General features: G+C 45.2%; 1 protein-coding gene across 6 annotated transcripts; it reads right to left on the minus strand.

Moving 5' to 3' along the window:
* Positions 1-7,729: 7,729 nt before the first annotated feature.
* NDRG4 (NDRG family member 4) lies at positions 7,730-86,064 on the minus strand. Of its 6 annotated transcripts, none has more exons than XM_056811690.1 (17): positions 86,022-86,064; positions 51,715-51,806; positions 43,370-43,414; positions 25,580-25,685; positions 23,640-23,760; positions 23,326-23,388; positions 23,132-23,192; positions 22,597-22,683; positions 22,438-22,494; positions 20,115-20,218; positions 17,414-17,470; positions 17,256-17,307; positions 15,307-15,354; positions 14,418-14,453; positions 14,145-14,196; positions 12,132-12,170; positions 7,730-10,820 (listed from the first exon to the last, which is right to left on the minus strand). In XM_056811690.1, the coding sequence occupies exons 2-17, from the start codon at positions 51,781-51,783 to the stop codon at positions 10,666-10,668; spliced, it is 1,152 nt and encodes a 383-aa protein (XP_056667668.1). In that variant the 5' UTR covers positions 51,784-51,806; positions 86,022-86,064; the 3' UTR covers positions 7,730-10,665. The 6 variants fall into 6 exon arrangements, with proteins under 6 accessions (XP_056667668.1, XP_007477604.1, XP_007477605.1 ...); XM_007477542.3 differs by lacking the exon at positions 86,022-86,064 and adding an exon at positions 83,847-84,442; XM_007477543.3 differs by lacking the exon at positions 86,022-86,064 and adding an exon at positions 67,959-68,105.
* Between the last annotated feature and the right edge of the window lie 58,115 nt (positions 86,065-144,179).

Consider the following 144,179-nt stretch of genomic DNA (forward strand, 5'->3'; position numbering starts at 1 on the left):
GCTCAGACTGTACTTTAGAAGATTTGATTAAGCTATTCCCCATCTTTAACAATGGAAGTACTTAATCAGGAATGTATTTAAAACTTTTAAAATTACTCTACCCTACTCAGACAGTGCCTTAGGGGAAGATAAAGTTGCAAACTCCTAATTGAACAATGAAAAGTCCCTAACTCACCCAAGCCAAAACCTTAAGCTAGGTGGTCTATTTTTAGATCTAATACAAAAGGGTGCTAAGTACCTATAAAGGTTAAATTAGTACCTAAAAGGTCAAGCAACTTACAAAAGGCAAGCTTAACAAAAGAGATGTGAAGTACTCAGAGGATTTTATCTAACCAGAGAAGGTGAGAACAAAAGAAGATGAGAACTAAGAATGGGCAGTCCTGGGACAAAGCGTCTACTGTGATTGGTAGATGTGAAGATTTAGGGGAGGTGACATAAAAGAAAATTTCTTTAAAAGGAGAAGCCAGTTCAGGCAATTGAAGTTAGTTTGGAGGGGGATTATTGGAGTTGTAGTTCGGAATTGAAGTGAGGACTGGAGCTTGCTTGGAGACAATCTTGTGGTGAATGATAAAGACTGACTCACTCTCCCTTAGGCTCAGACCTAGACCATTTTGGCCTAGGCCCTTTTCTACTGTTTGACTATTCTCTCTCTCTCTCTCTCTCTCTCTCTCTCTCTCTCTCTCTCTCTCTCTCTCTCTCTCTCTCTCTCTCTCTCTCTCTCTCTCTCTCTCTCTCTTTCTCTCTCTCTCCTTCCCTTAATTCCTTCATTTATATTAATTAAAATCTCCATATATTCCCAGCTGACTTGGGTATTTTCATATTTGGGAATTTCCCATGGCAACCACTTATTTTAGATTTTAAGTCAAAACACTAAATTTATCCTTTACAGTTTTGGCCAAAACTCTTTATAGTTTGGCACTTACAGTTTTTAACATTCACAGTTTTGGCAACCACATTTTGATGGTTACATGTAAAATATTTTTACATGTCTCTCTAATAAAGGTCTCATTTCTCAAATATATAGAGAAATGAGTTGAATATATAATAATGCAAGTCAGTTCCCACTTAATAAATGGCCAAAAGATATGAACAGGCAGTTCTCAGGTAAGTAATTAAAGTTCTCTACAGTCATGCAAAAAAAATCGCTCTAAATCACTATTAATTGGAGAAATGCACATTAAAACAACTCTGAGGTGCCATTCTATACCTATCAGATTGGCTATTATGACAGAAAAGGAAAATGACAAAACTTGAAAGGCATGTAGGAAAGCTGGGACACAAATGCATTATTGGGGAAGTTTTGAACTGGGAGAGAATTTGGACCTATGCCCAAAGGGTGATAACAGTACATACCTTTTGATTCAGCAATACTTTACTATATTTGTATCCCAAAGAGAAAAAAAACAAAGAACAAAAAGGGGAAGGACCTTATATACAAAAATATTTAAAACAGCTCTTTTTGGTGGGGCAAAGCAAATAATTAGAAAGTGTGAGGATACCCATTAATTGGGGAATGGCTGAGTAAGTTCTATGATTGTAATGGAATACTACTGTGCTGTAAGAAATGACAAGCAGAAGCTCAGAAAAACCTGGGAATACTTACATGAACTGAAGTGGAGTGAAATAAGCAGAACTAGGAAAACATCATACAGTGACAGGAATACTGTACAATAAACAACTGTGAATAATAGCTATTCTCAGCAATACAATGATCCCAAACTCCCAAAGTTCTCATGATAAAAAAAATGCCATCTATTTCCAAAGAAAAAGAATTGAGTCTGAATCCATACCAAAGCAAACTTTTTTCACTTCCTTACTTTTTCTCTATTTGTCTTTTTCCACAAAGGGATTAATAAGGGAAAACACTTTACATGATTATACATGTAAAATCTATATGAGATGGCTTACCATCTCAATGGGGTTGGGGAAGAGAGGAAGAGAATTCTTTTGAAAAATGTTGGAAACTGGGGGAAATAAAATTAGGGGAAAATAATATAAAATTTAATTTGAAAAAAAAGGCCTTTCACAATTGATACCACCACTTCTTTTCCTATCGTTTTTTAAAATTACACAATTTGGTTTCAGAAACTGTTCTATCTAAAGATACTAATTATCTCCTAATTGATAAATAAATCCAGTGGATTTTTTTCAATCCTTATCTTTCTTGCCTCAGCCTTTGACATTGCTAATCATCCTTTTTCCCATGATACTTTCTTCCCTTTAAATCTCCCTATTATTGCTATTTTCTGGTTCTCCTTCTACTTATCAGACCACTCCTCAGTCTTCATGCTGGATGTTCATCCCAGTTAGTCAGTGATTGTGAGTATCCTTTAGGGCTCTCTCCTGGGACTACTTCCTTTATAGTATTTTAACTCCCCTATATTCAATTATCTCTATGCTGATGATTCTCACATTTACTTATGCACCTCTTTTTTCTCATCTAGATTTTCATTTCAAATTCCTATTGGACATCTTAAAATGGATGTTCAGTAGGCATCTTAAATTCAGCACCCCAAATTAAACTTATCTATCTCTTCAAACCCTCCGTCTTCTTGACTTCCCTATTGCTATTAAGGACATCATGTGTTCCCAGTTATTTTGGCTTCAAATCTAAAGTTAACCTTGACTCCTCACCATCTCTGACCCCTCAAAGCCAATCTGTTGCCCCTTAAGGCCTTTTGATTTCATTTTTATAACATCTCTTGAATATGCCTCCATCTCTCCTTTGACATTGCCCCAACCTTGGCACAGACCCTCATCATCTCACATCTGGATTCTTGTGGTAACTGCTGGGGCTGGATGGGAGTGGGCTTACTGCTTACTTCCAGTCTCTTCTCCACACTAGTCCATTCTCCATTCAGCCATCAAAGTGATGTTCTTAAAACAAGGTCTGACCATCTCATTCCTGTTTAATAAATTCCAGGACTCCCTGTTGCTTCCAAGATAAAAAAAAAAATCTGGCATTCAAAGCCCTTTATTACCTGGTTCCCTCCTACCTTTCCCATCTTTTTATTCCTGGCGTCTGTGATTCAGTGAGAATAGTCTCCTTGCTTTTCCTCAAATACAATAATACTCCATCTCCCAGCTGTACCTTTTCCCTTACTGTTTCCCATGCTTGGAATTTGTTCCTTCCTCATATCTGTCTCCTGGCTTCCCTGACTTCCTTCAAGTCCCAGCTACAGTCCTGCCTTCTACAAGAAGCCTTTCTCTATTATCCTTTTTTTTTTAAATAACCCTTACCTTCCATCTTGGAGTCAATACTGTGTATTGGCAGAAGAGTGGTAAGGGCTAGGCAATGGGGATCAAGTGACTTGCCCAGGGTCACACAGCCAGGAAGTGTCTGAGGCCAGATTTGAACCTAGGACCTCCCGTCTCTAGGTCTGGCTCTCAATTCACTGGGCTACCCAGCTGCCCCCAAAAGACTATTTTTTTATCCCTTGCATTTAGCACAAGGCCTGGATCATAGCAAGGGCTTGATGTTTATTTGATGTATTATTAGGCACGACCCCAAGGAAGTCAAAGACAGAGGGAAAGGACTTATATGTTTAATAATGTTGATAGTAACATGGTACCTAAAATAGGTGGCCATCAATTGAAGAATGGCTGAACAAACTGTGGTATAGAAATATATTGGAATTTTATTGTGTTATAAGTAGAGCCGACTATGACAAATTCTGTGAAGTATGGATTTAGATGACCTGATATAGTATGAAGTTAAAAGAATCAGTAGAAAAATTTATGTAAGGACCACAGAAATATTTTGAGGAGAAATAAGTGGAAATATTGAAGAACTCTGATCAAACATGGCAGCTCAAAGAACTGAGGGACTAGATCCTAGAGATTTAGAAGTATGGTAGAGGGAGATCTCAAAAGGCAAGAAATTAGGATTAGAGAGAGAATTTCAGAGGTGAAGATCATGGAGGTAGCACAATTTTGAGTGATGTTAAGGACCATCCCAGTGGGTGACAACTCATGTCATTGGAGGTCATAGAGATTAAGTCCTAGAAATTCAATGAAACATTGAGGAGAATGATGAATTTATCAATAAGGGTAGGAGCTGGGGTGGGGGACAACTATGATCCAGACACTCAATTCCTTTAGACAAGAGACAGAGCAACCTAAGGTCAGTAGTAACAGTATTGGTTGTGGTCATGAGTAGTCCATTAAGGTTGACCAAATGCCTTATGTCCATTTTCATCTGATCTTCACAATGTGTGGTGATGGTCTGCTGACTTTTCCTGATGGTCCTCATGGACCATTTCATCACCTCATCACCACATCATCACCTCAAAATGAAGATCTATTTGAGAATAGTAGGTTCTGTGATGAGAAAAATGTCTTGCAATGATCCAGTGGGCACAGAGGACCTCTGAATCAGCCAGGAACTTCCCAGTTGTATAGGGGATACCATGACTTCGTAAAGAGGAGTGATTGGGCAGACTTTGTTTATTCATTGCAGGCGAAGGAATGAACCAGACCCAAGATTCTTTGACTTATGAACACCAAACAGTTGTCTTCCAATACATCCCTTTGCCTGACAATCAAGAGTTAAGAATGTGGAGTGGAGCCACTTACAGGTCTTCCAACACCTCTGACTTGCTGAACAGGGTACAACTGATTTCAGTTTTGTCTTGTCTCTGCCCCTTGTATGCTGCTGCTCAGAGAGCAGCCTTTTTCAAGCCCTAGGACTCTCCATCCCCAAATCCCTGCACTATCCCAAGCTTTGCTGCCTCTGCTCCATCCTGGGTCCATGGTCTCCTGGACTCTACCTGGTGCCCCATCTCCATGATTTATTTAACAGCAGCGGTCCATGCCTCGGGCTTTCTGAGGGGGGAGGGAGGGAAGACTATGAACTGTGTAGGGGGCCAGAAAGAGAGAAGGCATTGAAAACCCTAAGTTGGTCACTTTCTTCCATTAACTTCCTGTTTCATTATTGTTTGGAAGTAGGGCTCCAGGTCTGTCATATCAACTGGCCAGGCTGATGTTGAACTCTTCTTTCTCGGTCTTTGGGTGCTGCAATGGGTCTAGAGGGGATTCCTTCATTTGTCCTTGACTTAACAGTATGACTATGTTAACACAAAAGGATTCTGTTTCTGTATCTTGTCTCCATTCCTCCATTGCTGTTGTGATATAGATAAGGAGTGATACAAAACTTTAATCTTCAAACTTACATGTAGATCAGAGGATAGGGACCTCTGGCCCCACTAACAACGTGAGAAGACCAGGATTGACCTAGTCTTCCTCAAGACAGGAGAGGAACTGGCTAGGCTGGCATCATCCTGGCCAGACCACTGCCAACTCCCTGCAAGTTAGACAAAGGTGGATCCGCTGGGATGCATTGAGCTAAAAGCCTATTGGGTGGACGGCATCCAGGTCACCAGAACTCCTCACCACCCTGGAAGCGATAACTCATCAGCATCTCAGAGAGCTCATCCAGACTTCCCTATAGACCTGTCCACACCACACGCCCTGTTATTCTCATGTCAAATGTCTCCTCTACAACAGATGTTGGTAGAAATATCAGCTATCTGCCTCTCTCATTTCTGGACTGGAATGTTAAAATAAAAATGTTTATAAGGGAAAAAAATAGATGACAGCAGCAAGGGTAACCTAAAGGGATGGTGGGAACCTCAAAGAAAGAGGGAGAAGCCAGGAGTACACCAACCCCCCTTTCCTGGTCTAGTATACCACTGGGAATTCTTCTTTTAGCTGGTTCAGTTCCATTTTATAGATGAGGAAACTGAGGCAAACAGAGATGAACTAACTTTCTTAGGATCACACAGCTAGGAATTGTCTGAAGCAAGATTCAAACACATCTTCCTGACTCCAGGTCCAATGTTCTACTAGGCACCATCTAATTGCCTCTCTCTCCCTCTCTTTCTGTCTCTATTTTCCCAAATACACATAATTTTCAATGTTTTCTGAAATGTTAAGATCCAAATTGTCTCCCTCTGTGCCATCCCCTCACCCCATGAGCAATTTGAGCTTAACTGCCTGTATTTTTAAGGATGGAGGAGACATGTATATTAGTAGGCAGCAGGAAAGCTGTAGATGGGGAGTTATGAAGGTTAGTGAATGGGGATGACAGAGGAGGCCGCCTGCTGGAGAGGATGGGATGGAGTGGACATGTGTTGTACATGTAAAGGGCCTGCCTTGTTGAGAAGGGCCATCTCTTCAGATGTGAGATGAAGAAGAGGGGTAGAGGGAGCTCTCAGCCAATGGTCTCAATTTTTTCCCCAGTGAAATAATGAGGCGACGCTCTCAGCTAATAGTATAGGCAGAAGGGGAGCCATGGGAAGCTTGTAAAATTTTTGAAAAAAAAAATCAATGTAATGGGGAGAATTAGGTGGGCATCTTGCAGTAGTGAGGACCGAAGCTAAACAGGAAGACCCAAGTGCAAATTCTGCCTCCGACACTGAATAGTTATATAGTTAGCATTTATATGGTGCCTATGTGCCAGGCTGTTTGCTAAGCACTTTATAATTATCTTTGTTGATCCTCACCACAACTCTGTTAGGTAGGTTTTATTATCCCCCTTTGGCAGATAAGGAAACTTGCCCAGGGCTACATAGCTAGTATATGAAGTTTAATTTGAATTCAGATCTTCCTGACAGCATGAGTGGTCCTTGGCAAATCCCAACATCTCAGCCTCCGTTTCTTTATCTGCAAAATGGGCTGTGAAAGATAAAATGAGAATATTTGTAGAACGCTTTGCCAACCTTAAGTGAGCTCTTTATGAGCTCAAGCAGCCAGAGTTGATCAGCTTGTGAACAAGACCTTCGATCAGCAGAGGGCGGTCAGGACTCAGCAGGGCAAGATTGTTGATAGAGGGGGCTGGGGAGGAGAGTGTGGTCTGTGTCGGGGCTGGAATCATAGTGAGAACCACAGCGGAGGGAGAGGTGGAATGACAACAGAGAAGGGAATTTCAGGGCTCATGAACATGAGTGATGGCAAGATGGCTGAGGTGGAGTCAAGAGTCTGTCTGTCCATCCCAGTCCCCCTGCCCAAGAGGAGCCGAGTCGGGCACTAGCATCTTGTTGGGGAAGGAAGGAGACCTCATCACAATCACGACTCCTTGTGTTAGTGATGGTATGTCTTGTCTGCCCTCTCACCAGAAGGGGGTCAGAGTGGAAGATTTCTATGGTCCCATCATTCTAACCTCCAATGTTCTCCGAGTCTTCTCATACCCACCACCTCCCTCTTCTTGAGTTTGAATCTGGCCTCTAGCTGTGTGACCCTGAGCAAGTCACTTCACCCTGTTTGCCTCAGTTTCCTCCTCTGTAAAATGAGCTGGAGAAGGAAATGGCCAACCACTCGAGTATATCTGTTGAGAAAACCCTCAATAGGGTGACAAAAATTCAGACGCTGATCTCAATACCCTGAGTGTGATGGGAGTTTGGATGTGGATTAATAAATGCACAAGTGGAGCAGGATTGGGTTAATGCTGTGAGTGTGTGTGTGAGCACTTCTTGGGTAGATTCTTGGGCATCTTGGAGAAACATTTTGGACCTGCAGAGTTTGGGAATGTGTCAAGGATGAATGCTGGGGCTTGGGTGGAGGTGGAGACACTGGTGTGGCCACCCTGGCACAGAATGCTCTCCAGATCCCGGGGGGAAGATGGGCTATCACTTCAGCACGGTTTTGAGCCTCTGGACTTGACTCGGAACCAGAGACAACTCCCTGATCCCGTGGCAAAAGGCAAGCCGGCCCCCCACAAACACCCGACACGTGTATTCTTCTTAGTTTATTAGTTTTTCAACACAGTTAATTCTTTCTACGAGAGTTGCTATTCATTTTACATTTGTTGTCCTCTCCGAGTCTCATGGTATCAATGCGAATCAGAGCATCAACCACCACAATGCACAAAAATAGGTTCTTCACCTTTTACAGAGTAGGAAGTCTATGAAATTTTACCTCGACTGAAGAAGGGGGGGGAAAGCGAACCAACAGATATAATCGGACCACCTCCAACAGAAAGTCACAGATAGAGACCCAATATATATATGTATATATAATATGTATAGATATTTATAGATATTTCATCTTGAAGGACACACCAAAACCCCAAGAAATATTGCACTATCTACAGTAAAAAGGATTATTTCTACCAGCTTGTCAAACATTCACATTGAGTGTTCCAAGAAAGCACACAGGAGAAGAGTGCTGGGGATGAAGCAGGGGACTCGCTACCTCTAGGATGACTATGAAGATGGCTTGACATTCTTGAAACCAGACAGCATGGGGAGCGGAACTGGGTGTGTGTGTGTGTGTGTTCTAGTGAACACCCAGCACCTCCATGCAAACCCTGGTTCTCCTATGACTACACAAGAGCTGGGGTCTGAGGCCCTTTTCTTTTCACTGCTTCGTTTGGCCTCTTCAATGACTTGGAAGAGCTTCTTTAGGCTTCTAGGACATGAGCTGAAGAGTTTTAGCTCCAGTTTCTGCCCAAATTGTCCCGATGGCCCATTCTCTAGTCAAGCTCAGAAACCACTCCTCTGCTGTTCCCACTTTCCATGACATAAGCCATCCGCCTAGACCAGCTCTAGGAGTTTGGGATGAGATGGAGGCCATGATCAGACAGACAACTTTAGTTCTATCTACTTCTAGCCAGACAAAGGGGAAAGGGGAAGTAAGAAAAATTATCCAGCTTGTGCAGAGTACTTCTGGTCAACATACTCTTTCTGATGCCCAGGACAAGCGTTAGGATGTACCAAGGATGATCATTGATGAGATCAGCTTTGGCCAAAGGATCCATTCGGTTTATGCCGAGAAGGGCCTCTCCACTCTCAGCTGATTCTCACTTCCTTGCTTCCCAGATGCCACCCTCTAACCCCAATGGAATACTGGACAACACCATCCCGATGTCTAGATTTCAAAGGAGGAGGAGCTGTCCGGATCACAAATAGAATTCAGGAAAGACCGAATGTCCCTTCATGGCCAATTGGCCCTCAGTTGATCATGACTGAGATGTCACAGATTCTGTCTCCTTGCTCACACTACATCCTAGGCAAAAGAATCTCTTCCACGTTGGATGTACTCTGACATGACAACCCTTATATACAAGATTTGATGCCCATTTCAAGAAAGCGGTCCAGATGGGACTGAGCTATGCTCTCCCATCTGAATGGTGAAGGGAATAAGATGGCTAAATGCAGCAGCACCATACCTAGCCCAAAAGAAAACTAGGGGACAGGGAGGATAGGAGGACAGAGACGACCCAAGGAAGAGTTAGCCCCTTAGTGGGAGGATCACATCTGCCTGGCCTCTAATGGTCGGGCTGGCTCCAGCTCAGTTCTTCCTCCTCAGAGCAGTCCCACCAGACCTAAAGCTCTTGGTATCCTTGCCATACGTAGCCAAGCCAGGCCTCTGAAGACTGTCCATCTGATGAGGGCCCCCAGGTCTACTGTTCCCAGTCCTCTTTTGGGGTTTCCATCAGTCACCTCATGTTCTAGAACCCAAGTCCTATCTTGGGACCCATCTGTCTAGGGAAGAGGACTCAACTGTCCAAGGCAAAAATTACCGCCATGCTAGGACAATCACCAAGTGCCACCATCCAAGCAGAGCAGCCTCTAGGAACGAGGTCCTGGGGCCATCCTTCCAATGGTGCCTTTGGCCTCCAACAGCCTAGGGTGGAAAGAGGGTGCTGAGGTGCAGTTCAAACTTTTGGTTGCTACTGTTGATTGTCATATATGCAACAAGACTTAAAAATATATCTATTTCTCTATCTATCTATCTATAAGTGCATGGGAGGGAAGGAAAGGCTTCTGGGATCCATGCTGATGACTCTCCTCCCAGAACACTCTGCTACTGATTCATCCCAGGCTCACCTTGCCCTTCCCAACTAGGGGAAAGCGTTCCCATTTTTTGCTCAGCATCTTGGAGATGTCCCCTAACCCCGACTGGGGTGGGCTGCTAGCTCAATAATTTCACTTCCTGTTTGAGAAAAGGTCCAAGATAGAGGGGAGTGGGGGACCAGTAGGGGAGAAGACAGAACGAAGGGCAAAAGGAAGTAACTTTGCTAAGTGCTTTCCCACATTCACAGACCCTTGGTGGCAAGTTTTACTGATAGGTGACCAGAACCAGGTCAGGGAAACTGATCTTAACAGAGCCTAGCAAACCTGTGCCATGAGATGTTTCCCCAGGGTCCTGGGTCCAATGGCCTAAACGGATATGAGAGGGAACCATCAGGCAGGAGCCTGAGTGCATTAAAGGTCTCCAGATCTTCCTCAGCCTGGGGAAGGGGCACCTCAGCTGACAGTGGAGGGCAAATGCCCCAAGGGGGACTGGTCTCATCTGTGTCCACCAAAAGAATGGGTGCTGCTTCCCCGAGAAAAGCCCAAATTTCTGTAGCCGAAGTACAAGGAGGGGGGAGGAAAGGTCCCTGACCTTGTGGAGATGCTAAATAGGGACGCCAAACTTCCTGAACGCTCTGGAGACTCTGGTGGGCTGTGATTTTTTAAGGTGGTTCTCTTCCTTGGAAAACATTTAAAAACAAAACAAAACAAAACAAAAAACAAAAGTTGTAAACCCTTCCCTCCCCCCACCCCCACCCACCCACACAAAAAGAAAACCAAGGGAGTGGGGGCAGGTGCACAGGAATGGCAGTTGGTGATTCGATGACTTGATGTGGGGAGTGGGGGTATCTCCAGGGAGGCACGAAGGAGCTCAACAGGACACCTCCATGGTGTGGTTGATCTGCCCCAGGGCCTCGCTGCTCTCTGAGTGGGGGCAGGCCCGGGGGCGGGAGCCATCCACGGAGCTGGCGCTGGTGAGAGAGGCGGTACGAGACCGGGCCAGACGGGTCATGCTGGCTGATGGCACTGCGGAAAGATGGGTGAATAGAGGCAGAAGACAGAGATAGAGAGGGGCAGAGAGGAGGAAAGGAGGAAAGGGAGATGGAGGAACAGAGAAAAACAGAGGGGAGACAGAGTGAGAGAAAAGGAGGGAGGGAGAGAGAAAGAGGGAAGGAGGGAGAGAGGAAAGAGAAGATGGAGGAAGAGGGGAAAGAAGACAGGAGAGACAAGGAGAGAGAGAGAGAGACAGAGAGAGAGAGAGAGAGAGAGAGAGAGAGAGAGAGAGAGAGAGAGAGAGAGAGAGAGAGAGAGAGAGAGAGAGAGGTGTTAGATCTAGAAGACAGGTGCCAGGAGACCAGTGGGTGGGAGGACACAGTGGGCGCACACACAAGCAAATGCAGCCAGCAGCAGCCGTTCCTGCTTCATCCAGCTGTCTGAGGAACCAGGCCCTTCTCCTGGCCACTGGGCCCCAAAACATAGGGCAATATTTTCAGCTCACTTGCTCCAGGCTGGAAGCATGCGGTAGGGGTGAGGGGGTCACTGCCAAGCTAATGGTAGCTGAGGGAGGCACAGTGCTTGGGCACAGTGTGGCCAGCTCCTACAAGGGCTCATGACCCTCAAGAGTGACTTCTGGGATAGAGGAGAGTATAGGGGCAAACTGGGGGAGGAAATCCAGTGTAGGGGATCAGGAATGGTCTAGTCACGCACTGATGCCTCCCAGAACTGCACTAGGATTTGGTGGACACATTAAAGTATCTGTCCTAGGAAGGAGGAGCTCATCAAACACTCTTCAATCTGAAGACTCTAGGAGGCTGGTGGCTCACAGTGGAGGGAGAGGAGTGGGGAGTATCCGTCTTCAAAAGTCAAAAAGGGGGAACCCGAGGTCTTAAGAATTTGGCCCCCACCGAGAGCTAACCCATCAAAAGTTCAGAGGCCTAAGGGACATGAACCAACTTGCACCCTCTCGCTCCTCATCTTTCCTTGGATAATTTCTGCTTCCATGTCTTCTGGACTGGACAGTGTGTCCAGGGGTCAAGACCCTCTGTACCCGGCCGGGGCAGGTGCTCCTCAATCTATGGGCTCTAGAACACCAATTACTCAAGAAGCCAGAAGTTGGGTGCCAGGGCTGAGGTAGCCCCCTGACTCCTGACTTCAGTGGTCATTCCTTTGGGTGTGGGTGGGCAGCCGGGTAGAAGCAGCTAGTGATCCAGACCAGGGCGAATGTGGCTTTCCTGCGGTGATGCAGAGAGAAAGGGCTAGAGGAGGGGGAGGTTCCATGCAGCAGGGAGGTGGGGGAGAGAAGATGGGGAGCAGGTGACAAATGAGTAGGGGGGATACCTGCGCCTCCACTCAGCCTTCGGTCCTTCAAGTATGCAACTAAGAGAGAAGATAAGAGAGCAAGGGAAGGGGCGGGGGAAGGAGGGATAGAAAACATGGGTTGAAGAATTTTGTCTCCCCAGGGCAGAGATTAGGGGTCAGGGTCACAGCAAAGACACAGAGACAGAGAGAGGAAGACAGATGGGGAGCAGGCCGGAATGTGTGAGAGGCTCTGCCCTTCCCCCAAGTCGTGGTAGCCCCTGGAGGCCAGGAGGCCACTTGGCCAGAGCCAAAGCAGCAGGAAGGGCATGCCCCCCCCCAACCTTGGACAGGCCAGTGAGATCCAGGGTCCAAACGTCCTATCCAGAAAAGGTCATTAGAGCTGCCTACCAGACCAGGCTAGGACAGGGAGCGCAGCTTACACATCCTCCCAACCTTTCTTGCCCATATTCTTTTACTCAGGGCAACTCCTTCATCCTCTTATTTCCTCAACAAATATGTCCTGAGTCCTTGCGGGGTTTGGCACCTCCTTTCCTAGGCTTGGCCACCCCTCATCTCTTTGATTTTTTGGTCAGCATTGCAATTCACCTTGAATGACGTAGCCAGGTGGAGTGGGTAAGTGGCTGGGTGGCTTGGTGGGTCCCTGTGCCCCCCGGCAAGTTACTGCCATGGCAGGGCTCAGCTCCCCCCTCAATAATATTTCCTACACCCACTCTGTCTCCCTAGGTGCCAAGGACTAGGGAGAGAGCTGGCACATTACTGGGTCTGACCATGAGGAGGGCAAGCGTTCTCCTGAACCAAGATGTCTGGGCAGATGCCAGGGAGAGTATGACTGGATTAGTCCAGCATGCCCTGGAGCTGTCTGAATGCAGGGAGGGCCCAAGGCTCAGGGCGCATTCCCTGAGCCCGAGTCTGTCCTAATAAACCCCAGAGTGTGCTGGCTGTCATGTGTGTGATGGGTGAGCCAGGGGACACATAGGATATGATGTGGTGGGGACCAAGACCACTATTCTTCCTCCCATCTCAGTAAGTTGGAGACGAGGATAGCTCGAGGCTTCCCACCCTGACTGCCTTCCAGTCTGGCCTCCTGGATACGCTATACCATTGCCATGATTATTCCTCCAAAGGGCACAATTCTGAAACCACTTCACTCTCCTTCCCCTCACTTCCAGTCCTGCCTCCTTGGTGTGCTTGGTCACAGGCAACAAACCAGGACCCTCTGATTCTATCATTCCTCTACAGTCTTTTTCCTATTTCTCAAAGAACATTGAAAGAAGCTTGAAGAACAGTAGGGCCTGGCTTTGAAGGGTTGATTCGGCCCATCTGGGCACAGGTGACCCAGGAAACCAATCATTTCATGCCATGGGCCAGGTCCCATTGGGAGCCCACCTGCTCAGGAAAGGACCCACCTTGGGCTTATACACCCAACAGAAAGCCCAGACTGCCAAGGTCATCATGAGGTTTCCATGAGTTTAGGACCCAATTGGCCCTAATCTTCCACCCCAGAACCCCATGTACCAAAGGGACATGTGCCCCGCTTCTCCCTTTTCTCCTCTGTCAAGATGGCAGGCACACCTTAGGGGTGTTTCACACAGCGGTACCATGGAAACATGGCTTGGTCTCATGATGTACCAAAACATTCCAAGTAATCATTATGGGTTCTTTTTTTTTATGGGAAAATAAGGACTTGCATCCTATCAATGGGCCATTGGACTGCTCCCAAGGCTCACCTTGGCTTGTCCACACGCACCTGCCTCTAGGGAAGTTGCCACTTAAGCAGAGAACTTTTCTCTTCTGCCTGGATGCTGCTGACATGCGCCACTCCCCGCACATGTATAACATGATGACACATGAAGATAACACATCTGCAGGTAGGCAGCCAGGTACTCCAAAGTCAGACACCCCAGACAGACTCCCATCCTCTATTACGTAACCTCACAGGTCTGTTGTTCTCCCCAGCCCAACCTGGGTCTCAGGTGTCATTCCCCATCTTGGCTTTCCTAGCAGAGCTGTCTCTACAGGATTGGCACTTACTGTAGCCCATGCCTTGAAGGAAGTACTTAAAAGCTTCAGTCAGTTTCCCGGGCTGTAAGAGAGGAAAGAGAAGAGTTTCAGGCAAAGGCTGGTAGTTAACGCCTTCCCCCGGGGTCCCCAGGGGTCTCCTGCCCTGACCCTGCCACCAAAGGAAACTGGACCAATAGTCACAGTGATGGCGGATAGCTTGGGGAGGGGAATGGTGCCTTGGGAAGGGACGAGGTCTCTATGCATGACAGCGTTCATGCCCATCCTCTGGAGAAGGGAACTCACCTGGGTGACCTGGGGAAGTCCACCAGAGTCGGCCATCTGCAGAGGGAAGGGGCAGAGCCAGATAAGGGTCTCCTGTTCTAGCGAATGGTCAGAGCCTTATGATCCCTGACCCCTCAGTCATAATAATAGCTGCCACTTACACAGTATTTTATAGTTTTTAAATGATCTCATTTGAGCCTAACAGCTTTGTAAGATAAGTGGTATACGCATTCTAGGACCCTCCTAATTAGGAGGAAACAGAGGCTCAAACTTTTTCCCCTCATCTTTATAGAAATAATATATGTTATATAACATATAATATAAATTAGAAATAAAATATATAATACTATAAATAAAATGTACAATAAATACTACAAACAAAAATATGTAATAAATACTATAAATAAAAATATTTAATAAATTATATAAATAAAAGGTATTTATTGGTTTTGTCTCTGTGATTGCCTTTCAGACAGCAGGGGCTTACTAAATGCTTGCTGGAGCCGACTGAATTAGTTTGGCTTGGATATTGGACTGAAGACTTGGAAGAGTCGTAGGAGCCTACATTTCAGGCTGGGGGGACCTCCCAGAATGCCCTTTTCTCTTCCTACCATTGAGGCTAGGAGAGAAGTCAGTCACTCGCAGATTTGAACTGAAGTCTTCCTGACTCCAAGGCCAGCTCTCTTGTCTCTAGTTGAGTTAGGGAAGGCTGGGAATTGAATCAAGGTGTGCTCTTTGCACCTATGCAGGAACTGGACTATGGTCCCCTGGTCTTAGCTCAGTGTATTTTTTAATTGGTGCCGGGATACCGGCTGAACTGTCCAGGTAAGACCCTCCTCATGCAAAGGAACGGGGAGAGCACGTGTCCCTGGGGACTGCAGTGGCGGACAGGGGGTTCAGGAAGCACTACCTTCAGGAAGGTGGTATTGGTAGGGTCCAGCTTGGAGTTACACTCCACCTGGGAAAAAAAGCAAGAGTTTCAGGCTGTCAGTAAGTCAAAGGAGACCCCCAGGTCCCGGGGATGTCTACTCCTACTCTCTGGGAATCTCTAGGGACAATCAGAGCTGGCATTTGTATAAGCTATGCAAAATGCTTTTTCATCTTTGCCATCCCATTCGAGCCTCCCAAAATTTCTGTGAGGCAGGGGCACTGGTTATCCCCATTTTGCTGATGAGGAAACTGAGATAAACAAACGTCATGTGGAATTTGACCTCGGGTGTTCCTGACTCCTCTGCCTGACCATCTGAAGCAGGTGAACTCTTGAGGATAAAAAGTGACTTTCTCTCAGAGAGGAGGGGGGGAGAGCAGCAATGGCTCCAGAGCTGGGTACCTTTCCTTTCCGAATGCCACTGAAAGAGGCTGAGAAAGGTGGCTAAGCCTTGTTTTTTAGAAGAGGCAAGAAAGTGTCAGAGCCAGACACTGAATCCAGTTTCTCTCGCTCCAAGGCCAGCACTCTACCTGCTATTCCACACTGCTCTTCTGGGTGCGGGGAATCCTTCCTCTGAGATGAGAACAAGGTCACCCTCCCAACAGGCCCCCTACAAGAAGCAGGTGGGACAGGATGGCTATTCAAGCTTTGAGAGGACCCCTGACAAATTCTCCTACCCTGAAATGATCTCGGCTAACACACCTCCACTTCTGGTTAACCTATTACCAGGGGTAGCTGCCAGCCAAGCAAGAGTGAGAGAAGCAAGAGTGAGACCCTGGGCCTGGGAAAAGGAAGGAAGAAAGAAAGGATGGAAAGAAAGAAGGAAGGGAGGGAGGGAGGGAAGGAGGGAATAAAGAAGGAAGGAGGGAAAGAAAGGAGGAAGGAAGGAAGGAAGGGAAGGAGAGAGGAAGAGAGGGAGGGAGGAAGTAAGAGAGGGAGGGAAGGAGAGAATAAAGAAGGAAGGAAGGAAAGAAGGAAGAGAGGGAGGGAAGAAATGAAGGAAGGGAGGGAGGAAGGATGGACAGAACCAACATTCCATCCGTGGTCTGCAAGGGCTAAAAATACTATGGGCCAATTGTTGCCCTGGATCTGAACATCACACTTCTCCTGACACAGCCTAAGATAAAATTAGCTTTTTGGGGCTGCTACATCACACTACTGGGTGATATTGAGTTTATAGGCCACTAAAACCCCCATGTCACTTTCTAACTCTTGTACTGATGAACATGTGAATTTTCTCTCCCTCTCTCTGTCTCTCCTGCTTTCTGTCTCTGTTTCTCTCTATCTCTGTCTCTCTTCTTTCCCTCACCTTCTGTCTTAGAATCAATATTGTGTATTGGTTCCAAGGCAGAAGAATAGTAAGGGCTAGGCAATGGGGATTAAGTGACTTGCCCAGGGTCACAAAGTCAGGAAGTGTCTGACATCACATTGGAACCCAGGACCTCCTATCTCCAGCCCTCCCTTTCCATCTACTGAGACACATTAGCTGTCCCTGTGTGGCTGATTTCTTAAATTCAAGTGTTAAGAAAGGAAGGAAGGAAGGAAGGAAAGATGGAGGAAGGAAGAAAGGAGACAGAGTGGGGAACAGAGACACAGAATCAGAGAGTGGGGTAGGGCACTTGGAGCTTGGCTTCCAAGGGATGACAGGCAGAAATCATGGCCAGGGGTGTTTGATATGATGGAGCAGGGGAAGTCTCTGAAAATGCCTGTGTATAAGTTGGGCCAGACCCCATGCTTGTCTCAGCCTCTCCCAAATGGATCTGGGTCTCAGTGTGCCCCCAGAGAAGTGAGCCATCATTGTTCACGCCTGCATTCCTGTGTTCAGAGGAGGGCAATAGGCTTCCTAGGATACAGGATCTATACTCCTTGCTGGCCTTGTGCCAGGGATGACCGCTCTCATTGGAAAGGCTGGACATTAGCACTGCACTCACCACTCCATCCTCCGCAGGTGCATTGTCTCCAACCACGAGCATCACTGGGCAGCTGAAAACATAGATGGGAAGAAAAAACAGTATAAGGAGGCTTTAGAGGATTCGGTAAGGGCTAAGGCTGGGCTCAGGTGTGAGGGGCAGCAGGCAGGGTCACTCACCGAAGGGTCTTGGCATTGGGGACTGTCCCGGGTCGGTTGATGTCCAGATCTCTGCGGCTAGGAAAGAAGGGAAGAATGAGTGGAAGAAATGCTTCCAAGGTCATATCCAGATCATTCCTGAGTCGGCCACAGAACTGCACTTTCGAATCAGAATCAGAACCAGAAAAGAATCAGAGTGGGGTAGGGCACTTGGAGCTTGGCTTCCAAGGGGTGACAGGCAGAAAGAAGGGCCAGGGGTGTTTGGGATGATGGGGCAGGGGAAGTTTGGGTTGGGATCCTACAGTTTGGAGCTAGAAACGGGCTTAGAGATCAAAGAATTCAAGAGTTAAGATTTAAGAACCAGAGAATTTAAGAGTTCTAAGACTATTCCTGGTTCACCCTGAATCCTCCTATAACAACTCATCTAAGAAGTAGGTTCTTCTACTTCCATTATCCTTTTAGAAAGCTCTAGTTGTTATTAACAAGTTTTGTCCTAACATCAAGCCTAAAATCAAAGACTGGGGATTTTGAACTTCTACCCATTGCTCCTACATCTACACTCTGAACAGTTAACAAGTCTAGTCTCCTTTCACATTGGCCCTTCAAATACTTGACAATGGGCTCATGGCCTCCCCAAAGCCTCTTCAGGCTTCCAAAAATTAAGTTGGTTCCCTCAACAAAAGTTCATGAAACAGAATCTGATGGCGATGGAATACTGTTGTGCTCAAAGGAATAATAAAGTGGAGGAATTCCATGTGAACTGGAACGACCTTTAGGAAGTGATGCAGAGCGAGAGGAGCAGAACCAGGAAAACATTGTACACAGAGACTGATACACGGTGGTACAATCGAATGTAATGGACTTCTCCATTAGTGTCAGTGCAATGATCCAGAACTATTTGGAGGGACTTATGAGAAAGAAGCTATCCACATCCAGAGAAAGAACTGTGGGAGCAGAAACACAGAAGAAAAACAACTGCTTGATCACATGGGTTGATGGAGCTATACTGGGAAAGTAGACTCTAAAAAATAACTCTAGTGCAAATATTAATGGTATAGAAATGGGTCTTGATCAATGACACATGTTAAACCCAGTGGAATTGCATGTCAGATATGGGAGGGGTGGGAGGAGAGGAGGGAAAGAACATGAGTCTTATAACCATGGAAAATATTCTAAATCATCTAATTAAATAAAATTTTAAAAAAAGTTCACAGAACAAATTCTGTGATGGTCTTGGGCCATCTGGCTTGAACTCTTCCCTATCCATCCTAATCAACATCCATCCACCCTGAAATGCAGTGGCCAAAATTGGACACGACACCCCTGCAAGGGCAGAATACTGTGGGTCCATCCCTAGACCTGAACGTTATTTCTCCCTTGACACAGCCATAGAGAGAATTAGCTTTTTAGGGCTGTTACATCATTATATTAAGCTTTATAGGCCACTAAATCCCCCATGTCACTTTCCATCTCTTATACTTCTGGAGTTGATTTCCTGAATTCAGTGGTTAAGACTGTGTTTGTTCCTGTGATAATATTTCATCTTATTAGACCTGACCTGCCACTCTAGCTTTTCTAGCTCCTTTTGGACCCAGTCTTCTATCAACATGATTACTATCTCTTGGGCCTAGCATTCTGCCTATAACCTGCAAATAGGAGACGCATGCCATCTATAATGAAGAACCAATGGACGGATTCCTAGAGACTCCACTGGAAACCCCTCTTCCAAGCTGATGTCGAGTCCTTAATGGCTGCTCCTTAGGTTCTGATGTTCAATCAGTTTTCAATGCACCAAATGGTGGTATTGGCTAGTCTTCCTATTACCATCTTGCTTACCAGACCATCTAATCCAACACCATCATTTTATAGAGAAGGAAAGTGATTTATCTTTAGTCATGTGAACAGTAAGTAGAAGAGGGACAGCCAGGTGGCTCAGTGGATAGAGTCAAGCCTGGACACAGGAGGCCCCGAGTTCAAATCTGACCCCAGACACTTTCTTCCTAGCTGTGTGACCCTAAGCAAGTCACTTAACCCCAACTTCTTGGCCTTACCGCTCTTCTGCTTTGGAACTTATACCTAGTATTGATTCTAAGACGGAAGGTAAGGGTTTTAAAAAAAGAAAAAATAGCAGAACTCTTTCAATCCATTACCCTCCTTCTTAGGGAAAAGAGCCAAGCCAACGACTGGGGCTAGCCACATTTTAGACACCTTCCAGCTGAGCCATGGAAATCTCAGAAGAAGCCCTTCAGATCGTATCAAAGCTTCTCAGCATTCCTACAGCCAGGTGGGGGACACAGTCAAACCGATCAATACTTGCCCCATAGCTTGGCGTGTCTAAGTGGGGCAGGGCTGGGTAGGAGAAGCCAAATACAAAGCTACAAAGCAGGGCTCCTTCACCCCTCTACCCGCAGGGGCCGCTCTGTTCTGTTCTTGGAGGAGACCTGACTCTAGGGGGACTCCCAAGTACTTAGGGGGAAGAAGAACAGAAGCCCTGTTGGGGTGGGATCTGCCTCGTGGCCAAGGTGTACCTGCTCCAGCTCCTCCTGGCACAGCTGGCCCAGTGGAGGACGAGGATAGGGATGGGGCTAGAGAAGGGCATGAGGGGGTAGGAGGCGAGGAAAAGGCTGGGGAGGGGGAGGGTAGTGGGGAGGGTTGATGCCCAGGGCAGATGAGGAGAGGGGAAGAATGCCCACATGCATCCTCAGTCCCGCTCCATCCAAACCTGTTGTACATGTTCCAGAAGAGCTGAAGGTTGAACTGATTCACTGTGTTGCTGATCTGCTGCCGATAGCTTTGCACCAACTCTGTGTTGTTCACCAGCTCCTCCTGGGCCCCCCGAGAGATGCCCAAGAGTGAATTGGGGGGGATGAGGCTGAGTCCTTGGCTCTAGCCCCCCAGGGACCCCAAAGAGAGAGCTGCAGCCCTGGCTTTCAGAGCTGTTCGTACTCATGGACCCATTATGGGTGTTTATAAAGCACTCGCCTATAGACATTCTTTTTAAAGAAAAATAAAGCTTTTGGCCCTCCACCAACTGTCTCCTAGCTGTTCCCAGCTTCCCAGAGAGGGAGCTTAGTTCAGAGAAGAGAGGGAGGAGTGGGAAAGGGATCTTGGAGGAGCCTGGAGAACTCTTCCCCCCACCCCAGCTCTGTCCATTCTCCCCTGCCTTCCCTACCCTCTCCAAGCAGTCTAGTCAAGGAAGGGATGCCACGGTCCCCAGAGCAGAACTTGGGCAAAGGGCTCAGAACACAGCAGGCACTTCATCAAGGTCCCGTGCTTTAAAGGCTCCTTGCCTGATAGAATTCCCCTTGTACGGACTTTGGGGCTCTTCCATTGGAAGATCTCAAAGACCTCCTCACCTCTGCCTCTACTTCCCAAGCTTCCTTCAAAGTCTTGCTGAAGTCCCACCTTCTACCAGAAGCGCCCCCTTCTTGCCCCTCTTAATCTTTTTTTAAACCTTTACCTTCCATCTTGGAATTAATACTGTGTTTTGGTTCCATGGCAGAAGAGTGCTAAGGGCTGGGCAATGGGGGTCAAGTGACATCTAGGAAGTATCTGAGGTCACATTTGAACCCAGGATCCCCCATCTCTAGGCTAGCTCTCAATCCACAGAGCCACCTAGCTGTTCCCCACTTAATCTTAGCTCGTTCCTCTGAGGTTATCTCCAATTTGGCGTGCACACATCTTCTTTGTACAAGCTTGTTCCCCATTAGACGGCGAGCTCCTCAACAGGGAGGATTCGATTGGGGGGTTTTGTCTCTTTTTTTTTCGGTGTTCTCAGCCCTGGCATATAGGAGGTACTTGGCTTCTTTGGAAGGACTTGACTCCGACCACTGGTTAGAGTTCATCATGGTAGAATGTGCCATCCCTCCTCTTGGGTGACATGGAAACTTGAGGTAAGTGTGAGGTTGGGGAGGGGAGGTGAAATTTAGCCCCAGAAAGACCCAGGGGTAGGTCCTGGGGGTCCTGACTCCCACTCTAGCAAACACGCCTGCCAGTGAATAGAGCTGGGTGACACAGCAGATACGGTGCCAGGCCTGGAATCCGGAAGACCTGAGTTTAAATCCAGCCTCATGCATTTCCTAGCAGGGAGCCTTTGGGTAAGTCCCTTAATTCCATATCTCTGTTCCCTCACAAATGGGGATGATAAGAGCACCTACCTCCCAGGGCTGTTCAGAGGATAAAACGAGCTCTTATTTGTAAAGTGCCTGGCACATAGTAGAACACGAATGAATACATGCTTATTTCAGGGCTCCTAGGTGGCTCAGTGGACCAAGAACCAGATCTGGGGATGGGAAATTCTGGGTTCAAATCTAATCTCAGATACTTAATTCCTAGCTGTGTGACCCTGGGCAACCCCCACTGCCTAGCCCTGACAACTCTTCTGCCTTAGAACCAATACGTAGTAGTAATTCTAAAATGGAAGATAAGGTTTATTAAAAAAATTAAAAGTAAATCCTTCCTCCCTTCCTTCCTTCCTTCCTTCCTTCCTTCCTCCCTCCCTTCCTTTCTTCCTTCCTTCCTTCCTCCCTTCCTCCCTTCCTTCTTTCCTTCCTTCCTTCCTTCCTTCTTTCCTTCCTTCCTTCCTTCCTTCCTTCCTTCCTTCCTTCCTTCCTTCCTTCCTTCCTTCCTTCCTCCCTTCCTCCCTTCCTTCTTTCCTTCCTTCCTTCCTTCCTTCCTTCCTTCCTTCCTTCCTTCCTTCCTTCCTTCCTTCCTTCCTTCCTTCCTTCCTTCCTTCCTTCCTCCCTCCCTCCCTTTCTTCCTTCCTCCCTCCCTCCCTTTCTTCCTTCCTTCTTTCCTTCTTTCCTTCCTTCCTTCCTTCCTTCCTTCCTTCCTTCCTTCCTTCCTCCTTCCCTTTCTTCCTTCCTTCTTTCCTTCCTCCCTCCCTTTCCTTTTAGGATGGTTGGGTGCAGAGTAGGCTTTGTTCTCAAAGGAATCCCTTTCAGATCCCCAGCTGCAGAAAGACCCTGGAGTCCCTCCTCCAAAGCCCTCTGGCCCCCTGCTCACATGTCCAAGAGGGGCCAATGGACTGAAGACCTCTCCCTTACCTGGCTGAAGAGGTGAGAAAGAACTGTGTCAGGTAAAGTGCTTGTCAAGCCTGAGAGCTAAAAGGAAGAGAGGAAGGCAGGTGTGAGTGGCCAAGGCAGGGGCAATGCCAGCCTTGTCTTCCTCCTCCTCGTCTTCCTCCGGCTCAGCATTGCTCTCACCTTGGTGGCTGCCCAGTCAATCCATCCTTTGCCGTTGGGGTCGATGTTCATGAGCACCAGGCCTTCGACAAGGTCAGGGAAGATGAGCTGCAGACCAAAAAGGGACGGTCAGGGAGGCCCCCCCATTCTCCCCAGGAAGGGGCAGCTCTGGGCTGGAGGGCTTTAGTGAATGAATCCATGTGTGTGAATCCAAGCGTATGCCCAGGCCCAGGCAGTATCTCCTGGGTGGTCTAGGCTTAGCGCTTGCCACTGCCTGCTGGTGCCTCAGTTGGCTAGGTCTCAGTTTCCCTATTTGTAAAATGGGGTTAAAGAGCTTTTTTTCTCCCCAAATACTCAGTTGTTGTGAAGCCGAGGTGAAAGATGAGCCGTGAAAAGGAGGTGTGAAGGGGGAGGTGATAATGATGACGATGGCAGGGGGAGGAGGGAGAGCCAGGACCAAAGAGGGGGGCAAAGAGCGGTTTCCTTCCCAGGCTAGGAAATCCAGGGTGTTCTGCCCCCGCCCAGCGCCCTCCTTCCCGAGGGCACAGACACTCACAGCAAACTTGGCCAGGACGTAGGCACCAGCTCCAACTCCGATTCCAATCACGTACTTGAACCTGGGGGGGATCACGAGGTGCTCAGTGCCCAGAAGAGGCGGGGGAGCTCTCCCACAGACCCCTCGGAGCCAGGGAACCCTGGGGTCTGGCTCCTTCCTCCCCCAGGGGTACTGCGTGGGACGGAGACACTCACCCAAAGTGTTGGATCACGCTGGGGAGCATGGCTGCCAGCTGCTCCATCGAGGGGAACTGATACCTGGGGAACACACGGCGAGGAGTGGGCATTGGTCAGGGCCCGGCTAGGCCGGACAGGCCCCCCCCTTTTACATCCATTGGGGGGGGGGAGGGCCTCTGGGGTCTGGCCTGCCGGGAACCTGCCCTTTACAGTGATTTTGGATCTCGACCCAACCGCTTCCAGGGGTCTGTCCAGGCCACACATGGCAGGGGGCTGACGGACCGCTGAGCCCCCATCCCACGCTTGGACGAGGCCAGGGGAGGAGTACGTACCCTTGAGGGAACTGGGACGCCCCGGCCTGCTGCCCGGGGGCATCCACGTGGCACACCACGAAATGCTTGGTGATCTCCTGCATGTCTTCGAAGTTGAAGAAGGCGTTGAAACAGAGCTTGTCTGGAGAGAGGCAAGAGGGCTGCATTTGTTAACTGCGCCAGGCTCTGGACCAAGTGCTGGGCTCGCTGCTTACCAGGACAAGCTCCTCATTTTTTTTGAAGAGGAGGAAACTGAGGTCCGAGTCAGTGGCTTGACTTCCCCAAGGCCCCACGGGCATAAGTAGAAGAGCTGGGATTTGAGCCTGGTCCTCTAAGAGTTGACTCGCCCCTGAGCATCCTCCACAAGGAGCCATTCAGCCTCCCCTTAGAGCTTCCAAGTGGAGAGGAACCCACCTTCTCCCCAGGCAGCCAACTGTACACTGGCTTTCTGGTGGGGGAAAGGGTCCTCCTCACTCCTGGTCACTCTCTTTCTCGTCCCCTCCTGGCCATGGCTTCCCTGCACTTTCCCCTTCCCTCCCCCCATGGCTCTCCCCTTCTCAAGCCTTAACCCCAGAATAATTCAGGGCAGGTCTCAACTCTTGAATGCTCTGCAAGGAAATGAACGATCATGCCCTTGGTCTAGGACTTTTAAGGTTTGCAAAGCCTTTTACGTGTTATCTTATCAATCCTCACACAATCCTGGGAGGGAGGTGCTATTAGCCTCCACTGTACAGTCCCAGGGTTTGCACTCGGATCTTTCCAGAGTCCAACGCTAGCCACTGAACCACTTCCCTGCCTCCCTGCCTCCTTTACGGATGGCAAGGAACAGGGCCCGGAAAGGTCCAAAGTTTGGGGAGGGCACCGGGTGGGAGTTGGGGAAGGGGACCAGAAGATGATGATGGAGGCAGGATCAACTCGGAGATTTGCATTAAAATATGCAGAGAGAGAGGGAAAGGACCCAGGCACCACTTTTTACACAGGTCATGGGAGAATTCTCGTTCGGGTCCAAGTCCGCACAGGTGAGGTGGGAGGTCCCTCCAGTTCTGAGATTCTGGCAGTCTTTTGATTAAAAGCCAGTGTTGTGGAGAGAAGAATGGACCTGGAGCCACCGAGAGCTCCAACTGGGTTCAAATTCTACTTACAAATTCTACTTCAAATTCTAGTCTTAATAGACAAATAAATCACTTCATCTCTCACCTCTGTTGCCTCAGCTATTAAAATGGGAATATGAGGAGGGCAGCTGTGGATAAAGTCGTAGATAAAGAGTCAAGGCTAGAGATGGGCGGTCCTGGGTTCAAATCTAGTCTCAGACACTTCCAAGTTTTGGGACCCTGGGTAAGTCACTTGACCCCCATTGCCTAGCTCTTACCACTCTTCTGCCTTGGCACCAATACTTAATATTGATTCCAAGATGGAAGGTAAGGGTTAAAAAAATGGGAATAAAAATCCCTGGAGTAGCTTTCCTCATTGGGTTGTCATGATGCTTAAATGAGATCACGGAGGAAAAGTGCTTTGCAAACCCTAAAGCACTATATAAATGTCAGATATTATTTTTAGTTTTAATTAATAAATCCTTGGGAAACAAAAGGAGCTCAATGTCCCCCAGGTATGATATATTCATGCTCAATCCACCAGTTTCCACAGAGCTGTTATGAAGGTGAAAGGGAATGTTCTGGATGTCCCTTCCTGGTTTTGTTTCTCTTTTCCACTTCCCTGGTCTGGCACTGAACAGAACTCCATCTAACTGAAGACAAGGGAGAGAACCCTGAGATCATGTGGCCTAACCTTATTTTACAGACAAGGAAACCAAGGCCCAGAAGAGATGAAGCCACACAGTCAGTCGGTGATAGGCTTGGGACTCTCCATTGGTTCTTTTGCCATGATATGATGTTGAGGAACACGGTCCTAGGACTCAAGAGGACAGACCTCAAAGTCGGGGGAAGGAGAAGGGCTTTACTTACGGTTGAGCCCCACATCATGGTAGGTGAGAATGGCAGGACGGTTTCCCTTAGGAGAGCCTCGAATCACCACGTGGAGAAGGCCATATGGCGTGTCTATGTCATGTTCCTAGAAAATGAGTTAACAATTACAATTCAGTCCAGCATCAGCCCAAATGACTACTCTCAATACTATTCCTTAAGTCTTTTTTTTTTAAGCCCTCACCTTCCATCTTAGAATCAATATTGTGTATTGGTTCCAAGGCAGAAGATTGTTAAGGGCTAGGCAATGGGGGTCAAGTGACTGACCCAGGGTCACAAAGCTTGGAAGTCTGAGGTCACATTTGAACCCAGGACCTCCCATTTTCAGGCCTGGCTTTCCACCCACTGAGTCACCTAGTTGTCCCTACCTCCTTAAGTTTTTATATTTTTTTCTAAACCTAACTTCTCCTTTTTATTTTATTTTTTATTTGAAAATTTTTATTTAATTAATTTAGAATATTTTTCCATGGTTACAAGACTCATGTTCTTTCCCTCCCCTCCCACCCTCCAGTAGCTGTCGCACAATTCCACTGGGTTTTACATGTGTCATTGATCAGGATCTATTTCCATATTATTGATATTTGCACTAGCGTCTACATCCCCAGTCATATCCCCATCGACCCATGTGATCAGGCAGTTTAAATCTAACTTGTTAAATTAGGTTTACAATAAGTGATTATTAACCAAAACTTCCCCAATTTATGTATTGAGATATATTTCTATATGTACATGTTTAATGTATTGTTTGTATATGTATTGAGAAACCTTTCTATTTTAAAAGGAGCATTTTAAGTTTAAAGGGATAGTAACAATGTCCTGGGCACTCCTGATCTGTGTTTTTCTTGTAGATTTTGTTGCGTTTCCAATTTTTTACTTTGGCTTCCATTCTCTTTTCACCTTATCGATTCATCCAAAGGCACATTTTCTTTTGCGTTCATCCCCTTTGTCTCTTCCGATGACATAAGAGGGTTCGATTTTAGAGCCAGAAAAAGGAACCTGTCAAAGAGGTCCCTTGAGCCAACCTCCTTGTTTTACAGGTGAAAAGACTGAGACCCAAATGGACAAGGGGAGCAAATTACTGCTGGTTCACAGTTAGAACTCAAAGGTTTATCTGTCTTTGTAGTTTTGGTGCTTATATGGGGCCCGGCACTTAGTAGGTGCTTAATAAATGCTTGTTGAGTTGAAGGCTGACCTCAAATCTAGTGTAGCTTTCGCCGAATCACATTACTTCTAGGTTCACCCCATTAAGTTTCTATACCACAGTCTGTCTGGCTAATGACCAATTACTAGACACATGGGTTGGTTCCAGTTCCAAGAATGCTGTGTACACACACACACACACACACACACACACACACACACACACACACACACAGATTTGCTATTGTTGCTCTCAACAATATTCTTAGGGTTCCATCCTAGTGGTGGGATCACTGGGTCAAAGGCTCTGAATGGCTTCATAACTCTTCCTGCATGGCGCCATATTGCTTCCATGAAGATGGCACCGAAGCTTTAGAATTTTAAACTGAATGTATCAGTTCAATGGGCACATGGTGGTATTCCATCTCAGTTGTTCATTTATAGTTCTCTGATGGTCAGCATTTTGAACATTTCTCCCCACCCCATGTAGTTACTGATGCTTTGTGCTGCTTTTTTAAAGAAATGCCTATTGACAACCTTTGACTACTTATCTGCTGGGAAATGGATTTTACCAATTCCTTATAGTCATAGAGTTCAAAATTTCATAAAAAAAAAAATTGTGGCAAATGGTATTCCCCCCCCCCCCCATCCCTTTCTTTTTAGGTTGGATGCATTATTTTTTGTTGCATGAAAACTTTGAGGCAGCCAGGTGTCCTGATAGAGCGTTGGGCTTGGAGACAAGACTTGAGTTCAAATCTAGCCTTAGACACTTACTTGCTGTATGGCCCTAGGCCAGTCTCATCACCTCTGTTTACATCAGTTTCCTCAACAGGAAAAAGGGGTTAATAATTGTACTTACAACAGTGTCTGGCACAGAGGTGCTATATGAATATCCCCTTCCCCATTAAAAAAAATCAAACCCATCTATTTTACTCATATAGATATGTCTATAATCGGTCAACAAAATCTATAATTACCCATAATTCATTGCCTCAACTACAGGTATAAGGGTGGTCTTTACTAGGTAGAAAGAGGAAAATGATTCCATTCCAAAGCCCAGCTTGCCCCGCTAGCTGTGAATCGGAGTGCCAAGCAAGGTTTTTCGTTTTCAATCCAAATCCTGTTGGAGCAGCCGCCTTTGGGGACCCAGAAGGCAAATGAGCCATAAACTCAGGGAAAGCAGCCAGCCCAGGACTGTTCCGTGATGAGCAAAGTGCAAGGAAAATAGAAATCACATTTGGAGGGAAAAGATTTCCCACCTCCGCTATTAACGCCCTAATGGATTGTGTCATTTCTTCCTCCTCTCTGTTCCTTCGCCAGGCATGGCTTGGGGACTCTTCCTTCATCTTTATTGTTTTCTCAATTCTCACTGCTGGGGCAGCTAGCCTGGAATCGGGAAGACCTGGGTTCAAATTTGCCCTAAGATACTTCCCAGCTGTGTGATCCTGGGCAAGTCACTTAACCTCGATAGCCTAACCCTTACTGCTCTTCTGTCTTAGAACTGATCCTAAGAAGGGTTTAAAAACAAAAACTCACTACCAGTCTCATCGCCCACCTACTTCATTTTTGCCCCCATCTCCGGCACTCTGATCCATCCCCCTCAGAGATGTCTGGGGATCATCATCAAGTTTTCCTTAGATGGAACTACTCTCCTGCTCAAAAATCTTCATTGTCTTTTAATTGCCTACTTTAAAAAAAAAAAGCCCAAACTATTTGGAGTTCTTAACCTGGAGGCTGTGAATCTGGTTTAAAAAGATTTTTTAGAAGGATTTCAATAGTCGGGTTTCTTTTATAACTCCGCACAGGAGGCTGAGAAGGGATCCCTCCGCTTCGCTAGAGTCCAGGACCCAAACCAGGGGAAGCCCCGGCGCCTATCATCCGCCAGCCATCCTCTCTGCCATTCTCCCCCGCCCCCTTATAACTACCCCCACCTTGTCCTATGCCGGGTGGGCTCCGTACTGTTCCCGGAATGTACCTCCTGCCCTCAGGCATCCTTCTTCCCTTCCATCTTAGACTCTACGGGGCATCTTGGTTCCACGGCAGAAGAGCACTAAGGGTCCCACCGCTTCCCATGCATTCTCTGAGGGTCAGTTCCAAAAGCCACCTCCTCGAGGAAGGCTTCCTTTATCCTCCCCAGCCAGTCAGTCAATAAATTAAGCGCCTACTGTGTGCCGGGCACTGTGCTAGGCTCCGGGGATATAGAAATTACGGCAAGAGACAAGTCTCTGCCCTCGAGGAGCTCCCAGTCTGATGGGGGAGATAACGGGCAAACAGGAAAAAGGGGACGTGACGAACGCCTAAGGACATGCGAGCAAGAGACAGGGCGAAGGACGTCGACTTGGGTCCACAGATCTATACCGGAGGGCAGCCGGCAGGGAGGCTGGGGGAGGGGAGGGGCGGGTCGCAGCATTGACGTCAGCGAGGACGCGTCACGCTGCAGCTGCGGCAGAAGGGTACCCGGGTGGGGCGGAGAACAGGTCCGAGCGATACCCCGAAGGAACCTTCCCCCAGGCGTCGATGTCACACCCGCAGACAAAGAGAAGCCCGCGGAGGGCTCAGGCCCCGCCTCTGCGCACCACCATCGCCCGTCGCGTCACCGCCTCCTTCATCCTCCGCCCCTCATCCCAGGCAGGACGGGTAGCGCCGCAGGGGACTAGAACCCGGGTCATCTGACTCCAAACCCAGAGGAAGATGCTGGGGCTGAAACTGCGATCTCGAGCCTGAGCCTAGTAGGCGGCGGCCAGGGCGAAGTGTCCCTGGCTGGTCCTCTGCCCCAGCAGGCTTTTCTTGCTCACAAACCAAGGCTGTTCTAAGATGCTACTTCCGGGAAGAGCAGCAGCTAGGTGACTCAGTGGATTGAAAGCCAGGGGTAGAGATGGGGGGTTCTCGGTTAAATTGGACGCTTCCTAGCTGTGTGACCCTGGGCAAGTCCCTTAACTCACATTGCCTAACCCTTATCACTCTGCCTTGGAACCGATACACAATATTGATTCTGAGAGAGAAAGTAAGGGACAAAACAAAGACACTTGGGGTCCCAGCTTTTGATGGAACAAAGCATGCTGGGAACACACCAAAGGCTCTCAGGAAATAGGAAGGAAGGAACTAGGGGCGCTTAAGAGGAAGCTTCATGTTTCCTTCCCCAAACACTATGCAAACAGGGCACAAATATCCCTGTGTGGGGCTCAGTGATAAGATCAGCCAGTTGGATCTGGAGAAGAATATTCGAGGTCATTCAGCCCCAGCCCATCGCTGTACAGATGGGGAAACCCAGGCTCAGAAAGGGCAGGTGACTTGCCCAAGGTCACGCTGCCATGAGCTGTAGCAGAACTAGAACTTGAATTCAGACCCTCTGAATTCCTGTCCCGAGCACCAGGCATTTGGGGAAGGATCTGAGGAGCTCCAATTTGTAAAGTGTTTTGCAAACCTCTGGATAAATGCTAGCTATCATCACATAGGAGAGGAATCCCTGGCTGGGGTAATCAGGTCCTCAGACCCCATCCCTTCTCCTTTGTCCTGGTTCCCTCAAATAGCTGCTGCTCTCACCCCTCCTCCCCAGACTTTCCCCCCTGCCTCTGGCCTCCAGGTCCCCTGAGCCTTCTCCTCCTCCCCGGCTCTGGAAGGAATCAGGGACAGAGCTGGGGAAGGGGAAGCCGGCTCTCCCATCTGCAATGTGCTCCTTGGGGACAGCTGATGATGTAGATGAGAGCACTGAGCTTAGAGTCCAGGAGATCGGAGTTCAAATTTGGCTTTAGACTTTTACTAGCTGTGAGTCTCTGGGTAAGTCACTTAACTACTGTCTGCCTCAGTTTCCTCAACTACAAAATGGGAATCAGTGACATTACCTACCTTTCAGGGTTGTGATGAGATAACTAAAAGGGCTTAGCCCAGGGCTTGGCACAAAGTAGGTACTAAATAAATGCTTCTTCCCTCCCCTCCCCTTCTAGAGGAGACCCCCCTTCACTAAGCCCAAACCCATTACCCCCCTCCATGGCAGCTCCTCCTTTTCCTGGCAGCTATGCCAAGGACACCAGTTAATGGACTCGTCCTCCCTTCCTTCCCTCTGTCCTGACGATGACTTATGGGACTTATCACAGACACAAAAAGCAGCCAGATCGACATGAGCTCAAGGCCACGAGACGCCCTGGACTGCCACCTCAAGGGCGTAGCGCCTCGTATGGAAGGTCAAATTGCCATGATGATAATGTGAGGTTTAGGAATTGCTGGGACCCAGGATTCCTGGGCTCTGCCCTCCGCTCCAGGACTGAGACCTAGGGTGATTTCTGGCAAGCCCATGCTACTCCCCAACCCCTGTCTAGCTCCACTTTCCCAGTCTGAAGAATGGGCCATAAACCTCCTATCTGCCCACGCAAACGCACTCCAAAGGGGCAGACAGGTTCCTAGGAGAGGTGCCTTCTTCCTCCCCCCTCTCCATCACTGCTCCGGGCTGAGACCTCACTGTTGCTTTCAAGGGAAGCCCACGGCAGCCTGCCCTGACCAGGGGAATCGGGTCCTAGGGGATGATGGGATTCAGGGCTGGAAAGGCTGACCTCTCTGGTGATAGCTCAACAGATGACCAAACTGTGGTTGGCTGGTCCAACCAAGTCCCCCAGGTCATTGTGGTGCAGAGCTAGCTTCACAACTGACGTCCTCCGATTCCCAGAAAGCATTTTGCAGACCATAAAACACTAGACAACTGTTCGTTATTAGCTTTCCCTGCAACCAAATCATCTCTCTTGATACCGACTGGTTCTTCAATGCTAACCTAGTCCCCCAGGCATCCTGTCTAGACTGCCTCCAAGGAGTTGCCTTGGTTTGGAACACAACCAACCTTGGCTGGGGCAGGTAAGTCAGCAAGAACCATTTGGGCAGTGGGGAGGCAGAGGAGCATGCATCTGACCCTTCCCTCTGGAGCTACAAGAAGCTCCTGCCCAACTCAGTGACCTTGACTGGCTGTGCTCTGGCCTCTCGGTCAAGCCCTTCTTGCCTCCTCTTCCTTTCCCAGGACAGCGGAGCAGGATGGGGTCACAGCCCTCTCTCCGGCTGACTTAGAGCAGCAGGACTGAACCTCAGGGTCAAAAGGTCCATCAGAGGTCATATGCTCCATCCCCGGCATGCTGTCCTTGAGAGCTCAGGGCATTAGACATGGACCTCTGGCCTTTCACACACTCTGGGCCCCCCATCCAGGCTTGCCAAGCCCCAGCCCCAGAGGGATCAGAGGCAGAAGTCACCATCTCATCCCTAGTGACTCAGAGAAAATAGAGGCTGGGCTCCCCCAGCCTCCCCTCTTCCACCTTTGGGTTAGAGCGTGTCCCTGAATTTGGATGGAAAAAATGCATCCTTATTCCTTGGCAATCCTGTGGATTTTACTTTGTGCCACTAAAGATGTGCTTCTGAGAAGGGGTCCCCAGGCTTCACCCACCTATGACACAAACAAGGTTGAGAGCCCTTGGGCAAGAGCAGGAAAGAGTGATGGACTAGAAACAGGCAGCCTGGGAAGCCCTAGATTTGGAAACCCGAGTTCAGATCTGACCCCAGGAAAATCACTTGTTATTTAGAAAGCCAAGACTGTGATCTGGGTCCAGCCCCTCCGTGCCCACTGGACTGAGGATTCTATAATACTTCCACTGTCCATTCAGATCCCAGGATCTCAGAGTTGGAAGGGGGCACCACGGCCATTCGGTGTAGCCAACCTGCCCCCGAGAACTCCCTCAATGCCATTCCCGACAAGTGGTCAGTAGCCTCTCCTTGAAAGCCTCCACTTAGCCCCTGGACTCCTGCCTGGCACTCGGGGGCAGAGCCATCTCCCTCGGCATCTGTCGGATGCAAACAATCCCACCTCTGCTCCAGCAGCTGCCCACATTGGCTCTGGCCGATGGCCTGTTCCCATTGGCTCCTGGTGATGTCAGAGCCCTGCCTAGAGTCCCCAGAGACTGCCTGTCCTCCTCCAGGAGGGCAAATGATTCTGTTGTGTTCAGTTAGGCACTGCAGCTATGGTGGGCGTGACATCTTCTCCCCAGGGTTCTTGGGCAGCCCCTAGAGTCTGGGGAAGAGGGGGGGCAGCCGAACACTCCCCTTGCCTTCCTGCCTGGCTTCAGCTCTCTTCTCATCTCCGCGGGCTCTTGACCTTGAGATGTACCCCATTTTCCTAGCTCAGGCCACCTGCCTCTCCCCAGGCTTTGAGCATCCTCAAGGGCTGAGGAGGAGGTGGCTAATTCAGCCTGGCCAGAGGGGTCCGAGGGGAGGTCAGAGCCATTCCCATGAATAATTCAAGGCCAACCTGCCCTGCTGCAGAGCTGGAGGGAGCAGGGGGGTGGGTAGCGCCTGGGGCAGGCACCCTCCTCTGTCTCCCCATCCCATGTCTCCCCTACAGTCTGTGACACAGAGGTGAAGCCTGGGGGAGAGGGAAGGGGGTGCAAATGTCCCCTCCCCCAAGGGTAGCCCCTCCTAACAAACACTCTCCCACCCCACAGTGTAGTTCCAGCCTTTCCACCCAGGAGAAGCTCTTCAGGGCTGAAGGGGGTCCATGTCCTTTTCTGTCCTTGACCCGGGATGCTTAATGGCTAAAGGGAACCGTGCCCCTCCCTGCCTTCAGCAGACCTCTCTCTAAAGGGGCCCCTGCTGTGCCCCCTCCAGCTGTCCCTCCCGCTGGCCCTCTGGTCCCAAGACCCCAAGTCCCCAAGTCCTTGCTCCTGGCCAGGCACATGCGTACACATGCAGACACCCCAGAAAGCTGTTTTCCGTAGGGCCTTTGCAATGTGCCAGTCATCTATCTTGGGATGCCAAGAGGCCAGTGGGCAGGCCAGTGCACCATGCCCTCTGGCCTCACCGCCAGACAATGCGGGTGGGGGGAAGGGGGGGCGCAGGCAGACTTGCACGGGGTGGGGAGGGAGATGCGCATTTTCCTCATTTTCCACCCCGCCCCCTCTAGGACTGTTGGGCTCCCCCCTCACTGCAGTATCTGCAGTGCCTTCTTGAGGGCGTTGGGAGGGAGCCCTGGAGGGCAGAGGAACATGGGAAGAATTCATGGGAAGAGAACAGCTACACACACACACACACACACACACACACACACAGAGGTTCTCTCCCGAGATTTTTGCCTTCTCCCGGTGTGGGTGCAGCCAAGCAGCCTTCCTTCCCCCCTTCCAGCCCCCCCGTGCCACGGTTGCCTGGCACGTCTGTGGCTGAGCCCGCTGGGCTGCCTGGGCAGTGTCAGGGAGCCTACTCAACGCCCGGGGCCGCCTGCGTCAGCCCGCTGCCGCCCCCTCCCCGCGTCGCTCCAGGCGGCCGGACTGCCCCGTACCTACCCCGTCCCAACACTCGGGCATCTTGCGGTCTGTGCTGGGGCCGGCCCCTGGAGAGGAGCCCGGGCAGAGGCGATGCTAAGTGCCTGAGTCACTCGTGGCCCCAGCAGGAGTGCCCAGCTTGGACGGCAGTGGGACTGGCAGCTCCGCAAAGGCTCGTCCTCTGCGTTTGATTTATACTCCGGCTCCAGCCCCCCAGTCGGCCCCTCCCCGGCTCTGGCTGGCAAGGGGGCGGGGGGATGCAGTCACTCTCGGATACGGAGGCTCAGAGCTCCCTGATTGGCTGGGGCGGGAATTATTCGCACTCCCATTGGCTCAAGCCTGGTCTTTTTTTTCCTCCTTTCGTAAAAAAAAATAAATCATCCCGGTGATGTTTTCTTCTCCTCCATCTTTCTTCCTCCCACAACACACATGAACCAGCTCAGCCAGAGCCGGGGCCCAGACGCACATGGAAACGCATGTGCCGTCCCCTCTCCTCGCACCAGAAGCGTAGTGAACAAATATACAGCACACACACAAAGCGGGGGCCCTACGTGGCCAGACGAGCAAGGAGCTCTGCGTGCTCCAGTGGTCCTCTGGGTGCCTTGGCTGCCTGCCCAGCCGTGCTCCCAGCGGCCCTTGGCACGCAAAGTCCATTTGGACCAAGGCTCAAAGCAGCCTCAGAGCGCCGCCTCCCGAGACCTTGGAACATTCTGGAAGCCCAGTGATAGGCATCAGTGCCGCAGAGGGAGGCAGAGAAGATCCATCCCTAAATCCCTCCATTCCTAGCGCTTTCCCCCACGTAAATGGAACCAGTGTTGACATGCCAATTTAATGTAAACAAATGGACGTGCTTACTAAGGACGTGCGGGATACCAAGACGAGACAAGGAGAGAGAAGATCCGTGCTTCAGTGACTAGGAACCAAATCATGGGAGAGGTTCAAAAAGAGAAAAGATCAAGGAGGGCTTCCTGGAAAAGGGGGCCTGGAAAGAGAGGCAGGATTTCAGGGAGTCAGAAGCCTTGTCCTGGAGTGAGCCGGGGACCAACAAAAAGGTCTCTTCTCATCCATTTCTCATTGGGCTTCCATTGGAATGGGGGCAGAATTGGGAGTTTTCCTGAATCTGCCAGAAATTGGCCCAGAGGTAAGGGAAAAGAATCACTTTCTCATGTTCTGGGAACATGCTGGGAACAGCTTGTTAGGCTGCAGCTGAGGCTCTGGGATCTCCGGATAACCTCCTCCCCAACTCTGGGTCTCAGCCTCCCTGATTATTCCAATTAAAGGGCCTCTAAGTTCCAAGAGAACAGGGATGTGGGCACCTGCGAGAGCTGGGAAAACCTATCTCTGTCCTCGTTCCAGCACAAAGGGGTGAAGGAGGTCCAGGTCCAAGAAGAGTCTAGAAATTCCAGGAATGGGGCAGGAGGGCCAAACACTGCTGCCCCTTCTTCCTGGACCTTGACCTTCGGTCCTAGCAACAGACTTAGGCAAATGTGGATAAGTGACTCGCCCAGGGTCACCCAGCTAGCATATGTCTGGGACCAGATATGAGCCCAGGTCCCCCCGAATCTATCCACTGTGTCACCCAGCTGCCTTGCTTGCAAGATCATGAAGAGGAAGCCTAGAACCTGAGGGAGGAACTTACAACTAGAACAGGGTCACCTGCTTTCCCCTAGAACACGGTCACTCCCTGAAGGCTCAAGGGAGGGAGGAGGTTTCTAGCTGGGGGTTAAGAAGGCAAGTCAAGGAAGGCTTCCTGGAAAAGGGGGCTCCATCCCCAGTCACTTAGTACCTGTGTGACTCAGTTTCTTCATCTGTAAAATGAAAGGGTTGGACTCAGACTGAGGTTTCCTTCCAGCTCTTGGCTGCTCCTGGGAGCCACCAATTTTCCAGGTTCCTGGGTAGGCAGCATTCTCTTTTGAGTCTCCTTGCAATGTGGCTTGGGTCCCTGGGTTCCCAGGGCCTTTCTTGTCCTATGGGAAGGTCAAACATCCAGGTGCTCCATCTGAGGTCCAACGCTTAGAAGCAGGAAGAGCTCTTCTCTGCGGGGCTCCATTTCCTTTCTTGTTCCATTTACACTGTGGCTCCCTTGTGTGCAGTTATTAGCATCCATGAGGAGCTCTTTAGAGGGCAGAGCCTATCCTTTGCCCTTTCTTCAAAACTCCAGCCTGTCACACAGTGCCTGGCATACAGGAAGCACTTAATAATGGCTGACTCATAAAATAAGGGGGTTGGATTAGATCAGAGGTTCTTTTCCTGGGGGCTATGCATTTATTATTTTAAATTCCTACCTCCTGTCTTAAGAGTCGACACTAAGTATAGGTTCCAAAGCAGAAGAGCTACAGGAATGGCTAGACAATGGGGGTTAAGTGACTTGCCCAGGGTCACATAGTGAGGAAGTATCTGAGGTTAGATTTGAACTCGGGACCTCCCAAATTCAGGCTTGGCTCTCATTCTACTGAGCCCCCAAGCTGCCCCTCTATGAATTTTTTAAAAACTCTTACTTTCCATCTTAGAATACTATAGATTGGTTCCAAGGCAGAAGAGCAGTAAAGGCTAGGCACTGGGAAGGGTGGAGAGGGAGGAGTTAAGTGACTTGTCCAGGGATAGAGACACCCAGCTAGGAAGTATCTGAGGTCAAATTTGAACCCAGGACCTCCTGTCTCTAGGTCTGGCTCTCAGTCCACTGAGCCACCCAGTTGCCCATCCATGAACTTATTTTTAAAATATCTGAATAACGTATTTCATTATTTGAGTTGGTTTCCTTTGTACTCCCAGAGGTTGGACTTCATGCATTTAAAAACTTAATTCTGAGCGGGATCCCGAGGGCTTCGCCAGGCAAAGGGGTCCGCGATCCAATGGAGGTTCAGGACTGCTGGCCCAGAGGACATCTAAGGCTCTTTCCACCTTTCTTTGCTTTGGTGACAGGGTGGTGGAGTCCATCTCTGGTTCCGGTCCTTGCTCTTCTTTCTCTTCTATCAAGGGACCCTGGGGTGGGGTGCAGAGGAGCCCTGGTTCAAGAGCATCAGACACGATTCCTTGAGAGTACAGCCAGGGGCCAACCAGATCTGGGGTCTGTACATGTGCCAGAGAGGGAGGAGGACTGGGGAGGGTTCGAGGGGCAAGCCCTCGCCTCTGTCTGCTCTCTGGGGAGGCTCCACCCTGCCATCCGCCTGACTGCTCTGTAGCACTGCTTACCTGCTTCTCGGCTGCCCTTGCTCATCTCGCTCTGCAGACAAGCACTCCCAGAGCCATCCACTGCGTGTGAGCGTCTGCCAATGCCCGGATGGCTCCCCAGGCAGGGAATGCAGATCTCCCAGCTGCCAGCCCATCATCTAAAGGAGTCGGGGACTCCATGGTCACCCCCATTCTGGATGGAGGGATGCAAAGCAGGGGCAGATCAAGGGTGGCCCAGGCTGTGTGCTTGATTTTTTGGGGAATCCAGACTCTTTCCTGTCTTCTGCTTTTCCACAGAGCTCAGAAGGGTGTACATAGCCCTGTGCCAGTGGAAGGAAGGGCTGGGGGGTAGGGGGGAAGCCCCCTCCCAGGACTACTTTCTCACCCGTCTTCTCACCCTGCTCCCTCCCACCCGAAGCCTAAAGGGATCAGGGAACCACCTCCTATATTGGGGCTTCTCCAAAGTTCACCCATGCCCTCCAACCTAGATCTAAGGCTGTTCTTATGTCTGCCTGCAGAATTACTACTAGATGATGAATAAGGACATAAATGATCCCCAGGCAGGGATGCAGGATGGGAAGACACTGAAGCCTCCCAAAGTCAGGAGACACCCATGCGTGGCCCCAGACAAGTCACTTTTCCAGTACGGACCTCAGTTTGCCCACTTGTGAAATGGGCACTCTACAACTAACTAAGCCTCCTCACAGGGAGGTCTTGGAAACTAGATCTCTTGCTCTTTAGAACCTGCTGTCAGGGAATAATCTCACCTGAATTCTAGGTGCAAAATATCCCCGAGGCTCATTCAGGGCAATCACAGGGAAAACGCAGAATGGAGCAAATGTTTAGAACCAGTACTGTCCACATGCCAAGTGGTGCATGATTGTGACAACTGGGACTAAGGATCATGGCAGTGATCCCCTTCTGGCAGAGGAAGAAAGGGAGCTAGAGTTTCTTAAGCACCTACTGTGTGCCAGGAACTGCATCAATATCGTCTCTTTGGGTCTTCACAATGACCCTATAAGGCATTTGCTGTTATCATCTCTATTTTTGTGGCTGTCATTTGACTGTTTTTCAGTCATGTCTATCTTCTTGACCCCACTTGGGATTTTCTTGGCAAAGATACTAGAGTGGTTGGCCATTAACCTCTCCAGCTCCTTTTACAGATGAAGAAATGGAGGCAAGAAGGGTAAAGAGACTTACCCAGGGTGACACAGGTAGGAAGTATCTGAGGCTGGATTTGAACTCACAAAGATGAATCTTTTTTACTTCAGGCCTAATGATCCACTATACCACCTATTTTACAGTTCAGGAAACTGAGACAGAGATGAAGGGACTTGCCCAAGGCAACACAGCTAGGAAGAGTGTGAGACAGGATTCAAACTCAGGTCTTCCTGCCTCTGAGTCCAGCATCCTGCCCACTGTGCCACCTAGTTCTGCCCAGAGAGGGCAGGATACTTTATATTCATTACTTTGTTTAATCCTGACAAGAGTCCTATGAAGAGGCCACATAGCACAGATGCTTCCAGCCACCATTTTAGAGATGGGGAAATTAAGAAGATGCCCCAAGATGACAAAGCTCCTCTGGGGGCAGAGTAAGGTTTTGAATTTAGGTCCTCTGCCTCCAAGAGTTCAGGCTCTTTCTGAAAACATTAGAGATGGGGATTGGGGGGGGGGATGGAAAAAGACTTTCTACAGATGAGAAACTTCCAGTTTCTGAGTCTGAAAGGAAACCAGGAAAACTAGAGGTATAAATGAGGCTGGAGGGCAGAGCACGGCAGGCATGGGATACAGCCAGTACAAGAGCCCAGAGGTGGGAGATGGGGGTGTTGGGTTTGAGCTAGAGAAAATAGGTTAGGGGAGCTGGATTATAAAGTATATGAAGAGAAAGAAAAGGTTGGAAGCCTATGAATTCTTTCTGGTTCTTTCTGGTATTATTTCTGGTGATTCTGGGGTACGTGTGTGTGGGGTGTTGTGTCTGGGTACAAAGACATACATGGCTTCCCCCAATGGAAAAAAAACAAAATGACAAATGGTCGGTCTGTCTTAGATTGTTAGGTGGCAAACTTCTTGAAGTGGGGAAGGGTCCTTAACTTTTTTAAGACAAAAAGCAACTTCTAATTTCCCAGACTTGAAACCTTATATTCAGAGTTCAAGATGCTGCCTGGGGGAAGACCTTCTTCCTGGAGATGAGGGAGGTGAAGTGCCATCCATCCTCCCCCTCGTTCCCAGCCAGGTCTGCCTTTTCTGAAAAATCTCCTTTGCTGTCTTATGTGGCTGAAGCTCTAGGTCATCTCTGAACCATCCTTGTGATGTGGGTCAGAAAAACACTGGCCCCGAAAGCAAGGGTCCTGGGTTCCCATTTTGGCTCAGACCTCCTCTGGCTGGATGAGAGAAAAGAATTCTTGACATCTGGGTCCCCCAGGAGACTCCAGTCTACTGGACCTCTCTACAGAAAGCAGGGGTTGTCCACAGTGGGAAGGACCAATGGGAAGGACAGGGCTCTTGCTTTTGAGTTGCCCGTGTTATCTGGGAGCACCTCTGTGACTCTGGGTCTCTCCAATGGCAGAAAGAGCCCATGATTGCCATGCCTTTACTAGGAGAGACAAAGGGGGCCTGAGTTACCAGGAGATCCAGCTCTCCCCCTTCTGTACCCCTGAGGTTCTGGCCACCCCTACACTCTGCTTTGGTTTCCCCTTTTCTGAAATGGACCGCAGTCATGAACCAATGGTGCCCAAATGCTCACGAGGCAGAAGGGGTTAATCGCCGAGTCCTTATTTTCTACCTTGAGCCAGAAGTCAGTGCAAAGCACAGGCTGCATATGACCTGAGTCGGAGATGCAGAGAAAGACAGGAAAGCAGCCCACTGCCTGGCTTGACGTCACAAGGTGGAGCTGAGGGAGGGATCCCGGGATGCCACCATGTCACGCTGACAGGGTTCACCTTGCCATAAAGTCCACCATTGGCTGGTCCCTCTGGCTGCAGGATCGACTGTCCCTGACAGTTGTCTGGGTCAAAGCTGTGTCCTTGTGCTTGTCCCAGGGCCATCCGATAGGGCTGCTGACTCATCCCTTCCTCTCATGCTCTCTCCCTGGCCAGGGGCCTTGGATCCCAGATATTGGAACAGGCGGAGGAGAGGAGACCTTTGGGCCATGTCATCTCTCCTTCCGGAGGGTTGGGAGTCCATGGTTTTCGCAGATCAGGTGGCACGGCCTCTTGACTTTCATGGTTCTGGGAGCAGAAATCCAACTCTCATTTTAATCTCTACTCTTTTTTAGAAACTGCTTTTGGGGTGCTTCTGCCTCAGAGCTGGGAAAAAAAAAAACCAGCCCTCATCTCAAAAGGCAAAGAATTGCCTTGGATTCTGCTACTTCGACAAGTGCTGAAACCCTCCAGGCCTCAGTTTTCCCATCTGAAAAGTTGGGGCTGTAGACTAGACAACCTCTAAGGCTCCTTCCACCTCAGGAACCCTGACCTGCTTTTCACACAGGAGATCCGGCTTACTGTTGGAAGGAGTGTCTCCACATTCCCCAACTGCAGAGCCCCAAGAAAGCGGGTTCCTTTCCTCCTGCAACCTCAAGGGCATAGCCAGCAACCCTTCCCACCTGCATGGTGGCCACTTATGACGATGACTCAGTATCCATCAGTTAAGCTTCAAGCATTTCAGGCTGACGTGTTACATTCATGTCATCCATCTACCTTGGACAGCGCCGAAACAGAAAGCTTCACTAATAATCCTTAACAATCTCAGATCTCTGGGGCAGCCAGGTCTGGAGAAGGAGGTCTTGGGGACCCTTCCTAGCTGTGTATGACCCTGGGCAAGTCCCTTAACCTCTGATTTCCTGCCAAAAAAAGATTCCTGGGATCTTTTGGAGAAGGAAAGGGCAAACCACTCCAGTATCGTTGCCAAGAAAACCCCATGTTGTCAGGAAGAGTCAGACACGACTGGATGATTGATCCACGTCCCACGAAGCCACAGGGGCTGGTCCGGTCCATGGTCACCTCACCCTAAGAACCCGAGTTGTTGGCTCTGGGTGTCCAGAGAAGCCACGTGGCCAGGACCTCCGGGGAAGGATGGGGCAGAAAGTGCTTGGCTGGCAGGAAGAATCTCTCTCCAAATGCTTAATAATACATCGAATCAGTCCAACCGTCCGTGCCAGCTGGGCATCCAGCCAGCTCCTTCCGAATGCCCGAGCCCTTCAGGCAGGAGGTCCAGGTGGGCCGTGCTTGGGAGCTGGTGGGATCAGTGTGTGCCTCGCACTTCTGTGGACTTCATCCCCTCGGGACTGGCCTCTCCAGCCCCCAGCCTAGCGCCAGGCACACAGCTCGCGCTTAATAAATACTGCTGGAATGAGCGACGGCGGGTCCTCCACTCGCCTCAGCGTCTCCAGAAGCCGCAGAGTCCACCCTTCCTTCTTGCCAAGGCCATACGCTGCTGGGGGTAGCCGCAGATGGGTTTCTTATGCAATAACATCAGAGTCCTCCTGCCTTATCATGGGCAAAACAGTCTAGTATCGGAGCCGGCTCCCCCGCTCAGCCCGTCTGGCTCCCCGTTTCTTTTTTGCTACCACTTTACGTTTTCACCTATCCACGATCCAATGTCCCCTTTGGTTATACTACATATTTATATACAGAATATTAGGTTATATAATCATAGAACAAAACACAGCATGATATAATAGAATATAATGAAATAATAAACTAGGACATGAAATAATAGAGCATAATGTAACATAACATGAAATTATATATATATATATATATATATATATATATATATAAAATCCCCCCCTTTGGTTATTTATATGTCCATTTAAGGTATTCAAAGCACTTCACAATTATCATCTCATTTGAGCCTCACAGCGACCCTGGCAGGTGGGGTGCTAGGATTATTCCCATTTTACAGAGGAGGAAACCGAGGCAGGGAGTGAGTGCTTAAATGGCTCACCCAAGGTCAAAGAGCTCGTAAGCGTCTGAGTCTTGCTGCCCATGCCTCATAATAAGTGCTTAGAAGTATAAGGGGAAGCAGTAGAGAGAACACGGACCTTGGGGGCCGAAGACCTGCAATGGAGATCCATTTGCTCCCTAGCTGGACCTCGGTTTCCTGATCTCTAGGCTGTGGACCTACATCCCCCCACTGCAATTCTGTCATCTTTTAAGCCACTCAACCCGGAGCCAGCTGGGCTCCTCAGGCCACCAAGGACATGGGTGCTCAACAGTCCCCCCCCCCCCGTTCCCCTAGGAACGGTGCCCCCGCCGCACTCCAGAATCCGAAAGGCTAATACAAGCTCAGCATCAAATCAAGGCCTCTTGGTTCCAGCCAGGGGGTGTGAAATCACACCAGCATTAATCCACAAACCTGGGAAGTAAATGTCAAGGTTTATGGCTCTCTCCCACCCCTGTCCTCACACGGAAGAGGCCAGGGTGAGCCTCTGCTGCTCGGATCAGTGGAGGCCCTTGCTGGGAGCCCCCCCAAGCCCAAGGCAGGTGGGCAAGGGCACAGGACTGGGGGGATGTGCTAGGAAAGCAAAGGCTGGACAAAATGTCAGAGGAAACACATTCAAAGACTCAGAGAGGAATCATGGGTCTACCACAGGACTGTGAAGGAGAGCACAATCCTATTTTGAAGGAGGGGAAAACAACCCCCCAACCTCTTTGGGGTTAGTGGAGAATCTGTCATCAAACGAAGGAGGACAGGGTTGCCAAGACAACAGCTGCCATAGAAACAACAGCTATTTCTGAAAATCATCCTGGTTTTCATTGGTGGAAAATGCTGATTCAGATGACAGCGTGGCTCCCCCCCAACCTCCTCTCGGTGAGCCCATTCCCCCTCCCCAAAACCTGAGGCATCAGCACCCCCCTCTCTCCTCACCTCCTCCTGCCCTTCCCTGTCTGGGAAAGACTAATGGCCCAGCAAACCTAGCATCCTTCCCCACTCCCTCTGCAGGGGAAAGTGCCAGAAGGGCTGGGCTTCCTTCCCAACGCCAGAGCAGGCCACCTTGGACTCGACCACCCTTAGCTTGGAGCCCCCTGCTCCCCAAGACCACAGTGGGCAGGGTTTGCCATCCCTTCCCCTCCTCTTGGCCTTCCCAGACTGCTTGGGGAGTCTACACTGTCCCTCCAACCTTGGGAGGATGGGATGTGAGAGATGTTAAGAAATGCCCCCGTCTGGGTGGCCCTACCTTCCAGTCTGTGTCCACAGTGGAGAGGAAGGCTTCAGAGTTCTCCTGGAGAGACAGAAGGAAGAGCAGAATAGGACATCAAGGCTCATCAAGGCTGACCTGGGTCACCCCAAGGGGGATGCTCTGAGGCATGGGTGATAGGAGACAGAATCTGAGTTCAAATCCTGAAAGGTGTCCCTTGGCAAGTCCCTTAACTTCTCTCAATCTCCATTTTCCTCCTCTGTAAAACAGAGATTATTATAACACCGTCGACCTGACAAGGTTGCTGTGAGGATCACGTGAGTTAACCTAGAGTGAGCTCTCAGCAAACCCTAAACCATTACATAAATGGCATCCAAAGGAACCTGTCTTTCTGGCTCAAATGGAGCAGATCCCATCCCTTTGCCCAGATTGGGTCCCAAGGGAAGCCCACTCAGAGAGCTTCTTCCCTGATGCCTTCTAATGACAGAACACAGGGACTGAAGTTAGGAAGACTCGAGTTCAAAACCAGATTCACTTGATAGCTGTGTGACCCTGTGAAATGGCCTCCTGGGCCTGTCTTTGCCTGAGCTGTGGGCTGGATCTGGTCTCCCTGCAAGCATGTAAACACGGGAAAATATAGAAAGAGGAGCTCTTGTGGAAGAGCCCACCTCTGGGCCAGCGGATACTCTGGGGAGGGAAGCAGAGAAGGGGTAAAAGGCTAATGTGGGCACGGGACGTCAGGCCTGGGGCTGATAGTGAGGGCCGAAGGGCCAGGCTGAGCTAAGCTTGGTGTGTGACCAAACATTAGGGTTGGGGACGGCAGAGTAGAGCAGCCAGATCCAAAGAGTCTGTGAGGGACAAAGATGGTGGCTCCTTTGGGATTCCCATTAGCAAGGCGCTGAGAGAACATCATGGAGTCAGGAGGGTGACTCAAAGCTAGATGAGGATCAGAGGCTAATGGAAAGTTGACAGACCTGGGGAGAATAGTAGGGCCAAAGCTAATGAAGACATGGAGTGGGGAGAGATGTCAAATATGGCAATCCCTTCACCACGATGGTATGGGGGAGTCAGAACCTGAAAAGAGCTGGGGGCTTCGGTGGAGGATAAGTTCAATGAGCATGATGTGTTGGGCCAGAGTCCAGAAGACGGTGAAGGGCCTTGAGTGCATTTCATTTGAAGAAACTGAGGCTGAGAGAGGGTAAGGGACTTATCACGCTGGGTCACATAGCTAGGAAGCTTTTTGGAGGCTGAATTCAAACTCAGATCTTCTTGATTCCAGGACCATTACTCTATCTCCTGAATGGGTTGCTAAGTGTTCCATTTTCTCATTTGTAAAAGGAGAGAGTTGGACTGGGAAGTTTCTCCACCAGAGAAAAGAAAATAAAGGAGAAGACATCCCTTTGACTGGGGTGGGGATTCAGCACAATCCAGCGACATGCCTAGCACACCGCTATCCTCTGGGCCAGAGAAAAGGGAAGCCACATTCCAACATCTAGAAGCTTTAGGCATGAACATCAGGGCTAGAGTGAAGTATCCTTCTAGTACTGTAAGCACGGTCTCCAGGAGATGGCCAAAGGCAGACTGAGGCAGGCCACTGCAGATAAACAAAGATCACCGAGAAGCTGGAAGGGTCCTGAGAGGAAAAACTGAACATAAAATGGAGAGGAAGAAAGAAACATAGATGGAGATGGAGAAGGGGGGGAAGAGTTGGAGCATGGAGAAAAGAGGAGAAGGAAGAGTTAAGAGAGAGAGAGAGAGAGAGAGAGAGAGAGAGAGAGAGAGAGAGAGAGAGAGAGAGTGAGAGAGGGAGGAAGAGAGAACAGAATTGGTAAATAGAGGAAAGAGGAGGAAGAGGAAAAGGAGGAGGAAGAAAGGGAGGAAGAGAAGACAGAAAGAGGGCAAAGAAGAGAGGGGAGGCACAGAGAGAGAAAGGAGGAGGAGGAGGAGGAGGAAAAGAGGACAGAGAGAAGGCAGAGAGGAATGGGGAGAAATTAAAGAGGGAGGTAGAGGAGGAGTCCTTTTCTTTTGAAATGTAGAGAGGTACAAGATGTCCAAATTCCCCCTGGAATAAGTGTGCCATCAAAGGGAGGAAGAATGGGATCAGGCCCAGAAAATGTGCCATTGCCCTGGGTGCAGAAATTCATGGGGATAGCTCTGAACCCCCTAGGTCCAAGGTGTTGTGTGCTGCCAGCTGTGTGCCTGCAGATAAAGTCCTTAACCTCTCTGAGAATCAGTCCCCCCTGTAAAATGAGGGAGCTGGGACTGAACCCTCTGAGGTTCCTTCCAGGACTAAATCCATAATAAAATCAATCAATCAATCTAGAAGAAGAATAGAACCACAAGAGCCAGAGCCTCAAGAGATCTTAGTCATCACCTAATTGAGCCCTGCCTCATGAGACAGAGGAAGGAACCGAGATTTGAAGACAGAATTGCCTAATGGAATATCACATAACTAGTAAACAGTTGAGGAAAGATTTGAACCCAGGTTCTCTGGCTCCAGAGTTTTCACCAGGATGAAGTGACAGAATCTCAGAGTTGGAAGGAACCTTCAGAGCCAACTTCTTTGCTCTCCCCCAGGCAATAGCCTTTCAAATATCTGGAGCACCTGGCATCTCTCTCTCCCTTTAACTCCCAAATTAAAGTCTCCCCCCCCCAAGGGCTAAGCATTCCCTAATTGTTCCTTTAACTGATCTGTGTCTAATATGGTCCCCAGGCTGCTCGCCTTCTCCTGGATACTCTCCCCAGCATCATTGAGGCAGCGAAATGACCCAGGGGAAAGAACATTAGACCTGGAATTCAAATCCAGCCACAGATCCTTACTAGCTGTATGACCCTGGGCAAGTCCTTTAACCTCTGCTGCCTCTGCTTCTTCCTCTGTAGAATGGGGATGATAATAGCACCAACTCCCAGGGCAGTTGTGATAAAATACACAATCAGATGAGGAAAATGTTTGTAGAGCCCTTAGAACAGTATATGTAGGTAATTACATTCTCATTTCCTTTCTTTCTGAAACATTGTTCCCAAACCAAACACAAAACTCCAGGTCTGGTTTCATTGTGGCAGAATATCACAATGCCACCTGGCACATAGGAGGTGCTTTATAAATGCTTGATAATTGAGTATTCCATTTATCTTTCTGGACAATATGCCACTCTTTTAATATTTTTAAACTCACCTGTCTTAGAATCCATACTATGTATTGGAAGAATATATACTATACAATAATATAGATATATATATATTTATATATATATATGTATATGTATATATATATCATATAGTGGTTTTACAGAAGAATGGTATTACAAGGCTAGGCTATGGGGGTTAAGTGACTTGCCCAGGGTCAAACAGCTAGGAAGTGTCTGAAGTCAGATTTGAAACCAGGATCTCCTGTATCCCAGCCTGGCTCTCAAACCACTGAGCAACCCAGCTGCCTGTTCACTGTATGCCTGAGAGCCTGTCAGCACTATGGACTGCCATTCTTCTCTGCGTTGAGTTTGTAGTCCATTAAGATCACATCTGTCTTTTTTTTTTGCACCCTCCCACCACCACCATGGTGGCCCCATGTCACGTAAATTGGCTATCGCTGTGTTAAAAGAGTGACAGACTCACAGAGGCAGAAGCAAAATAGTGGGCTATGGTAGAAGGAACCCTAGATCTTGGGATCAGGAGACCTGGGCTCAAAGCCCAACTTTGCCACCATCTAAACCCATGTGGCCAAGTGGCCTCAAGTAAATCACTTGCTCTCTTTAGGTCTCTGTTTTTCCATCTGTAAAATATTGGAATTGGACCAGATTCTTTCCAAGGGCCCCGTTGGCTCGAAGATGCAAGGATAGTCTTTTTGGATTCTTTATGCAAGAAGGCACGGCTGGAAGATTTGGAATGGATGGCATTCCAGTGTAGTAGAGTTTGTGTATTTCTGCATGAAGAGACTAGACTCGGAGGCTCTTCACGAATGCCTTCTGATTCCTTTCTGCTACATGGAGACGATCCTGTCTTCTCTATGTGCTGCTGAAGCCTTCTAGGATGCCACTGGTATGCAAGAAGAAGTATCTTTTAAGAAGGAAGAATTCTGGTGGTGGGGTGGGGGGTCTACCTAAGTTTCTAGTCCAGTCTGAAGGCAAATTAGACCAGAAAAACTTGACAGCATGGTAGGGTGGCAAGGTCGCTGGATTTGGAATCACAGGACTAAGTCTGGATTCGGGGGTCTGCTTTTGACTATTTCTATGACTTTGGGACTCATCATTTCCATGATTCGAGCCTCAGGAGTGGTGGCAGCCTGATCTGACTCTCAGATAGCTTCCAGCTCTCAGTTCTATGACTGATGACGCCAAACTTTATGATTAGGAACTGTGAAGATCTGGGTTGGTAGAGAGAAGGCAATCTCCGCACCAACAAAGCCATGGTGGCCCTCTCAAAGTATCGAGTATCTAGAAAGGCCCCTCGATTCTCTGACCTTGAGAGTTTCTCCAAGTACAGCTGAGGAACGAAGAGAAGAAATATCCTATTGAGAAGGGAGAATAAGTGAGCTGAGCTGGTGATATCCATTTTCCAGGAAGATTTGTTATCGTGGAATATATTTTAAAGAGGATACACAATTCTTTTCCATCTGATGTGAAGGGTTACCATGGACTCTGATGGGTGGCAGGCGACTAGAGTGGGCGTGATTTCACACAGAAACCAACCAATGTGGGGGGTAATGCTGATGAGAAAGATAGGGGAGAGGCAAGGAGACACCCTGCCCTTTTGAGATGTTTGGGATTGGAAGAAAATTCTAGGGGAAAAAAACCACATAAAAAACAAAGGAGGAACAGGAGAAATAAGAACCAATTTAGTGACACATAGGATGGATCCAAGATTTAAGAGTTGGAAGGGGCCTTAGACAAAGGTTCAAATGACATGGCTAGGGTCAAACACCTTGTGATATGAGGCAGGATTGGAACTCGGGTCTTCCTGGCTCTGAGCTCAGTCCACTAGACCACATGGCTAAGAACATACTTGGTGATACTTATCACCAAAAGGAAGAGAGATAAAGATATCCAAGAGAAAGAGAGAGAGAGAGAGAGAGAGAGAGAGAGAGAGAGAGAGAGAGAGAGAGAGAGAGAGAGAGAGAGAGAGAGAGAGAGAGAACATGCTAAGGTCTAGAAAGGACAGAAGAAGCAAGGAAGAAAGATGGTTTCACTGTCAATACATTGACAGGTCAGAAGATAACTTATTATGGCATCAAAAGAGCCCCCTCCAAGTAGAGATTATGATGAAAAGCTATAAGGAATAGGAGAATATTTCCCAGGTTTGTTGAAAGCAAGTTAAGACAGGCAAGAAATAAGGGGAAACTCTTGGTAACCTCCTACATGGCCTCACTAATGGAAAGCAAACTCAAGAATGTGGAGGAAAATGAGCCCTTTGAGGTAGTTAAAAGGTCCCTGGGCTAAGATCCAGAGTACCTGGGGTCTATTCCTTTCTCTGCCACTGACTGTGTGACCTTGGGCAAGTCTTGTTCTTTCTCCCAGTCCAAGTTTACTCCAGTAGGATATAAAGGAGATGTACTAAGAGAGCTCTATGAACTACTCACAGAATTTAACCAATCAAAAAACAGACAGCAGATTATAGCTCTTGGGAGAAAGAGTGTTCCTAGACCCTTGAAATTGATACTGAATCCCACTAGAAGGAGGAGGAATAGAAAATCACTTATTTGGGGGGAAAGCAGTCATGATTCCAAACCCCTGAGTCTAGCAGAAAGAGAGAGGGGGTGTGAACCTCCACCTCCTGAAGCCTTGTGACGATTGCATGACAAAGACTGGCTGGCCCAGGGATGCACATATAGGACCCCAGACTTGCTAACAAAAGGAGTAGAAAGCTGGGCAGCAGAACCAGAGAGAAATAAGGGAGATGGTCAGTTGTCTGGCAAGCCTGGCTCAAGGGGAGGTAACGGACCGCTAAGGGCATAATTTCTGATCTGAGACAATGCGGTAGAGCGGACCATCATTGACCTTGGAGAAGCCATCGTCTGGCTTGGCACAGCTGTGCCTCTGCTCCAGCAGGGGTACACGAGGTGGGTAAAGGAAAGGTGTCACCCAGCCTTCTGCCCTTCCACGCTGGCAACAGAACCCTGGATGAGTCAGGAACTAGAGATCCAAGGGCAACCTAGAGATCTTTTCCAGGCTAAAGAAAGACTAAGCAGATGTAGCGGGAAAGGACAAAGAAGGAGCAAATGGGAGAGCTGGGATTCATTTCACAAAGGAGCCCATCCCATATCTATCGAAGGCATGGGCACGTGAGCTCGGCACTACTGACTTAGTAGCTGAATCGGGGCTTTCATTTCATAGCCTGTTTGCATTCCTTCTATTTTCCTGCTCTCGTGGCTCTATTCCCGACTCCCGCCCCATCCTAACATTCTCCTTTTGGCTCCTCTTGAATAACTATCCTACCTAGGGAGAGACAGGTTCACTCATCAGAAGGGAACGGGTTTGTCCCCACAATGAGACCCAAAGCCAAGCTAGTTTTCCAAGAGGCAGGACAGGGAGCCACTTGTTCCCCATTCTTGGGACACACATCAGTGTCGACATCCTTCATTCGTGATTCATTCCTTTGGGTCATAGTTCTGAGCCTGGAGCATGAGGTGTGTGAATGCCCAGATTAGAACCCAGTCTAGGTCTGGAGACCTCATCTTACCTAAGCAGAGCTTTGACAAGCTGGAACCCATTCACAAAAGAGCAGCCAGGAGAGTGAGGAAACAAGAAATCGTCCCAAAGCAGGATTCCCAAAGGAACCTGGGACGCTTAACTTCATAAGAGCTAGGGGCAGCAGAGCTATTGTTCAACTATGGGCAGTGGGAGGAAGAAGAGACGTTCTACTTGGCCCTGGAGGGAACAATGGGCAGAGGTTGTAGGGGGGCGGATTTCAGCTTAGAATAAGTGGGGGAACTTAACCATCAGTATTTAGTGTTAAAAATAATGGAATGGGCTGACTCAGGAGGACATGAATTCTGTACCATAGGAGATCAACAAATGGAGACTCCAGGATCACAGATCTAGAGCTGGGAGTAGGGGTCAGGGCTATCAGGTCGACCCCCTTCATTAAAAAAAACCCAACCTTACTTTCCATCTTAGAATCAATACTGTGCATTGGTTCTAAGGAGAAGAGAGGAGTTATGAGCTAGGCAATGGGGATTAAGGGACTTGTCACGAAGGTCACGAAGCTAGGAAGTATCTGGGGCCAGATTTGAACCCAGGATCTCCTGTCTTCAGATCTGGTTATCCACTGAGCTACCTAATTGTCCCCCAAGCTCTTCATTTTTACAGAAGAGGAAACTGAGACAGAGAAACTAAATGACTTGTCCAGGGTCACACAACTAGTACAGATCTTGGTCTGAATTTAAATCCAGGTTTCCATGATTCCACATGTCAGTGCCATATTGTCCCTATGGTCAGATGTCTGAGAGAACGTAAGAGGGTGCTTTACTCTTCAGGCTAGGGTTAGCTGATCTCTCCCACTTCTTCTAAGGTTCAATCACTCTAAACGTTACACAACATGTCTCCAAGTGTCTTTCTTTTTTTAATCCTTTCTTTCTTAGAATCAGTACTATGTATTGGTTCTGAGGTAGAAGAATGGTAAGGGCTAGGCAATGGAGGTTAAATGACTTGCCCAGGGTCACATAGCTAGGGAGTATCTGAGACCAGATTTGAACAGGTTAAATTACAAAGCCCCACAGAATGTTACATCTGGGGGGAGACCTTGGAGTTGAGGTAGTTGGTTCAAATCTTGCTTCTGGTACTTACTACCTTGGGATCATGAGCAAAGGCTTTAGCTTTTCTTTTTTTTTAACCCTTACCTTCTGTCTTGGAGTCAATACTGTGTATTGATTCCAAGGCAGAAGACTTGCCTAGGGTCACACAGCTGGGAAGTGTCTGAGGCCAGATTTGAATCTAGGACTTCCCGTCTCTAGGCCTGGCTCTCAATCCAGAGCTACCCAGCTGCCCCCAAAGGCTTTAGCTTTTGTCAGTCTTATGTGCAAAAAATGAAGCAGGAGGAGTGGATTAGGCAAGTTGGCCTCGGAGGTCTTCTATATCCACATCATCTAGTCTAACCCGTGTCCCAGACTTAGCAAATGACTTGGTCATTATCTTCTTCGAAAGGAGGGATTGAACTTTTGGGCTCAAGGTGGAAAGATTTTTGAGAGGGGATGTGGGGAACTATGGAGAGGGGAAGGGCATAGGGGGGACCCGAGTCTTCTTTCCTTAAACGTTTGAGCTGGTGTTTCTCCATCTGGCCACACGATGTCACTGGTGCTGCTTGGGAGCCAGACCCAAGGGGGGTGAGGGGACGGGTTGGGGGCTCAGTGGCTGGGCTGGGCAGCCTCCTAGTACCCCCCAGGAGAAACTCACCAGCTCGGTGTCTTGTCCTCTGAGCAGTGGCTTCTCCTCGGTGAATCGAAGCTCGTGGAGCCCTGCCATGGTGACTTCCTGGAGCAGCAGCCCTGACAAGGGAGAGGGAAACATCTTGGTCAGGGCACAGCAAAGTGACAGAGAAGAGGCCCAGGGGCTGACTCTTTGGATCTAGAAACCAAGGAAGGAATCCAGCCCTGTCTTTAGGCCTCTTAGCTGGGAAACTGGAATCCGGGGGCCCCAAAGCTTTCACCATTAGCAGCTTTCTCAATCAATCAATAAGCATTTAACATTTTTACAAAATTTTATTTTAACCCCTTATTTTTTGTCTTAGTAACATCTCTAAGACAGATGGGCAAGGGCTAAGCAAGTGGGTTAAGTGACTTATCCAGGCTCACATAGCTAGGAAGTATCTGAGGCTAAATCTGAACCCAAGACCTCCTGTCTCTAGGCCAGGTACTCTATCCTCTGAGCCACCTAACTGTCTCTCAGTAAGCATTTATTAAACACTTACTATGTGCAAAGCACTGTGCCAGACAAGAAAAAAGCAAAACCAGTTCCTGCCTTGGTGAGGTTTGCATTCGAATGGGGGAGACAACATGTAAATCCAAGAGAGGAGATGCATTGTGCCTTAGAGGGGAAGACGCCTATGGGACTAGGAAAGGCTTCTTCTCTACATTTAACTTGGATACTGAGCCCAACCTGGAGCTCCTGGACACCTTCCCAAGCCCCTTCTTGGGTTCACAGATCTGCAAAGTCCCATCCATAATCTCTCCCCTTCCTCCAATCTCTGAGGTTAATCCTGGTGCTCATCCTCCTACTCCCTCCTTCAAACCTCTAGAATGGGTGCACACTAGGTTTTGTTGTTTATACAGGAAAAAATAACATACAAAGTATGTATGAAAGGACCCATGGGTGTCCTAAGATGCTTGGCACCTAAGTGCTTCTGCATATTCTCTAATTAAAACTCTCCAGAGATGCTTGGTTTGGCTCATGGTCCTCTCTGGGCTGGGAGTCCTGGGTCATGTGGTGGGTGAAAGATGAAATGATTGGGGAAACAAACATTAGTGCTTCTGAATGTCCAACAAATCGGGACCAGTAGTCTTACTCAGTTTTGGCATTGGACCCCGGATACAGGGGAAATCAAATGTTTATACATGAAAAACAATTAAATAAGGCCAATTAATTAAAAGGAAACAATACACAATTAGGTAAGCTGATTTCTAATCTAATCTAATTTCTAATTCTAAATTGGGAAGGGGGGAGCAAGCAGGTGGAATTCCCTGAAATTAAAAAAAAAGAGGCGTCCCATTCCCCATAAATGTCTGTGAACAAACAAAAGAACCTGGAAACAATAAGTGATGGATCTGTAAGGGGCCATGTTCAGATGAGACATAAGCGTAGCTGGAGATGCATAATTGTGGGAAAACTTCTCGGATTGCTTTCAGATCTGATGGGTTTCTGGTCAGCATAACCTGGTCCTTAGTTAGGGGTCTCCAAGTAGCAGGAAGAAGCGGTCCAGATTCCCTTCCAAGCAGGGATACGGTCAAACAATACAAGAACATTTTCTTTTGATTCCCACAACTGAATAACGTTTTCTCTCAAGACGCAAGTTGGACTAGAGTGTGGTTCACCAAATTCCCCCCTCTACTTGCTGCTCCAGTCCCCCCAGTTCTCTCAGTCAGCCTTCGACACAGAGGGGAGGAGAGGCAGCAGGATGGTTTATAAATTTAGTCAGTTAGTCAATAAACACTTATTAGGCGCCTACTATTTGCTACATACTGTGCTAGGTACTGGCAGAAATGTAAGGAACTGGAGTGGTCTTGCTACAAGTTCAGATTCAGTATAAAGGGATACGGGATGATCCCAGAACCCACAAAGAGGTATTTACTGAGCATTTATGAGATACCACCAAGGGCTGGGATGGGGGTGGGGGATCATACCGGAGACGTGTAAAGCCCTCGGAGAGAGAATTATGCACGTGGAGAGACAAAATAATGAGAGAACAGTTAAGTGTTCAAATGTGTGCCCCGATTATAGGCGTTGGGAACCAGTCAGGAGCAGCCATGGAAGGCTTAAGGGGAAAAGCAGGAGCCCCAAGCTCGGGTGTGAAGGAGTGAGATCAGAGTGGTTCTGAGGACAGGAGAGAAGGCATTCCAGGAAAAGGGAGCCAGGGACAAAGGTGAGGCAGAGGAGGCGAGAATGGAACCTTCAGGGGATAGTGACGTATTTGACTTCGATGGGGTACAGAGTTTGTGTCAGAGGAATCAACCAGTCATTCAACAAACTTTTTGTACCTGTTTACTAGGCAGCAGGCATTTTACTAAGTGCTGGGGAGACAGAAAAAGGAAAAAGACAGCCCCTGCTGTCCTCAAGGAGCTTATAGTCTCGTGGGGAGATATCATGTATATCAATAGACATATATAAAATAAATGGAGAGAAGATGGAACCGTAGAGGGGAAGGGCCTAGGAGGAGGGATCTGGGAAGGGTCTCCTGGGGGAAGGGACATATAAGCTGAATCTTAAAGGAAGTCAAGGATTCTATGAGGATGGAGCTCTTGATCCAGGTCTGTTCAACTTCCCTCCTCTCCCTCCCTCCCTCCCTCCCTCCCTCCCTCCCTCCCTCCCTCCCTCCTTTCCTTCCTTCCTTCCTTCCTTCCTTCCTTCCTTCCTTCCTTCCTTCCTTCCTTCCTTCCTTCCTTCCTTCCTTCCTTCCTTCCTTCCTTCCTTCCTTCCTCCCTCCCTCCCTCCCTCCCTCCCTCCCTCCCTCCCTTCCTTCCTTCCTTCCTTCCTTCCTTCCTTCCTTCCTTCCTTTCTTCCTTCCTTCCTTCCTTCCTTCCTTCCTTCCTTCCTTCCTCTTTTCCTTCCTTCCTTCCTTCCTTCCTTCCTTTCCTTCCTTCCTTCCTTCCTTCCTTCCTTCCTTCCTTCCTTCCTTCCTTCCTTCCTTCCTTCCTTCCTTCCTTCCTTCCTTCCTTCCTTCCTTCCTTCCTTTTCTTTCTTTTTCTTTTGTTTTTTCTTTCTTTCTTTTTCTTCTTCAATAAATCAATCAGTAAACATTTATTAAGTGCCTACTATGTGCCAGACACTCTGCTAAGTATCGAGGATGCAAAAAGGAATAAAAGACAGTCCCTGCCCTCAAGGAGTAGACAAGCTAATGGGAGAGCCATCATGCAAACAGCTATCTATAGGATATGTAGGAAATGTCTGTTAACAGAGGGGTGGCTTCCTTCCTTCCTTTGGACAGAGCTCCCTCTGTGGAAATGCATCACAAGAATGCCCATTGGGAGTTAGTAGACCACAAGACCTGGTTCTCCTCCTTCCTCCAAGAGGTAGACGTGAATGACACGCGTCTATTCTCTAGTACGTGAGTTACTGAAAATGCCTGCCAAGGCTGGTCCATTTCTTTCTAGGGCTTTTTGGAAGTACTAAGAGCCATCAGGGATAGACCACAGAAGTGGAAAGTCGACTTTCCAGAGGTGCTGAGAATACCTAAGCGGATGGAACGCTCTGAGGGACACCAAGAGAGAGTTCATGATTCACAGATGTCTCAGGAAGGTCCATGGCTGACTGGCTCCTTGTTGTCTCTGTGGGTCTAAGGGATTCAGAGAGGACTTTCCTAAAAAAAGTCTATCAGAAGAAGGGATTCGAAGGAAGCAAATGAAGTGACTTATTGGATTTCCAGTGAGCACGATAAGATCCGAGGGGGGTGGAGGAGGAAGATGCTGGAGGTCCATCCAACAGCTGGAGCAGCAGACAGGAAAGATCATTTGAGCTGCGGCATATTGAACTTCTTGGACCATTAAATCTGTGTTTTGGTCCTAGATGGGATTGTGGGTAACAGATACAATAAACATTCAAAATGGCCACTTCTCCAGCTACCTGCTGGATCTTCCCCAGACTCTACAACCCAGGGAGCAGGCTGGGTTTCTTAAGCCATGCCTCTACAATGAGTCTCAGGGCTTTAGATTCAGAACGGGATGCAAGTACCAAAGAAGCCATCTGATCTAAGTCTAATCTTTTTATTTTGTAGATAAGGAAGCCGAAGCCTAAAGAAATGAACTGACCTTACCCCAACCAAGTTGATGGAAAAGCTGGGATTTAGACTTTGAAAGGACCTGGGAGAACCGAGATGAACCTCCTTTTCCAGGTGTGGAAGATGAGGCTTCTAAAGGGGAGATGACTTTCTGACCACAGAGCTACCAAATAACAGAGTCAGGATTAGAACTCAGATCTTCTGCCTCCAGACTTGGCACTAGGAGGTGTGGAAGGAAGGGGTCTTGGGTTGGACTTCTCCAGGTGACTGTACATCTCCAATTACCCCAAATCTCTGTTCATTAGAAGCTTTCTTTTCTGGCCTCTGTTTGATTGTGGATAGACAATGCTCTAGGCAGCTGGGTGGTACCCTAGTGCCCAGGGTGCCAAGCCTGAAGTCATTAAGACTTACCTTCCTGAGTTCAAATCTGGCCCCAGCCTCTCACTAGCTTGGTGGTCCTAGGCAAGTTCTTTAACCTCTGCCTGCCTCAGTTTCCTAAACTGTAAAATGGGGATAATGATAGCACTTACCTTTCAGGGTTGTTGCTGAGGAGCAAATGAGATGATATTTGTATAATGCTTAGCACAGTGCCTGGTACACAGTGGGGTCTATATAAATGCTTATATATGAGCATCCCCCATCCCTTGAAAAAAATGAAACCTTTCTATTGAAAGACACCTTAGTGGGGTGGGTAGAGAGTCAGACCAGGGGTCAGGAAGATGTGGGTTCAAATACTGCCTTTGACATGAGCTTCATAACCATCATTGCATCAAATGACTTAACTTATTTGACCTTCAGACAACTCACTTACGACCTTTCTTTTTTTCCTTCCTCCTTTCCTTCCTCCTTTCTTTCCTTCCTTCCTTCCTTCCTTCCTTCCTTCCTTCCTTCCTTCCTTCCTTCCTTCCTTCCTTCCTTCCTTCTCTCTCTCTCTCTCTCTTTCTTTCTTTCTTTCTTTCTTTCTTTCTTTCTTTCTTTCTTTCTTTCTTTCTTTCTTTCTTTCTTTCTTTCTTTCCTTCCTCCTTTCCTTCTTTCCTTCCTCCTTTCCTTCTTTCCTTCCTCCTTTCCTTCCTTCCTTCCTTCCTTCCTTCCTTCCTTCCTTCCTTCCTTCCTTCCTTCCTTCCTTCCTTCCTTCCTTCCTTCCTTCCTTTCTTTCTTTCTTTCTTTCTTTCTTTCTTTCTTTCTTTCTTTCTTTCTTTCTTTCTTTCTTTCTTTCTTTCTTTCTTTCTCATACTCATTACCTTCTGTCTTAAGAGTTGACACTAAATATTAATTCCAAGCAGAAGAACAGTAAGGGCTAGGCAATGGCAGTTGAGTGACTTGCCCAGGGTCACCTAGCTAGGAAGTGTCTAAGGCCACATTTGAACTCAGGACCACCTGCATCTTCTGAGCCACTTAGCTGCCCTTCATTTTCATGAGACTCTCAGTCAGTGAACGGTCTGTGTTGGTGAAAGGAGTAGCCACATCCGTGTAACTGGTTAACATAGGCTAGTCCACCAGGTTATGGGGTGAAAGCATTTTAAGAGTGCTGTAAGAACACAAATCACTGATGAGTGATATTTAAAGAAAGGTGAGCATGGTTCGGACTTTAATCCTTTCAAAGCGAAGGCTCCACGACTTCCTACGGGGACGGCTGCGTTAGAAGTCTACGGGAGCTCAGCTCTCCTGGCCGATGTCCCAGGAAAGAGATGGAAGAGGAACCAGATGATCAATGGCAAACACGGGTAAGCTCCTTCATCCATTACAGAGGGAGATGCTAGGAGATTTGCCAGGTGAGATGAAAGCAAGCAGGCTCTTGGCTCCGGTCTGTTAGATGTGGGAGGCAGGGAGCCTAGCCAGCCTCAGGGGCCCCAGACAGGGTCAGGCAATGGACACATGCCTTGGGCTATTCCAAGAGGTCTGAACCCCAGCAGAAGACCAGGTCAGGCCAGCCACTGGGCATCCCAAGTGCTGGGGCAGTGGGGGAAGGGGGTGGTATAGCATCTTTCTAAGTAGGCTAGAGCCCAGCATGACTGCCAAGATCCAACTGGGCTCTGTCAGAGCTATGGAAGGGGATGCATCCAAACTCCCAGAAGGGGACTGTGAAAGATGGGAACAGAGACCGGCTGAGAACAGCACTGGAAGCCAAGAATTATGGTAGAGAAAGTGGGGCTGAGCAGGACTTATCCCCAGCTACTCTCTCCAGAGCTGCAGCAATACAGAGGGAGGCAGGGTCCTTCAAGAGCCTGGGCAGGGGCAGAGGCACAAAGGCACCAAATCTCAAATCAGGAACTGGGGCTGCAAATGGGAGTGAACAGAAGGAAATGACAAATTCACTGAAGAAGTACGGTGGGATCAGAGCAGCCCAAGAGGTAGATCCAGAGTAATCCCATAAGAACCAGAAGCAGGACCTCAGAGAAAAAATAAGCTTAACCTCTAGGAGTACAAGGAAGGCTGGAAAAAAAAACAATCAAGAGAGAGTCAATAATCGATATTATAAATGAAATTACAGTTCAGGAGGAGGAAGATTCAAAGAGAATATAACAGAGTTGGAAACTTTACCTAAGAAAGCAACTCCCTGAAAAACAGAATGGAGGAGGCAGTTAGGTGGCTCAGTGGATTGAGAGCCAGGTCTAGAGATGGAAGATCCTAGGTTCAAATCTGGATCCAGACACTTCCTAATTGTGTGACCCTAGGCAAGTCACTTAACCCCCATTACCTAGCCCTTACCACTCTTCTGCATTGGAGCCAAAACAAAATATTGATTCAAAAATGGAAGGTAAGGGTTAAAAAAACAGAAAGGAGCAACTAGAATACAAAGATTCTAGGAGACAAGAATATTTCAACAGAACCAAAATACTAAAAATTTAGAAAAAATGTAAGGTTTTGACCCACTGTTAAAAATATCTGACCTGGAAAACACATCTAGGAGAGATAACTGAAGAAACATTGTGTGCTCTATGAAAATTGCAACCAAAAAGAAAGCCCACAGACTATGGTTCAACAAATCACAAAAGGAAACTATTTGTGTCTATTCGAACCATGGGACAAAGTGGAAATACAAAAACAAAAGACTTCACCAGTCTCTTTCTGAAAGAAACCACAAATTAGAAACAACCAGGAATTTCAAGGCCAAATTTGGATCTTCAGGGCCAAAGGAAAAAAAATGCTGCAAGCTACCAGAAAGGAAGAGTTTTTGTACCAAGGATCCACGGCCAGTTCAGCAGTTACTAAAAGGAGAGGAAATCTTGGAATGTGATATTCTAAGATGAAAAAACTTACAAGCAAGAATAATTTACCCTGTAAAACAGAATGTAATCTTAGAGGTGAAAAAAACAGACCTTTAATAGAATAGAGGACCACCACACATTCCTGAGGAAAAGATGATAGCTGAGTATGATTGTGGAAAAGCAAACACAGGAGACAAGAGAAAGGTTGAAAAATAAATACATTTAAGTAACCAAAAGGGGTTAAATGATGCTGAAAAGCTTTCATTCTAATGGGTCAAGCTCCCTTAACCTATCCCCTCAGAGAAGAACTTCAGAATATTCTGTAGGGATTGGGGAAGGAGGAGGTCCCTCTTTAGGAGATCAGCTGTGACAAAGTCTCCCATCCATGCAAGAGGTGCTGACTGCCTTCTGTGGGGTCTGGTGGACAGCTCCTTGCTCTCCTTGGATCTCATGAACTTGGCCTCTCTTGCTGTAGAAGAAAAGTTAACTATGCATTCTTCCACAAATCTTATAGTCTATCCACCTCATTGGAGATCTGCCTCTTGGTTTGTCAGTAGTTTATTGGCTTTTCCTTTCATCATCCCTTTGTCTTCCTACCTGACCATCTTCTCTCTCCAGCTGTTGATGATGCCAGAAGGACGGTTTTCTAAACGAAAGGCACCAGGTCCCCCATGAGGGTCATTTCTGGCTCTGGCTCAGTCAAGCTCCTTAGAGTTAAGGCCCAATCTCCCTGCTGGCACTTATTCCACCCACATGGAGAGCCTGGCACCTGGGCCCACTCAATCTGCTCTGCTGCCGTGGGGAACAGTCAGGCACCCCTGCTCTATCCCGGGGGCTTGGCCAAGCTCTTGATGTTCTCTGATGGTTTCCTTGGAAACGGGATAACACAATGCAGATGGGACATATTTTTAGAAACCCATTCTCTCCCCTCTCCCACCCTTTCTGACATGTGGCTTTATGAAAAGCCATCACACACAAACACACCCACAGCAGAAAAGACGGCCTCTCCGGAGAGAAGGCAGTGGTTCTCTGCTTGTAAAACTCTTCCCCCAGAGAACATATCTTTTGCTACCTGCCTCCTTCGACGCCCACCTCAAAGAACCACCTGGTGATGCAATGCCAATCCCGCCCCTGACCAATTCCATTATGCAATTACACTGGGGACTCTCTCCCAGGAAGGGGCTATAAAAAGGCTGGAGAGTGGGTAGTGCCAAGCCAGATGGCCCAGAATGCCAAAGATGTCAGTTAGAAGAGGAACCTCATTGGTAGGACCATGGATGTCATGGGAGTAGAGAAGGTCCTGGTGCAGCTTCCATGAAGGACTTCACATATGTTTAAGGGCTGGTAGGGCAGGATGAGTGGTGGTCATGGTGTGGCAGCAAAAGAACAGTAAGGGCTAGGCAATGAGGGTGAAGTGACTTGCCCAGGGTCACACAGCTAGGAAGTGTCTGGATCCAGATTTGAACCCAAGTACTCCCATCTCCAAGCCTGGCTCTTTCTCCACTGACTGTGCCACCCAGCTGGCTCTCAACAGACATTTATTCAGCATCTCCCATTCATATGAAGTCCTGCGCTAAGGCAGGGACCAACAAATAGATGAGATGCTGTTCTGGTGAGGGAGCTTACGGTTCAGTAGGAGAAGAAGGCTCTAGCCCAGAGAGGCCACTGGCTGTCATACACAGCTCTACAGGATGAGCAAGTCACGGAGTTATAAACCAAAGGGCTCTGTGAGCTCTGAGGGAGAAGCTCGTTGCCAGAAGTGGAGTGGAGACTCCTGGAAAACTGCCTGGAGGAGACAGCATCGGAGATGGACTCTCAAGGGGAGGGGTCATTCTTCCACAAGTGAAAAGGGCATTCCAGGTGGGGAGCACAGTGTGAAGCAAACATCCAGCTGGGAAAGGACAGGGGATGTTCAAGGGACATAAAGAAGCTCAGGTTGCTTGGGAGAGGAGTAGGCTGATAGGATAGATATTTAGAGCTATTTAGACATCTAGCCAAGCCATCTCCCATGACAAAACGGGGGTCTGGACAGTCTCGATAACTTTCCCACAATCACATGGCTGAGTGACAAGAGATGAGGTTGGAAAAGTAGGGTGGTGTCAGACCACGGAGGGCTTTGAATGCCAGGCAAAGGAGTTTTTACTTTTCCTTGATGAGTCATGGAAAATCAATGAAGATTTTTGAAAGATCAAACCAGCTCCCTCCGTTTGTTGTTGTTCAGTCATTTTCAGTTGTGCCTAGCTGATCATGACCCCATTTGGGGTTTTCTTGGCAAAAATCCTGGCATGGTTTGCCATTTCCTTCCCCAGATCATTTTACAAATGTGGAAACTGAGGCAAACAGGGACAAGTGACTTGTCCAGGGTCACAGAGATAGGTCTGCCATTTCCTTCCCAAACTCATTTTTACAAATGAGGAATCTGAGGCAAACAGGGATAAGTGACTTGTCCAGAGTCACAGAGCTAGGTTTGCCATTTCCCTCCCCAGCTCATTTTACAAATGTGGAAACTGAGGCAAACAGGAACAAATGACTTGTCCAGGGTCACAGAGCTAGGTCTGCCATTTCCTTCTCCAACTCATTGTTGGAATCTGAGGCAAACAGGGATAAACAGATGGCCAGAGTCACACTTATATTAAGTGTCTAAGGTTGAAATTGGACAGAATCTAGACCCAACACTCACTAGCGTCCCAGTACACTCCCTCCCTACACAGGGTGGTCCAAAAGTCTTGGTGTGGTTTAAGCTAATCAGGGCTACAAATAAAGATTATTTTGGCAGCTATTTGAAGGGTAAGAGACACCATGACTCAATGGAGAGACAGCCAGTCTGAGTCAGAAGTCAAGAAGATCTGAGTTCGAGTCTCTTAAGACATCCAAATTCCACTCTCAGTCCTCCAGGCAGTCTCTGAGACTATACTGGGCAGAACAGTTGCTTTTCTACATTGGAATAATAATAAAATTACAGATCTGAGGGATGGATTGGAGAGAGAAGGGAAGTCTGTAGACATTAGGTGTCTAGATTAAAATAGATTAAACTGAGGAGCAGCTAGGTGGCCTAGTGGATAGCCCATCCAGGGAGGAAGAGGTTAAATTGATAGGACTTAAAGAATATAAGAGATGAGGAAGAAAGAAGTCATAGATAAGTCTAAGGATTCAAATCAGATAAGAGTGGGCAAATGGTGAGGCCACTGAAAGGAAGAGGGAAAAAAGCATTTATTAATCACCTACTATGTGCCAGGAACTATATACAAAGGGATTTACAAATATGAAAAATACTGTGGGATTGATGCTATTATTCACCCCATTTTACAGATGAGGAAACTGAGGTTGAGAGAAATTACCTGATTGGCCCAGGGTCACACAGCCACTAAGTATCTGAGGTTGAATTTGAACTCAGGAAAAGATCATAAGCTGAGGCTGGGACTCACTGAATTTTAAGCTCTGGCAGGGACATTGAAGTGATGATGTACTGTGAGCCAGGATAGTTGGCTCTGGAGTTCAGAAGAGGGTCAGGGCTTGAGAGGACTATCTTGGGTCACCCACCTACAATGAGATTGCCAAGGGAGAGAACAGAGAGGAAAGAGAAGAGGGCCAAGGACAAGGCTTTGGAGAACACCCACATTGAGGAACTGGGCAAGGATGCTGAAGACTGGAGGAAGGGATGTTAGGGGTAACCCAGGGAGAAAGAATGTCAGGTTGGGAACAGAAGGATGCCAGGAGACAAAGGATTCAATGTTAGCAACTCATGAGACACTAACATGCCCACCCAGAGGGCAAGGCTGGGCATCGAAGGATGTGCACCAGTCAGAAGACTTAGGTTTAGAACTCAAAGGGACCTTAGAAATCATCTAGTTCAACCCTCTCATTTTACAGATAAAACTGGGGTCCAAAGGGGTCTGTTGACTCACGCTAGGTCACAGAAGTGGTCAGAGGCAGAGCCAGCATTCAAACCTAGGATCTAATAGAATGAAGACTTGTTCTACCACATCACACCAGTGTGGGTGAGATCAGAAGGATGGTTCGAGTCCCCTCGAGAGGCAGTAATGGCCAAGAGTAGATTTAATGAGAGTGAGAGAATAGGAGAAGTAACAGCATTCTTTTACAATCTTTTTCCCTTTTTTGTTTTTTTGTATTTTTATTCTGTTTATTTTAGTATTCTTATTTTATTATATGATTCCCATTATTTTAGTATTTTTACTATTTATTCTTTTGTTTTAAAATGTTATTGATACTTTCTGTTGTTGGGTTTTTTTACACCAGAGACCTTTTCCCACATTCCCTCCCTATATCCCAGAGAACCCTCCCTTCTTGTAAAGAAAAAGTTAACAAGCAACTGAGTCTGATAGTCTATGCACCTTCCTGCCCCCAAAATCTATGGAAAGGATTTTCCATTCCTTCTTCCTCTTTTCCTCTCATCTTATCCTCCTCTGCCCAGCCTGCCTTAAGAGCACCCATGGGTGCTATCTGGCCCTACCAATGGGACTCAGAGTGAAAATTCCTTATAGTAGAATGAATATTGGGCTACATAGGATTCTCCATGTTGTTCAGGTGTTTCAGTCATGTCTGACTAGTATCTAGTATCTTGGCAAAGATACTAGAATGATTTGTCATTTCCTTCTCCAGCTCATTTGACAGGTGCAAAAACTGAGGCAAAAGGGGTATGACTGGCCCAGGGTTGCACAATTAGTGTCTGAGGCCAGATTTGAACTCAGGTCTTCCTGACTCTAGGTCCAGTGCTCTGTCTGTGTGCTAAGATAACCCAGGACAAGTTTTGTCATTAATTATCCACCTCTGGGAAAATTAACTTCCCTCATATTTCCATTAAAGCAGGTGGGCTTCTTGATGGAAACCACAGAACAATGAATGGCAGGAGAGAATCTCAAAGAAGAAACTGGATCTTTTCAGAAGAAAATCACTACATTACTACCACAAAAAACTACTACATCAGTGTAAACACTCCCCTTTGTGCAAGCTCCCCCCACTGTTGGAGTAAGCTGGACACCCTGGGACGTTGCCCTGGTGACTAGACCTGACTTCCACCCCCAGTATGTGGCCAAAACAGGATCTGAGCTCAGGTGTCCTTGACCTCGTGGCCAGCTCTCTTCACATCAGGCTGGAGCACTCAACATGAACCTGTCCCCAGTCTGTCTATCCAATGTTGACTTCTCCTTCTGGTCCATGCCCAGCTGCTCTTGTTTATGCCACAGATAGTAACTTTGGAGGATGCTTGGCTTAGCGCTCCTGCACACTTTCTCCTAACTTCTTCCATATGGCTTCCCAACTGTTTGATGTCATCCTCTAGAAACTCTACAGTGGCCAACTGTGTCTTTGCACCAACTCTCCCCAATGGCTAGAACTCTACAGTGGCCAACTGGGTCTTTGCATGAACTCTCCCCAATGGCTAGAACTCTACAGTGGCCAACTGGGTCTTTGCATCAACTCTCCCCAATGCCTAGAACTCTACAGTGGCCAACTGGGTCTTTGCACCAACTCTCCCCAATGGCTAGAACTCTACAGTGGCCAACTGGGTCTTTGCACCGACTCTCCCCAATGGCTAGAACTCTACAGTGTCCAACTGGGTCTTTGCATCGACTCTCCCCAATGGCTAGAACTCTACAGTGGCCAACTGGGTCTTTGCACCGACTCTCCCCAATGGCTAGAACTCTACAGTGTCCAACTGGGTCTTTGCATCGACTCTCCCCAATAGCTAGAACTCTACAGTGGCCAACTGGGTCTTTGCACCAACTCTCCCCAATGGCTAGAACTCTACAGTGGCCAACTGGGTCTTTGCACCGACTCTCCCCGATGCCTAGAATGCGCTGCCCATTCACTTCTCCCTCTAAAGATCCCCTACTTTCCTTCTAGCCTCAGTTTAAATCCCAATTTCTATAGTGGGTATTCCCTGGTGTCCTCCACCAGGAGCATCTTCCCTTCCCATTTACTTAGTATGTTTGCCTTAAATGAACTTAATTGTTGACATGCTCTCTTCATTAAGGTGAGTTCCTTGAGGGCTTTTGCCTCTCTCTGTGTCCCTGGCACTTAGCATAGGAACTGGTATATATTGAAAGGTTTGTCAGGTAGCTGGGTTTCTCAGTGGTTAGAGTACCAGACCTAGAGATGGGAGGTCCTGGGTTCAAATCTGTCCTCAGGCACTTCCCAGCTGGATGACCCTGGGCAAGTCACTTAACCCTGATTACCTAAACCCTTACTACACTTCTCTCTCTGAACTGATACCAATACAGAAGTTAAGCTTTTTAGGGAGAAGAAAAAGCTCCTTGACCAACTCCAGGAACCACTCGGAGCTTCATCTGTTTTCTTATCTGGAGACAGGGATGATAATGAGGTGACTAAGAGAAATAACCCAGGTTATTTATTATTTTATTCATTCTTTTATCTATATTTATGTATTATTTATTTATATATTTATTATTTCTTTATTATTAAAGGCCGCTTTGAGAACCTTAAAGCACAAATTTAGGGTTAGAGCCAGGTTCTCTTTAAAAACCAAAACCAATGAACAATGATACGTGTAAAACCCAGTGGAACTGCTCGTCAGCTCCAGGAGGCGGGAGGGAAAGAACATGAATCTTGTAACCGTGAAAAATATTCTAAATTAATCAATTAATTAATTAAAAAAAAACAACCAAAAAGCCTTACTTCCTGTTTTAGAATTGATACTGAGTATCGGTTCCAAGGCAGAAGAGCAAGAAGGGTTAGGCAAATGGGATTAAGGGACTTGTTCAGGGTCACACAGCTAGGAAGTGGCTGGGGTCCCATTGAAATGGATCGCCATTTTTTCATTAAGTGGCTTGCCCAGGAGAAAGACAGTATGGCGCCTAGCACTGAATAAGCTTGCAATAAACATCTGGCGATTGCTGGATGGACTACCCAACCCCAGCTCTCACATCAGCCCCCTTCACATCCTAGCGGTCAGAGACTGGGGAAGGAAGGGAGGTCCCTGATCCCCAAACTCCTCCTCCCTCCCTCACTGTCTCACTGGCTGATCCCACAGAGGGACAGTCTCTTTTGGAGATTCTAGAAGTGGGTGTGAGAGCTGGGACCCACTTGTATGGGATCGGGGGCTCCCCAGAAGCGTAACTCTGGGTGCCACGCTGGCAGAGAAGCGAGAGGGACCAGGGCTCTGAGGATTCACTGCCCAGGGCAGTGGTCAGCTCTCCCGTAAGATTCCTAGCAAGGAAGGCGGGAAGGCTCCGTGGGTCTCTTCAGTGGATAACGAAGTCGGGGAAGCTGCCGGTGCCCAGAGTTGAGGGGTGGGCATCACTTCTCATACTGCCAACTCTGCAGCCAGCAGCTCAGCTGGCCAGGAACCACGCTGGCTACTCAGTTACTTTTCTGTGGGAAAACAGTGATGGGTGCTGGACTGCTCCTGTGCCTTTATTGCTAGAAGGGAAAGCTTTTCTCCTGCTCTCACCCTAAATCCATTGTATCTATGTCTCTCAGGGCTCATTCAGAGGCAGCGAGGCAGCTAGAGAGGGCTGGGCTTAGAGGCGAGAATGGGGTTCAAATGTTGCTTTGGACACTGACTTAGCTGTGTGACCCTGGGCAAATCACTTGACCTTCAGCCTCAGTTTCCTCATCAGTAAAAGGGGGTCAATAACAGCATCTCCAGAGTTCTGGTGAGAATCAAACGAGATTAACGTACAGAAAGCACTTTGTAAACCTTGAAGAGGTCTATGAGACTGAGGACTAGAGGGCAAAGATTGTCTTTTGATTCCTTTTGTATTCCCAGCTCATAGGCACATCGTAGGGCTTTATACATGTTTATTGATTGACTTATTAAAAGGATATACATATATTTATATAAAATACAAATAAATATGAATTCATTTATTACAAATATTTATATAAATACTAGCTAGTCTTAAAAAAAAACACCTTTATCTTCTGTGTTAGACTCAGTGCTGTGTATTAGTTCCAAGGCAGAAGAGCGGTAAGGGCCAGGTAATGGGGGTTAAGTGACTTGCCCAGGGTCACACAGTTAAGAAGTATCTGAGGCCAAATTTGAACCCGAGACCTCCCGTCTCCAAGCTGGACTCTCTAACCACTTAGCAACCTAGCTGCCTCCTCTAGCTATTATTCTCACTAGTCTGAGAGCCTACAGCAGGTTGTTTTTCTACTCACCATATAATTTTCCCATCTACTACCTTTGCACTTCACCAGACTCTACGTTCTAGGAAAGCTTTTTAAGCTCCTCCTGTACCTTGCTTGGTGTTCTACTCACAGAAGGCACTGAATTTGTTGGACTGAATTTCATCCTCACAACCAGCTGGTCCAACTTAATTGAATAATCCTTCATTAAGCACCTACTATGTGCCAGCCACTAAGCAATGAGGCTACAAAAAGCAGTAAAAGAGTTGTCCTCAAGGAGCTTACAATCTAACGGGGAGACAACGTGCAAGCAAACCTAGACAAAGCAAGCTAAGAACATCACTTTCCCCATTTGCCAGAGGAAGAGACTGAGGCTTTAAGGAGTTCTGAGACTTCCCCAGGATCACACACAACAGATGAGCAACAAGGCAGGGTTCCTAAACCAGTCCCCTGCTGAAAAGTAGCCATCATGGGGCAGCAGAGTAGCCTAGCAGATAGAGTGCCAAGGTTGGAGCTGGGAGGACCTGGGTTCAAAGACACTTCCTAGCTGGGTGACCCTGGACAAGTCACTTAACCCAGATTGCCTAGCCCTTATCGATTGTCTATCTTAGAATCGATACCAAGGCAGAAGGTAAGGAAAAAAAAGAAAAGAAAAGAAAAACGTTTTGTCATCACCATGGTAGAATTGGATGGGTGCAAAGAGAGTCCACAGTGCCCATTGCTGAGGGCTTCCCCAGAGCCCCTAGACAGGGACCAGATGGAGAACATGGAAGTGGATGGAGCCTTGAAGGCACCAACTGCCAGTTAACTGCCACATCCCTGACTGGGGCTGGAGGGAGTGGGAGAAGCCTCAAGCCTGGTCCTACCACTTTTCAGGAGAGGGTAGGGGTTCTTACTCATCTCTGAGCGGTGAGATCCCAAGGATATTAAGCGTCCAAAACAGGCTGCAGCCAGGGTGCCAGGAGAGATGGGCTTAAGCAGGAGAAAGCAGCCAAGTCCCTTAGAGTGAAGGTTCTCCCGTCTCCATGGAAACAACCCAAGCACATGAACCTGGGGATGGGTCTTAGGACTGCTCGGAGCGGAAGGGGGACCTTCGCAAATGTCCCTTCCTTTGATTCTCTCTCTTTTCAGGCTATCTGCCCCACCGCTAAGGATGCTCCTGCCCAGTGATCGCTCTTCCCTGGAGTTGACCTGGGTACCGCTGCCTCCTTTTTTTCTCCAGCCTGGATGAAGGCTCTTCCCTGGGACTTCCAGCGACCCTACGTCTCTCAGACTTCAGCATCATGGGATTTCACAGCTATCATTGTGTCGGGGGACTCTCTGAGGTTTGGGTGACCTTATGGCCAAGTGGGCCAATTCTATGTAACTCTTCTTCGGATCCACAGAACATGATAGGGCTTAGAAGGCAATCTTAGGGCTACTTTGGTCCAGTACCCTCATTTTCTAGATAAGGAGGGCTTGTGACTTGTTCGAGGCCACAGAGGAGATCTGTGGCAAAGATAAGATTTAAACCCAAATCCTTTGACTCTCTTTCTACTAACAATTCTGTGATTCCCACAAAAACCAATAAATGGACCGACTGGCTTCTAGTGGAGCAAGAGCAAGAGCAAGAGCAAAGTTTTGTTTGAATACATTAAACTGAAAAGGTTTCCTGCAAATAAAACAAATGTTGCCAAGATTAGAAGGAAAGCAGAAAACTAGGGGGAAATTTTCATAGTCTCTCAGGTAGATGTCTCGTACCAAAAATTGGTAGAGAACTTTGTCCAATTTATGGAAATATAAGCCATTCCCTGACTGATAAATGGGTAAAAGAGAAGAACAGACCATTTTCCAATGAAGAAATCAAAGCCATATGTAGGAACACACACACACACACACACAAAACCCGCTCTAAATCACAACCGATTAGAGAAAGGATCATCTCACACCCATCAGATCAGCTAAAATGACAAAAAGGCAAAATGACAAATGTTGGAGGGGATGTGGAAAAGTGGGGACACCAATACACCATTGGCGGACCTGTGAACTGATCACATTTTGGAGAACAATTTGGAATTGACATCCCATGAGCTATAAAACAGTGTAGATCCTTAAACCCAGTTATTACTGACTCTACTGGATGAGTACGAATTTCTCCCACATTTCCTAGAATGTCAGCCCATGGAAATGACATCAGAGACAATACAGTTTCAAGTCACTATTGTAGAGATGAGGAAAAATACATTGGAAACAGCAACAACTCTGGAACTAAGCAAACTTGAGTTCAAATCCCACCTCTACTCAATGGCAAATTCATCTCCCTCGCCCTTCGTTTCCCCATCTATAAAATAAACAGACTGGACTAGATCAGGGACCCATAACTATTTGTGTGTCCAGGACCCCTTTGGCAGTCTGGGGAAGCCTCCAGACCCCTTCTCAGAATCAGGTCTCTAACTGCATAAAATGTAAGAATACAAGGAAACCAATTTTATTTTTCCATAATAGTAATACCACTCCCCAGCCTGAGGCTTTGGAAACCAGAGGAAGAAAGGACAGTTGGGAATAGTAAAAAGCTCCAGTTTCTACAATAGGATTTTGGGTCTGGTCAGCTCACCTCAGTGTCCTCATTGTGCCTCCTCAAAGTGATATATTTCATTGCCTCTTGGCAGCTGGGCTAATAACCATTTGGAAAGATGGCTGTCTGCCTTTCCTGGCTACCCATTCCTGGGGCCCCCAGACCCATCCCTGAAGTGTTGGGATGCTCCCAGGATATTTTTTAAGTGGCTTTCTCCCCAGCATACTCAGCTCCTATAGAACCCTTCGGGGAAAGGCAGGGTATACCAATGGCTCATTTCTGTTCCTTCTCTGACTGCTCCAGCTGCCCAGGCTGCTGTGTGGTACCCTCTGGGGAGGGACCCTCAGAATCATTAAGACAGAAATAGAACACTCCAGCAGTACATCTCCCCCTTATTAGACAGCTCCTCATCCAGCCATGTGGAGCCACATTCTCCTCTTAGGATGTCTGGGGATTCCACCTGGGAAACAGTGAGGGATAATGGAAACAGAGCGCGTTTGCATTACAAAAATAAATGCTTAGAAAAAAATTAATGATGTAATTTTGCATTGCTGAATGCAAACACACCATACTTTTGACAGACCAAGCTCTCACAAATCCTTGTGATCTGTGGACAACCAGATCTCTCAGTCTAGTCTTGGGCACTTTTTACACAATCTCTCCCTCCCTCCTGCCCGCTCTCTCTTTCCCCTCTCTCCCCATCCCTCTCATTCTCTCTTCTTCCTCTTTCTCTCTTTGTCTGTCTCTGTCTCTCTCTCTTTCTCTCTGCCTCTCATCTCTCTTTGCATCTCTCTCTCTCTTTGCATCTCTCTCTCTCTCTCTCTCTCTCTCTCTCTCTCTCTCTCTCTCTCTCTCTCTCTCTCTCTCTCTCCCTCCCTCTCTCTCTCTCTCTCTCTCTCTCTCTCTCTCTCTCTCTCTCTCTCTCTCTCTCATGTGTCCCCCTACCCAAAGCTTCTTTCTTCCCACAACCTCTGGAGGCCTTCTTATGCTTCTGGGCATCTGTGATGGTGATCTGGGATCTGTGTCATGGGGCTGGCCGGTCAGTCTAACAATCCCTTTTCCAGATAGCAGTCCTTTAAGTTCTCTCCTGGCTAAAAATTCCCCAATTCTCTGAACATCCCTCCTTGTGGCATGACCTAGAAGCCTTTCATCACTGGCTGCCCTCTTCTAGTCCTCTGCCAAATAAGCAATGTTCTTCCTAATACATGGCGGCCAGGAATGAATACGATTCTCCACCTGGGACCTAACCGGGTCACAGCACACGGTATTATCATCTCCCTAGACGCAGACTCACTATTTCTTTTAACAGAGCTCAAGGGTACATGAGCTTTCTTGGCCACCAGAACCACACCACTGACTCCTACTGAATTAGCAGCCTATAAAACTCCCAACAGTCAAGGAAAGTCCAGTCATGCCTCCTTCAGCTTGTGCTGATGAAGCAGGTTTCTGTGAACAAAGGCCAACTTCACTAGCACAAGACAGGGGCAGTGGCCAGACTATAGTGGATTACTGGGAGTTTTATTGGCTGCTAATTCAGTAGGAGTCAATGGTGTGATGATAGAGGCCAAGAAAGCCCATATACCCTCGAGCTTTGTTAAAAGAAATTGGAGAGGGGCAGCTGGATAGCTCAGTGGATGGAGAGTCAGGCCTAGAGATGGGTTCAAATCTGACCTCAGATACTTCCCAGCTGTGTGACCCTGGGTAAGTCACTTAACCCCCATTGCCTAGCTCTTACCACTCTTCTGCCTAGGAACCAATACATAGTATTGATTCCAAGATGGAAGGTAAGGGTTTAAAAAAGAAAAGAAAAGAAATTGGAGGTGGGGAGGGCAGCTAGGTAGCACAATATATAGAGTGCCAGGACCCAAATTTGGGAGGACCTGAGTTCAAATCTGGTCTCAGATACTTCCTAGTGGGGCAAGTCACTGAACCCCAGCTGCTAAACCCTTACTACTCTTCTGCCTTACAACTGATAAAGAAAAGAAGGTTTTTTAAAAATGCACTAGATCCTGGAGATGCAAAGAAAGCCCAAAACACAAAAGCAGCCCCTGCCCTCAAGGATCCTACATTTTAAAAGGAGAGACAACCTGTAAGTACACACTAAATTTATTTGAAATTTTAAATCAAATTTAAAAAATTAAATAAAAATTAAATATACAAGCAAGATACCTAGTGAGTAGAGGGATGAGAACAGGAGGATCAAGTGGCTGGGGGTGGAGGTGGGGAAGGAAATGCCTTCCCTTCAAATGCTTAAGTTGGCATTTGAGCTGAGTCTAGAAAAGTGACAGGGCTATCAAGAGGCGTTGGTGGTAGATGGGGGTGGAGGGAGGAAAGAGGAAGGAAGGTGCTGGTGAGGATGCTGGGAAGGGCTTTGTGGAGAAGGTGGGATTTGAAAGATTTAGCTGGGCAGAGACTGGACAAGGGAGGGCAGACCAGGCATGGGGACCAACCTGAGCAAAGGTGAGGAAATTGAAACACAAAAAGAATATTTGAGGGGCAATCAGGAATCTCGCCAGATTGGAAGCAGATTTGTGTATGGGTGTCGGGAGGGAAAAGTTTGAAGGTGATGTTGGTAGCAGAGTGAGAAAAGCCTAGAATGCCAGGCTAAGAAGTTACTGATGATCCCTCAATGGGGTTCAATCAAGTGGTGAAATTGGCATTTTAAAGATATTTAATCAGTCAGCAGTGTGAATGCATTAAGAGGCTCTAATCACCCCAGAATGGGGAAGAGTCTGGAGATTTTCATTTTATGGAGAGAAAAAGGAGAAAATAATCAAGATCATCCCAGCAGCCATGTGGGAAACAGAAGATGAGGGTTTAAAAAAAATCAACGTTCAATTTATAGATGGAAAATTGAGACTTGGAGGTCACACAACTTGCCACGGGTCAAAAACCTGGTGAATGTTGGAGCTGGGGCAGGAGTCTGGGTCTCTAAGCTCCAAATTCAGTGTCTTTCCCCAAATACATCTTTGTATCCACAGCTCAGTCCTGGGTATACCAACGGTGCCGAATAAAAGTTTACTATTACCGTGACTTCCCAACCTCTCAGGTGAGAACATGGTATTTTTACTTCTGTCTTACAGAAATGGCCACGGGTATGGAGTGTTGAGAGAAGCAGAGTGAGTGACCTTCTAGAGCACTGCTTTGCTCACTCTCGAACGCTTCCCAGATCCAGGGGACAACATAAAGGTAAGGGCTTTCAGGATCTAACTCGAGCGTCCAATGACCCATGACGAGAGGCTTCTCAAAGTCAAGGATGATGTTTTCTGGTTGGGATTGTTTTTCATTTCTGGCACCGTAAGACCTTCAATAAAAGGCTGACCAGCTTCTCCCTTGGATGCCCTTCCATCAATTTAAACTCCCTCATCAGCCAGTTCATGCCCCTTCCTGGACTTTCAGGAACAAAGCCCATTGGTATGAACGTAACTCATCTCCCCAGCTTGAGCGAACACTCCTGGGCTTCCTCGAGGTGGGAAGGAGCACTGATGGTGGGAGTTGGGAAAGGCTGCCTTTTTATTTAGCGATGACACTAAAGGCAACGCCATCTTCTTCTCCTCTGCGACTCAAGTTGCTCGTCTATAAAATGAGGGGGTTGGACCAGATGGTCTTCTGCTGCTCTTGGCCCCAGGAGCCTGGTAAGCCATCCACCGGCCGAGAGAGAGTTTGGAATGGCTAGCAGAGGCTGAAATGTTTGTATTTTTTTTTTAAACACATTTCAGTTTGGGCAGCTCCCATTTTTTTAGCTGGCAAACTGAGCAGTCCCGCTCGACACTTCCCAGATGCTCTCCCCATCTATTTATAGCCAGGGCCTCTAATCGCTTTAGAGAAGGAAAACCTACGTGCTTGGCTTGGCCTTGGCTTTGCCTCCTGCTTTACCGCCTCCCCCTCAAAGTAGAGGACGCCTGAAGTAGCTCCAAGGACGCCCAGACAGAAAACATGGCAGAAGCGGCAGAGCCTCGTTCCAAACTTTGGGTCCTCCCACTCTCAAAACGGTTACTTAATCCTCTAACCCACATTCCTCAGCCTTTCCATTTCCGCAACCCACTTCCGGCCGGCCAAAGAACCCATCCACCCACCCGGCCAAGCCTCTGGTAGAACCCAGAAGAAAACCCCAAACAGAAAACTCCCCAGACCTCACTCCACACAACCATGACTGTGCCTGTGCAATTAACCATGTTGGGGGCGACATTTTGAAAAGTGGCCCAGCTTGAGTTGTCAGTGTAGACTCAAGTCTATGGGGGCGATTAATACTTCAATTATATTTAAGCAAACGTTGGTTCCTTGAGGGCTGACACTCTCATTTTTGTCTTTGTAACCTCAATCCCTAGTTCAATGTCCTGCACAGAGTAGGAACTTCATAGGCTTGTGGATTGACAGTTGGAAAAGAGTAAACTATTTCTATGGTGTTGTGGAAAGAACGATGAATTTGAAGTGGGGGATACCGAGTTCAAAACTTGGCTTTGTCGCTCCCTATCTGTGTGACCCCTAGAAAGTCACTTCACTGAGAGGCAGTGTAGAGGAATGGATAGAGAGCTGCCCTCGTAGGCAGAAAGAATCAAATCCCACCTTTAATTGGGCAAGGGGCTCAGCCTCTAAAAGTGTTATCCTGCCTTGGCAGAAGGAAGCATCTCCTGATGATAAAATCATGGCCCTAATTCTCAGCTCTTTAAGGCTGAAGCCAGTGGAAGGAAGCCCTGAATTTAAATTCAGCCTCAGATGCTTCCTAGCTAGGGTAAGTCTAGCTTAACCTCTCAGTCTCAGTTTCCTCCTTTGTAAAAAGAGGATACAAGGACAGCACCTCCCTCCTAGGATTCTGAAGAGGCTCAAATGAAATAATAGAAGCCAAGCACTTTGCAAATCTTAAAACATTTCACACATTCCAAATAGCGTCATCATTATTACATTCGTAGAGTACTTTGTCATCTCAGAATGCCATAAATGTTCCCTCTCTTGGCTATTCCTGGTCTCTGCCAGTTTTAAATATTATGACCCCATGATCGCCCATTGGGCAACTTTGGGGGATTGTCCGGGATTGTTGTTCGGTCGTGCCATTTATTCGTAAATTCATTGATTCAACAAATCTTTATCAGGCGGTTGTTTGGTGGATTGACTGATGGGAAAGAGTAACAGATTTTTGCGTGGCTCGTGTCTCAGCGAGGCAAACATGGTGTCATGGAAAGAGCAATAAATTTGGAGTCCTGGCTTCGTCCCTCGATATTCATGTGACCTCAGAAACTCGCTTAATTGAGAGGCAGTGTAAAGGGGCCAAAGGATGAAAACATCCCGTCTCTGCCCTGGAGGATCCCTGGGAAACCTCGGACCCCACTCACCATGCAAGAGCACAGGACAAGCTCAGAGACAGCAAGGCAAGCAGGGAGTGGCTCTTGTGGGCACTGAAGCAGTGACCTTGGCCCTAGAAGCACCATGCTTCTAGGACATGCTGCTCACAAGAACCCAAAAGGGTCGGAACTGCGTCCCAAATCCCTGGTCCAGTCTCCCAGACTGATACAGAGCAGAGCCTATGGCAGGGATGGGTTGACTATTCCTCGACAACAGAAAGGTCTCATTCATGTGATTGTGGGTCAATCTGCTCCCCTCTTTTGGCCTCAATTTTCTCATTTGCCAAATAACTAGACCACAGGCTCAACCAATCCATCCACAAGTGCTCTTAAGGGCTAAGACATAGGGCTACGTTTTGGGGATAGGAAGAAAAGCAAAATCATTCCTCTTCTCAAGGAGCAGAGCAACAACATATATAGGTCAGAACGTACAAAAGGGAGAGGGGAAGAGAGCTGGGAGGGCCTCCTGGAATAGGGGAACCTTGAGTAGAGTCTTCAAGTAAGCCACGGCTGTGACCTCTCAACGTTCCTTTTGGGTCTAGAACTGAGGACCTGAGGGAGACAAGGAGGGTCGAAAGAGAGACCACTGAACTTGGGAGCCTGACGTCCTGGGCTTTAGCCATGCAGAATTGGGATGACCAACTCAATTTCAAAAATGAGCCCCCGCCTCATGCTTGGTTGAGAACTAAGAAGATTAAAAAACAACTGTTTCAGTCCCTATTTTCAAGGACCTTATTCTTTACTAGGAAGGATTATAGCCTATAGAGATTAATAATAACTAAGATTTTATAGCACTTTAAAGATTTGCAAAGCACCGTACGTGTTATCGCATAGATCCGTACCACATTCCTGTGAGGTAGGTGCTATTATTCTGATTTTATAGGTGGGGAAACTGAGTCAGGGGTTAAGTGACTTGCCCAGGGTCACACAGCTAGTGTCAGAGGAAGATGCCAATTCAGGTCTTCCTGGCTCCAACTCCAATGCTTTTTCTTCTGTTCCACCCCCTGCCTCCAGGAGACGAAATGGGGACAAAGAAGAGATACCAACACGAGATCCTCAACGAAAATTGGAGGAGGGGGTGAATGATTGTGTGTGTGTGTGTGTGTGTGTGTGAAATCAGAGGAGGCTTCATAGAGGAGGAAGCAGCTGAATTGAACCTTAAAGGAAGAGAAGTAGTCTAAAAAGTGATGAATTACACATCACTGGGGAAAAAAACCCCCAAAATATTATTCAAAGCAAAAAAAGGGTGAGGAGAACACACACACACACAAATCTCTCTCTCTGTGTACATATACAGACACATATGAAATATAAATCGGGCATGGAGGGGGTGTGCAAATGAACTGAAAAGGAGATGGTATTCTGAGCTCAGGGAGCAGTCCAGGGTGGGTGGAATGTAAAATGTATAGCAGGGGAGTAGGAAATGAGGCTCGAGTCCAATTGGGACTCCAAACTCCACGCCAAGGGGAACTGATTTTACTTTATAGACAGCAGGGAGCCATTGAAGGGGTTGGAGCAGGGGAGTGATGAGATTAGGCTTGGACACTAGGAAGATTATTTTGGCACCTTGGTGAGGGATGGCTTGGGGTTAGGGAGACCAGCTAAGAGGCTGTTACAACTGTGCTGAAGGACTGAAGTAGGCTGGTGGCCACATGGGAGAGGGAAGAAGAAAGATACCATCAACAGGACAAAGAGACCCACTGGGCATGGAGAGGGATGGACAGGGAAGAACTGAGGATGACGCCAAGTTTTAGAGCTTCAGTAAGCTTCAGTGACTGCTCCTATTCTATTATCAATAGAATAATATCAATAGAAATAGGGAAATTGAGAGAAGACCCAAATTTTTTTTTTAAAACCCTCACCTTCCATCTTGAAGTCAATACTGTGTATTGGCTCTAAGGCAGAAGAGTGGTAAGGGTAGGCAATGGAGGTCAAGTGACTTGCCCAGGGTCACACAGCTGGGAAGGAGAAGGCACAAATTTAAGAAGAAAAGGGGATAGTTTTTTTTTTCAGTTAAAAAATGCCATTTCCAGCAGACTATCATTATTTTCAGATCTTTGTTTTGGGGTTCTTAAATACTAAATTCACATAATTTATAGAAAGAAGGAATGAGAAGAGATTATCTGGTCCAATTCTCTTATTTTACTGATAGAGACCAAGTCCCAGACAAGTTTATTTACTTAAGGACGCACATATAGTCATGTAATTGAACTGGGATTTGAACCCAGGCTCTCTGACTCCAAAACTGGTGTTCTCTCCAACCCAAATAGCAACTTAATTGTATTTTTTAAAATTGTGTCCCCACCCCCTTAACCTAGAGTTTCAAAATAGCACAGTCCCAAATATCCCAGGACCCAACCAAATATGGCTTGGATCTGTTTGTGAAGCTTCCCAGGGCTCCATGCTCTGTCTCCAGGGAAAGGGTCACACGAGTTAAAATGACATCTATACTCCAAACCAACCCTGAGAAAGTAGGCTTATTATCTCGCGTCAAGCTTATTTTAAAAATATTTCCAGCTATCTATCTATCCTTGGGTTCCCAGGGGACCATAATGGAACCCTCCACCCACCATTCTGGAGGTCTTTCTGGCCCCAAAGCATATTGTATAGATTCTACCCAAGCACAGAAATTAGTTTGTCACCATTTCTTGGCCCCAAACTGGCTGGACGACCCCAGAGTCCCATCGAGCTTTGATTCTATGCACCAATGATCTACCAAGACTGGAACCAACATCTCATCAGTTTCCACCACCACTGAGGTGTAATAGAAGGAAACAAACAGGATCACAGAGTACAGGGTCATAGAGAGACTGGAACAAAGGGTGGTGTGCAGTGGAATTCCTCTATGATATTAACAGAGGGACATTAGGTTTTGCTAATATTTCTGTTTCTGAAGACAAGGTTTGACCAGTGTTCTGGGAGAAGCTGGACAACTGTTCTGATGGGGTTTGATTGTGCTATGACAGCTAGGAGAGATGAGTCCTTGGGCAGCAAACTTACTCCCTAATTTAAAGGCTAAGATGTTCACAGAATATCTTTGGGGATCATTCCTGGCTCTAGAAAGAAATGCCTGTATACGATCATAATGTCCTCAGAAGCCATCTTGTCCAATCCCTTCATTTCATAGAATGAAGAGAGATCAAAAAACTTGTCCAAGGTCACATGGTTAATAAAGAGGAAAGCTAGGATTCAAACCCAGGTCCTGACTTCGAGCCTAGGATTTTTTCTACTATAATATTGTGCCTCAGAGACCTTTCCTAATTGGGTAAACAACTCAAGCTCTTTAGTGCTATCGGCCTCCCATCAGGTGTCAAAGGTCCTATGTATGGTATAGTGGGGAAAGTGTTGGGCTTGGTGTAAGAATGGCTGTATTTAAATCCTGGTTCTGATACTTGTAAGCTCTGTGGTCAAGGATGAGTTACTTCACCTAATTCTCCTAGCCTCTGTTTCCTCATTTGCAAAACAGAAATAATAGTTGTAGTGTCTTACTTCCAAGAACTATTATTGAGAAAAGTGTCCTATAATCCCTTAAATGTAAACTAGTATCATTAAATTGGGCTTAACTTGCTTAATCCACCTGTAGGGGTTAAGGCAGAGTCAGGACTGTGGAGGCTAGAACCTTACTCTTACTCCATGGGAAAAAAACAAAACAAAACATTGAGTTTGGAGTCCCTGTTTTGCCATTTACTTCAGCAAACGCCAAGCTTAAATCATTATCCCTAAATGTGGATCAGTTTCTTCAACTGTAAAATGAGGAAGTTAGATGAGATGATCACTAAGATCTCTTCCAGCTGTATATCTTGTGATTAGGGCAAAAGAATGAAGAAAAATGAAACAGTGGCTGAGTTTGGGGTCACTTTCTTGCCACAGATTGGGCATTCAAAAAAGACAGCAAGGAAGTACCAGCTTATCTTAGCTAGAATTTATATAACCTTGAAGTACTTTATATATATATTATATATATATATAACATATATAATATATATTATATAATATATTGTATATAATATATATAAATATAATATATAGTATAATATTATATATATTTATATATTAACTCATTTTTATCCTTGCAACAACCCTGGAAAGTAGATGCTCTTCTTATACTAATTTTACAATTAAGGAGACTGAGGCAGGCAGAAGTTAAGTGACTTGCCCAAGGTTACCCAGTCTGAGGCCATATTTGAACCTAGGACTTCTTGACTCCAGGACCAGCACTCACTATGCCACCTAGTTGGCTTTATCCCAAACAATGTGCCAAGTAACAAGCCTGGGAAGAGGTTAATGATAGACCTGATAAGATTCTGGATATTAAAAGGAAAGAGTCAGTAAAGATCAAAGAATTGGAGAGAAGAAAAGTGTTCAGAGGAACAAAGAAGCAGCAACTGGTCAGAGCCATTAGAACATGAAGGAAAAAGAGGGAGAGGAGGTGGGAGAGAAAGGAAATGGGGGGAGAGGAAGAGGGGGAGAGAACGACAGAGGAATAGTAGAAAAGAGAAAGAGAGGAGAAAGGAGAGAGGAAGAGAAAAGAAAGGTGAGGAGAGATAGTGGGGAGAGAGTGAGAGTGAGAGCGAGAGTGAGAGCGAGAGCAAGAGAGAGAGAAAGAGAGAGAGAGAGAGAGAGAGAGAGAGAGAGAGAGAGAGAGAGAGAGAGAGAGAGAGAGAGAGAGAGAGAGAGAGAGAGAGGAGGGAGGGGGGGAGAGAGAGGAGGGGGGGAGAGAGAGAGAGAGAGAGAGAGAAGGGAGAGTGAGGGAGAGATAGAAGAGGAGAGGAAGAGGGAAAGAGAGACAAACACAGAGAGGAAGAAAGGAAGAGAAGGAGACACACAGAACAGAAAGCATATTCCTTATATTTGAAGCTGACAAATACCATGAGGCAACTCAATACTCTTTTCACTTTCTGTGGCACACACAACAGCATAGCATATCTCTGTAATAACACTTTCTGAGGGTTAAATCACATTCCTCACCAAATATGTTAAAAAGCCAGATAAAATAAGACCAAACTAGCCCCTACAGTATATAATAAGGCATTTGAAAGGTAGACAAAATTCCTTATGACCACGAGCCTTGGGAGACAGATATCACTGTCCCTCATTTTATAAATGAGGAAACTGAGGCACAGGAAGTTTACAGAATTTGCCAACATTACAAAAGTGCTCTGGGAGTGGTGGGATTTAAAATGACTTGCCCAGGGACACTGGGGAGCTGGAACCCAAACCCTGATTTCTGGTCCACTGTTCTTTCTGCTACACCACTCAGGTACCTTTTGTCAGATGAGGAAACTAAGGCCAACTTTAAATGACTTGCCCAGGATCACCCAGCTAGTATCTGAGGCTACATTTGAACTTAGGAAGAGGAATCTTCCAGATTCTAGGCTCTGTACTCTAACTACTGTACCAATACCTAGATTTAGTGTCAAAAAGGGCCTCAGACACTTTCTAATCTCACCTCTTTTTTCAGATGAGGAAACTGGGGCCAAAAGAAATTAAGTGAGTTGTCTGGCATCACCCAGATATTTAGTGTCCAGATTCAAACTAGTGTCAGATTTAGTGTAGATTGAGTGTCAGGACTCAAATTCGGGTCTTCAGACTCCAAAACCCAGCATTCCTTGTATAATACTATGCAATGATGCAATCCAGTAGAATGCAAACCCCTTGAAGGCAAGGCCTATTTTTGCTTTTTTCCCCTTATACTAGAAGCACTTAGTGAAAGGCTTGTTGATTGAAAATCTCTCCCTCAATGTTTGTCCTCACTCCAGTGACAGGAAAGGATCCCATTAAGCTTTGTATCTTATAGACATTTACTGGAAGTACTCAATGGACTTTAGGGACATTCCTCACCACCTCCCCATTAATATGCAAAGAAAGAAATACAGCCAGAAAAATGAATCCCCTGGAAGAGGTCAAAATCTATTCAATTTTGTGTTATTTGAAGTTGCAATTACATAAAACATGGTCATTGGTTCCAGCTCAATATGCAGTGTAAGTCCTAATAATGTGAACACTTCAGGGGATTCATTATTCATACTAATCAGGACCTTGCTATATGCTGTGGATCCCCAAGCTAGTATTGGGACCCAGGAGTCCTGACTCCCAGTACAATGGTTCTAAAAAGAAGCAGGGGGTTCTTTTCCCTCTGGTTGCTACAGTTCAATGCTGATGCGCTTGTGTTTAGGCTCTAAAGTATTACTTCTTAAAAGCAGAATAGCCTGCAATAACACCCATATAAAAATATTAGTAGCCTGGGAGAATGTCCTTCTTGAATTGATGACCTCAGTTCTAAGAAGGCTACCTTGCTCATCTTTGGAAAGCCTCAGAATCCCTTCCTTCCCTGCCCCCTTAAAGTCCTCCTGCTTTTGAATCTCATTGCTGCTCCCTGCTTAGTCAGAGAGCCTTGAAAACCTCAGGTTACTTTCAGGATCCTTGTCATTAGGTACCCCACCATCCCCCCCCAGAGGCTTCAGTGTCCTTTCTATAGGTAGCTTTTCTACAGTGCTTTAAAACTTAAAAAACTCAGAAACCAGAAAAATTGCTTGTGAACCTTCATTTGATGAGAAGGGAAGGAAGGCAAATTCAAGGAACAATTGGTGGTAAGATTTATCAAGGGAGGGAAGAAGGGAGGTCCTCCTAGCAAATTCCCTTTGTTTCCAAAGGGAGAAGCTTGCCTGAGCTTTCCCCATTTTGGAATTTCATGTCCCTGTGCGTGGAACCTCAGCCCAGGGAACAGGGAACAGGCACACCCTGGCTCTCAGTATTCAAGTGATCTCCTCTCCTCTGCTCCTTCCCTTCCCAAGCCTAACTAATGGCTTCTTTATACTCCTTTTTTAGCTTCTTTTCCTTCCTTCCTTCCTTCCTTCCTTCCTTCCTTCCTTCCTTCCTTCCTTCCTTCCTTCCTTCCTTCCTTCCTTCCTTCCTTCCTTCCTTCCTTCCTTCCCCCTTACCTTCTATCTTAGAATCATTACTAGGTATTGGTTCCAAGGCAGGAGTGGTAAGGACTAGGCAATGGGCATTAAGTGACTTGACTAGTCACACAGCTGGGAATATCTAAGTATCCAAGGAATCCTTCTCTTGGGGGTGGAGGTGGTGAAGGGGAGAAAAGGCACCAGAACAGATGCCTTTACTCTTTCTGTCCTCATTTTATAGGAGGGCCAGCATGAGCAATCAAAAATCCTGCCTTTACCAAGATGAGCAAAGGAGCCTTCTTAGAACTGAGATCATCCAATGGAAAAGGACATTCTCCCTGGCTACTAATATTTTATGTGGTTATTGCAGACTGTATATGTGTGTGTAGATAGATAGATAGATAGATAGATAGATGGATGGATGGATAGATGGATGAATGGATAGATAGGTGGATAGATAGATATAGATGGATAGATAGATGGATGGATAGATAGATGGATGGATATAGATGGATAGATAGATGAATGGATAGATGGATGGACAGATGAATGGATAGCTGGATAGATAGATAGATAGATAGATAGATAGATAGATAGATAGATAGATGGATATATAGATGAATGGATAGCTGAATGGATGGATAGATAGATGGATAGATAGATAGATGGATGATAGATGAATGGATAGCTGGATGGATGGATAGATAGATGGATAGATAGAGATAGATAGATAGATAGATAGATAGATAGATAGATAGATGAATGGATAGATGGAAAGACAGACCTGGGGGGTTTTGCCTTTGCTTGGCTCTCTCTATTCTAGCCACTAGTTTCTTGGGCTTGTACTTTTAGGCTAGGGTGTATATATGTGTGTGTATTTGGGGAAGAGGCTGAAAAAGCTCTCGGGGGTGAGCTGCAGAATCCCTCAAGGACGGGCCCAACAACCCCACCATCGATCATGTCCACCAAGTCACTCACTCCTATGATCCTCCAAAGCCCGTTTCTCTAGCCGTTCTGATTCTGCTCACAGCAAGCAATCAGGACAACATTTGTAAAGTCTTTTGTAAAACTTGAAAGCACTCTAGAAAAGCTGCCTATAGAAAGGACAGCCAGCCAGAAACCTGGGAGGGGGGGGGGGTAGAGACAGAGTACTGTACCTAAGGACAGGGATCCTAAAAGAAGCCGGAGGGTCAGAGCCATCGTCCCTTGGCTTTCAAGGCTCTCTGACTACCCCGGGATCAGCAGTGGGTCTTATTCACTCTGAACGAGCACTGTCTTGTATGTTGGTAATATGTTGACCAAGGAAGACCTAAATTCAAATCCTGCCTCAGACACAATCGCTCGGTGCCAATTTCCTCCTCTGTGAAGTAGGGATAATGTCTCACTGGGGTTTTGAGAGCATCAAATAAGACGACGACAGTAGGGCATTTTTTTTTAAGTGATAGAGAAATGCTAGCTGTTACTGTGGTGGTTATTATTATTCTTATTAATATTATGTGCACACGTCACCCCGATACTGGGCTGTAAGGTCCCTCGGGGCAGAGTCTATTTCATTTCTCACTTTTGTGTCCGGGTTCTCCCGTAGCAGCCGCTTAATAAGGCTTGACTTGAATTTAAATAAATACAAAGGGGTGGATGGAGGGAGCTGGAAAATTCAAGTCCTCAGGGACATTTACCCCATTAACTCCGAAGCACCTTTCGGCTACTTACCGGTCTCCATTTCCCATTCATCCTCCCTCATCTCCCAACCTTAGAGCAAATACAACACGAGACTTTCCCTCAACCCCCCACCCCAGACTCGGCAGCCTCGAACCACTAAGAGCCGGCCGGCACCTAGGACAGGGCTCGCCGGGCTACGGAGCCAATCTGGGCGGAGAGAAACTAGCAAGTCCGCAGGGAAAGTAATTAACCGTCTTTCGCAGCCCCCTGAAAGAAACCCCATTAGGGCACCCGCAGACACACACTCGCACGCCCCGCTGTGGCATTTACCTGTTAACAATTCTATCTTATGTCCTAGCACCTTCATCTCTGCTTTCCCTGCCCACAACAGGTGCCCCAAAGCGTCAAGGGCCAAGCTACAGAGGAAAGGCTGTGAAGTCTCGGGAGACAGAGATGCCTCGGGCAGCCTGGCAGCGAGGACCGAGGGAGCGCGCAGCAGTGGCCCGCGAAGCCTGGCGGGGTCCCGCGATGCCCAGCCCGAGGCGAGGCGGCAGGCACAGCCGGGAGCGCCGCGAGCAAGGAGCAAGTGAAGCTGGCTGCCAGACTAGTCAATGCAGATAAGTAGCAGCCTCGTGGGCTTAAAAAAAAAAAATCCACCAATTGCATGAATGCGAACCCACAAAAGGGGGCTGTAACCTGGCCCCGTAGATGGGGTGAACCAGGAGGATGGGGGGGGGTGTTTGAAGACGAAACAACCTCAGCTGCAACCCAGGAAACCAGCCCCCGCACCCTCCCCACCCGAAAAAAAAGGAGGAGACTTTTCTTGCGTGAAATGTCCCCGGCGTCGGCACCCGAGGAGCAGCCGCGCGTGGCGTCCGCACAATGTCACCCGGCAAACCCCATCCAGAGCCGGCCCCACCCCGCCCCCGTTGCCGCCGCCCCCAAACCAGATGGGCACCTTCTTTAGGGAAGAACAATAGCAAGGGAGGGGCGGGGTAGCGAGAGCTAAGGAGATTCCAACCCCATCTGGGTGGTGCGGGTGCGAGCGCGGGGCCGGTGAGGGGCTAGACGCCTCCCGCAGACGAGACGAGTCAAATGCGCGGCGGCGGGAAAGCTCCCAGTCCGCGGGCTGTAGCGGACTCGGGGCTCCCGGCTGGGAGGCGCCAGTTTAGGTGGCCGCGGGAGGGAGATCCGGGAGGACGAGGCAGGGCTGGGCATCTCCCGCCGTCTGAGACAGAGGGAAGGGGCTCATTGCCAAGGGTCCCAGTGCCCCCAGAAGAGGCAGGGTATACCGAGGTGTCCGAGTGGGGGTTCTGGAGGAGGGACAGGGGGGATAGCCACAGACTTACCCGCTCACTGCCCCTCAGCCGCCGCCGCCCTCTTCCTCCTTCTCCTCGCAGGTGCCAGCCCCTTTGGGGAGCCCCGGGTCCCCGCTCTCGTAGGTTCCCTTTCTTCCTGGGGTGGGGGGCGAGGGCGGAGCAATCCAGGTGTGTGTGGGGGCGAGGGGGCACGCGAGAAAGGGTCGAGTCTGGGCGCCCCTGGGGCTGTCCAGGGCTCGCGGAGTCTCCGGCTCCTCCGGCGCTGGGCGGGCTCCGGGCAGGCTTGGGGCCTGGGGGAGAGAGGCGGCTACGTGGCCGGCTTAAATGGGGGCTGCACCACTGCGTCAGGGTGGGGAGGGGGCAGGGGAGAAGGAGGCTCCCCGGGCTACGGACTAATCAAATGCGGCCGACAGCGGGACAAGCCTGGGTCACAGGAACCCAAATCCGAGACCCCCCCTGCCCCCCCCTCCGGCCTTCCCACCTCTTTTCGCTCCCCTCCCCTCCCGGCCACACTCCTCCTCCCGAGCTGGGGACTGCTGGGATATCTGGGATATCCGCCTTTAGACACAGCCAGGGGAGGGGGCGCCCCTCCGAGCGGGGCGTTCGGGGCTGGGTCCGCTCCCGGGCCCAACCTGGCTCGGCTCCGGCGCCCCCGAAAGCAGCCGGCCGAAGCCGTCGGCTAGCCTCGGGAGGGGCACCCACGCCCGCTGCCTTTGTTTCGAAGCTCGGAGTGGTCGAGGGCGGAGAAGCTCTACTGGCTGGTGGGAGATGAGGACCCACCCCCATCTCCTGCCCCCTTCCGTGGAAGGGCGGGAGAAAAGGAGGCGGGGGTGGGGGCGAGGGACGGAGCCAGGGAGGGAAGCCTCCCCCCCCCCAAGCTTCGGCCTTTGTTTCAGGTCATTAGGGGTTCCTTCGCTGGTTTGTTTCTTCCGGGGACGGAGGAGGGGAGTCCTCATCCCCAAAGGCCCTCCTAGGATTGGGGCTGGGGGCTGGTTCAAGGCCATCGAGTGGTGTTCTCTAACACTCCCTCACTCCCATTTTGCCCCGGAGCTCACCCCGTCACCAAATGCGCTTCTGACCCAGTCTAGAACCCTCGAACTCCAGGGGGAAAAGCTCTGTCCAGAGAGCCGCAGCTCTGGGATGGGGAGCAGGGGGCATCGGTAGAGCCCGCAGGGAATGGGCCCACCTGGGAGCCTCTTCACTCCAAGTCCCGAGCGCCCATCTGCCCGCCGCTAACTCGGGCCAAAGCGTACACCGCCGGCTCTGGGGCCAGGGGAGGACCTTGCCGGCAGCGTCCGGCCTCCAGGCCCTCGCCAGAGTGGCGGGACTGTGTGCTGGCCGGACGATAGCGAAGTTAAATGCCAAGATACCACTGTCCGCGGCTCCTTGCCTGGCCCCAGGCCAGCACCTCACATGTCACAACAAACAGCCATGCTCCCGGCTTCTCTCTCAGGTGGTCTCCCGTAAAACAGGCGCCTGCAAAGAACGCCCTGGAGCCCCCAGCCCGAGCCCCCGAAGCCCTCTCCCCAATCTTCAGACTCCCGCAGACCCCACCCTAGATCCAAGGAACTAGGCGACCTCCCAGCCAGAAGCCACTCCAAGTTCATCCCGGGTGTGTCTCATCTACACCGCGGGGCACTTTGGGCGATTTCATGCTTTTGTTTATCTTTGAAAATCCTTATTGTAGTGCTCTATAAACATCATTTACAAGGTCTAGACTCCTTCTCAGGCTCACTGGAGAGACTGCTGGGCTGGAGTGTTTTACAAGGAAGAAGAATAATGCTAATAATGAAAATGATTCATTGTGTGTGCGTGCATGAGTGTTCAATGCAGAATGTGCCTTTGTTTACTCTCTCACAGTCTGCCGCAGGAGCTAATCCCCCTCCTTCCCCCCCAACTCACCCCTTTGGAAAGGATGCTCTAAACTTGCACTAACGACCTCTGGGACTTTCCCCAAATCGGCGCTTTCAGAAGTGGAGGTTTTTGGCTTATTTGGTCAGATCGTTTATATAGTATTGGATTAATTGTTCGCTGGAATTCCCTTGTGAATCCAGCCGGCCCTGGGGAGTTCCTTGATGGCTTGTTCCCTTTCTTTTTCTGAGTTGGGATTCAGTATTCTGTTGCAAAAGTGGAGCTTAAACAAATCCCTTTTTATTATATGAAACATTTCCCAATTACATGCGAACACATTTTACCATTCACTTAAAAAAAGGCTGAGCTGCTTATTCTGTCCCGGCCTCCCAGCCCTGGAGAAGGCAAGCAGCTTCATACTGATTACATGTAGGAAGTCCTGCAAAACAGATTTGCATGTTAGCCCTGTTGTAAAAGAAAACCTGGCCCAAAAAACTGCAAGAAAAGTTTTTTAAAGTATCTGCAAAGGAGGAATTTTTAAAAATCCCCTCTGATACTGCCCAGGTGCTTTCTGGCACTAAGGAAGAGTTTAAGTTGCAATAAAGTCCCCGGATCAAGAAAGACTCCTGGGAATGCCTCTGGCTGGCCTCGACTGTTTCCCTCTCTTGAGGCTTCTGAGAACAGGCCCTGGGCAAGAAGAAATCGATTATTAATCCATGTCTTTCCCATTGTACGAGTTAATGACTTTTCTTCTACTGTCCTGGATGTTCTCCTTTGAAATATGAGGAGGAGGGGGAGCTTCCTAGGGCAGGTTTTATTTGTTTTTAAAGGCAACAGTTAGAGCAAAGGGAAAACAGCCCCAATCACAGGGTCAAGCTGGTGGCTTAGAACTGTGGGCCAAGAGAATTCTCTGCCTGGCAGGATGAATATTGCTACATCACTTGCCCCTATTTCGTAAACAATAAAATGGAGCAGAGGAAGCTAGCCAACTTTCAAACTGGATGGGTCCTCAGAGAGCCACAGTTCTAGGGTTCTTTTTGTTTAACTCTTACTTTTGGTTTTAGTAAGAACTCTAAGACAAAGGGGCAAAGACTAGGGAATTGGGGAATAGTGACTTGACCAGGGTCATACAATTAGGAAGGGTTTGAACCCAGATCTTCCTGATTCCAGGGGTAGTGTTCTATCCACCGAACCACTTAGCCGCCCCAGGTTCTGGATTCATGAACTTAAACATTAAAAGATGGATAGATAGATAGACAGATGATGGGATGGATAGATGATAGATGGATGGATAGATAGATATAGATTATAGAGGGATAAATGGATGGATGGATAGATAGATAAATGAATGGATAGATGGATGGATAGATGGATGGATAGATGGATAGATAAGATGACAGATAGATAAATGGGTGGGTGGATGGATGGATGGATAGATAGATAGATGACTCATTTTAATTGGTTTCTTTTTGAATCTGCCTTTTCTTTTAGGCATTTAAAAGCATTAAGAAATGGGATCCAAAAGTTGCCCTACCCTGCCAAAGGACTCTTAAGACTCAAAAATATTAAGAACCTTTGAGCTAGTCTGTCCCTTTCATTTAAAAGATGAGGAAACTCAGGCTCAGAGAGTTGAGGACCTGCCTTGGGGTCCCAGATAGCATAAGTGACACACCAGTATTCCAATCCGGGTGTTCCTACTTCAAATCCATTGGTCTTTTCTATGAACTATAGGCTATAGGCTCTGAGCTGGGTGATGCAGGAAAGCAGCCCCCAGAGTGTTTTTTTTTCTTCCTCTTAAACCCTTTGGTTTTTCTTTTTTGGTTCTTGGCTGTGATCTGGATAGATAAGGTAATATCATATCATTCCATTGGTCTGGTAGGAAAGCTTCATTGTGTATCTTTGTAAGCCTTTTCCTTTTCCATACAGCTAACAAAAAATCTTTACCTTCTGTCTTAGAATCAATACTAAATATTGGTTCCAAGATAGAAGGGCTGTAAGGGCTAGGCAATGGGGATTAAGTGACTTGTCCAGGGTCATACAGCTAGGAAGTATCTGAGGCTAGATAGGTCCTCCACTCTCCAGGCCTGGCTCTCTATCTGTCTCTGTGTTTATCTATCTGTCTGCCTTTTCTGTCCGTTTATCTCTTTGTCTTTCTGACTCTGTCTATCTGTCTCTCTGCCCATCTGTTAAGAATCTGGAACCGCAAAAGACTGTTGTTTTAATTCCTATTGGTAGGCCTTTGGCTTAGTTGGGATGATCAGCTTCTTCTGCTCTTGGCTTACAGTTGACCAAATTTTGTGGGGCCCCCTTCAGTTTGGTAGTGTAGAAAACCTCTCCTTTCATGCCAATAGCTAATCCTTTTCTTCCTGATAAGAGCAGACAAACTCTTGCTCTCCTTCTATTCCAGGTAAAGGAATTGTCACCCTTGTCCCCTATTCCTCCTTCAAAATATAGTCATACCTTTAGAGCTGTTTAGAGAAACTAAACCCAGGGCCATTTCCTGTACTGTATTTCTCTTGGATGTCTTAAAAAATAAGGTCATTTCTCATATTGGAGGCGCATGAAAGCAGAAAGATGGATCTCATGGTCTTTTTAGAAAGTCCCTTCCTATAACAATGTCATAAATTTAGAGCTAGAAGGGTTATCAGAGGCCATTGACTCCAATCCCTTCATTTTTACAGATGGGGAAATTAAGGCTCATTGAGGTTATGTGATGTGCCCAGGGTCACAAAGCTATTCAGTATCAGAGGAAGGGTCTGAACCCAGGGAGATGATACAACACTCTTGCTTGCTTCTCTCCTATGAATCCTCCTTTCTCCAATCCCTTTTCTGTCCTACTCAAGTCTTTGACCTTCTCCAACCCCCCATAACATTCTGGCCTCAACAATTCTAACTACTCCCCTCTCCCAAACTCCTATTCTTTGCCCCACACACCTCCAGAGAATGGAAACGAATCACTGTGTAGAGTTTGGCACAGCTGTGGCAGGACCATTTGCTTTAACCATCACTGCATCATCTTTGCACCTGTTTAAGCTCTTTGGTGTGTCTTTCTCAGTGGAACTGACAGTCTCCCCAATGCCCCCATCATCAGGACAAAAGCAGTGCATGTCTGACAGGAGAATCAGGATGTGCTCTTTCGGGGAGAAATCCCTGGGAGACTATGGGACACCATGCATACAGAGAATGTGCCCATCACATTTCAGAGCTAGATTGGAACTTGGGAGTCATATAGCCCATTTCTCATTTTTACAAAGGAGGGAACTGAGGCCCAGAAAGGGGATTGGCCAAGATCACATGAGTAGTTAGTTATTGGTAAAGCTCGGTCTAGGACCCAAGTTTCCTGCTAGCCTTCCAGTCTAGTATTCTTTCCCCCACACTCAGGATGACCATATTCTAGACTTGTAGCCATACATTAAAAAGAAGATGTAAGTGAAATAATTTGCTACAAGGGATGAAATGCTTTACTGTGGGTGTCAGTATTCATTCTCGTGGATCTTTGACTTTTTGCAGGAATTTGAACTCACCAGTTAATTCCCTCACCTTGATTTTTATGCTTCTAAAATGGATACATTAAATTTTGGTCTCAATGGATAATTACATGTCATCTTTTTCCATTGAGAAGGGTTTTGTAAACAAGATTGTCTTGTCTCTGGGAGAGTTTCTTTCGGAGTGATTAGGGTGATGGAAAAGGAACAGATGAAAAATAAATTGTGGCCATCACTGTTTGAATGGTCCCCTCCTTACCACTGCCTACTCCTGTGACTGCAACATCATTAAGCTGTTACTAGTGCCTTGTCTACAGCTCATGTTCCATAATTGTGGAACTGATTGCATTGAAGTATATTAAACAATAATTGAGGCAGCTAGGTGGCTCAGTGGATAGAGAGCCAGGTCTAGAGGCAAGTGACTAGCTTTTACCACTCTTCTGCCTTGGCATCAATGCACAGTACCAATTCTAAGACAGAAGGTAGGGGTGTTAAAAAAAAAAGGAAATGGCTTCCCTACGTGCTTAAGCATCTCCCTCTTCCCCTACATAGAAAGTCAACACCCCAATGTATCCTTTGATCCTCAACAGCTGCACGTTGAGAGACTCCTAAAAGCATGGACATCTTGGTTGGAATAATTTTCTCCTTGGTGCACCCAAGATTTCATATCATTCTCAAGTCCCAGAATCCCTTGCCCTTTGTGTTTTTATTTATCACCAAAATGAATCCATATGACTTCCTCCAATTTCTGTGTTATTCCTTACTTCAATAAATGTTTGCTTATTCTCCATGATTATCTTTGGTGTAATAACTGGTTGATGCAAGGGGAGCAAAACTGGTCAAGATTAAACTAACTGCTACCACCTGGAACGACCAGGGAAAGTGGATTTTAATCCTGATCTCCAAATGAGAATCATATTCCTAGATTAGAAATAGCTGACATGAAATAGATAAATTCTAGCCCAATACTCTTCCTGAAGATAGGAGTGTTTGCCCATCCATGACTATCTTCTTACTTCCACAAATCCGGAAATCATAGGCTCCCTTGGAATGGGAACATTCTCGACTTATCTCTATAGCCGTACTACATGTGCCTGAGTTCCCGTGGCCTGTTTTAATCTGCCATGTTCCTAAGGGCAGAGGATTGAACCATCCAGAAAGGCTACTTGGCAGCACAGTCCAAGAGAAAGCGTGTTGGATCTGGAGTCAGAAGAAAGGATTTGAATCACATCTGTGCCTGAGGTTCTCTCTCCATCAAAGAAGACTTGGAATGAAATGGCAAACTCATCAGTCTTTCCAAAGAGCCATGGCATGGGCCCTATGGAGAACTTTCCTTATTTCTTTTTTTATTATTTTAAGAGATTTATTAATGATCATTAGAAATCAAGGAATAAAGATACAAAATCAAGTCCATGTGCCCATGGCTGGTTAGCCATTCTTTTAGTCAACCCCACTCACCACCATCAATGCTGATTGTACATCCGAGACACAAACCTTCCTTATTTCTAAGAATTGAATGTTCTGACAAACCCCAGAGCTCCAGAGAGCTCTCTGTTTGCACCTGGTCAGTATGCACAAAAGGATGCTTCTTTGGAAGGCCCTGAATTCTCTTCCTCCTCAGGGTTTGGTCTCATTTTGTTCATAAGAATTAATGATTAAGAGTGTGCTAGGGGACTGGAGGGAATGATCCGTTCCTTGGTCTTTAGTTAAATGTACAACAAGTTCATTCTTTTATCAGGCTGCCCCATTACAACTGTAAATGATCCTCAGGAACATGATGATCCTGTTCTTTTGAACAGATACCCATCAACCCCAGCACTGGTTATGATCTCCTGAGGAATTACCCTGGTGGAGAGACAATCTGTTCTTTGAAAGCACTCAGTATCCCTGTTAGTAATTCATGACCTCTCCCCTGCCCTTCCTGTTGCCCTCCAAGGTTTGGGTTCATAGGGATTTAGCCCAAAGACTATGGAGGAGAACACAGGCTGCCATTTTGTAAATTCTGTCTTCTGCATGAATGCACTCCCAAGCATATAACTTGGCTTGACAGCAATTCAGAGCAAAGAAGGACCTGTTAATATCTTGAATGGCTTCATCAAACAAGCCTCAGGACCCGAGTGTTTAGAGAGCTTTAGCTATGTAATACTAGCTAGGAGTAAGATGATAAATATTTTAAATACTCAAATTAATTCAGGATGTCATTGATGTGATATTTTTTCCAGCAATGCAGGTTCTACCCTTTCCATGCTTGACTCTTGTCCATGCCTTCCCATGCGACTCCTCAGAGAAGCCTCCCAGTGTGCTGAGGGACTTCTCACTTTCCCTGGAGATCTCAAAGACAAGAGGAAAGCATGGGGCTACCATTATTCCTCGCTCTTGCTTCATGACCAATCCATTGTCTTTGGTGATGGTACATTTTCAGGATGTTATCCTTTCTTTTCCTTCTTCAAAGTGCCTTACTTTTTTATGTGGCACAGGGTGCTCATATTTACCATGAGCCACTCCATCACCCTCTGTGTGATATTCATTTTCATTCATCAGGTCCTGGGGGGATCCTGTGATGTACACTTAGATAACCTCACTGGTGGAGTATTAGTGTTAAAAAGACGGGTCTTTGTTTCTATGAGAAATTTGAGGTCATTAAAGAAGCTTTGAAATGTCCTAAAGGCAATCTAGTTTGTTCTCCTTCTCATTTAAAAAGTTTGACCTGTTTTCCATTTGCAATGTTTATTTAAAATATATATAGATCCATGCATAAATATGTACTGTTAGTTGTTTTAGTTATATCCAATTTTCATGACCCTATTTGGAGTTTTCTTGGCAAAGATATTAAAGTGTTTTATTATTCCCTTCTCCAACTCATTTACAGATGAGGAAATGGAGGTAAATTGGGTTTAGTGACTTGCCCAGGGTCACACAATTAGGAAGGATCTGAAGTCTCATTTGAACCCAGGACTTTCTGCCTCTAATCCTGGCTCTCAATCCACTGAGCCACCCAGCTGCCAGCCTTTTCACTCTTTTAATTGGGTCTTTCAGCAGGATTACTTCAAGTCGATTTTATCCTTCATTGCTTCTCTTTGTCTTATGAAGTGATATTTCCTGTAATTTTCCATCAACATTTCCCATAAAATTTTATAGACAAATTTATATTCTAGACTGGTGTTGCTCTCAGCCACCATATCTCTCTGCTCAACAAATAAGTCAAATGTCTACTAATCGAGGTACTTTTTAGGCTCTTGATTTCTTTGCCAGGAAAACAGATTTAAATCAGTTAAACCTGTATATTAAATTATTTTAGTGTCTGTTTATGCCCTTTATAACTTTTTTTAATAGGCCAGGCTTAAGGTGTTCCAGAGGGCTGCTAGGTGGCTCAGTGGATAGAGAACCTTGACCTGGAGTCAGGAAGACCTGAGTTCAAATGTGACCTCAGACACATACTAGCTGTGTGACCCTGGGCAACTCATTTAATCCAGTTTGCCTCAATTTCCTCATCTGCAAAATGAACTGGAGAAGGAAATGGCAAACCACTCCGATATCTCCACTGAGAAAATCCCAAATAGGTTACATGGAGTCAGACATGCTGGAACAAGATGTTGCTTCAATGGTACTCTGTGTCTTTTTGCTCTTTCTTCTAGCTCGAGCTTTACTCAGACAAGTCAGTATTCTGGCTCTACACAGACAGCTGATTCAGGAATGACTTTCCTTCATTAATGAGTCATTTCCCATCTGTTAAAACATACCCAATTTCATGGGGGGGGGGCATGTGATTCACCCCTCGCCATTTGCATCGATTACCAATTCTTTTCTAGATGGATGCCTTCATGTTATACAAATACTAACAAAAGCTATCAGCTAAAAATAACGTTGGAGAAGCCCTTTATACTTGGGTCTTCCTGACTCTGGACCCCTCTGGTGAAAGATGGTAAGCCCCAAATCTAATGAGGGAGGAGATCCCGGAGCCAGAGCTAGAAGGGATCTTAGAAGTGACCAGGGTCAACCCTCTCATTTTACATTTGAGGAAACTGAGGCAAATAGAGTTTAGATGACTAGCCCAGGGTTGCTCAGCTGGTGAGTGGCTGAGTAGAAATTTCAATACAATTCTCTCTGCCTCCAAGTCCAGGGCTCTACTAGATCATGCTAAAACCTTCCAGATTTTCCCATGGGCAGATGACATCAAACTATTTCTGGAACACTGCAGAACCACCTTAATAAAACCCACAATCATTTATTCCATTATATCCACAATCATTTAAACTCATTTATAAGAATTTAGCTTAACTAGTCACAGAGTAAAAACTAAGTGGATAAAAAATGTCAGCAGTCTGATTGGGATATGCAGTTGGCTGGAAACACAAAGAATTGGGGGGCAGCTGGGTGGCTGAGTGGATTGAGAGTCAGGCCCAGAGATGGGAGGTCCTAGGTTCAAATCTGACCTCAGACACTTTTAGCTGGGTGACCCTGGGCAAGTCACTTGACCCCCATTGCCTAGTTCTTACTACTCTTTTGCCTTGGAACCAATGCCCAGTATTGAGTCTAAGACGGAAGGTAAGGGTTTAAAAAAAAAGAAACACACAGAATTGTCCATTGGCATATAAACCTTGGACAGATGCTGAAGATGGACAATGAAGTTGGTCAAGAATTATTTAGAGAAGGCGGCTCAATGGATAAAGAACCAAGACCTGGAGATGGGAGGTCCTAGATTCAAATCTGTCCTCAGACACTTCCTAGCTGTGTGACCCTGGGCAAGTCACTTCACCCTGTTTGCTTCAGCTTCCTCATCTGTAAAATAGGTGGTATAGTGCATAGAGGAGGAAAGAAGAAAGCAATGAGTATCATTAAGCACCTACTGTGTGTCAGGCACTGTGCTCAGCCCTGAAAGTACAAATATGAGGAAAAAGATTGTCCCTTCCTGAAGGAAGGCCACACACCAAAGGGAACCAAAAATGAGGGTTGGCAGGGGGAAGGGGAAGTCTAGAAAGTTAGAGACTGGGCCAAGAAGGGAGTGAGGGCACGCCAAGTCAGCCTAGGCTATTCCACCAAAATGGAGGCTCCAGGAGGAGCTCATCAGTGGGGTAAGAGCAATGGGCCTCGTGAAAGGATGTTCTAGCTGAGAAGCTCAGAAGGTTGGTGGATGTTTCCAGGCTGAGCCAGCAGGTTCTGAAGGGTACAAAGGGAGGGATGATTTGGGCAGCTACAATGGAGAGAGGCTTGAGTCAGGGAAACCACTTTAGAAGACTATTTCAGTCATCCTGGAGAGAGAGAGAGGACAGCGCTAGGGTGCTGGTTTTGTGTGAGGAAAGTGCCTTAATTTGAAGAGAAAGAAATGACAAGATTTGGCACCTGATTGCTATATGGGGTGAGTCAAGGGTCCAGGAATTAGTCACAGCATTTCAGGGCTCCTCTGGTGTCAGGCTCTGGCCTGGGGGTGGGGAGGCAGACACGATGAACTAACTAATCCACTCTTCCAAGCGATTGTGAACTGGGTGGGGGGAAGCATCTGTGAGCCCCCACTAGGACTAGGGAAGCTGGTCAGGCTTTGGTGGGTGCAGGTTCATAAGATTTAAACCTTAGAGGGACCTTGCAGATTGGATCCAACCTCCTCCTCTTACAGATGGGAAAACTGAGGCCCAGAGAGACTTGCCCAAAGTCACACAAATGTTAAGTAGCAGAATCCAGCTTGGAAGCCAGGTTCCCTACTCCTGCTCCAATGCCTTTTCCACTATAACATGTTTCCTCTTGGCTGCCTGTGATTTGTTCTGCTTTATTAAATCAGGTTTGAAGGTGGAAAGGAATCAGGTGCTTGGGGGAGGGAGGGAAGCTCTCTCTACGTATTTTTAGTCTCTCACCAGGGTTATCTCTAGTCTACAAGTAAGAAAGAAAGGAAGGAAGGAAGGAAGGAAGGAAGGAAGGAAGGAAGGAAGGAAGGAAGGAAGGAAAGAAGGAAGGAAAGAAGGAAGGAAAGAAGGAAGGAAGGAAGGAAGGAAGGAAGAAAGAAAGAAAGAAAGAAAGAAAGAAAGAAAGAAAGAAAGAAAGAAAGAAAGAATGAATGAAAGAAAGAAAGAAAGAAAGAAAAAGAAAGAAAGAAAGAAAAAGAAAGAAAGAAAGAAAAAGAAAGAAAGAAAAAGAAAGAAAGAAAGAAAGAAAGAAAGAAAGAAAGAAAGAAAGAAAGAAAGAAAGAAAGAAAGAAAGAAAGAAAGAAAGAAAGAAAGAAAGAAAGAAAGAAAGAAAGAAAAAGGAAGGAAGGAAGGAAAGAAGGAAAGAAGGAAAGAAGGAAAGAAAGAAAGAAAGAAAGAAAGAAAGAAAGAAAGAAAGAAAGAAAGAAAGAAAGAAAGAAAGAAAGAAAGAAAGAAGGAAAGAAAGAAGGAAAGAAAGAAAGAAAGAAAGAAAGAAAGAAAGAAAGAAAGAAAGAAAGAAAGAAAGAAAGAAAGAATGAAAGAATGAAAGAAAATGAAAATAAGGGAAAGAGGGAAAGAGCCACAGTCCAGAGCTATAGAGTAGGGCACATAAGGGCCCAAGCCTCGGTGTCCTGGGTCATCTTCAATATTATTTTGAGGGCCGATCAATAGCAATAAAACCCCAAATCCTCAGGCTTTAAAGGAGGATGATTCTATCCCTCGGGCACCCAAGTCATAAAGATGCTACTTGGAGGTCTGTGGGCTTCAGCCCAGACTCAGACTGGCCGATGACTCTGCAAAGTCAGACTGAGATCAAACATAATTTGGTTCTCATGTTGGCTGGCATTAGCGTTGTCCCTTAGGAGGAGGGGAGGGAGGAGAGATGGCCTGGGTCATTTGGAATTTAGTCATAAAGCCAAAGCTCACTCCATTGACTCAGCGACACAGACTCTCTTCATGTCTGTCCAGTGGTCCCTGGGTAGGCTGCCAAGGAGAGTAACCACCTTTGCACTCTGCTTTTGGGCTGGTGATGGAGACATCGAGCGAGGAGGGGCAGGGTTCAAGAAGAAAGATCACTCGCCCAGCTGAGGAGGAAGCATTCGCCAGCCTCACCCTCAAAGATGGCAGCCCTCTTGCGCTTGGCCCCTGTTATGGAGCAGATGGATCTCCTGCAGGGATGCATATGCGTATGATGCCTGCCCAGGGAAGTGGCTTTACTCTGTCCCCTCTGAGTCATGCCAGGGGGCACGTGATTCTCCCAGCCCACTGGCGTTCTCCTACTCTGAGCAAAGGCTCTTGTGGACAGTCCCAAAGGGCAGGATTATGGTGACTGTCCATTCAGCTCCCTAAGCATTTCTTGAGTGGGACACAGTGCTGCATGCTGGAGACAGGAGGGGGAAATAATAACAACAGCTTCCATTTACCAAGCGATTTAAGGGCTGCAAAGCAGTTTTCACACGTTACCTCATTTGATCTTCAAAACAGCCCCGGGGCAGAGGTGCTATCATGGTTATACCAATTTTATGGATGAGGAAACTGAAGCACAGAGAATGTAGATGGCTTGCTCAGGCCACACAGCTACTAAGTGTCTGAAGCAAGATTTGAATTTGTGTCTTCTGGAGTCTTCCCAACTCCAAGTCTGATGGTTCAATGTCAGATTTAGATCTGTGATTCTGTTCATGTAAAGTTCAGAGATCCAAGCAAGTCATCAGCTATGAGAGAGAGAAAGAGGAGACAGAGAGGAAAGAAGAAAGATAGAAAGAGAGAGACAGATAGAGACAGGAGATGGACAGACAGAGAGAAAGGGGAGACAGAGAGGAAAGAAGAAAGATAGAAAGAGAGAGACAGATAGAGACAGGAGATGGACAGACAGAGACAAGGCAGGGAAAGAAGGGAAGGAGAGGGAGAAAGAGACAGACAGACAGACAGACAGACAGACAGACAGACAGACAGACAGGCAGGCAGATAGGCAGATAGGCAGACAGACAGACAGACAGACAGACAGAGGCAGAGTGGGGGAAGAAGGGAAAGAGAGGGAGAGACAGACAGACAGACAGGCAAATAGACAGACAGAGACAAAGGGGGGGTAGAGAAGGGAAGGGGAGAGAGAGAGAGAGAGAGAGAAAGAGAGAGAGAGAGAGAGAGAAAGAGAGAGAGAGAGAGAGAGAGAGAGAGAAAGAGAGGGAGGGAGAGAAGATGGCCACTAGGATGTGAAGGGCCTTGAGTGAAGCCATATGGAGATTAAGGCACTGAGCAGTTTTAGTTTGGAGAGAATATTTCAGGACACTATAGCTGTCTTCAGGCATTAAAAGGACTGCCAATGGAAGGGAAATTTAATTTGTTCTGCTTGCCCTAGAGGGCGTAATAAGGAACTATGGGGTGGCAGCTGTAAAAAGTCCAATTCAGTCTTTAAAAAAAATAACCCTTACCTTCTATTTTGGTATCAATTTTAAGACAGAGGAGTATCAAGGACTAGGCAATCAGAGGTAAGTGACTTGACCAGGGTTACAGTTAGGAAGTGTCTAAGGTCAGATTTGAACCCAAGTCCTCTCAACTCTAAGTCTGGCACTCTGTCTACTAGCCGCTCCTCAATTCAGTCTTTTCTTTTTTAAACCCTGACTTTCCATCTTAAAATCAATACTGTGTATTGGCTCCAAGGCAGAAGAGTGGTAAGGGCTAGGCAATGGGGGTTAAGTGACTTGCCCAGGGTCACACAGCTGGGAAGTGTCTGAGGTCAGATTTGAACCCAGGATCTCCCACCTCTGGGCCTGGCTTTCAATCCACTGAGCCACTTAACTGCATCCCTAATTCACTCTTGACATGGAAAAGTCCCTGCTACCACTGAATGCTCTCCACAAGAAGGATGGGTCACCTAGGAAGTGATGGGCTCCCACTCAGCCCAGATCTTTAAGAGGAGGGTAGATGACCATTTACTGAGTACATTGCAGTGGTGATTACTCATGGATATGAGTTGTACCATGCTACACTTGAAATTCCTTTCAATTCTAAAATTCGGACTCAGAGCTAACTACCTAGTACTTTCAGTTTGCAAAGCACTTAGATTATCTCCTTTGATTCTACCAACCTTGTTCAGGAGGCACTATTATTATTCTCATCTTAGAGATGGAGAAACTGAGGCTGAGAAATTTACCCAGGTTGCACAGGGAATAAACATCTGAGGGAACATTTGAACTCATCTCTCCAAACTGAGGTTCTATCCATCATACCATGCTTCGATGTAGAGCTTTTGACCCACTTGGGTCAAAAGCATTTATTAATCACCTACCATATGGCAGGAATTATGCTACATTCTGGGGATCCAAAGAAAGACAAAAACAGAGTTTCTGTCCTCCAGGAGATTCTAATTATATTCTAGTGGAGGAGACATTTAAAAAATTGTGCATATATATGACATAGTGTAAATGGAAGAGACCATCTTAGAGGAGGGTGTATACGCACTCTCTGGACTGGCTGTGTAGACATGAATGTTATCTAGATTCCGAGGCTCCCATATTCCAGTCTGAACTAGTTGTTCTGGTATCTCTTGAGTATGCTATTTCTTTGGAGCTTTGCTTGGCATTTCCCACTTTCCATAAGAATAATGATGATGATGGTAACAACTTTTATATGGTGCTTCCTATGTGCCAGGTATTGTGCCTCTTTACACATAGTCTCTGATTTGACCCTCATGATAACCCTGGGAAGTAGGTGCAATTATTATCCCCATTTCACAAATGAGGAAACTGAGGTTTAAAATGACTTGCTCAGGGTCATGCAGCTAGGAATTATCCTTCCATTGGGCTACTTACTTGTTGATTCCACAAATTAACAACAAAGGGCATGTTCTTGCAGGTCTTTCTTTTGACTCTTTCCCTAATCCAACTTGGCCAGCTCTTTGTCCTCTCTCTTTGTCCTGGGCTAACCTAGTCTTCTACACCATAGCCCTGTGGCTCTTATGGATTTAGGTTTTCCTGGGGCCTAACCCAGGGATTGACATCCTGTGCTGGGGAAGAGATGCTTCCCCTGGATGGTCCGAGGCCAAACCATTTCTCTTATTAAAGAAAACAGAGGGTGACAGGGAGAAAGCAGTGTTACCAGACAGCAGCCCAGTGGGACTGGGCAGAAAAAATACTGGCAAAGTCTAAGGGATTAGAGAGGCAGAATCTCTGGGTTGTGTTGCCAACACCATCTCTGACTCATTGGGTGACCTTGGGGAAGGAATTGTCAATGTAACTCTTGTTGGGAGATTGGTAGAGAGGTATCCTGGGCTGTGCAATCACCTTCCTGATGACTTCCCCAAATATAACAGAGGTAGAGGTGAAAGCTCACTTCTTCTATGTTCCAGATCCTATGCCCAGGATGGGTTCCACCTTGCAAACCATTTCAGGACCATGCTGTGATCAATCTGAAGCTGAAAGGTACCTTAGAGACACGAGTCCCAGGGTTCCCCATTGTTTCTGGGTCTTGGACTGCCTTAAGTACTCTGGGAATCTTATGAACTTCTCAGTGTTTTTAAATGCACAAAATAAAACTCATAGGATTTCTAAGGAAAACAATTATATTGAAACTGAAATATTGAAATTGAAAGTTGATCCATCTGCTCATCTACTATATTGGTCAATATATCTATCTACTTATCTAGATATCTACTTATTGTAACCATGAAAATGTGGGTTTCAAGCCTGGGAATTGCCAAAACTATAAAGATAATTTTTAGTGTCTTGATTTAAATCAAAATAAGTGGTCGCCATGGGAAAAATTCCCAAATATGAAAATACCCAACTCAGCTGGGTTTTATGGGGATTTTAATTAATACAAATGAAGGAATTAAGGGAAGGGAGAGAGAGAAAGTAAGAGGAAATAGTAGGAAGGGCCTAGGCCAGAGCCTTAAGAGAGACTAGTCAGTCTTTTATCACTCACCACAAGATCTTCCTAAAGCAAATCCAGTCCTTCACTGAAATCCTCAACTCCTGAACTGAGTTCAGAGACCCAGCTCCTCTGACTAACTCCAAACTCCAACCTCCACGGTGAACTCCCAAACTGAACTACAAACTCCAATTAGTCCGAACTCCAACTAAGTTCAGAGAGACCAGCTCCTTTTAAAGAGAAATTTCTCTTATGTCACCTCCCCTAAATGTTCACTTCTACCAATCACAGTAGACGCTTTTCCCCAGGACTGCCCATTCTTAGTTCACATCTTCTTTTGTTATCACCTTCTCTGGATAGACTAAAACTTCACGCCTCTTTTGTTAAGCTCAACTTTTGTAAGTTGCTTGACCTTTTATTGACTAATTTAACCTTTATAGGCACTTGTCACCTTTTTGTATTAGATCTAAAATAGACCACCTAGCTTAGGGTTTTTGCTTCACTAAGTATGAGTTGGGGACTTTTCATTGTTCAATCAGGAATTTTACAACTTTATCTTCCCCTAAGGCACTGTCTGAGCAGGGTGGAGTAATTTTAAAGTTCTCAATACATTCCTAAGTACCTCCATTGTTTAAAATGGGGAATAGCTTAACCAAATCTTCTAAGGTACAGTCTGAGCAATTTTAAGATTCACATTATCTACATATATATGTATCGATAAATATTTATTAAGCACCTACTATGTACCAGGCTTAGCTGGAGCCAGAGTATTTAGATTTGGAATATCTAATATTAGATATTTTCCAATATCATCTTAGATATTATCTAGTCCCCTTTGTTTTAAAAAAAAGAGGAAATTGGGAGGCAGATAATTCAGTAATTATCTATTGTAAAAAAGAAGGGAGGCTTTTCTTCTTTTTTTCTTTTTAAAAATTTTTATTTAATTGATTAATTTAGAGCATTTTTACAGGATTACAAAAATCACGTTCTTTCCCTCCCCTCCCCCCAACCCTCTCCCATATCTGACACACAAGTCCACTGGGTTTTACATGTGACTTTTTTCCTTTCTTTTTATAATGAAAAGGGTTGGATGGTTTGTCCCACTAGTTAGGTGTGATACCAGTGGAGAAAGTTGAGTGGATCAAGTGGTGAGGGAATATGGGGGTTGAGGTTGATGGAGGGAAGATGGCAAGATCTCTCCTTCCCTAAGGTGAATTGAAGCAGGAGTTTGAGATGACCTCCAGAGGGAGAGAAAGGTGACTTTCTCATTTTCTCAAGGGATATTTAACTGATTAAATCCCTAGAGCACCAATGAGAGCACAAGTTGAGGGGAAGAGATGTCTGCTTCCCTGTCAGCTACTTCTGAGGAAGGTTTGTAGTGTACCTTTCTCAAAGGAGAATGTGTGACAGACCTAGTCTGGACTTGCCACTCAAGCTTTGAGTCCTCTCTCAAATTGCCCAACACCCCTCTTGCTGAAGAGATAGGCCAAACCCAATTCTGACTGATAATTAAGGATTTTATTTGAAGGGAAAGGGTGGAAACAAGGTTGAAGGAAAATGGGAGGAGGTTGCCCTGTTAACTAAACCCACAGCAGCTGGGTCAAGAGGCTGGTGCCTGAGTCCACAAATGTCTCAGCTCCCCTCTCAGCTAACTGCTCTCTTTGTAATTTCTAAGCTAATGTATCAACACTAAATCCTAACACACTTTAGGGAAGGCTAGGAGAGACCAAGAAGAATCAAGAGGGCTGGGCTCAGGGTTTTGTGTGAGTCCTTTCCAACTCCTCCTCCTCAGGAACAGAGATCTTGATGGCAGGTGAAGGAAACAGTAGAATGGATTTCTTGGAGAATACAGCTTCAGGAGCTAAAGGCAGGAAATCTGGGTCCTCTTGTGGCTTTGGGGGAATCCCTTAGCCACTCAGAACTGAACTTCACAGCTCTCAATCCTGAATCAGAAGACCCAGGGCTATCCAGAATCCACCTCAGCCAAAGGTTCCCTCCCCACAATCCTTTGCTGTCCAAGCTGTCACTCAAGCTCCTGTCCATCAACTATAGAATTCCAAAGGTCTCCCCTTTCCAAACCCTACAAATCTGACTTCTCGTTATATGCATTCTTAGCCAAAGAAGCACTGGGATTATTTAACTTAAAACTTAATTCGTGAATCTAATTCTTGCTCTCTAATGTTTTTATCCCTCCCCCAAAGAAAAAAAATCTGTCTTTCTAAACCCATTTCTAGACTTACTTAACTACCACAAAATCTAAGAAGGATTTATGGAAAGCCGGGTTAGGAGAGCCATGTCTGGGGGAGTATGACTTTGAACATTTGAGAAAAGCAGATTTTGGACAAACTAACAATTTTGTAACAATCAATTTAGGCCAAATTGGCAACAATTTTCTACTGCTACTTTTCTTGACCAATGTAAACTTTGCAAAACTTGATACTACTCTGGCTTATTGCTTGTCTTGTGCTTAGCTAATACAATGTTTGTTATCTTACTTTCGATTTCCTATCTTATTTCCTACTTTGTCCCTCTGTCTCTCTGAGCTTTTAATTTCCCTAATCCCTGAGCTACTCTGTCCCTAATCTTGTATTATCTACCTTATGTATTGTTAGTGCTATCTTATTCCTAAACCTATTGGTATTCGTAATTTATGATGCGTGTAATTTTCACTGTACAACATTTGCATACTCATTTATACATATATACATATAATCATGAGTTCTGCCTTTAGTGTCAGCCAGACAGAAAGGTCTTTTGGTCCTTTCCATCCATCTGAGACCTTGCCAAGAACTTGATTTACAGTTTTTGCATTTTGCAAATGTGGATTCCCACTTATTTATGTTGGGATCCCTAAAAATCAGTTTGTGTTGTGTTTGTGTCTAGATATGTTGTGATCGCATGCGCATACTTACTCCATGTTGAAAGTCATCCATGTCATCTTGTTGTCTGCAGAGATCATTTTCTTTCTTGAATGTTATGTGGGTGTGGCATGCACGTCCCTAGTGTGATGTTCATGTGTTCACGGTGCAACCGTCTTATGTGACTTGTCCATTGATGCATTTTTCTTCTTGATTGTTCATATATAAAGTTCTAGTTGAGCATTGTAGCTTATAAAGTTCCTTAGTTGTTTGTGTTTCTTTTCTCTTCATTTTCTGCTCTTCTTGGATTTTTTTCATTTGTGGTAGTCACATACTTCCCTGTCATCAAACTTTTTGCCTGATGGGAAATCTAATCCTCTTCTTTTCTCTTCTTCTGCACTGGAACTCTATGTCTGTCCTTCTGTCTGTCTGTCTGTCTGTCTGTCTGTCTGTCTACCTCTGTGTGTATGTGAGAGAGAGTTTGAAATGTGTGCATTATCATTTTGCATGAATTTTTTTTTTTGCTGTAGTTTGTGTTCATTTGAGTGTGAGAGTGTAGTGATTTTTCAGTCCTCTTCTTCAATTTCTGTCTTTATCATCATCTCTTTGATCTTTTTTCAATGTGTTTTGGGTCCTGATCTGAATGTAATTCTGTGATTTCCCTATTGGTCATGGCATTTTGTGTTTTCATGTTAGAAACATGAAACCAGGGATCTTTTCCTAGGATTTTTGCCGCTGTTGGGGTTACAGAGATTGCTTGGAAGGGTCCATTCCATTTGTATCTGTTATTGATCTTCTGTTAAAGTACTTCACATACACCAAATCTCCGGGCTTTATATTATGAAGGGAATAGTCCAGTGGTACCTTTGTAAAATTAAGCCTAGCTCATGTTATTCCTTCAACCTATTTTGTAGGAACTATAAATAAGTGTGTAACTCAGCATTCACCTCCCAGCATTGACACATATGCTGGTTTGACTGATCTTCCTTGCCAAAGAGTCTGACCAAAAAAACATTTCAAAGGGAGAGATGTGCAAATCTCCTTGAGGTTTTGTTCTTAGGTGGAATAATGCTAGTGGGAGAACTTGTGTCCATTTGAGATGAGTTTGTGCACAGTTCCCCCACTACAGTCTTGACTACCCGGTTTAATCTTTCCACTTGGCCAGCACTTCTGGGGGTGACAGACACTGCAAATTCCCTTTTATTTCCAAGTTTTGGTACATTTTTTGTAAGATTTTAGATGCAAGATGAGTTTTTCTCTCTGAATCAATGCGGTCTGGTATACCAAATCTAGGGATGATTTCTTTTAAAAGGGTCTTCACGGGGGAAGCTGGGTAGCTCAGTGGATTGGGTGTCAGGCCTAGAGATGGGAGGTCCTAGGTTCAAATCTGGCCTCAGACACTTCCCAGCTGTGTGACCCTGGGCAAGTCACTTGACCCCCATTGCCTAGCCCTTACCACTCTTCTGCCTTGGAGCCAATACACAGTAATGACTCCAAGACGGAAGGTAGGGGTTTTTATAAAAAAAAAAAAAGGGTCTTCACTACAAAGGCTGTGGTGTTTTTCTTGGCAGAGAAGACTTTGGGTCACCTGGTCAGTCTGCCTAGGATCACTAGGCAATATTTATATCCCCTGACACTGGACATGTTGCTGAAGTCTATTTGCAAGCATTCAAGTGGTGTGTAAGCTAATGGTTTTCCCCAAAGGGTCTTGCTTCTGAAATTGTCCTGATTGAACTTTTTGCAAAGACTACATACCTGATATACTTTGGTTGCATATGTGGATATCCCTGGGGCTGTCCAAAATCTCCTCACAAAGTCCAATAGAGCAAGTGTGCCAAAATTCCCCTTTGAGTGTATTGCATTGCACAGATGGAAATACAATGCTTTGGGCAAGATGGGTTTCCCAACTTCAGAGATCCAAATTCCATTCACAAGTTTGGCCACAAGTTGTTCTTTCCTTGACTGAACTTCCCTTTCATTGTAAGCTTGTGTAACATCTTGCTCATCAATTAGGGAGAAGTTCAGCACTTGCGTGGGACCAAACTTTGCAGCATACTTTGTGGTTATATTGGCCCTATTGTTTCCTTGGGATATTCTGTCTATGCCAAAGTAATGACCCTTGCAGTGGATCACTGCCACTTCCTTTGGTTGCTGGACTGTTTCTAGTAGTTGTGATATAAGGTCCCCATATGAAATTTTCTTCCCAGCTGAAGTGATAAAGCCTCTGTGTCTCCATATTTTCTCCGTAGCATGCAAAACTGAAAATGAATAAAGCGAATTGGCAAAAATGTTTATTTTCTTGTCTCTGTCAATCAAGAGTGCCATGGAGAAAGCCTTCAGTTCTGCTCCCTGCATGCTGACATGGCTGGGCAGAGATGCATGCCATAATGTTTCTGTTTGTGTAACTACAGATGCTCCACTGTATCTTTTGCCATATTGCACAAATGAAGATCCATCTGTAAACATTTACATCTCAGGATTCAACAAGGGTATATATGTCAAATCCTGTCTGGATTTCTGCACTCACTCAATGGTTTGCAAGCAATTGTGTAGTGGTTCTCCTGACAAGGGTAATTCTGGGATCAAGGTCGCTGGATTTAATGGTGAGCAGTGTTGCAAGATTAAGTTCTTGTTGCTTAGCAAGATGATTTCCTATTGAGACAATCTGGCAGATGTGAAAGCTTGTAGGTCTTTGTCCTTCATACTCAGAAAGAACCAAAATGACACCAAGTCACTAACTGGTGTCCTGTGGAGAGGTTCTAAATTTTCCCCACTATGTGGCTGGACTATCATATTTTCAAATTCTTTAAAATTCTTCCTTTGGATCCAGATTATAATTTCCCTGCCCCCCTGCCCCCCGCCATGATTCTGAACAACTGAATCAGAAATACCTGGTGGCAGAGAAAAAATATTGTGAGTTTTTTTATGATAGTTTTCCCCAAATGACCAGTTAGATTTGACACACAATAGCTCCTGAATCCAGGGAAAAATTACCCCAGAGGACATGGTCCCTCTGTGCTATTCCTCCCTTCAGAATTTGGGAAAAGTCAATTCTAAGACACTAAGGGATGTAGTCAAATCTTGCATTCAGAACTGGAAAGGGGGTATACTGGAGCCAATTGAAACTTATTCTGACTGAAGAGAGACTTGTTAAATATTCAGTGTGATAATTTACACCTTGCAAACTGGCAAACTCTACAGATCAGTGCTCAATTTATTGTTTTGCTAATTGTCTAGATTTAAGAAAGTTATAGAGAAAATGTTCTTAAATAAAATGTTAATAATGCAGATTAAACTTAAAACTGCGTCATTGGTGATCTGTCCCCACCCCCAAGCTAGTTTTTAAACATTTAACAATATACCCCATGACCTGAGAGATTAGTCCAGAAGCAAAGATCTAATCACATCACTCCTATGCTTAATAACCTTCAGGGCTCACAATTGTCTCTAGGTTAAAACACACATTCTTCAACAATTCCTTTTTTTAAACCCATATTTTCCATCTTAGGAGCAATGTCAACTATTGGTTCCAAGGCAGAAGAGTGGTAAGGGCTAGGCAATTAAGGTCAAGTGACTCATCCAGGGTCACAAAGCTAGGAAGTGTCTGAAGTTAGATTTGAATCTAGGACTTCTCATCTCCAGGTCCACTGAGCCACCTAGCTGCCCCATAACAATTCCTTTGTACAGAGAAGGAGAATATAACTCTATAACAGAGAGTAATTTGTTCAAGCTCACCCAGGTACTTTGTAACAGAGCTAAGACTTGAATTCAAGTCTCTGATCCTCCCAGTACACTATTCCTTCCATTAGATCATGGTCTCAGGGAGAAGAAAGGAATTTAACTCTTGACATCTGACTTACAATCTCCTTTTGAGATTTTATTACCTTCTAGTGCCCTGGAAATACAAAGTATTTGACATTTTTTGTGTTATTACTAAATTATCAATGAAAGAACATATGTGAAATGAAACAAAAGTAATTTATATTTATGCTTCATATTTATTTGTATATTATATAACATATTATGCATCATATACAGAATATACATTGTTTTATATAATATATTTATATTTTATATATTATTTCCATATACACATATTTATATGGATATATATATGCAATATATATCCATATAAATATAATAAGTATGCTTTCACCTAGATTGTGTCTATAGCTACGATTGCTTTGGTAGTTACATCAATCCAAAACCCATGCAAATAAGTGATGACCTAATTTAAGTAATGACTTAAGTAATAACTTATTTTACAGTCCTCATGGTGTCAATAATTGTGTCTTATGTAAACCCTGTGTTTCCTCTAGAACCATACACAGTAAAGGCTGAATAAATGTTTGTTAAATTTTAATAATGAAATCTGCTTACTACTAATAAATATTTAAAAATACTAACTTGGGAGGCAGCTAGGTAGCACAGTGGATAGAGTACCAGGTCTGGACATGGGAGATCCTGGGTTCAGATCTGGCTTCAGACACTTTTAAGCTATGTGACTCTGGGCAAGTCACGTAATCTCAATTTTCAATTGCCTAGCCCCATGTTGGCAGACCTATGGCACACATGCTGGAACATGCCAGAGGAGGCTGCTCCTTTCCCCCTCTCTGCTTGTGCCTGAGGACATTTCTCTCATTACTTGCCCTTCTGCCCAGCAGCCCAATGGGAGAGCTTCCTCTCTCCCCTATCTGGGATAAGGTGGGGGCTCACATGTAGCATGAGGGTTATAATTTGGGCACTCAGTCTCTAAAAGGTTCAATATCACTGGCCTAACCCTTTCTGCTTTCCTGTCTTCAAAAGGTAAGGGTTTGGGGGTGGGGGGGAATGGACTTGGCCATCAATCAAAACAACTATGGGTAAAAATATCTCCTACCATTGATACTGAGCTTCTAGATCATTGAGGATATATGTTTTCCAGTGATAAAGGCTAGAATTTGGAGAAAATATTTCCTTTCATTTGGCTCAAGATGGACTATGTCAACTAGACCAAAAGAGAATTATAGTTCCCTGGCTCAGTTTAACCATCTACAACTGTCACTTAGGTCAATGACTCCCTCTTGAAGTGATGTGAGGGTTAAATAACAGTGGTTTTTATAGAAACCCTTTCCCGTCAGAGGACAAAAGGTTTTAAAAATGTGCCAAGTATGTACACAGCTGATCCTTAATGAACTGAAAGCCGCTTGTTAGGGAGGGAATGGTACAAGGGTTGGGGAAAGGAGGGTGAAGTGGCAGAAAAATGAAATTTCAATTAACTGTGTTTGAGATAATCCAAATTCAATTGTGCAGCAAATATAACAGATTGAGACTGCTGCCAATTTCTCAGATCACTAGAACACCACAAAGTAAGTTTTTTCCCTTCCTTCAAGGCTGGAATTCTTCAATGATTCCTGCAGGGCTACACAGTGAAGTGGAAGAAATAATGGAGTAGGTGATATGATACCTGGATTGTAGTCCCACATTCACCATTAACTCTCTTCACGTACAGGAACTTAATGGGAGGAAATGTACATGTGAAATATAATAATGGATACAACATTATTATTAAGAAAATAATGGGAAGTAGAGTCATAGAATTTCAAAATTGGGAGGGATGTTATAGACTCAATCCCTCCCTTCAAGAAACTGAGTCCCTTTGAGGTAAATGTACCTGTCCAAGGTCCTAGAGCAAATACATGATAAATCTCACCTACCCCTGCTTACCAAGTAGCGTTTGAGTCATTAAGGTTCAGCTCCAAATCCACCTCTCTTCCAATTTCCCTTCATTTTTTTTTAATCAAGGCTTCAGTTAGCCTACTCAACTATGCTTTCAGAAATAGAATTGTCCTCATCTTTTTGGTGTCCTGTGGACCCCACCCCATATTCAATCAGTTTCTGTGTCTTGTCAATTTTACCTTGGGGTCCCTCATATCCATCCACTTACACAGCCAGCACCCCAATTCAAGCCCTCATCACCTCTCATTTCAGTAGCTTCCTGGCTGGTCTCCCTTCTAGTCTCTCTCCTCTTCTATCCATCTTCCACAGAGCTGTCAAAAGAATCTTCCTACAACCCACTGATCATATCATTTCTTCCCTGATTAAGAATCTTCGCTAGCCCTCAATTGCCTCAAGGATAAAGCACAAACTCCACAGTTTGGCATTTATAGTTTTTCACAATCTGAATCTAACCTACCTTTTTCCCTTCACATACTCTACCTTCTGACTAATACTGACCTTATTGTTTGCTGAAGCAGAAAATTCCATTTCTTGACTCTTTTCCTTCTCCCAAGCAGGGCTCCTCCCTTCCCCAGTCCATTCCAGTAATTCACCCCTTTCTTGCCTCTTTACACACAGTAGGCACTTAATAAATGCTTGCTGAATTAAGCTGAAACAAATTTCAGTCTTAATTTAACTACCTAAAGAGTTTTCCCTTTTTGAAAAGTGCTGCTTGAATGCCATGAGCTCTACTTGACAGTTAGAGTTGTCTTTCAAAATGTTTAAAGATTATATATTTCACTGATGCCCTTTATCTTTATACTAGAGTCATATTTCACTCTTCTTCCAGGGGGAACCCTTCATCGTGGCAAAGTCAAACAATGATGTGAAAATATCCATTACAGAGACCAGTACAGAATCTGGCTCTGTACTCCTCTGCCTCTCTACTGTGAAGGTTCAGAGGGTAGCCACCAGGCTTCAATTTCATCAGTGAGTTAGCTGGGGCTCTACCCCTAAGCATGGGAAAACTTTCCCTAAAGGAAGGCTCAGATGAGAATGATTTGTTCCAATAGCCAGGAAGGTGGCTGAAGCAGGTGCTGTGGAAAGCTTAGAGCTTGGTCAATTTCCACTTTGGGATGATGGATAATATATGTCAATTTCCACTTTTGTAATTGACCAGTTTCTACCAGACTTTGCCTGTTTGGCACCAGCATTGTCCATTGCCTTTGACCCAAGTATCATTGCCCATTGGTGTTGTCTTTATTTATTTTATTGCTGCAGTCACTGTGTAGATTGTTCATTTGGCTCTGCAGCTGGCATTCTTAAGCCTTGGCACCTTTCACTTTCCCACTTCTACATGTTTACTCACACTGTTCTTTAACCCTTGAATGACTTCCTCATCTCTTGTCTGCTATTCCTGTTGAATTTTTACTCATACTTTAAAGGACAACTCAAATGGTACCTCCTCTGGGAAGTCTTCCCTAAGCCCTCCTTCCCTTAGTTACTATGACTTTTCTCCCCTAGAACCTCTGCTTTCATTCCTTTTGGATATTTGGGGCAGCAATGTAGCACAGTGGATAGAGAATCCAGGACTGGAGAGGAGAAGACCTCCATTCAAATCCAATCTTAGACACTTACTACCTGGATGATCCTGGGCAAGTCCCTTAACTCTGTTTGCTTTAGTTTCCTTATATTTAAAGTGAGCTAGAGAAAAAACAGGAAACTATTCCAGTATCTTTGTCAAGAAAGCATCAAATGCTGTGTGACCCTGGACAAGTCACTTGACCCCCATTGCCTAGCCCTTACCACTCTTCTGCCTTGGAGCCAATACACAGTATTGACTCCAAGACGAAAGGTAAGGGTTAAAAAAAAAAAGAAAGCATCAAATGAGGTCAGAAAGAGTCACACATGGGATGGGAACTATAATTCTTTGGAATAGGGAACCTCCAAGAGTAAGAAATTCCCTATGCCAACATGTTGGCACCTTCTCAGCAACTTATCATCTTAGAGCAGTGGTTCTCAAATTTTTGGTCTCAGGACCCCTTAAAATTATTGAGGACTCCTCCAAAGAACTTTTGTTTATGTTAATTATATTTACTATATTAGATATTAAAATCTCAGCATGTTTATATAGGTTATATACTTATTAGACATTTACTATATTAAATATTAAAATATCTTAGTGCTATTGTGGGCATAGTTTGGGTGTTATGGACTCCTCACAGGGTCTAAAGAACGCCTGGGGCTCTGGTCCACAATTTGAGAACTAGCATCTTAGAGAGTTGACCAGAGTCCTGAGAGGCTAATGACTTACTCAGGGTCAGGCCGGCACAGGTCAGAAGCAGGACTTCTACTTACAAAGCATTTTACAAAATAATCACCTTTAATCCTTATATTAACTCTATAAGTTATGAACTGTTACTGTTCTTATTTTATAGGTGTGAAAATAAAGTCCAAGAAGTTAAGTGACAGCTAGGGGGCACCACAGAGGATGGAGCCTTGGGCATAGATGAGTTCAAATCTGGCCTCAGACACTTACTAGATAAGAAACTCGAGGCCAGTGTCTGCCTCAGTCTTCTCACCTGTAAAATGGGGATAATAATAGCACCTATCTTACAAGGTTGTTGTGAGCATCAAATAAAATAATAATTGTACCAGTCGATAGGGATATGATTGGGGATACAGACTCTAAACGATCACCCTAGGGCAAATATCAATACTATGGAAATGGGTCTTGATCAATGACACATGTAAAACCCAGGGGAACTCCTCATTGGCTACAGGAGGGGGGTGGGAGGAGGGGAAGGAAAGCACATGGATCATGTAACCATGGAAAAATATTCTAAATAAACTAATTAAATAAAAATTTCCCCCCAAAAATAAAAATTCTTTGCAGATAATAATTGTAAAGTACATAGCACAGTTCCTGGTAGGTGCTATAGAAATGTTAAATATCATAACTATTATTACACAGCTAGTATTTTTTAGAGATGAGATTCAATCTCCAGCCTCTCTTAACTCTGTCCTTTCTATTACATCACAGTGACTCTGCTCCCCAGTCTCAGATTATATACCTTGTCCTTGACTAAGTATCTTAAAAATGCATGTCATTCTTCACAGGAACAATAACTATCATAGTGCTTGCCTTCTCAATGGGTGGGGGAGGGACTTAAAGGGAAGAAGAGAATTTTAGGAATTCCAAATTTTAAAAGAGTGTTTAGAAAAAGCAAAATTAAACACAATAATTCATATCATTGCTCACAAGATAACAAGTACAGATGATTTAACACAAGCTTCTCACCCTATTGGCAAATTTTTCATGACTAGTTCTCTAAGAAAAAATAATGTTTAGGGGCAGCTGGGTAGCTCAGTGGATTGAGAGCCAGGCCTAGAGATGGGAGGTCCTAGGTTCAAATCTGGCCTCAGACACTTTCCAGCTGTGTGACCCTGGGCAAGTCACTTAACCCCCATTGCCTAGCCCTTACCACTCTTCTGCTTTGGAGCCAATACACAGTGTTGACTCCAAGACAGAAGGTAAGAGTTAAAAAAAATAATGTTTACACAACCCACTTTTATGGTTAATCTGCATTATTAACATTTTCTCCATCACTTTCTTAAATTTAGATAATCAACAAAAATAAATAAATAAATCCCTGATTTGTAGTATTTGCTGATTTCTGAGGTATGACTGCTCACCTTGAAAATTTGTGTATCTCTCTCACACAGTGTCCCACACTCAAGTACTTTATGAACCTTTGTTGAGTTATATTGAATGGGATTATTCATTTCCTAGTTTCAGTCTCAGAAAAAAATGTCTATTGTTCACTTATTTTCTTGACTGCTTTTGTCTGATTAAATCTCATTTTGTTATTTCTTTTTTTTTAACTTTCCCTTCTGTCTTAGAATCAGTCCTGTGCATTTGTTCCAAGGCAGAAGAATGGTAAGAGCTGGGCAATGGGGGTTAAATGACTTATCCAGGGTCACACAGAGTAAAGGGTGAAATTATGGCTGAGACTGAATGTATAATTAATTTAGGTCTCCAAGGATTTTATTTATAAAAATTCTAATGAAAAACCCAAATAATAAAATACCCAAGTCAGCTGCCAAATTTTATGGTGATTTAATTGATATAGTGGAGAAGATTAAGAAGAAGGGAGAAGGAAAGGGTGAAGGATTTCTCCCCCCACCTGGCTGATACTGGGCAGGAAGATTAGAAGATCTAGAAAGTAAGGGTTTAGAGTGTGAAGGAGGAAGGAATCAACCTGAACTCCAAAAGGGACTCAGCTGAGATACCTGAACCTGAATCACGTCAAGGACAAAACTCACCGCCAAAACCCAAACAAATAACTGCCACCAATCCCAAGATGTCGGAATGCCTAGCACACTGCCAGCCAGAGTCGCCTCTCCAGGGAAAGAGGAAAGGACAGGAAGTGATGTGCCTTATATGGACATTTTTACATCACTTTTCTGCATTTCATCTGTACTAATGAGGACTTAGCTTGACTTAGGACAGTCCAAAGGTCTGTCCTTTTTTCTGAACATGTCTGTTGAAGGCCATTCCTTAGATAATTAAATCTTGAGTTTGATGCAGACCTTCAAAATCTTGTTAAACTAAGAAGGGAGGAGAAATGTAGAGTTTCCAAGACCTGATTCTGTTATTCCAAGTATCTCTATTGTTATTGATCAGGAAATAGCTAAATCAAATCTTCGAGGTTTGATTAGGGTGGAATAGTATTAAAATTCACAACAGTAAGGAAGTATCTGAGGTCAGATTTGAACCCAGGACCTCCTGTTTTCCAGGTCCAGTTCTCAATCTACTGAGTCACTTACTTGTCTCTCATTTTGTTATTTTTTTAAACAAAAGAATCACAGAACACAAATGTCTGTCCCTAGGTTCATAAAGTGATTTCCTAGCCTTGGTGGTCACAGCCTTTGTGATCTAGGACCATCTGTGAATTTCATTAACCAAGTTTTCTTTGTCTTTCTTCCAATTCACCAGAGAAGGATATGTACTGTACTCAGTGGTACAGACTTAATTAACCCTTCTCTCCACAAGATGCCTCTCCCAATTTCAGTCTTGCTTTACTGATCTCAATTTTTCACATTTCATGAGTCTGTTCCGATTAACAGTGACTGTGCTCAGATCTTGGGCAATTGGAATTAATTTTTTTAAATGAAATTTTATGAGGCACCCAAACAAAAGCTTTTCTGAAGTGTGACTCATATGTTCACCTTTGATAATTGAACAACTTTATAAAAAATGGAGGGTGGTCTTCAAAGCTTCTTCTGCCTGCTATTCCTGGTTTCCTTATTGATATTTTCTAGCATTTCCTCCTGTGAAAACACACATACACACCCAGGGTCTTACTCTCATGCTTCATCCTGCTGTGGAGGTGACTCCCAGTTCTGGAAATCTATGACAGATTTCACCCTGCTGGAATAATAATCATAATCACAGCAATAATAACAATACTAACTGACATTTATATAGTCACCAGACATCTGCAGGGATTTTTGAATTAATTATATCCCTTGAAATAATGGAAAGGCTTTGAGTACAGAGAATAAACGCTGTCTACCTTCCAAGGGCTGCATCTATTACCTATGGAGCATCCTTTGGCCAGGGCAATCCAGGAAACAAAGTCAGATACAAAATGATTCTCAGTCCTATGCTGACTCCCTTCTATTTCCATAACAATGGAAGCAGAGTAGCTGCATGGGACAGAAAAAAAGCTAAAACTTGCAGTTTAATACTACATGTGGTGTGTTTTTGTTGTTGTTGCTAAGTCATTTCAGTGATGTCCAACTCAACCTATCCCCATTTGGGGGTCTTCTTGGCAGAGATAATAAGGTAGTTTGCCATTTTCTTCTCCAGCTCATCTTACAGATGAAGAAGCAGAGGCAAACAAGGTAAAGTGAATTGCCTGGGGTTGTGTTGTTAGATTTAAAATTGGAAGCCCATAAACTGTAATAGTTAAAAGAGTGATGTTGTAAACTGTAGTGAGTTAAAATGGTGGAAGATATAAATTGTGATAGAAGAGAGGGTGAGTAAATTTGACCTCAGAAAATGTTTCACTACAGTGTCTTGGTTTTTAAATCAAATATAAGGTGGTTGCCAGGGAAATATTCCCAATTATTCAAATACCCAAGTCAACTGGGTTTTATAGAGATTTTTAATTAATAATATAATGAGGAATTAGAGAAAGAGAGAAAGAAAAAATTATGAAGGGCCTCAAGCCAATATGGCCTAGACCTGAGCCTTAAGAGAGAGAATCAGTCAGTCAGTCTTTTAACACTCACCACAAGGTCTGCCTAAGCAAGGATTCTAGTGACACCAGGCCAGCATCATCTCAGCTGCTTTCACCAGCTTCCTCCTCCATCTGAATGTTTCAGAATCAGTCCTTCCTCAATCTGAATGTTTCAGAATGAGTCCTCCTCAATCTGAATGTTTCAGAATGACCTTCTCAATCTGAATGTTTCAGAATGAATTCAGCTCTTCTCTGAGCTCTTCTTTTTAAGGGCAAAATCTCCTATGTCACCTCCCCTAAGTTCTTCCATCTACCAATCACTGTAGATGGTTTCCAAAAGACAGCCCATTTTGAATTCACAGCTGAGTAGATTAATCTCTTTAGTAAGTCAGGGAAAAAAAATGCTGCTGTGTCGACTAATTTCATTAAGAGAAAACCTCTGAGTAAGTTTTCACCTTTTAGGTCTAAGTAGTTTACAAGTTGCCCCACCTTTATAGGCACTTAGCATCCCATTGTATCAATTCCAAAAATAGGCATGGCTCAAAGAACTCCTTTCCTTTATAAGTATGGTTTTCAAGTACTTTCATTGTTTAGCAAGGAGTTTTCTTCCCTAAAGCAGTCTTAAGTATGGGTGGAATAGAGGTCCTCCCATAGCAAGGAGTTTTCTCCCCTAAAGAAGTCCCAAGTAGGGATGGGGTAGAGATCCTCCCACAGCAAGGAGTTTTCACATTCAAGTAGAGTTCTCACTATCTGGTAGGGAATTATTTCAAGTAGGGAATTGGAGGATTCCTCAATGTGGAGTAAAATTTTTAACATTCATAAGTCTGTGAAATTTTAAGGTTTACAGTGTCTGAGGCCAGCTTTGAACTCACAAAGATGAGGCTTCCAGGCGAGGCTTCCTCATCTGTAGAATGAGCTGGAGAAGGAAATGATTCTCTGCCAAGCAAACTCCCAGTGAGATCACAGTGAGTTGGACATAGCTATAAATGACTAAACAACAGAAGAAAGAACTAATAATGCATAGTAGTTGATTGTTAATTGTGAACACACTGATGGGGGCTTGTGAGAGTTAATAGTATAGCTCTACTGAATGACCCATAGAATCCAAGGGAGCAGCTACCCTCTGGAAACCCAACCCTGGAGAGAAAGGATAAACTCAGAGAGAAGTTGAGAGAAGATGGTATGTAATGCCAAGACAGTGAGATAAAGACAAATCAAGTCCTGACTCCTATACATACTAACTGTGTGATTATGGGCAAATCACTTCCTCTTTCAGTGTCATAGACAAATCTCTAAGCTATACGTTATATGCCAGTAGTCAATCTTTATTGGTGGAGGGAATTTTTATAGGAGGATTTCCTCACCTGGGTCAAGAGGAAGTAGATGCTGATACCAAGAGGTATCAGAAAGATGCATAGATGATACCTCAGCTATGTTTTGAAAGATGCTAAGAATTCTGTGAGGGAGGTGGGGGGAAATGAATTGCATATTTGGAAGACCTTTTGTACAGAATTCAAACTTTTAGGTTATGGCTTTTTAAGACAGGATTTGCATGACTTTATTGATCAAAGAGAGGGGCCAGTGGGAATAAGAATTGGTTCTTGCAAATGGAGTGTATTAAAATGGAGGGTGGAGATGCATTAACATTTATTTATATATTTGTGAATTTGATTTGTTGCTAATGGTATGACATCTGTCTCTTTATTGCTTTCCTAAAGGGATGATAGAAGAATATTAATAAATTAAAATTGGAATGAAATCTGTGATGATTACTAAAAGGCTAATTTACTGTTCTACTTTTCAAAATCTCTCTATAATAAAGAGAATAAAGATGAACACTTAACTCCCATAAAGAAGAGGTCCTATAAATGCCTGTTGGAGCAAAAAGGAGGAAGCAAGGAAAAAAGAAGTTTAACATTTGTTACAAATTAAAATAAGTGTGATAAGACATACTTTTAGAATGTAAATTTACTTTCACTGCGTTAAGAAGAAAATACAACCCACCTTGGTTGTCTTATTAAGTCAATTTTTGAGTTGATAACAAGTACTTTCTTCACCCCTATCCATGGTACCAACAACAGAACTTTCCCAAATTGTTTGTCCTTCACACAACAGTCCATTTTTCAGTTGGTCACCCTCAGAAGCAATTCAGGCTTGCTTATATGGGTGAGGCTAGCAATGGAATATGAATTAGCACCAGGAATAAAAATTTGAATGATTGATAGCTTCTCCACTTAGTGAGTTTCCCAGTCTACTGTTCAGGGAATGGGAATGGTCTTTTCTTCAGCAGCACTTCAAGGGATAAATAAAATAAAAGAACAGTTTAAATATGAATAGATAGCATGGAATAGTGGATAGAAGGCTAGCTTTGGAATTAAGAGGACCTAGACTCAAGACTTTCAACCCAGGATGCTAGAGTGAGAGAGTTGGAGGTGGAAGAGACCTTAGAAGCCATCAGGTCCAACTCCATTTTATTGATGAGGAAACTGAGGCTAAGAGAGTTTAAGTGACTTGTGCAGGGTCATAAAACTAATAAAGTAACTGAGGTAGGCTTTGAATTAAGTTCTTCCTTACTGACTTCAAGCCCAGGCCTCTATACCCTGCACTACATAGTCACACAACCCTGGGCAAGTCACTTTAACAATTTAGGTCCAAGTAAACTCTCTAAAACTATAAATTACAGACCAGTGGCTGATATGCATAGAAAGTTTCACACCCAGACTTCCACACATAGATGAAATTAGATCCTGCATGAAATTAGATAATGCATCTCCACCCTCCATTTTAATACACTCCATTTGCAAGAACCAATTCTTATTCCCACTTGCCCCTCTCTTTGATCAATAAAGTCATGCAGATCCAAAATTAAACTAAATCTGAGGAGAGGAAGTATGAGGCAACAGACATATCATTGGACTGGATTTGAGTTGTAGTTCTAGTACTCTTTGTCAAATCAACCAACTTTCTCTCTCTCTCTCTCTCTCTCTCTCTCTCTCTCTCTCTCTCTCTCTCTCTCTCTCTCTCTCTCTCTGTCTATCTCAGTTTCTCTTTCTGTCTCTCTCTCTCCTCCAGTTTCTTAATTTCTAAGATGAAGTTAATAATGCTTCTACTTCCCACTTTCCTGTTTATTCTAAGGAAATCATTTTGTAAGTCACAAATCCTTGTGCATCTTTGCTATTAATGCATGAGTTACAGCATCAGTGTCCTGGGGCTTGGAGTGTCAGACACAGAACACACATTTATATGGGTTGGTCTGTGATTCCTTTAACAGCCCTTTCTGATGAAAACATGAAGGGTGCAAGAAAAAGTCTATTTTCTTGATATCATTTGTCATTCCACAGAGCTATTCCAACAGAAAACTAAAGGACCAAAGCAGATGGAAAAGTAGAGACAAACTTGTCGGAAGTGTCCACAGTATACTAGCATGATGAGAGGTTTTTAACTGGAAAAGATCCTCAGAGACCATTGTATCCAATTTCCAATTCTCAGATGAAGAAACTGATTCTGAGAGAAGTGAAGGGACTTATTGAAGTTCACATAGAGAGTGTCAGAGGCAGGATTTGAACTCAGAGGATACACACACACACACACACACACACACACACACACACATCATATCTCTGTTAAGCAAAAACAAAGAAAGTTGGGGCTCCCTCCTTTCCTCCATACTCTCTCTTCCAGGACTTTTTTTCTCCAGAAATCTCTCACCTGGGATCTTGGCCTGCATTGGAGTCCTTCCTGACTTCCCCTTCCATCAATTTTATATACCAAGGGAATTTTCTTTTGACCTTATGGGAGGGACTTTCATCAATCAAGGAAAATAGATAGGCTTTCTGGCTTTCTGAGTCCTTCAAGTGTCCCAGGTACTTGGTTAGTCTTATCCAAGGTGACCTTTGTTTTAGAATCAGCTCTTAAATGAAAAAAAGCTATTTGGGTGAGTTTGTGGACCAACTTTCCAATGGCTGTAATTTGGAAAGAATTGAGATCATAGCTGAAGGGTGGATTCCTTCTTGTTTCCCCAATACAGGCAAAATTTGACCATTCCTAGCTTGTCTCTGGGTCTAGCTTTGTTTGCCATAAGGCAGTATTTACTGCTGCTTAGCACTTTGGAACAGCAAGCCTAATCTGATCCTGTCCACTCCATAACCTCTAGAATAGGGCCATATATACTTAGCAGGCTCTTGATTTCCTACTGAATTGAAGTATCTACCTATGAACTATTCTCATATAAAAGTTAAATCAAAGCATTTGTTGTTATCATTCAGTTGTTTCCAACTCTGCATGACCCCATTTGGGATTTTCTTGGCAGAGATGCCAGAATGGTTTGTCATTTCCTTCAGCTCATTTGACAGATGAGGAAACAGAGACAACAGAGTTAAGTGACTTGCCCAGGATCACACAGCTAAGAAGAATGAGTCTTCCTGACTCCAGAGATGGCACTTACACTCCACTGTGCAACCTAGCTGCCCAAATCAAAGCATATCTCAGGTAAAATAATTGAGTCTTCAAAGGATCTAGAAGGGATCTCAGAGGCTGTCTAATCCAACCCTCTCATTTTTACAGAATAGGAAAATGAAGGACAGAGACATAAAGTGATTCACCTGAAAGCATCCAGTGGACAGCTCCTCTGCTTTGAAATCAATACACAGTAATGATCCTAAGATGGAAGGTAAAGGTTTTTAAAAATGAAATTGAACGCTGCATATTGGTAATAATCAAATTTGATCCTCCAGGAGTTGAGAAAATGCATCTCACTTCCTTCATTGCAGAGGTGGGGGGTGATGGGTATAGGATATTTTGCAATCTGTCAATCAGATATAGTTAGTATGCTGATTGTCATTGAACATTTCTTCCTTATTTCTTCTTTGTTACAAAGGATGGTTTATTGGGTAAAAGAGAGATGATGATTCTGGAAATGAAATGTATTATAAAAACAAAAGAAATCAGGAAAAATAATCGATCAGTCGATACACATTTATTAAGTACATACTGTGTGCTAGGCACTAAGAGGCAAAAAACACAGTAAAAGTCTATTGTGTGTAGAACACTGGACTTCAGAGTTCTGCAAAGTCTCTGTCCTCTTGTAGCTTAGCCTCTGAGGCACTTGACTTAGCTTCACCCAAGGTTTCCTTTGAAAGCCTGGGTAGGAGAATAGTGGGTAGATTTTCAGTTCTGGAATAAGGATGATCTGGCTTTGAATCCATTATCTGACACTTGCTCTGAGATTAGCTGGCTAGCTATGATATTATGCTCCAAGTATTCAAATCCCTATTTTATAGATGAAGAAACAGGTCTAGAAGATTGGCTTAAGGTCACACAACTCAAGACAGGTCTCAAAATCAAGTTTTATGATTACAAAAATCCTGGACTCTTTCCATTTGACTAAATTTCCTCACAGAGGGCTAGGACTTTCCCCCAGTGACTCAGGGAATGGATTGGGCTTCTTGGATTCTCCAGAACCAGAGAGAGGAGAGGACATGGCCCAGGTCTTAAGCCCCTAAAAATCATCTGGTGGCCTTTGCAAATCTTGAAATTTCTCAGACTTGTGAATGTTAAAAATTTCCACATTGAGGAATCCTCCATTGGAACAAATTCCCTACTGGGAAACATTCCCCATTTTGATGTGAGAACTCGCCAGGATCAGAAATGGGAGGACCTCTACTCCACCCATACTTAAGACTGCTTTAGGGGAGAAAAATCCTTGCTAAACAATGAAAGTACTTGGACCCATGCTTATAATAAGGCAAGGAGTTCGTTGAGCCAGGCCTGTTTTTTAGAATTGATACAATGAGATGCTAGGTACCTAAAAGGGTCGGGCAAGTTTTCTCTTAATGAGATTAGTTGACTCAGCTGTGTTTTCACTGGTTCAGACTTACTGAGGAGATTAGTCGACACAGCAGCCTTTTTTCTGGTTCAGACTTACTGAGGAGATTAGTTGACTTAGCAGGAATTCAGATGGGCAGTCCTTTGGAAAACATCCACAGTGATTGGTAGATGTAAGGACTTAGGGGAGGTGACAGGAGAAAAACCCCTATATAAGAAAAAGCAGAATCTCTTGAGAAACAATCCTTTTGGAGAAAGCTCTTATGAGGATCGCTTGGGAAGAATCTCTTGAGAGAGGCTCTGGAGAAGGGAAGCTCTTGGAGGAAAATCTCTAAGGAGGTCTCGCTGGAGCTCCTCTGAGGGGACTCTGTCCCTCTGGAGGCTCTGGAGAGAGGCCCTTTGAAACAGTCTCTGGCTGGAATTCTCTCTGGTGAAGTCAGCTGAGATGGAGCTGGCCTGCTGACACTAGAATCCTTGCTTAGACAGACCTTGTGGTGAGTGATAAAAGACTGACTGACTGATCTCTCTCTCTTAAGACTCAGGTCTAGCCCATGTTGGCTTAAGGCCCTTCATACTTATTTCCTTTTTCTCTCTTTCCTTTAATTACTTATTGTATTATTAATTAAAATCTCTATAAAACCCAGTTGACTTGGGTATATTGAATAATTGGGAATATTTCCCTGGCGACCACCTTATATATTGATTTAAAAACAAGACACTGTAGTGGAAACATATTTCCTGAGGTCAAATTTACTCACCCTCTCTTATATCTATCACAGTTTATACCCTTAACTCTTTTAACTACTACAGTTTACAACATCAACCATTTTAAATATAACACCTTGCATCCTGAACATCTACTCACCCACCTAAGGTCTCATGGACCAATGCTCTCAAAGGAGCGGATGTTCCTCTTCCTCCATTCTTTCCCTTAAGTCCTTCCTTCCCCCTCCCCATCAGCCCTCCAGCCTACCATGTGCTTCAGCAGGAAGGCAGCCAATTGTCCCATGTCATTCCTTCACCTCTCCCAGAAAGCACTGCCTGTAATTTTCCATCCTGGCAGCCAGCACTTTCCCCAAACCAAACCAATGAATTAGGGATTCTTCTCTTTAATAGATTTGGTTCTTAGTCAAGATTCTTTTATTTTTTAGCTTTTAGTTCATTTATTCCACTTTTCATATCCTCTTGGTTCAAGCCATTAAAGTCACAATTCAAAGGGTCTTATTTCAAGCCCTTGCTTGATCCTGTAGAAGAAAGAGGGACAAAAGAATTCTGGAAGACCCCTGTGATGCACCATTTAGTATGTGCCCTGTGTTCTCCTAATAGCCTGACCCTTGACTCTGTTTTGTTTTAGAAGGTTCACCTTGCCATGACTTGATAGAAAGTCATGGAAGCACATACAAGGCATTCTCTTCTCTGAAGTTTAATTCCTGCATTAGACCTCACGTGGCCTTAGCTGGGTCTCTATTTCATGGGGATGAAGAGTGATGCCTGCTAGCCCCAAGTCCCAGCAGCAGCAGCTCCCTAGAACCACAAGAGACTTTAGACTTTAGACTCCAACTCTTTAGAGTTGGAAGGAACTTTAGGGGTCAACTAGTCCAACCTCCTGCCTGAGTGATACGCATTCTGGAATTTTTGGAGTGGGGTGCCCTGACAAGGAGAGAGAAGCAACCCATATTCAGACATGGCCAACATTGACTCTCAAATTTGAGGATTTGTCTCTGGCTAGTTCTGAGAGGGATTTCAAGATTCTACCATCATAGGTATGTATCTGTGGACATGTTATATGTTATATACAGCTAAAGTGAGATCTGGATTACTATGAAAGAATACGGACATATTTATAATTGTTACATCTTAATCTAGACATATTTGTGATACAGATTTGATTTTTCTCCTTTATTTTTAGTGGAAGAAGAAGGCATTTAGGGATAGAGATCTTCTTAACCCCCCCACTCCCCCCAAAAATAAGAGAGAAGGAAGGCCAGGAGGAATCATAGACATGTAGGACATTATGGAAAGTTATAAATTGAATTTATTATGTGCTTAAAAAGAAAAGCAAGGGGGCAGCTAGTAGTTCAGTGCATAGAGAGCCAGACCTAGAGACAGGAGGTCCTGGGTTCAAATTTAACCTCAGATACTTCTTAGCTGTGTGACCCTGGACAAGTCATTTAACCTCAACTACCTAGCTTTTGCTTCTCTTCCACCTTGGAACCAAGACATAATATTGATTGTAAGACAGAAGGTGAGGATTAAAAAAGAAAGTCCTTTTTAATAGAGACTCACAGTTCCATATCCAATCTTCTATTCTAGTACAGTATTGCTCATTTTATTTGGTGTTTAAATTTAGGAATAAATGACATTGCAATTTACATTTTAAAAAAATAAAGAACTTCCACACAATTAATAAATCTTGTTGAGGCAGCTGAGAGTCAAAATGGATACATAGAATGTTGGACTTGGAGTCTGGAGACCTTAGTTCAAAACCTACCTACCTGTGTGATCCTGGGCAAGTCACTTGACCTTTCTCAGCCTCAGTTTCATCTGTAAAATGGAGATAATAAGAGTACCTCCCTCCCACCATTGTAGTGAGGATCCAGTAAGGTAATGTATGTTAAGTGCTTTGCAAACCTTATAATGCTATATAAATGCTTGTAGCTATTTCTATTAATAATGCAATACATTTGCATAACATGTTATAGACTATAAAGCACTTTCAGATCCATTATCTTATTTGTAATTCCCAAGCAATCTGGGAAGTGAGCAGAGTACGTATTCTTATAAATGAGGGGACTCGGATTATGGCTTGCCCAACCAAAGTCATGAAAATATCAAGTGGTGGGATTGGGGTTAAGACTGAAGTCTTTGGCTTTGAGTCTCACTTCAGGGGTTTTTTTATACAATGTGCTGCTGCCTTAATCATGCCGTAAACACAGATTCTGAACCTTAGCCAGATTACATGTTGAGATTCTCTATGCAATTAATGTAATGCTAAACAAGGAGTGGCTAGTTTTCTGGGTGCAGCACTGAATTTTGCCATTTCCGAAGTGGAAGGGAACCTTTGAGATCCTCCAGTCTATCCTGATTTCATCAGGAATCCTGTTTGGAGCATCACAAGTCAAGCTTGAACTCTGATAGGTGAACTGCTCATGAGAGCCCTCCAAAAAGTTTATTGGAATGTAGCAAATTAATTTTTGAATTAGAAAACATGTGTCCCAGTCCTAGCTCTGACAGTTAGACAGTCCTACCATGTAATCACCTGGGCCTCAGCTTCCTCCTCTATAAAATGCTAAAAATAAGACTAGAGAATCCCTGAAATCTTTTCCAATTTTCACATTCTGTGCTTTTTAACATCATGTGAAAAGTCAAAACTTTCTTCAGATGGGAAAGAAATGGAATAACTTTTAGGTTCCTCATCATTGGACAGATGAGTCCAGGTTGACCATTTCCCAAAACCAACGTATGCCTATGAATAGAATGTAAAGAGGCTACAAAAATGGTGATTTTCTTCACCCTGAAGGGAATGGATTTATTAAGTTTCTTCGAGGGAGAGCCTGTGATGTAGAGAGCCAGAGACCAAGGGAATAACAAGCTCCTGGAGCTTGCTTGTCTCTTATAGGCAGGGGTTCTTAATTTACCTTTTGATCCCAGCAGCCTTCTCCTTCCACCCTTTCAATGGGCACAGAATGTTTGCTTCCTTGATTTGTTAAGGCAATAACTGCTACTGCCTTAGAACCTGGCTCCTCTGCTCTGAGAACCGCTACTTTAGAAACCAGGCTGGAGGAAGGGGCTGGGGGGAGGAGAGAAGAAGGGGGCTGCACCATGTCCTGTCCCTACAAAGAGCCCATCACTGCAGAAGCTTGGTGGAGTGATGTTGCCTCCAATATGTTCCACATTCTCTTCCTCTGCCCCCTTACTCCCTCCCTACTCCTCAACCTCCCCTCCAGCTTTGTCAGAGTCAGCATGAGTTCAGAAGCCCTATGATGATGAGGACAGTGTCCTTCTTGGCAGTCTCCGGTGGCTAAGACAACACTCTTCCTGGGCTCCAGGGTACAATCTTGGGGACATACCAGGACACCCAGGCTCTGTTACTGACCTGTTCTGAATCCCTTTCTCCAGATCTGTCCAAGGGAGACCAGCTAAATAACCTAGTCACCAATCATTTATTTATTTATTTTAAAAACTGAACTCCTGTCCAACAATAGAGTTGATCCCAAGTTTTACTTCTAAGGCAGGAGAGTAGTAAGGGCTAGGCAACTGGAAATAAGTGACTTGTCCAGTGTTACACAGCTAGGAAGTGTCTGTGGCCGGATTTGAACCCAGTGCTGTGGGAGAGCTAGAGATTAACCAAGACCAGGAAGGGTTGCTCCTTCAACAATGACAGGTTCCAATGATTATCTTTAAAAATAGAGAAATTTATTAAGTTGAATGCAAGTTGAATTATTGAGTTGGATGACTGGGAGGCAGGTGCAAGGAGGATACTGCCTCCTAGAAGAGATGGGAGTTTGGACAACAGGGACTTCATGATCAGAGATGGGGTGATGTATTATGCTCAAAGGCAAAAAGGGTGAGCTATGCAGTTCAGGGGGTCATTAGACATCTGAGATACCAACAGATTCAAACAAAAGCTAAGGGAGGGTCCAAAGTGAGTATCTTTCTCAGAAACTCCTTATCAAAGTCACTTGCCTTCAGCCTGAATTATAGGAATGCAAAAAAGGGAAAAGGTTTCTTGTATCCCTTTTGATCTGGGATACCTCTGAGGTTTTGCGGTGTCCAGGGGAAACTGAATCTCATGCCACTAGGATATTCCATATATAGATCTGGCTCTCTCTCCACTGAGAGAGGCCACTTAGCTGCCTCTCTGGCTTTATTTTACATCATCTCCTTTTAAAGCCTCTTAATTTCCATCTCATTTGATCTACTCATCATTTGTCCAAGGCAATGTGGCAATTTTTGTCTCAGTATATTTTCTTTGCCTCTCATCACTCCTATCTTCCTTCAAGACTCAATTCAGGGTCCTAACTTCCTCACAAAACCTTCCCTGCCCTTCCTTGTTAGGCTTTCTTTCTCAAACTGTCTTGTATATGTAATACCTAGTGGAATTGCACGTTGACTAAGGGAAGGGTGGGGGGAGGGAAGGGAGGGAAAGAATATGATTCTTGTAACCAATGAATAATGTTCTATATTGACTAAAAAAATAAAAAGAAAAAAACTGTCTTGTATATATTCATCAATTTACATGCTATAATCAACCCTCTTGGCAAAGTATAATTTAAGCTCCCAGAGAGTCGGAGTACATGCTCGACCTCTAATACAGTACCTGGCACACAGTTGATTCCTGATCTATGCTTATTCACTGATTGACTGATGGACAAGGGTCCTGACTTATTTTGCTCTGTCTCATTACCTTTGCCTCTGCCTCAGTCTCCCTCCAGGGCTATTCAATTCATACAGGATGCTTTCCTCACAGTGCCTCTGGGAGGTAGGTAGTGTAAGTAATATTATCTCTTTTACAGATAAGGAAGCTGAGGCTAAGAAAAAGTAACTGAAAACAAATGTCAGATTTCCTTACATCAAATCTAATGCCATTTGATTTGGCCATGTGCTTGGCTCCATGAATCTTGAGTAAAGGAACTATTGATCTGAGTATTCTCTTTAATAAACTTCTAGTACATGTCCTTATGCCCTCAACAGGCTTTGGTCCTAGACCAAAATCTGACCTCAGACACTTCCAACCCTGGACAAGTCATTTAACCCATGTTGCCTAGCCCTTACCATTCTTCTACCCTGAATCCAATACACAGCATTGATTATAAGATGAAAAGTACGGATTAAAAAAATAGGCTCTCCAGACTTTTCCATTGGGGTAGGGGTAGGGGTGGGAAATTGCACCCGTTTTTTAGCTACCTAAATATACTTTACTATGTGATAGCTTCAGTTATGTTGTGAGTTAAATAATCAGTTTCTCCCTCTGTCAAAAAGTGGGGACATAGCACAGCTCGAGTACTACTAAGTTCTGAGGATCACTTTTTAGCACTGATATTGATAAACTGGAGACATCTAAAACAGGGTATCTACGGTGGTAAAGGGCTTCGAGTCCATGTCACATGAAGATCAGGTGAAGGAACTGGGGAAGTTTACTGTAGAAAAGAGAAGACTGGGGGCAGCTGGGTAGCTCAGTGGATTGAGAGCTAGCCCTAGAGATGGGAGGTCCTAGGTTCAAATCTGGCCTCAGACACAGTATTGACTCCAAGATGGAAGATAAGGATTTGATTTAAAAAAAAAGGGGAGAAGACTGAGAAGAGGGGGAAATGCTTAATGGCCATCTTCAGATATTTCAAAGGGCTGTCATATGTAAGAGGTATTAACCATTCTCTTCTTGGAGCCAGAAAGAAAACTTGAGAGCAATTGTTTGGAACTACAAAGAGGAGGCAGGCTAACAATAGGTTGAACATGATGCTCATGAGCAGTGCCTCTCCCCTCACTGGGAGTCTTCAAGCAAAGAAGAGATCATTGTTTGTTGTCAAAGGGATTCTTATTCTAATATCAATAATAGCCTCAGAAGTCCTGCCCAGCTCTGAGCTTTGATGTTTTGATGATGGGAAGACCAGGCTCTTCATAGGACCATGGATAGCACCCAAATATCCCAAATCCTAAGTGCTCTATCCTGAAGAACAGATGCAGCCTTTTGTTACACCACAGAAGAAATCTAAAATGCAGATGTGACTTTTGTTGTGGAACCCCAACATTAAGAATAGAGTTTAAGGGGGCAGCTGGGTGGCTCAGTGGATTGAGAGTCAGACCTAGAGATGGGAAGGCCTAGGTTCAATTCTGGCCTCAGACACTTCCCAGCTGTGTGACCCTGGGCAAGTCACTTGACCCCATTGCCTAGCCCTTACCACTCTTCTGCCTTGGAGCCAATACATAGTATTGATTCCAAGATGGAAGGTAAGGGTTTAAAAAAAAAGAATAGAGTTTAAAGGGGATTCCAATGTAGCCTCACACACTTTCTAGCTGTGTAACCCCCGTGGTCAAATCATCCAACCCTATTTGCCTTAAGAAAAAAGAAAAACAATGCTAAAAAAGTAGAATAATTATGCAGCAGGTAGGTGGCTCAGTGGATTGAAAGTTGAACCCAGAGACATGAGATCTTAATTTCAATCTGACCTCAGACACTTCCTAGCTCTGTGACCCTGGAAAAGTCACTTAATCAATTGCCAGTCCTTAATGCTCTTCTGCCTTGGAACCAATACACAGCATTGATTCCAAGGTGGAAGGTAAAAGTTAAAAAAAATAATTTCCTAATCTTTCTAAAATGGTGTAAGGGTGGGAAACACCTATCATAATTAATGTAACCACAGAAAGTCCTGACAGTGCCACCCATTAATTAATCTATCAATCAACACTGTAATCTAGTATTGAACAAGTCTTTAATTTGAGAGGAATAATGTGCTTTGATCACTGGATAAAGGTAGATGACATCTCATAGAAAACATCTCGTGATTGATTGAAAGATTTTAAGATGCCTCAGAATCTTTGGATAACACAGAAAGTTAATTCACAGAATACCAAGTTCATTTATAATTGGCAAGACAATCAGCAGTGGAGAAATTTCAGCCAAGCCTCTTCCTCCTCCTTTCTTCCTCCTCCTGCAACTAGAACTGGAAGCAGAATCCAATCCACCAAAGCTCGTAACAATGGCCAACAATAGAGGAAGAATTGGCAGATAGATGTAGAATGTCACCAGAAGATAGTGGCAGCTTCAGGGATGAAAAATACTTGTGATGGAGAGAAGTGGACCCTAAAAAAGGTCCAGCAAAGAATCACACTTAAGGGATGTCGTCCAGTCAGTCAGTCAGTCAGTCAATTCTTAAGAGCCTACTATGGTCTAGAGAAGGGAGGTTCGGGGTTCAAATTTGGCCTCAATACTTCCTAGTTGTGTGACCCTGGGCAAGACACTTAATGCCTTTGTCTAGCTTTTACCACTCTTCTTCCTTGGAACCAATATACAGTATACACAGAAGTTAAGAGTTTTTTTTTTTTTAAGAGCCTACTATGTGGCAAGCACTGTGCTATGAGTAGTGGTCTCATGTATACTCTACAAAGAGAAAAGAACATCCAGTGACCAAGAATGTAAGGTCCCCCTTACCACATTTGTTACCATCACTTTTACTATGCTCTTCCCAGGAAATTTAAATGTCCAAGAGAATTGTGTGTCCCTGATTTGGGGATAATATTTTATTCCAATTGTTCTTAATGTATACACTTTAATAACTACCATTGCTAAAAGTCAATCAGTGCCCCTGGTTGTTAATCAAGGGTAGGGACATATAAACTAGAGTACCAGAAACCCCAAGGGAAATAATTGTCAGCCAGTTTCTAGGGTCTTGAATGAATGAATAAAGCATTTATTAAGCAGTTTACTCTGGGCAAAGCTGGGTATACAAATAGGAAAGGAAAGAAAGGAAAGTTCCTTCTCTACAGGAGCTCACAGTCTAATGGCAGATGCAACACATATGGAAAGTTTCTGCTGTGAGCCAGATGGAAAAGTCCCATGGTCCTTAGGGTGCAGTGGCAAAGCAGATGTTAATGACCTGGCCTGCCAATGCCAGGGAGAGTTAGGTACTACGATGCCAATCTGGCACCTGCTGCTAAACCATTGGGGGCCAGCCAATGGGAGAGGTTTTATTTTCTTATTGGCCATGACTCAGAATCACCTAATCCCAGGGTTTGGAAGGACCTGACGGGCAAGGCACTGGCAGGTGAAGCTGGATGGCAACAGATCATCTGTTGTCTCTGAAGACACGGTCATGGGCAAACCTCTGCTTCTGATTGGTTATCCTTGTTGCACAAAGCCGTCTTCTTTTTTTGAAAGCATCTATGCATTCAACCTATATCTTTTTTGAATTTATTTATGTGTGTATTTGTTGGTTTCCCCCCAGAAAAAAATATGAACTTCTTGAGGGCAGGGGCTATCTTGGTGTTCTCAGTGCCCAGTCCAGCGCCTGGCACAGAGTGGGAAATAGTTGAATTGAATTCATAGCTCAAGATAACAAAAAATTCATAGCTCGAGATAATAATAATAAAAAAAGTTGTCTGTAACACCAAACTACTAAGCTGGCTTTCAAGAGACAGCTCTCAGGGAAAGGAAACACAACAGGACTTTCTCTCCTGGATTTGTATTTGCAAGATAAAGGACTTGTTTTTGAGAGGGCTAGGAGCCCTTCTAGGTAAAGACTCTGCCCTCGGCTGGCTCCCTTCAGCTGGAGTGGGAGGATAATGGCAGGGTGAGAAATGCCAGTCCCATGCCAGGGCTGAAAGCTCCAGCACACTTTTTAAGTAGGAAGCTTTGCTGGCCGGTAGCCCAAAATGAGGACAAGTCCCTGAAGCCATTGTTAATCCGCTTTGGAGAGCTCCCCCAAGGGCACCGGAGACAGTGGAGTGAATTACTTTCTAAGGAAAGATGAGATGAAGAGAAATGAAAGAAAGCTAATCAATTATTACACAGCCCAGTGCCCAGAGCAGATCAAAGCCCTTTTCCCGGAGAGTTCTCTGGTCCCTCTCCACAGCCACCCTAGCAGGCAGGAAGAAGTCACAAAAAAGGTCTGAGAGAGACCCTAAAGCGATCGTCTAGCTCAATTCCTTCATTTTATAGAAGAGGAAACTGAGGCCAGGAGACACTGAACTCATGGCTCCAGAGAATGAGGTAACAGAGTTAGAATGTGAATGGAAGACTTTGGACTCCAAAGGCAGTGCTTTTCCCATGACAGGTTACTGTCTCTTATCCAAGGTCATTCATCACACAGAAACCACCTCCTGAGATGGAAGCCAGCACTGTCAAACAGCATGACGGGAGCTCTGAGGGAAATTTGGGGAAGCAGGAGAGTTGGAAGAGAAATTCTGGTTTCATGATTTGTCTGCAAGACAGAAACTTAAAATTCGAAGTTGGAAGTGATCTTAGAGGTCATTTAGTCCTGGGCTTCTCAGACAGAGATCTGTGGCCTTTTTTCACATATATATGTATGTGTGTGGATTTCATGTGTGCATGTATATGTATATATGGGGAGAGAGAGAGAGAGAGAGAGAGAGAGAGAGAGAGAGAGAGAGAGAGAGAGAGAGAGAGAGAGAGAGAGAGAGAGAGAGAGAGAGAAAGGGAGGGAGAGGGAGAAGGGGGGAGAGAGAGACAGAGAGAGAGACAGAGAGAGAGAGAGAGAATGAGAGAGAGAGGGAGGGAGGGAAGGAGAGAGAGAGAGAGAGAGAGAGAGAGAGAGAGAGAGAGAGAGAGAGAGAGAGAGAGGAGGGAGGGAGAGGGAGAAGGGGGAGAGAGAGAAAGAGAGAGAGAGAGAGAGAGAGAGAGAGAGAGAGAGAGAGAGAGAGAGAGAGAGAGGGAGTGACTTTCTTTGTAAGTTCTATCTGTTTTACTTTATGACTTTAAAAATATTATTCTGAGAAGGGTCCAGGCTGCTAAGGGGGTCCATGGCAAAGAAAAAGGTGAAGAGTACATTATTTAGTTCCCCCACCTCATTTTACAGGAGAGGAAACTGAGGTTTAAAGACATTAAGTGGCTATTAAAGGACAGAGCTATTATTCTGGCTTTTCTCATCCCAGATCTAATGTTTTACCCTATACTATGCTGCTTCCCCAATTTAAAAAAAAAAATTAAATTCACCAAACAATGATTGACTTGATGGCTGGTATACTTTAAGTCAAACTGTGAGAACCCTTAGGGAGTCATCTCTGCCTTCTCTCATCTGGGAGGAAGAATGGACTAAGTCCCATATAAACTAAGTTCCATCTGGGTTCTTCAATGAATCAGATTGCTTAAAGACAGGACAATATGTACACACTCATCTAAGTGAGTCCACAGCCATGATCTTGGAACCTGGTGGGTCCAGTGAATCCAAGTTGGGATGGCTTTAACATCACAATCTATTCTCTTTCCCTTAGCATAACTAAATTAAACTGAGGAAAACACTGGTGGCATCTAACATAGATCTATGGTAACAAGGTAAGCCTTATCCTGGGAATAGTAAATTTATGTCCTGAGATGACAGTGTTCTGGGCAGACTTAGACATAACTGGATTTAAGGCCAGAGAAAAGGACAAAGATCTCACACTGGCTTCTTGGCTAAGGCAGTTGCTTAAAATAGAGTCTTCTTTTTCTTTCTTTCTTTTTTTTAACCCTTCCTTTCTGTCTTGATATCAACTCTAAGACAGAAGAGTGGCAATCTTTATCCCCCATTTTAAATAGGAGGAAATAGGCTCAGAGACTTCAAGAGCCATGCTCTTACAGCTAGGAAAGAAAGATCAAAGGAGGGATTTTAACTTTTCCTTCTTGATTCTAGACCCAACATTCCATTCATCATACCACACTGACACACCTTTACTCAATCCTTTTCTTTTAAAATCACCCATGTATGCCTTGGCCTGAGTCTTGAGAAATTTCCTTTTAGCAAGACATGAAGATTAAATGGAAGTTCCAAGTGATATAGTATAAGGAACTGAGATATTCCAAGGTAAATGGTCTATCTCATAGGAAAAGGAAACACAGCAAACAAAAACAATTAGGTACTGGAGGAGGCTAGATTGTCCAGGGATTGCTACCATTATCTGGTAGCCCAAGGTTATGGGATCTTCTAGTCCTGTTGAAGAGTGAGACAATGGGAATTTCTCTGCCAATTTCTTCCACTTAGTTTCCCTAGTTATCAAAGTCTTCACTTTGAACTCTGTGCTACATGCCTTCCATGGCACTGGTAAATACCTTGGGTAAAGGTTTATCTCCCAGTTTTATATCTGACCTGATATTCATGATCAGAGTCTTACCAGGGGAACTAACAAGCAGGCCACCATCCTACTGCTCCCCTAACTAACTAATCCCCTAGCTCTAACTGACTCCTGCTTCTAGACATTTCAAACCATTCCCTTGCCCATTTCTAGCTCTTCTTGATTATTTCCCCCATTAGACTATAAGCCCCTTGAAGGTAGAGACTGTCTTGATTGCATTTCTATCCCCAATGCTTATCTCAGTGACCTGCATGTAGTAAATGCTTAACAAATGATTTTTAATTCATTTATTATAATAACGATTTCCAATTTCTTTACTGGGAATGCAAAAGATAACCAGTCATATTTCCAAATACTTAATAGTCATTTAGGATGGAGACTGATTTCAGGAGCAGAATCCCTTGTAGTGGAGAGAAGTACTGCCTGTGAACCCTAGAAAGGCACCAACGTTCAGAGTCCAGCAGAGAACTTCATGAGGAATCTACAAAGAGAGAAAAGGATTTCCAGTGCAGGAGTTGTGCCACCTATGATCTCTCAATGTATGCCTTTTTATCAGTGAGCTCTTAAGTTATATGCCATTGTCCCATGGACTCTGTATACCTTGGGTTTGGGTGAGGATGTTTTGTATCAACTATTCTTATTATGCCACTTTAGCAAATACCTTTGTTAAAAAAAAAAAAAGATCTGGTTCATTGTTAACAGAAAGCACACCAATGGGGGCTCACAAGTGCCAATGATAGAAACCTAGCCTCTTCAAAGTTACCTTAGAACCCTAAGAGTGGTAGTGAATTTACATTCAAGCTATGAATATAAATGAAAATTGGGAGAATAGCTCTGGAAGGGATGCTACAATTACTTTTACTTTCTAGTGAAATTTTTTAAATTTTATTTTAAAATTAAAAAATTATTTTAAAATTTAAAATTAAAAAAATTCTTTTAAAATTTAAAATAAAAAAATTTCTTTTAAAAACTTGGGCAGATCAACATGTTAATTCTCTAGACAACCATGTTTCTTAGGTAACATACTCTTTCGTTCATAAGAATCAGATGCATTTGTGTCATTAGAATTTCATTCTTGAGAAGTTTCTAATCTGAACTTCCTGTATAGATTTCAGATAATGGAATCATAATAAGCTTTAAGGTTTACAAAGGTCTTCCCATTACCTCACCTTGACCCTGCTACAATCCTATACAGTAAATCTCCATTTTACAGTAGATGAAAGTGAAGCCAAGGAAGGTGAAGAGCTCTATCCTCTATACCACCCTGGCTGAATTATTAGCAGTCCCTTTCCACAAAATCTTGTGTAATTCTCTTTCCTTTCCTATTGCTAAGAAGGAGGATTCACTTTCTTCCACAGTTCTCATCATTTCTGCTTTAGCAGTCGATTTCTTGTCATGGGTCAAAAGTGGACTCAGAGTAATAAGCTCCCTTTGTTGCTTCATCCCCCTTTAGAAGAAGATTGAGTCATCAATCTATCAGCATCTCTGTTTTTGGCACACCGAGAACTCTAGCAGAGAGATAGAGTGGTGACTCCCCAGATCACCATTAAATGTCATGCTTTGGGGTCAGCAAAGACTAGGAGAGAGGATAAAAGCAGGGACTAGAGACTGATTTATTAGACATTTATTGAGTGTCTATTATATTCTAGGTGCTGTTGTAAATGTTCTGGACACAAGTAAAAGCAAAAAAGAGTCCTTACCTTCAAGGGGCTTACATTCTACTGGGGGAGACATCAACATCTACATCTGCATACACATATCCATAGACATGAGGCAGCCAGGTGGTTCAATGGTTAGAGCGCTAAGTCTGGAATTAGGAAGACCTGAGTTCAAATCCAGCCTCCAACATGTACTTGCTGGGTGACCCTGGGAAAGTCACTTAACCTCTGTTTGCCTTAATCCACCAGAGAAGGAAATAGGAAACCACTCCATGATCCTTGTGAAGAAAAAACCCCACAGACAATATGGTCCATGGGGCCACAAAGAGTTGGATGTGCCTGAGCAACAGCAATAACACATAGATACATAGACAATACACATATCTATATACATATATAAGTTCATAACTTGATATTGTATTAATTAGAATTTTGAACCCTTGGGCTTCATCCCCCAGAAGTCCTTCAGTATTTCCCAGAATTCCTCTCCTCTCTCCCCCACATTGCGTGATCACGATTGTACATAGTTCGGTCTCTCCTCCCTCTCCTCTTCTTTCTCGAGATAGTGGCTTGAGTTAGTTAGCTCCCTTTTAACTCTAGCTTTTATTTTAATACATTTTATAAATATAATGCTTGAGTTATTATATATTAATTCTAATTCTGATGAAATGAATGAATACAAAAAATCATTTATAAAGTCTTTATGTATCAACCAGTGCATAAAGCGTTCTGATTATAAAATTTATAGAAAGTAGATAGAAAGTGGGGCAGCTGGGTGGCTCAGTGGATTGAGAACCACTCCTAGGAACAGGAGGTCCTGGGTTCAAATTTGAGTTCAGACACTTCCTAGCTGTGTGACCCTGGGCAAGTCACTTAACCCCCATTGCCTGGCTCTTCTTGGAACCAGTACTTAGTATCCATTCTAAGATGGTCAAGGTTTTTTTTTGTTTTTTTTTTTTTTTAAGTAGATAGACCGTAACTTTAGAGCAATGGCTCTTCATCAGAGGTTCACAGATTCACAAGGAATCCATGGATAGATTTTAAGATGTCTATGAACTCAGATGGGAAAAAAATGACATCTTTATTTTCCCTCAACTCTTACAGAAATTTAGCATTTCTTTTGATGGTTTAAAGACACTGTTCTGAGGAGTCCTGGGCTTTGCCACATGGCCCAAAGGGGTACGACACAAACGAAAAACACCTCCCGTAGAGGGATGGCACCAGGACACAGAACCTAGATCACACAAACGGGGAATAAGTTGGATTGTTCCAACTGAGCTAATTCAGGCCAATCAAATAATCCTTCCCACTTTAGCTTTTTTTTTTTTTAAATCATTCAATTTCTTGAACTTTCTAGCCACTGGGCTAAAAACATTTAAAGTTGTCTTTGTGGAGGAAGCTAAAGTGGTCCCACTGGGTTTTGGAAGTCTGAAAGAACCTCAATTTTCCCTAAGCGTGGAAGCCTGTTTTTTTGTTTTTTTTTAATGTTAGCACCTGATAGGATGCTGGCACAAACGGTCTGTCTTCTGTCAATTCCACATCAGGGAAAGAGATGAGGAGCAAGTTCTGGGCCAGCATCACTGTTTCCCGAAAACATTCTTCTGCGTATCGGGGTTATGGGGGTGGAGAAGGGCTTGCTTCTACCGCTCACACCCTACTCGGGTTATCTTTTAGGTTTGGATCAGAACATCCTCAGCTGATTGGTTGTGCGCCTTCCATGACATCAAGGGATGAAGGGAGATTTCCCTTAGGATGCGGCTTTCTGAATCCATCTAGTAAGCCGTGTCTTTGTTGTTCTCTTTTCTTTTGGTCAAGCTCTGGATGTTAGTAGCTTCTCTGGCTAATTGGTCCTCAAATGATCCTTTCACGGGATCCAATTTGTAGTTCTAGTCTAGTGTGCCATTTTGGCCTTGTGGGACAAAGAGGCGTTGATTTGTTTCTGAGAGATCTCTCCTTCCTGGCTTCTTGCTTGATTAATTCTATAATAGGAAGGTGCCTGGTGGGGAATAACCTTTATTTCCATGCTCATGCCTCTCAATCAGGCCATGCACACAGGTGTCTGAGATTATTCCCCAGCGTCCGTGAAACTCAGACAACATTCATATCCATGGACACGGACGTGGCTGGCAGGTCCAGTCTACTTTTGTTAGCTCCAGTAGCATTGAATATGATAATGTCAGATTTTTTTAGCTGGGCAGATTCTGTTGGAATAAAAGCCATTCTGGCTCTTTAGCTGGTGCTATGAAAAATATACCCTTTATTAATTCCTATTCATCATTAATAGCTCCCCATTTTTAACACTCGAGTGACTATGGAAACAACCACTTGCCTGCTTTCCAGAGAAGAGCAAGAATCTATGTGAGGTCAATGAGAAAGAATGCTGACTCCATTTATTTACTCACATTTAACATCCGTGGAGAAGTGCGGGTTGGCAGAAACCATGTGACGGTGGACAAATATTTTTGTTCTTTCAGAAAAAATTATGGACTTCAATAACTTCAGAAAATAAACAGCCGAATGAACATTAACCTTTAAATATACAAGGTGTCTCCGAAGTCTTAGCTATTGCTAGTATTATTAATATCTTATTCATTTGCATTACATTTTCTGCTTAATATCATTTCATATATGCATATCTGTGTCCTGAAATAATCTATGCACCCTTGTGACTATAAATAACTCCGGAGGATGCTTTAGAGGTGAGTTTTGCCATTAACAAGCTATGTGCCTGCAAGCAAATCACTTCCCATCTTTGGACTCAGCTTCCATGTCTATAAAATGGTACACTAAGCGATCTCATTGGTATTTCCTACTTTATGAGTCAAAGTTCTATGCCATCCCCTATATTAATTTTGGTTCCCCCCCTCTCCATTCAATTCTTTTTAAATGATTTTATTTTACTTGTTTTTAACACGAATTTTTACAATTTATTTTATTTATTACCAATTACATTTTATAATAAATTTCCACACAAGTTTCCCTAAGTTATATGAACAATCTTAACTCCCTTCCTTCCCCTTCTTGGTACTGGCAGGCGATTTGATCTGGGTTATAAATGTATTATCATACAAAACATATTTCCATACTGTTCATTTTTCTGAATAATCTTATAAAACCCAAACCCAAATCATCCCATATAAGCATAATCCCAAATAAACAAGGGGAAAATTGTATGACTTCATTTGCATTCCGATGCCAACAGTTCTTTATCTGGAGGTGGAATAGCATTCTTTGTAGAAGTCCCTCAGAAGTATTGATTAAAAAAAAAAGAAATTGAGCTCCACCTTCTCTCCTTCACTCCAGCTGTACCCACTGAGAAGGCAAACAATCTGATATCAGTTTACACATAAAATGTTTCTATCATATACTATACTGGTCACTGGAACACTAGTTTCTTAAGAAGAGATATCAAAAATGGTAGATTCAAATCTGGCCTCAGACACTTCCAGCTGTGTGACCCTGGGCAAGTCACTTGACCCCCATTGCCTAGCCCTTACCACTCTTCTGCCTTGGAGCCAATACACAGTATTGGCTCCAAGACAGAAGGTAAGGGTTTCAATAAAAAAAATAGTAGATTGTAATAATAAATATACCCCCCCAAATTGACATGTGAAGTTAGGCAAATATATATATTTCTATATTAGCCAAGTTACACCAAAAAAAACCCAAAAACAAATAAAGAGAAAAAAGGATGCTTCAATCTGCACCAGTTCATTAGCATTATTCATCCTGGGTCCCTTGGAATTGCCTTGGATTGTCAGATTGATCAGAGTAGTCAAGTCTTTCACAATTGAACAGTTACAATATTGTGTTACTGTATACAAGGTTCTGGTTCTACTCATTTCACTTCGCATCTGTTCTTGTAAATCTTTCCAGGTTTTTCTGAAGCCATCCTCATCTTTATTCTTCTAGCACAATAGAATTGCATCAAAATGATCTTTATACTTATTTTCATGATCATTTAATGGCCTCCTTACTCAGACATACAGTCCTTTTCCAACTAAAAAGTACCTCCAGGGATCTAGCTCTGTGCCTGGCACCTAAGAAGCATCTAAGAAATGCTTGTTGACTGACTGAGGCCATCCTCTTGCACTTGGGCAGGGAGTATCTAAATCATGGGACAGTATCTAAATTTGGGATAGATATTCATCTCACAAATGTTGAAAGTGGGATTCCCTGTTTGATTCCAGGAGACCTCTGATTCCCAGAAAGAGACTTCATTTTATGTAGTCAAGTTCTCTGTGCTGAAGCTCATGGATAGATGGATAGCAACCATCCTGGCGGGCACTGTGTATCTTTCTGAGATACTTGAGTCACTTGGCTAAGTACTGTTGAGTCTTCTCAAGATGTGACTTCATCATGGTGGGAACTCCATCCTTGCACATTATAGCTTATTTGTAGTTTATGGTTTTAGAGAATTGTAGGAAGCTCAGAGAGGTTATGACTTGCTCCTGGCTGTATAGCTAGTATCAGAGGTGGGATTCAAACTGGGGTCTTTTTTTACTCCTGGGCAGCTACAGGGTACAAGGGATAGAAGGTTGGGTCTGATGTTAAGAAGATTCATCTTCCTAAGTTCAAATCTGACTTCAGACACTTAGTAGTGGTGTGACCCTGGGCAAGTCACTTGACTCTGTTTACCTCAGTTTCCTTATCTGTAAAATGAGATGGAGAAGGAAATGGCAAATTGTGTCTCTATCTTTGCGACCAAATGGGGTCACAAAGAATCAGATGCAACTGAAAAACAATTGAATCCTCTATCTATCATACCATACTGCTTCTCTTTTGTGAGATGCACAGTTATCACATTGGGGTCATCTCTGAGGCAAGGGGCTATGTTCTGAAGTCAGTGTGGGAGAAGATGGAGTCAAAATGACCTTCTTTCCTTAGCAGGTCTCCCAGTTGAATAGCCTTTGCCATGCTAGAACAATGCAGGTAAGGGAGCAGATACAGATACAGATTATTCCTAAGGACAGAATATCTTACCTGAGAGGTAGTGCTGTTCATTGTTGAAGGGGCTTAACAATAGGGTCTGGTAGACAGATTCTGATCTACCACTTGGAGGTTTAATGAGGTCTTCTCTCTCTCTCTCTCTCTCTCCTCTCTCTCTTTTTGTGTCTCTGTCTTTGTCTCTTTCTCTCTTTCTCTGTCTCTGTCTCTCTGTTTCTCTGTCTCTCTGTTTCTGTCTCTCTGTCTCTGTCTGTTTATCTCCCCATCCTTCTTTCCCTTCTCCTCTCTCCATCCCTTTCGTTCTCCCCATTTCTTTATACTTCTCTCTTCCTCTCTCCCTTTCCTCCTCCCTCTCCTTTTCTCTCCTGCTCCTTCCCTCTTTCTCTCTCTCTTTCCTTTCTCCATCCCTCTCTTTATTTCTCTCTTCGTCTCTCTCTCTTCCTCTTTTCTCTCTCTCTCCATCCCTTTCTTTCTCATCATAACAACCTTCTGAGATAGGTGCTAGAATTATTTCCATTTTCCAAATGAGTAAACAGAGACTGAGAGTAGCATTCCTCCCCACCCCCATCCCCCATCCCAGGTCATATGGCTATTAAATGTCTAAGATAGAATTCAAACTCAGGTCTTCCTGCCTCCAAGACCAGTATATTCAATCCACTTGATAGATTCCCATTGTATTCTGCTCTTCTCATCAATGGGGAAAACCATTTAGAGACTTAATAGTCAGGAGGGGCTTGAGGGTCAGAGGGAAGTCCATGGCAAACCTGAGAGTAGGACCCAGGTTCCATGCTGCCCCCTCCAGCATTCACTCACTAGCTCCAGGAGTTTCCTAAACCAGACTTCTGAAAATATGCCCCAGAAGAGTGGAAGCAACAGGTACAAACCCAAAACCAGACCCCTGAATGCTGGGAACTGAATTTAGTTCAAGTACAAAATGATAGGAATTGGTTGTTTTTAGAGCTTTCTGATCAGGTTGTTTGAGATGCTAAATGGAATCAACAAGGGCCACTGAATTCCCTTAGTCCCTCATTTTACGGATGAGGAAATTGAGGTCCATAGAGAGAAAGTGCCTTGTCCACAGTCATACAGTGAGTTAGTGGCAGGCATTGTTAGGAAATGAGGATACAAATATAGAGAATGAAACAATCCCTCCTTGCAATGAGCTTACATTCTAATGGAGGAGACAACAAGCATAACTATAAAATTAATAAGGACAAATATATACAGAGTTTAAATACAGAACAGTTGTGTGCAACTTGTTGGCTCAATGGTTTGAAATCCAGGCCTAGAGATGGGAAGTCCTGGGTTCCAATCTAGCCTCAGATACTCCCTAGCGGGGTGACCCTGGGCAAGTCACTTAACCCCATTTGCCTAGCCGTCACCATTCTGCTGCTTTGAAACCAATACAGTATGGATTCTAAGATGGAAGATAAGGACTTAAAAAAATACAGAATAGCTTGTGCGGCAGCAAGGTGATTCCGTGAATAGAAGGCCAGGCCTAGAACCTGGGTTCAAATTTGATCTCAGGCATTTTCTAGTTATGTGACTCTGGGCAAGTCACTTCACCCCCATTGCCTAGTCCTTGCCCTTCTGACTTAGCATATTACTAAGACCAAAATCAGGGTTTAAAAAAAAATCCTGAATAGTTTGGGAGGGAGGGCATCAGTAACTGTAGGGATCAGGAAAGGCTTCCCATAAAAGATGGCGCCTGAGGACTTTCTTGAAAGAAAAGAGGGGTTCTATGATGGATGCCAAGGTGAGGAGGGAATGCCTTCTGGCGAGGAATCAGAATGCCATGTATGAGGAGCTGAGCAAAGGCTAATTTGGCTGGACCACAAAGCGTGAGAGAGAAATAGTCAATGAAACTGGAATGATGAGTTGGGGCCATGTTAGAAGACGCTTTTAAGGCTAAGCAGAGAAGATGATATTTCATCTTCAGGCACTACAGGAATGGTTTGAACAGGGAAAGTCATAGGGTTAGATCTTTGATGAAAGAATTACTTTCACAGCAGTGTATAAGATAGTCTGGAGAGATGGGAAGCAGGGAGCCCAATCAGGAGGTTGTTGCAGTAGACTAGGTAAGGGGATAAGAGGCTGATCATGGTTGTTGCCCTTTTTCTTGATCTCTCTGGGATGCAGACTTAGCAGTGGGGTCAAAGGATGTGCACAGTTTTATGGGCTAGTTCCAAATTGTTCTCCAGAATGGTTGGACCAATTCACAGCTCCACCAACTGTTCATCAGTGTTCCAGTTTTCCCACATCCCCCCCCCAAGTGTTTGTCATTTTCCTTTTCTTTTATGTGAGTTGAATTAACTAACATTTCTATAGGACTTACTATGTGCCAGCTACTGTGCTAAGTGCTTTACTATAGTTATTATCTCATTTGGTCCTCATATAACAACCATAAGGTGTAGTTGCCATTATATCCCCATTTTATAAATGGGGAAATGAAGGTCAATTGACTTGACCAGGGTCACATAGCTAGTGAGTGTCTGAGATCAGATTTGAACTCTGACTCCAGGTTCCATCTACTATGTCTTATTATTTCAACTGAAATGACTAGGGAACATTGACATTTTGTGGGGAAAGCAGAGTGGTGCTTTGGCTATAGAACAAGAACCCACCACTAATACTTGATCCCTGAGCAACCTGGAGCACATCACTGCACAAACTTGGGACTCCATTAGGAACTTCTGAATGTCTGTCAATCTGGACCTGGGATCCCCACAATAACCTTGGAAGGTAGCTACTGCAGCTACTTTCTACATTAGTACTCTTATTTTGTAGGTAAGGAAACTGAGGCACAGGGGAAAGAACATTAAATTGAGAGTCAGGGGACCTGAGTTCGAGTCCCATTTCTACAATTGGATTCCTGTGTGACTTTGGGCAAATCACTTAACTCCCCTGGAGCCCAGGATCCTCCTCTGTAAAATGAGGCTGGCTTAGAATGATCTCTGATGTTCCTTCCATCACAAAGTCTAATATCCCATGACTTTAGCTTTTTAAAAAACTCTCACTTTCTGTCCTAGAAATAACTCTAAGACAGAAGGTCAAGAGCTAGGCAAATGGGATTAAAGGACTTGCCCAGTTAGGAAGTAGCCAAGGTCAGCACAACCACTTGAGTTGACCAGCCTCAGGTGGCCCTATGGGCATTTCAGGGGATAGGGTAGAGGCATGTATAGTAGGAAATCTTGAACCCCAGGACCCCAGGACTATGTTCCCCAGAATTCTTTTTCATATCCCAGCATCTCTTTCCCTGCATCCTCACGTTTGCGTGGTTACATGGTTACATGATAAGTTTCCTGTAACTCCTCTCTCTCTCTCTCCTCTCTCTCTCCTCTCTCTCTCTCTCTCTCTCTCTCTCTCTCTCTCTCTCTCTCTCTCTCTCTCTCTCTCTCTCTCTCTCTCTCCTCTAGCTTTTTTATTTCAAGTCTTATTTTAATAAATTTTATAAATATAATAATTGAGTTACTGTATATTACTTTTAATTCTCACAGGCAATAGGAGGCGGGAGAGGGAGCCTCTTGGGCTCTTTCCTCCTCCCAGCCAGGGCTAGAAGTCAGGCTGTCTTGCCTTTTCTCTAGAGAAAACCAGTGATGGGCTCTGTGAAACTGTTGATGTATTTCCTGAAATGCGTGTCTACTGTTGTCTCAATATAGCCCATCTCAATTGAAATGATTGCTATTTATCACACAGTGACTCCAGGCTGATTCCAGACAGCCTCGGAGTTGTATTTGGCCAGCTTCCCACTCCTCCCTTGTACTCTGAAAGACTGTGACCACTTCAGGGCCAGGGACCATCTGTTGCCTTCTTTCTACCTCCAGCATTTAGCACAATGCCTGGCACATAGTAAGAGCTTAATAAATGTTTGTGGGGTAGTTAGGTAGCTCACTGGGTTGACAGTCAGACCCAAAGATGGGAGGTCCTGAGTTCAAATCTGATCTCAGATGCTTCCTAGCTATGTTACCCTGGGCAAGTCACTTAGCCCCCATTGCCTAACCCTTACTGTTCTTTTGCCTTGGAACCAATATATTGTATTGATTCTAAGACAGAAGGTAAGGGTTAAAAAAAAATAAATATGTATCAGTTGGGGAAGTTAGGTAGTTCAGTGGAGATGGGAGGTTCTGGGTTCAAATCTGACCTCAGATACTTCTGTAAAAGTTAAAATTAATAATCAATAACTAAATATTATATTTTATAAAGTTTTATCAATAATAACTAAAACAAAAGAAC

The sequence above is a fragment of the Monodelphis domestica genome, chromosome 1 (genome assembly GCF_027887165.1).
Source record: "Monodelphis domestica isolate mMonDom1 chromosome 1, mMonDom1.pri, whole genome shotgun sequence".
NCBI classification, from domain to species: domain Eukaryota; kingdom Metazoa; phylum Chordata; class Mammalia; order Didelphimorphia; family Didelphidae; genus Monodelphis; species Monodelphis domestica.

Coding starts and splice junctions, on each gene's coding strand:
- NDRG4 (XM_007477542.3), bottom strand. CDS start 83,883: ATGAAGGTGCTAGGACATAAGATAGAATTGTTAACAG. Junction 25,686..43,369: donor CTGTGGACACAGACTGGAAG/GTAGGGCCACCC, acceptor CTCATTTTCTAG/GAACATGACATAGACACGCC. Junction 12,171..14,144: donor CCTTCAAGGCATGGGCTACA/GTAAGTGCCAAT, acceptor CTTCTCTCTTAG/TTGCATACTTGAAGGACCGA.